This window comes from Vombatus ursinus, unplaced genomic scaffold, assembly GCF_900497805.2.
Source record: "Vombatus ursinus unplaced genomic scaffold, bare-nosed wombat genome assembly UNPS02014779.1, whole genome shotgun sequence".
Classification (NCBI taxonomy): Eukaryota; Metazoa; Chordata; class Mammalia; order Diprotodontia; family Vombatidae; genus Vombatus; species Vombatus ursinus.
Genome location: NW_020954557.1, coordinates 56268021 through 56412199, shown reverse-complemented (window position 1 = coordinate 56412199; position 144179 = coordinate 56268021). Strand labels below are relative to the sequence as shown.

The 144179-nt window shown below is 36.5% G+C and overlaps 2 protein-coding genes across 6 annotated transcripts in view; both read right to left on the bottom strand.

Moving 5' to 3' along the window:
• The window catches only part of GCG (glucagon), a 9752-nt gene extending 2337 nt beyond the window's left edge, over positions 1-7415 (bottom strand). The window contains exons 1-2 of the mRNA XM_027865669.1: positions 7324-7415; positions 4561-4719 (exon numbers count right to left, since the gene is read on the bottom strand). Coding sequence (XP_027721470.1) covers positions 4561-4719; positions 7324-7415 — 251 coding nt within the window. The remainder of the gene's footprint in view (positions 1-4560; positions 4720-7323) is intronic.
• A 28825-nt stretch (positions 7416-36240) lies between these two features.
• Positions 36241-126314, bottom strand: FAP (fibroblast activation protein alpha). 5 transcript variants are annotated; one of them, XM_027865967.1, is made up of 27 exons: positions 126277-126314; positions 125191-125254; positions 124765-124849; positions 109363-109458; positions 108238-108332; positions 108037-108111; positions 105611-105663; positions 98057-98129; positions 97166-97286; positions 95275-95429; positions 91203-91306; positions 87879-88014; positions 85104-85148; positions 77486-77590; positions 77317-77387; positions 74761-74814; positions 72680-72804; positions 67574-67621; positions 62355-62453; positions 61620-61689; positions 60078-60272; positions 50050-50104; positions 41956-42055; positions 40822-40886; positions 39439-39511; positions 39096-39169; positions 36241-36675 (listed from the first exon to the last, which is right to left on the bottom strand). In XM_027865967.1, exons 2-27 carry the CDS (start codon positions 125194-125196, stop codon positions 36574-36576), a joined length of 2280 nt encoding a protein of 759 aa, XP_027721768.1. In that variant the 5' UTR covers positions 125197-125254; positions 126277-126314; the 3' UTR covers positions 36241-36573. The 5 variants fall into 5 exon arrangements, with proteins under 5 accessions (XP_027721768.1, XP_027721767.1, XP_027721769.1 ...); XM_027865969.1 differs by lacking the exon at positions 126277-126314 and adding an exon at positions 37680-37734 and having other exon boundaries at positions 36597-36675; positions 125191-125420; XM_027865966.1 differs by lacking the exon at positions 126277-126314 and having other exon boundaries at positions 125191-125418.
• Between the last annotated feature and the right edge of the window lie 17865 nt (positions 126315-144179).

The following is a 144179-nucleotide window of genomic DNA, read 5'->3' as shown; positions in this document are numbered from 1 at the left end:
AGTAACAAATATTAAGCTATTTAAATGTGATTTTTATTGCTTTCCTAATAGTTGCTAATGTTCCAGAAGTATTCTAAGCTTTGGTGTTTGTATACCCCTGGTAACATCTAGGAAGAGGTTTCTCATCTTCCTTACGCACTTGCCAAGCTGGGCACCATATTTTTGATCTCTCAAATATGAACCTTAAGAGAATGAATGTTATGTAGAGAAGCACTTTATAGTTCATTTTTCATCTGCCATTGTCAAAGTCTACCGTTTAGGATAATAGCTAGCATTTACATATAACCTAGCATTCGTATAGCACTTTCAGGTTTGCAAAGCACTTTATACGTGTTAACATATTTGATCCTCAGAACAACCTTATGAAGTAGGTGTTTTTTATTATTATCCCCATTTTACACATGAGGAAACCGAGGCACAGAGCAATTAAATGACTTGTCCAAGGTCACACAGCTAGTAAGTACCTGAGGCCAGATTTGAACTCAGGAAGATGAGTTTTCCTGACCAGTTCTAGCACTGTATCCACTGTGTCACCTAGTTGACTAGGTTTCAAGTTATGACCTAAGATCATAGGATTATAGTTTTTGGATTAATTTGCTTGCCCTGTTTCACACAGACTTACCTGTCTGAGGTAGGATTTGAATCCAGACCTTCTTGACCACAAGTCTACCTCCATATGCACCATGCTATAACAGCCTTATTACTCTTTTTTTTTTACCCAACTGAATTACAAATGTATACACCTAATTTAAATTTTGTCTCTTACATAAATATTCTGTTAATATTAGTATTTGTCATTTGCAAGCATTGCAAAGCATTTACCTGTATGATCTCATCCTCCCAGCCCTGTAATATAATTACTTGCTGTATTTTACAGAAAGAAAACTTAGGCTGGGAGTATTTAAAGGCTATGACTTCCCCAAGTTCACACAGATAGCACGAGTCCAAAATAGGATCAAAACTTGGATCCTCTTTACTCCCTGTCCAGTTCTTTATCTACTATGCCACACTGACAATATTAGTACAAGAACTTCTCTAGAACTTTAAAGTTATGCACTGCCTTGTCTCCACAATGCTGGAAAGCCAAATGATGACTGATAGGTTTAGTTATGCATTTAGATATTCTCAAATGTCTGGGTTTGGGGTATTATGTCAGTAAGACATTTAGATGTTCTCCCACACATTTGATATCACATAGATATAGCCTGAATGCAGAATAAAGGGATGGCAGAAAGACACAAAGCTAAGGCTTTCCAGGCCTTGAAATTGTAACCACTGCTTTGTAGAAATCTGCTATTATGAGTTTTCTCCAAAAGGATATTCAAAAAAGATCTCCAAGTCCTTCTGGTTGCAGAAACAAAACAAAACAAAAAAACAAGAAACCCCAAACTGCACTCCCCAGCATTACTGATATTTTCTGTGCCTTATGAATAATTTGAATCATGATATTGTAGTTTACTGGTTAATATCAACTATATGACAGACACGTCATCCACCTCATCCATACATCCTAAGCAGAAGCATTTCTGATGACACAGCAGATTAAAGCTCAAGAACCAAAACATTCAAGTTCATTATAAACTTGTTGGAGGTCATGTCCAAGCAACAGAAAGGAAAGTGAAGGGAGTCAGTTTTTTCAAGCTTTTATCATATAGCTGAATGTTTGACATGCCATGCCACGCCCATGGATGCAATATCCAGATGACAGAGATTTTCACTTTTCACGCTGAGCTTTGCTGATAACACAGATATAGCCAAAAGATGGTCTTTCTTCTAGTTTCTATGGCTCAATGGGGACATCAAGTGGTCCAAGTTAGCACTGGCCGTTTATGAATGCTCTCTGTGGATTTATCAGCTGTTCTTTCGGAGAACATTCCTCTAAGAGGCCAGAATGACTCAGGTTTTGATTACCTTTAAGCTTTTGATAACTTACTGATATCATCCTTTCTAATGGCCAATGTATATATGGAACGTCTTGGATTTGATGGTGCCTGAACGCAACCTCTCCTTTTCACTTTTATCCTCCTGCTTTAATATCTTCCACATATCCTAGATGGAAAGTGTCACAAGGAGTTAAAATGCCCTTCCTGAGTCTTTTCTTCTCTGGGCTAAACATTCCCAGTTTCTTCAACAAATGCTTAAATGATCCAGACTCAAGGCCCTTCGACATTTTGGTAGACCTCCTCTGGATCCTCTCCAGCTTATTAATGTCCTTCCTAGATTTTGGTACCCAAAACTACATATATTTCAGATGTGGTCTGATCAAGATAGAATATAGTGGGGGTCTCTCTTATTACTTGAAGCTGTGTCTTTCTCATTCAACCCATGATTACATTTACATTTTTTAAGATTTTCACATCAGTCTTCTGGTTCATAGTGAGCCAGAGGTCCCCTAACACCTTAAGATTTTTTTCAGCAAACTCTAGTCTAACTATGCCTCCCCAATTCTGTACTTGTGAAGCTGATTTTTTTGAAACTGAGTATAAAAATACATTTACCTTTGTTGAGTTTCATCTTGTTAGATTCAACACAATGCTCTAGGTCAGAGTTTCTTAGCCTTTTCTATGTCAAGGACCCCTTTGGCAATCTGAAGCCTAGGAACCCTGTCTCAGAATAATGTTTTTAAATGAATAAAATAAAATACATAGGATTACAAAGGAACCTAATTATATTGAAATACAGTTATCCAAATTTTTTTTAAGAACAACAAACAAATTCATGAACTCCTGCTTAGCCTGTCAAGATCTTTTTGTTTGCTGATTCTGCCCTCCAGTGTATTAACTACCTAGAAATTTGATAGGTATGCCATGCACGCCTTTATTTAAATAGTTGATAAAAATGTTAAACAAAGGAGATGAATGAAGGTGATTGTATGGTTGGAATATAGGGCCTCTGAGAAAAGTTGAAAGGAATCATAGCCTATTACTTTTGTTAAGGGGAGAATGGAAATAATACCATCTTCAAGCAACTGAAACAAGGCATTCAAATGTACTGAAACAAGGCAGTCAAATGTTCTGGGTCTTTACTGGGGAAACTGTATTCTGCAACAAGTGAGATTAGGTTAAAGAAAGAAACTCTCAGAGCAAAGATTGTTAAATAGTGAGATTAAGGTAGTTAGTAATTTGGGGGACTAGTTCCAATGTCCTGCCTAGTTACATCATGATCTCTGTTTTTCCTTTCCACTGTATGGAGGATGAGGGTTACGATGGAGGGTTTGGGCACACCCCACCTCTGGTTTTCATCACACTACCTGGAATGATCTCCCCATTCTTTTCTGTTTATCCAGACCTAAGCATCCTATGAGATGCAGCAAAAATCACCCCTGAAGATTTTTCAGCCTGACTATCTCAGCCTACTATGACCTTTGACGTCCCCAAACTCTCATTTGACAACTGTTCAATACTTTTCTTGTCATGATTTTAAACATTTTAATTCTTGTATTTTTTTTAACTTGCCATATGCTTATGCTTTGCCTTCCCAATTAGACTGCAAGGGCTTTGAAGGCCGATATTATACATTATTTTCACCATTGTCATCCCAGGTTTATATAGCACTTTAAAATTTACAAAATGCATTCCTGACAACTACTTTGCATACACTGTTGTGCCAACCATAGTGTTTCATACATAGTAGGAGCTCAGTAAATGTTTGTTGATTGACTAATAGTTGTTTTTAGTTCTAAAATTCTATGACCCTCCATGCTTCACTGAGTGGACTTTTAGTTCCTTAACAGGGTCATCAGAATCATATCTGAACTTAGATATTTCTAATACATAACTCCCCCTTCCTGTTTTGTTTTCCAAATGCCCTTCTCCTTGAAGATTTTGTACAATTCCACTCTCCATTCAACTTTTGCTGATGATTTTTCTTTATTCTCCTGCCTGCAGTTCCAACAAGCAATTAACACATATTACAATACTAAGAGTACTAAACATTGAAATTTATGCTTTACTATCAGCTTGTATTTTTGCTCAGTTTTGTGTAATGTTGTGCAGCTGGCATGCCATTTTAAATGCATAGCTATGATTTGGGTGGTCTACTTCAGAAAGCAAGACCCTACAGGGAAAGATCAACATCTTAATAGGCACTTAAGAAATGTTTGTTCTGTTCCATTCAATTGAACTGAATCTGTTAATGGCACTTGAAGAAATTCACTTGTGTAGGGTGTTATTAGGAAGCTCACTCAAGTTATATGGATTTGTTCTCTGTTTGGCTAAATTGGCTTTTATGTTTGTATCTTGAACAGGCCAGTTTCTGAATATCTGTGCACAATGGACAAGAAAGTGAAAATCAGTGAAAAATCCATCGCCCCTAGGTGGAAAAACAATTTAAGAGAGAGTCCTTATTGGGAGGGCTCAGGAGTGGAATACAAAGACAGCACATTACTAGAAAGTGGCATCTTAGCACAATGCTGGCACAGGGCCATGAGCATGTGGGCACTTAATACAGTTTGATGACCTAATAAAGGATAAGATTCAAAATGCTTGTGTTTGTATGAGAGTCAGAGGAAGGGGGAGTTCTTTGCCCACACATTTCAGACACTCTGTTTAGAATTCTTACCCATTCCTTTTGGTGTTCATCAACCACTGCACAAAATCTTGAGCTCGTCTGGAGTCCAGATACTTGCTGTAGTCACTGGTGAATGTGCCCTGTGAATGACGCTTGTCTTCATTCATCAGATTGTCATCTAATGGTTCTGTTTGGGAATCTGTGTATGGTCTGTAAAACAAAGTTTTTAGTGTTACGGAAATTTGAACTAGGGATTCTATATGCTCTAGGAGTTTTTTTCTTATCTCCTCTCTCATCTTTCCCACCCTCCTCCCCCTAGCTCCAATGAGAATAGGATCCTATGATCACAGATTTCCTACTTAGAGGTTAGCGAGTAAAAACCATTGACACCAAGACTCAGAGAGAATTGATTTTGTCTACTCAGTTATGTAACTTTTTGAAAGGCTGTGTTCCCCAGAGCCTCTGATTTTCTCTGACTTCAGATTCTGGGCTATGAGTTCTGGATTAATTTAGTGAATGAATTTCATTTGGAATCATATTCCTTCAAAAAGTTACATAACTGAGTAGATAGAATCAAGTTGCCCTACTCAGAGGCAATGGGGTAGAGTCCAAAGGCTGCTACAGCTGGAGCCAGGGAGACCTAGATTTGAATCATGCCTCTACCATTCACTAGCCATGTGGCACCATCTCAATTATTGTTCTGGGTATGTTATTAAACCTCTCTGAGACTCAGCTTTCTGATCTCCTGCTTCTGATACCTCAGCTGTCTTGGCTTTTTCCCTTGTAAGAAGAATAAAATTATTTTTCAACTAGTCAACCAATTCATGACCATCTATCTTAATAACACAAAGTATCTGAAAGTCCAATATATATTTGTTTGCTTATGCTGATATTGAAAAATAACTTCATTACCTGAGGACACACTAACAGTGAAGGGCGGTCACTTAGAATTTTGAGTGACAGCACCAAGATAGACTGATATTTTAAACTGGCTAAGTGGATGGTGAAATGAGCACTAGACACTACATAAGGATAGGGCCTGTAATTTTATTGGTAAAGGGCACTCCTTGGTAAGGAAGCTTCCTCTAGCAAGACAGGTCCACAAGTCTTCGAAATTTAATCTTTTTTTTTTTTTTGAGAGTCACTTAGAGTACAGAGAGGTCCAGGGTCACATAATTCAGAAGTGAACCCACCTTCCTTGCTTCAAGACCAACATCCTGTCCACTACATGTTTCCTCTCTAGCAATAAGAGCTGTTTAAAAATGGAATGGGCTGTCTAATCAGATGGCGGACTCCCTCACCCTGAAAGTCCTAATGTGAAAATCTAGATAGCCACTTGTCAGGTATGTTATTACAGTAATTCCTTGAGGTCTATCTCCAGTCAGCCTGATCTATATCTTGCCACTCGACCTAGATTGGCTCCGGGGGACAAAATGAGGCTGGTGACCTAGCATAGCCCTCCCTCACTTCAATTTAATTCACTTGCAAGTCATGCCATCATCTTCCTGATGTCACGGTCCTCTTCAAGAATGAAAGACAAACAACAGGTAGGGCTAGGTGTCTACCAAGGTTCTTTCTAACTCTCAAATTCTATTAGTAATAGCCCTGGATCTAGAATCAATCTGAAGACCTGGGTTAGAGTTTTGCCCCCATTAACTTATTAACTGTATGGCCTTAGGAAGGTCATGACCTTTCTAGGTCTTAGACTTCTTGTAGTGAGCTACTGAGATAACATACAAAAATTATTTCATAATAATGTAGTGCTATATAAGTGTGAGCTATTGTTATTAGATACAGCATCTCCCAAATGAGAATTTTCACTGGCTATCCCTCATGCTTCAAATTTTCCCCCTTCTCATCTCTACTTCCTGCCTTCCCTGGTTTAAGTCTTGGCTAAAGATTCACCTTCAAGACTGCTTTCCCAATCCCCCTTAATGTTAGTGCCTTCCCTCTGTTGACTGATTATCTCCAATTTAATCTACAGGACATGTACATATAAATAGATACATGGGACAGTGAGGTGGCAATGGATAGAGCACTGCTTTGGGAGTCAGGAAGACCTGAGTTCAAATCTGACCTCAGACACTTAATAGCTCTGTGACCCTGAGAAAGTCACTTAAACCTGTTTGCCTCAGTCTGCTCATCTGTAAAATGAGTTGGAGAAGTAAATGACAAACCAGTTCAGTATCTTTGCCAAGAAAACCCCAAATAGGTCACAAAGAGTTGAACATACCTGAAATGACTCAACAACACAAAAAGATAGATAGATGATAGATAGATAGATAGATAGACAGACAGATAGATAGCTTGTTTGTACAGTTGTCTCCTCCTTTAAACTGTGAGCTCCTTGAAAGCAGGGACTATTTTTGTCTTTATATCCTCAATGCTTAGTACAGTGTCTGGCACATAGTAGGCACTTAAATACTTGTTGACTGACTGACTGAAAATCTACATGCAGATAATACTGAGTAGGTTGCCCATGGTTAAAGTAAGCTACTCTATGATTACTTCATGGAATAATAGTCTATGGAATGCAAATGTGCCATATAATGTGTTCTACCTCTTATATACCCTTCTGATTATGAGTCAGCACATACTCTGATCTTTTTTTCAAAAATACAAACACCACTTTTATCCTATAGCAGCAATGTCGAGTATTAACAATGATCCCCTGAAAACCTTAATCATGGGCTACACAAGTATCATATATCTTTGACATACACATATGATACACATATAGCTATATATTAGGAACGTATATAACTATATGTATAGCATGGCGTTCTACTAGTTGAGTGTCTGGAATTTTAGTACCTGGGTTTTTCTTCTGTGTCTTGAAGGGAGTGTTGCCAACTGTTTTGTACCAGCATTATGAACAATCCAGCCAGGAAGTAAATGTTTTTCATTTTCACTGCCTGTCAGAAGAGAATAGGGAAAGAAAAAGGCAACCATCTTGAATATATTGGGGCTAAATTTGTTTGGTTACATCTAACTGAATGTTCTCATTCAGGAAAAAAAAATAGCCAAGTGTGGCCATAGGATGCAATTGTATTTTCGTTATACCTAGTTTGATTTACCTCTATTCCTAATAAGAGACTGTAAGCTGTTTTATAGAGTGTCATTGTTGTTTTGAAAGCAAATAAGAGTACAAAAGATATACTCCATCATTTGGCTCTTTAGTTAAAGTAGGATGCTTGAGTTACTGATTAATGATGTCATTTTCAGACTTGAAATTGAAACATCCAAGTAAAAAATTTTAAATATCTAATGTAGCTGATACTCTACATATGGTTAGCCTGAATGGCACCCTATCCATAACGCTCCCCTTAACGATCACTCAGGCTTTCAATTAATAGGCCTTCATTTCCAAGGATTTACATTATACTGCATTTCAACCATCTTAAGCAGCCTCAGGCTAAAACTTGGCATACCAGCTGTCAGTTCAGATGTATTATTCATTTATATTTTAAATAGTGTAACTTGGTCTAGACTTTGTAATTGTAAAGCGGCCAACAGATTTGAGGTATTTTAGGGTTGTTTGACCTGTTCTAAATAAAAAAAATATATCATTTTAAAGACAAGAGTAATTTGCACGAAGGCCTAATGCTTCTGGCAACTTGAACAATCTTCAACGAAGGAACTAAGATATCTGTGTCAAAAAGAAAATTAGTGCCTGTTACAGAAATCTTTAAAGTCATCAAGCTATTATTCTTGCAGCACTGAGTTCAAACCATATTGTTAATTGATGGACATATTCCGGACCTGGTTTTATGACTCGGGACATGGTTTGCCAGTGTCCCAAGCAAATGCCTTCTTGAATTGAGAGCAAACCTCATGACAACGGCGGTGCAATGTGGATAGAGCCCAGGAAAGGAGGATGTTTGTTACAGCATAATAGAATGGGCTTGCCTATTTCCACACAGGAATAATAACGCTCAGTGCTTGTTGTGTACAGAAACTTCTCATGTTCTGTTACTTTTGAAAATCAATCATGGTGTTCTTGCCTTCTTTGGTGAAAGGTAATCACATCAGCTGGGTAGATTTAAATTTAAGTGTGATCATGCATATCTGTTAATAATTTGAATGAGCATTTTTAGTAACAGACATTTGGTTTGAAATAAGGATTTGAAAACCATCAATCCTGCGGTTTTTAAACATCTTAACCCATATAAATTGCGTTCTCTATGCATTCAAATATGGAGAAATTGAAGTGCTTGCAAAAGATTCTTCTTTCTTTGCAAAGCCCAACATGCTCCAGAGAAAGATCAGATAGACGATCTGCACAGAAGACATAGGGATTGACACTCTTAGCCAGTGGTATGTTGGGGAGAAAGGCAGTTGTTAAGTTTTTAGTGTGGGAAATCAGCAAACTATAGCAATCAGGGCTTGATTTATTGTTTTGTTAATTTTTAGTCTTAAGAAAATGATGGGAAAAAAAAGTCTGTAATGCAGATTAAACTTAAAAGTGGGTCCTGGGTATAGTTTCCTGCCTTCACTCCAGTTGGGTTGTCAAAGTTATCAGCATATGCATGCTCTCAGCTACACATCAACATTGTCCTAACAACTTGGAAGTTAGTTTTTCTGTCCTTTATTCATCTAGAAGACTTGCTGAAAGTTATAGTACAAGGAAACTTGTCACATGATATTAACTAAAGTTTACAGTTATCGTGCTTATAGTGACTTGAACTAAATGAGGCAATAGTGCTTATGACTACACAATAGTTTGGTACATGTCTTAAGAAAGATTGATACTACTTGAGTTTGGGGAAATATTTTTAATCCAAGACCTCAAAGTGATTTCATAGCATTCTCTAACTCTATCAATATTCCTGTAAGGGAGACAGAGAAAGGGTAGTAGTATCCCTATCTGAAAAATGACAGAAGAAAAAAAACCAGAAGAGTTCTTCTGGGTTCTAATAGTACTTTGAACATAGAATATCTGATTTCTAGAAATCTGTTACTGAAAAATCTACTTTTAAAAGGGTAGACTTTAAATAAAAACTACTATGGAATTACAGATTCTTTAAGAACTTTGAATGTTATTCTCTAGCTAATAAAGAGAGAATGGATACCTATTTTGTAATATTATCAAAATCCTCTTCAACAGTGGAAAAATGAAAAGCACTTTTCCCTCCTTTTCATAGGCGGACCAGATAGGGATATAATTAGCCAGTTTGGTGAGAACCAAGAAGCTCACTTAGAAGATATTATGGTTAAGATTCTATTCTCTCCTATAAAAAAAACAATTAGAAAATTTGACCCTTGATCCAATTTATGAAGATAGCTTGTTGGTCCCGATTCTAAACTTTATTTTGTGTGCCCGTTGTATACCAGCTAACTAGTTCTTACAAGTCAGTGAAACTAATGCTATTTATTCCATTGGGCAATTGCTGCTTTAGGTCTTTGCACTTGGGATTCCAAACATGTATTTTAGAAAACATGCGTCCTCCCTTTTCTCAATTTTAGTTAGCATATATTTTTAGAATATAAAAACTTTTGGATTATTCATTTTGTAGGTGTTCAATAAATATTTAATTCTTATTAACAAATTTTTTATAGTTAACAAAGGGAGCCCCAAAATAGGCGACATCTACCTGAGATGATAAGCATGAGAAATATTTTCACAGAAAATACCAAAGATTTCATTTCCAGAAATCTGATTGTTTGACAGACTTTGAAAAAAAAACTAAACTCTTTTAAAAATGGTGATGAATCTGCTCTTTCTGAAGATCAGTGCTTCAATTCTAAGTAATAAAAACAATTAAATGAAATAACCTATTTAATGCACATGATTCTATTGCACTTTAATATATATTTTTCATTCTTTAGAGTAGATGCAAATAAATGTCTTGAATCTTTTTTTAAAGGAAAACTGTTTTTAACACATTTTAAAATGTATTTTTTGTAATAATCTAATGCTTTCTATACAATATTGCTCTTAACATTTCTTGCTTCTTTTTCTATTTTATATAAAGGATTTAAATTCTTTTAAATGATTTTACTTTCATTCATTCTGTCAAAGTAGATTTAAATTTCTTACCCCTTTCCCATCTCATAGGCTGAACCTATACATAATTAATAATAATAATAATAATAATAATAAAAAGATAAAAACAAGTCAGTCCTTAGTCTTTATGTGCCTTATGCATATATAATTGTACAAGAAGAAATGAAGTCAGTTTATAGTCATCTAGTAGGAATCTTACCTTCTGACCACGCAGTCAAATACAGCAGGTGGGGTAAGAGTGAAGAGTCTTCTGGACCTTAGAAAGTGTCCTGAGCTCTGGATTTCTGCATCTCTCACCCAGCTTTTATAGACTGTTCAGCTCTGCTTAGTGTCAAAGATATTACGCTGACAATATAAATTTCTCATCTGTAAATAATGGGGTTTTGTTACAAGTGATTTCACTCACCCACTCACTTTGCTCATCTATATTCTATGCGTATATTGGGTGGGATTGTAGAGATCCGGAAACTTTTTCTTTTTCTCAATCTACTCACTATTTTTTTTTCCTGGAAATGTGAAAGATAGTTTGGAAACATGCTCCCCACTTTTAGTGTAGGGGGAAGAAATGGATGCAGTAAAATGCTCTGAGATGATAGCTGACAATGAAGACGCAAAAATTTGAAATCCCAATTCTATGCCTAAAATGAGATTGAGTAAATGCTTGCTTCTGGGTATCAAAATCCCCTGTTTTAGCAATACTATTTAACAATGTTGAATTTCTCATTAGGAAATGTAAAAATACAAACAAGTTATATTACTGTTCTGTACGTATTATATATACCACATCAATTTGAATTACCGTGCAGTAGTAGCAAGTTATTTTGAATAAGACCATATAGCTTCTATGTTCTAAGAGTGAACAGAGAGGTTACAGGAGGATAACATAGGATAGTGACAATAGCACAACAGGGAGCTATGCTGTCTTCCCTTTTTAAATTTATTTAGCCTTTTCTTGAAGGTCAGTGGTGGCATGAAAACCAAGCTAGATAGGACATTGTGTTGGAGGTTAGATAATTAAGCTGACATAAATTGGTGGGAGAATATTCACATAAGATGGATACATCTACATTCATTGATACAATGTGATTTGAAGTATTAGAAGGTATTGGCTAAAATAGTTTAAGAATTGCTTTCTATAACTTTTAAGGAAATGTGTTTTTTGAGAAACCTGGGAAATACGGATTAGTATCTATCCATCTTTGGAACAAACTTCATAAAATGACTTAATTAGATGTCGATGAATTAGGGAAACTGTATACCCCACCTGATGGATTCTGTAGAAATAAGTCCTTGAGATAGGGTTATATTCAACCTGAATTTATTGAATTTGATGGCTTAGGTCTAATGTTAGTAGGTATCGATTGAATCAATTCAATTCAACTCATGGAACATTTATTCAAGAGTAGTTCACAATTTCAGTTTCAAAGGACTAGTTCAAGTCTTTCTGGAAGGACTTAGCAAGTATTATCATGTGAAAATTGATTTTGGACCTGAGATGATATCCAGCCCTCAGGGTTGATTTCTAGATTTTGGATGAATTATCCTTTCCCTTTGCTTTTTTCTCTCTGGTGTTGCTAACATTTCAACCCTTCTGGTGCTTCTTAACACCTCCACCAGAGGGTGTGAAGGGGCAGAGAAAGGAGGTCTAGCTGTTCATGTCAACTTCCGGTATTCAATGATAATTCTTACTAATACTTTAATGGATAAAGTCAGTGTTTTGTGCTAACTATGGCATTAAATTCTCCCTTCTCTCTGTCACTGACCCCTTTTATTATGAATATAGTGTTCATTTTCCCCCCATTAATTTTTCAACAGATAATATAGGGATCATATTCGTTACATATTTCCCACCCTCTCAACCCCCTAAGTTGGGGGTGGGTTTTCTGAGAAGAAAAGTTTCCTTCTGCCTTTCTCCATATGTGCTTCCACTTAACTCCTGTAGTCTCCTAAGCTCCTCACTCGCTCCAGTCATTAGCAACCTTTGGAGCTGCCAAGAGAGGGGTTTGATTACAGTGCTTCAAAAGCAATGTGACCAGGCTCCCGTTGGCGAGTGTGCTAAAGCTACAGTGACCATATTTTCTGAACCAAGAATCAGGACACATGGTTTCACAAAGAATATTCCTTCGGCAAAGCTTCATTAAAAGTACACTTTCTTTTCTTGAAATGGGGGCTGTCCCAGAAAACCCAGGACATATGGTCGTGGTAAACTATATTTCTCAGTCCAACCCTAACACTCCACTTGAAATGCAAGCTCAGTCCTGTCCTAGGAGAGTCAACAGATAACCTCAGTTCCTGAAGCTAGCTAACTAGAACCATGGCAGCAATTAGAAACCCACTCAGACAAAATGGTCAGGACAGGAAGATAGTGAGCTGCCCCTATATAAAAATAATAATTGATACAGAGAATAGCAATTTCAAAAACTTTATACCTACATTCACTTCTGTGCTTACATCAACTCGGTTAGGTAGACAGTACAAATATTATTGTTCCCACTTTACTGATAGGGAAGCTGAAACTCGGAGGAATTAAGTAACTTGACTAAGGTTACTCAGTATCAGAGCCTAGACTTAAACCTGGGCTTTGGACTCCAAATTCAATACTGTTGCTACAGGACATTTAAAAACTTGAACAACATCAGTCTATTTTTCTACACTTACTGCTCTTCCCACATTCTGTGTTCTAGTCCATTTGTTGTTGTCTATATATGATGTTCTGTTTTGCATCTTCATGCCTTTGCCCAAGCTATTTCTCATTCCTGAAATGCGTTCCACTTCAATTTTGCCTTTTAGAATCTCTATTTTCCTTCAAGTTTCAATTTAAATACACTTCTCAGAATGCCCCCCTTCCTAACTGTTACTGCACCCACCCCTTATCACTTTGTATATATTTTATTTACTTTTATGTGAACCATTGCTTTCTTTTGGTAGAACGGAAGCTTCATAAGGGCAAGGACTAATTCATTTTTATCTTTGCATCTTTAGTGCTTAGCACAGTGTATGGTGCATAATAATGGCTTATTGAATGAATGAGATAAAAAAAGTGTGTGATTTTAAGATGGCTAAATTAGCCTAAGACAAAAGATTTTAAAAAGGGGTGGTGGGGGTGGTGGTAGAAAGATTTAACTACAGTTTTTAAATGGCAAAAAAAAAAGTCCTAGGCGAGATAAAAAAAAAGTCCTAGGCGAGATTAAAAAAAGCAAGCCACTCTTCATATCTCCCTGAGGATAGAGCAAATGGAAATGATTTAATGGATAAGAAGAGGGCTCTAACGGCAATAAAGGGATGAGCTTCCTGATAATGAATTATGGGTTAGCCAGAGAAGGTGAGAAATATCCTTCCTGGGAGATATTTAAGAGCCAATTAGACACCCATCCATCTGGAATGATTTCGAGGGAGCCTGCTAAAGGCTTGGGGAAGCATTATGTGATCAGTAGAGGTGCTGCCAGCCTCAGGGCTCTCTGACCCTGGAAAAAGGTTCAGATTTCATTTTTGGAAAGGGGATGGAACAGCGTCTCACTTGGCAGACATTGATTTTCCTTGGTTGTTCAATGCCACAGTATAATGAGTTGTTTGAGGCTGCTCTTCTAAGTTTCAGTTGTTATTTTTATGTAAAAGGAACAGGAGAGAGAGAAAACAAAATCACATTTGTACAAAAGAATCTTATCTCATAATTTAGAAGTGGAATATATATATATATATACATATCATTGAATGCATGTGTTATGCTACTATTTTTCACATATTGTAACTATAAAAAAACAAACCATATGTCATTACATTTATCCAACCTCTCGCTCATCTGGAATGATCTTTTTTTTTTTCTGGGTTTGCAAGAGTTTTCAGTTAAAACACTGCAATTTTTCCAAAGTATTTTGTGGAAGGAAACTCTGGTCATTAGAAAACACAAGACTTAAAATCTATACCTTCCTTCAAATGCAGAAAAGTTAAAACTGAACTATTTTGACAAGTTCCTCTTCATAACTGCCTTGCTACAGGATAGTCTAACAGCTAGGTGACATAGTTGTTGGAGTTCCAGAGTCAGGAAGGCCAGAGTTTAAATCCTGCCTCAGACTGTGTGACTCTGGGCAAATCATTTAACCTTTGTTTGCCTCAGTTTCCTTATATGTAAAATGAGAATGATAGTAATAGCACGTACTTCATGAGATTGTTGAGAGGATCAAATGAAATGATATATATAAAATACTTTACAAATCTTAAAGTGTTACATAAATATACTTATTAAGATATCTATTATTATACACCCCTGTCTTTTTTTTACTTCAGTGGCTTCCTATTACCAAAATATGAAATAGGATAAAATATGAAATCTTTAACCTGGCATTTAAAGTCCGCTATAATCTGGCTGCCACTTTTCTGGGGTTCTTTATATTTACCTTTCATATACTCTTCATGCCAATCAAATTGGCATACAAGATATTTTATATACTTGACATTTAGTGTCCTACATTCAGTCAGTTGGTAAGCATTTATTAAGTACTTACTGTGTGCCAGGCACTGTGATCAGCACTGGGGATACAAAGAAAGGCAAAAGTTAGTTCTTGCCTTTTGAGGAGCTGATAGATTAATGAGGGAGACAGCATGCAAACAACTTAAAAACATTTATTTTTCAATAATATTTTATTTTTTCTAATTAAATGTAAAAACAATCTTTAACATTCATTTAGAAAAATTGGTTTTCAAATTCTCTCCCACCTTCCTCTTATCCCACACATAAGAAGGCAAGCAATTTGATATGCATTATCTATGTGCAATCATGCAAAACATATTTCCAAATTATTCATGATGTAAAAGAAACTAGACCCCCCCCAAAAAAAACATGAAAAAAAGTGAAAAATATGCTTTGCTCTGCATTCAGATGCCATCAGTTCTTTCTCTAGTGGTTTGTCTTGGATCATGCATTGCTGTCATGTACATAAATGTTACATATTGTACAGTATTGCTGTTACTGTGTATAATGTTCCACTGGTTCTGCTCATTTCACTTTACATCAGTTCATGTAAGGCTCTTCAGGCTTTTCTGAAAACATCCTGCCCACCATTTCTTATAGCACAATAGTATTTCGTCACAATCATACAGCTCAATTTGTTCAGCCATTCCATATTTATGTATATCCCCTCAATTTCCATTTCTTTACTACCATGAAAAGAGCTGCTATAAATATTTTTGTAATAAGAGGTCCTTTTTCTCTTTTTTAAAGAAAAGTATCTTTGGGATACAGACCTAGTATTGGTATTGTTACATCAAAGGGTGGGAACAGTTTTATAGCCCTTTGGGAATGGTTCCAAATTGCTCTCCAGAATGGTTGAATCAATTCACAATTCCACCAACAGTTCATTAGCGTCCCAATTTTCCACATCCCCTCCAATGTTAAAAAAAAAATTTATTAAGCACCTACTATGTGCCAGACACTGTGCTAAGTCCTGGGGATACAAAGAAAGACAAAAGACACTCCCTGCTCTTGAGGGATTCATAGTCTGATGGTAACACCTGAGTTTTTGCAAGATTGGTCCCTGTGCCTGTGGAACACTTCTTCACTGTTGCCTCTTGGAATCCCTAACTTCCTTCAAAGCTCATCTCAGGAGCTTTCTCTTCTTTGAGGCTTTTCCTTGTTCTTCAAAGCTCTAAGTACTCCCTCCCTCCTGAAATCACATTGTATCTATTTTCTTTATTGGTATAGGGGAAAGAAAAGAAGACTGGATGTGGGATCTGCATTTGTTTTTTTTTTTGTTTTTCTTTTTTGAGGCAATTGGGCTTAAGTGACTTACCCAGGGTCACACAGGTAGTAAGTGTCAAGTGTTTGGTCTGAGGCCAGATTTGAACTCAGGTCCTCCTGACTTCAGGGACAGTGCTCTATCCACTGAGCCACCTAGCTGCCCTGGGGATCTGCATTTGTAAGATGAAGAGTTAGATAAGAAGATCTCTGAAGTTATTTCCAACTCTAAATTTATAATCCTCTATTTTTATCCCCCAGTGGAATGTAAACTCCTTAAGGACAAGGGCTGTTTCATTTTTGCCTTTGTGTCTAGCTTAATACCTTGAATATAAGTTCTTAACAAATGTTAGTACAATTTCATTTACTGGTTGGTATAGCTAAAGCAAATTTTTACCAGAATAAAAAGTTCAGAAGTAGAAGAATATGATAGAAGGAATGTGAGACTTGGAATCCAGAAGACCTAGGTTCAAGGCCGGACTCTCACACCTACTGTCAGTGTGACCTCAGAAAAATAACTTCATCTCTCTTGGAACTCATTTTCATCTTCTGTAAAATGAGAATAAAAATATTTGTATTAACTTGCTGAGTCATTGTGAAGAAGAATATTGAGTCCAGATCATAAGAAGATCAGTAAAAAAAACAGAATAAGGATGTGCTGGCGCCAGCTCTAATTGGCCAGAGCTAGTTAAAATTTCAGTGTGAGCATTTGCACTTCAGAAATGAGCAAAGTACAAACCAAGGCTTCATTTGTTTTGTTTATTGTCTTGACTTAGAAAGTAGTGGAGAAAATATTAATGATGCAGATTAAACTTAAAATGTGTCATGGGTACAGTTTTATTTTTATTTTTGGAAAGTCAGTTGTTAAGCATTTGTCAGAATACCCCCAGAACAGGGCGTGTTTAGCCAGGAGAAAAGAATAAAGAATAATTGTCTTCAAGTATTTCCCCAGGAGGGAATCCAGCACCAAGATGTTAGAGCTAGAAGGCCTGGGTGATCACCTAGTATACCTCTCTCATTTTAAAGAGGAGGAAAGTTACTCAGCGAAGGAATGGGCTTTGGGCATGAAAAGTGAAAGGCGGCTCTTGATCCCAGGTCTTGACCTCCATACACTGAGTGTCCAAGGTATTTGACTCCTTAATCAACAAGCATTTATTGAGCACCTATTATATACAGATGCTGCTGTGCTAGGCACTGGATAGGTATCCTCAAGAAGATTATATTCTAATGGAGGAGACAACATGAATATGTATGTATGCATGTATGCATGAATATATATGCATATATATTTACATATATGTATGTGTGTATGTATATATATATGTGTGTGTAGCAGTTAGGAGGCAGCCAAGTGGCTCAGTGAATAGAACCTTCGAGTCAGAAGGACCTAAGTTCAAGTCCAGCCTCAAACGTTCACTGACTGTGTGACACTGGGCAAGTCATTTGACCTCTGTTTACCTAATCCACTAGAGAAGAAAATGACAAACCACTCCAATATCTTTGCCAAGAAAATCCAATACCGTGTCACAAAGAGTTGGACACTGAACAACAACAAATGGGAAGGAGGAATGAGACCTGTTCCTTTTGGCCCCGGAGGTCAAGACCAGGAGTAAGAGGTAGAAGTTGCAAAGAGGCAAGTTTAGGTTCAATTTCAGAAGTAACTTCCTAACGATTAAGTCCGTCCAAAAGTGGAAAGGGATACTTAAAGAAATGGTAGATTCCTTCTCACTAGAGGTCTTCAGGAAAACACTGAAAACCATATGTCAAATATGTGATAGTTTGCATATAGGTTAGACTGGATAGCTCCTAAAGAGCTTCCAGCTCTTAAATTCTATAATACTGTGAGGAAAGAAAGAGCTTTGTAAAGTATTATATGTGTGTACATGTGAGCTATTGTAACCATCATGAGATACCCAATGGTACTAGTAATATTTCAGTGATAGTACTACATAGTACTTTAAAGATTATCTAGGTTGATCAAATGTGAAAGACTTGGGTACTCTCATCAATACAGTGATCCAAGAGAATTCCAAAGGACTCATGATGAGAAATTGCTATCCACCTCCAGAGAGAGAGCTGCTGAATTCTGAGTGCAAATTGAAGTATAATTTTCTCGCTTTATTTTTCTTGCTTTTTCTAAAAAAAACCAGCTAATATGGAAATATGTTTTGCATGACTTCTCATGTATAATTGATATCATATTGCTTGTCTTCTCAGTGGGCAAGGGAGGGGTAGACGGAGGAAAGGTGGAACTTGGAACTTGAGATTTCAACAGAAAAAAAAATGTCATAAATAAATAAATAATTAAAAGTTAAACTTAAAAGAATTAAATATTATCTAGGCCATTGCCCTTTTCCCCCATCTCCTTACCACCATCACCATTTTTAAAGCAGGGCTATCTAATCTATCACACGTAGCTACCTGGCTATCCTGTTTTCCAAAGATACGTAGAAAATGAATGTCCGCAAGTATCCCTTGATAATTTATTCCAGGCTCTCACAAAATTGTATAGTCAGGGATTTCTTAATCTCAAATCTGAATTTCTCTTGTTGAAATGTAGCTACATTCTCTTTTACCTTGTAGAAAGTGAAAATTGATATTTTGTTCTTTCTAGACAGCCTAAAAGGTTCTTTGTTGTGTCCTACCTTATAGCAGAGAGCAGTGACTCTCTCCTTCCACTTCCCATAGGTCTTTGATGTCTCATCAACATTGCTTTCTTCAAATACCATCACACAAGTTCCTTGATAAAAAAAGATGGTGATTTAAACATCTTTGCATCTCTCACAACACTAAGTACATTTGACTTAGGAAAAAATAACAGCTCATAGTGCTGTATTGCTTTGAAGTTGCTATGAGATGTTGCAAATATTATTATCCCTATTTCACTAATGAGGAGACTGAGAATCTAAGAAGCTAAGTTACTTATTTAAGGTCATTTAAGTAATGGAAAGCAGATGGCAAGGTGTAGTAGGAGTGATGGATTTGGAGTCAGAGGATCTAAGTTCAAATTCTGACTCTGCCCTGTGTGACCTTAGACAAGTCACTCAACTTTCCTGGGCCCTCAGTTTCCCCATTGTATATAAAGAATTAAGGAGCTTGTTCTATTTGGTGAAGTTATAAATAAGAAACTCTTAATCAATTTTTTGCATATAAAATGAAGAAGTCGCAATAGATGATTTCTAAGGTTTCTTCTACCTCCAAATCAATGACCCCAGTATGTGCCTAAGATGAGATTTAAATAGAGGCTTTTGTTAACTGTAAGTTAGTACTTTTTTTATACTACCATCATCTCTGTAGAAATGCTTTTTGATTTGATTACAAAGTACCCTAATGACATCTAGTGCTATACTAGACAAAAGCATAGGTCTTTCTGTTATTAAAATTTATATTTTAAGAAAGAAGATGTTAATGTATACAGTTACGTAAAGGCCCATAAAGGCTAGGTCTACACAAAGCCAAACATCTAGATAAGAAGTAAAAATCTTAATCATTCACCCAGGTCTACAATGATCCCAAGCATCTGGATGCTTGACTGAATATTTAATTTTTCACTTGGAAATTGGCCATCATGAAGAAAAAACAAATTTAAACACATTTTCTTATTAAAAGATTTATTGAGATCTTTTGTTTTATATCAACTTTATTTCTGAATATATCTGAATATTCTCAATATATCCCTCTCCTTCCCCCAACCCATCAAGTCGTTCTTGTAACAAATAATTAAAAAATAAAGAAAAAGATCAGTGGAACAAAATCAACTAATCTAGCAACTGAATCTGATAATTTATACAATGTTCCTCACCTATAATCCCCTACCTTTACAAAGAAGAGCAAGAGAGATGAATTATCTGATCTCTTCAAAGGGTTCATCATTTCTCTCAGTCATTATAATTATAAAACTAAGCACATATTTTTATAGGCACTGAAGAATATAGTTTCTGGATTCCTGAAATTTGGCCAAATAAAAAAGATTGCATATATGTCAAAAGCATATACTGTACATTAATTTTTATAGAAGATACCTTTTGTTGTATTCATGTAGGAAAGCACCATTAATAAAAATGTGATAAATCTTTCTTTTCTTCCCCCATCCTCCCAAACAAATGCAGAAATAATGTCCACTTTTTGAAAGTTAGCCCAGTGGAATAGATTGAGAGCTGATCTTAGAGTTAAAAAAAACTTATGTTCAAGATCTGCCCCTTCCGTATATCAGATATATAATCCATGGGAAAGTTGTTTAACCCCTCAATGCCCAGGCATCATTCTAATGCTACAAATTATAATGAGTTGATAACCTTCATCACTGCACAGAGGAAGTTCTTCAGGGTGTTAGTACAATTCCATACAAAGAATTTACACAAAGTTGTGAACAAGGATAGCACAGAATGAAGGAGCCATGATCTGCACTGCTGGGGAGAGCACTCAGATTGAGGGGATCACAGGTCCATTACAATATTGAAATCTGTTGGGACCCAATATTTCCTGCTCTAAAATTACCATGGAAACCAATAGGAAATTATAATTTGCTATACTTTAAAAATGGCTTTTAGGAACATATTTCATGAACAAAGTAAAACCACACATATTGCGGTTTGCAAAAACAAGGCAATTAAAAGTCATCACACGTAATGACTAACTCAAGCTCAGCACTTTAATTTTGGGAAAACTTAGTCTCCCATTCAGTCATAGTGTTACCATTGAGTTGTCTTAGTGTTGCTAATAAGAACAGAGAATGAATTTAGAATCTACCCACTGTATACTTTTGTCTATCTATCACTATAGTGAATTTTTTGTGTATGTGAATTGGAGCTAGAGTTACACCAAATGCTGATAATTTCCTACATAATCTCTAGTTCTCTTGAAATGCTATGGAATCTTTCCAATGGCGCTTATCACATTCTGCATTGGCATTTGAGTTATTGCTATTTCTGAACCAGTCTTGGGCTTCCTAAGAGATTGTAAACTCCTTGAAAGTGATAACCTTTATACCATCAACCCCTTTCCCAAACACCAATCATAGTAAGCCACTCTCAGTTGGTTCTTCGTAAAGATTTGTTGAACCAAATTGGAGATATATATACACACATATATTATATACCAGGAAGACTTCTGGGTCATGTGAACAGCAAGATGAAAGACTAGACATTTTCTCTAATGTCCATAAACTCTCATATGTCATCAAATGCTCCAAATATAAAGCCATTTCAGTTGTTTCCATGGTCTAGGATACCTGGAATTCAAAAGAAGATTGAAAAAACAAAACAAAATCCAGTAACTGATGTTTTCTGACCATGAGCTCACTCAGCATCCCTCTCTCACCTCCTACACTATCAACATTAAGGCTGCACTAATAGACCTAAAGATGTGACAGATTTATGTCAAAACAATGCCTGTACTCCAGTCCATCCTCTCTCTTTCTAGTGCAATAGAGCCCTGACTCTAGGCTGTAGAAGTTTCCTCAAGCCTCAACTGCCAGCTTGGCTACATACCTCAAGAGCAAAAGCCTGTGTGTGTGCGGGGAAGGGGCTAAAACCTAGAAGCCCCAACACTGATGTGGAGAAAGCAGCTTTTGCCAGTGTCAGGAAAAACAGGCTCTGAACTGTTGATGCAAACACGATCTGAACTTCTGGTATTGAATCAGAGAACAAAGGAAAAGAGAGAATGGGATAGGACACCAACACAGGACACTGTCCATGTGGGGAGCTATGCAGCACTCCATCAAGCCTGAGGGAAGAATACAATATTCAGCAGGGATCAGTTCTGACCACCCAAAGTCATTTGGGGCAGAGATCTAGACTGGTGAACTATGAATTGCCCAGTGCGGGAGGAGACTGAGATGTTTTGAGATTCGGCTCCAAAGGAAACACATTCAGAGGGGAGGGAGTCAAAAGTGAACAATAAGAAAAATAAGAAAGAAGTGGGGGAACAACTGAAAGTACCAAAGTTTCCCAGAAGAAAAAATCTCAAAGACCTTGAACATAAATTGATAAATCAACAGGAAAAACAGTAGCAGAAGAAAATATGGTCTCTAAATCTAGTAAATGAGTTCAGACGTCTATGAATAAATTCTACAAAATGAAGGAAAATGATCCAAAATCTGATGAGAAGAGAATCTTGTGGAATTTGATAAGAATGTGGGACTACAACACACTGTTATGAATGGTTTAAAAGAGAAATGAGAATTATGAGAACAGAATTTATGTCTTGCACAGTACAAAATAATGAACAGAATAGTAAAACTCATATGTACAATGGCAAGCTTCACCAAAGATACAAAAGAGAGAAAAATAGATTGAGAATGCAAATACACAAAAGCAAAAAACAACTTAGAAGAAGAGAAACAAAAAACAAGAACATTAAAAGAAAATATGCTCACTGTGTAAGCAAAATGTATAGATCTAAAAGACAGGATGTGTAAAGACAACCTAAGAATCATAGGTCTCGCAAAAGAACATGACAAGGCAAAATGCTTTAACACCATAATGAAGGAAATAATAGAAGAAAATTGCCCAGAAAAATTTCAATTGAAATAATTTACAGATCACCTCTAAAGGAAGAAAAAGCTACAAATTCCAAGATATATACTGGTTAAATTGAACAATTCAATTAAAACAAAAACAACAAATTCTGCAAGTCATCAGAAGAAAGACCTTCAAATACAAAGGAAAGAACATGGGAATAATGTAAGACTATTCCACACCCAGGAGAAAAAGGTGGAGAGAATGGAATAATGTGTTCCAAAGAACACTGGAGTTCAGGATGCTGCCCAGGGTGACCTTTCCTGCAAATCTGAGCTTAACCATAGAGGAATGTTCAATAACAAAGAAGAATTTGAAACATTTTTTTAGAAAGAAAACAAGAACTAAGGAGATTTTTTGCTTCTCAAACATTCTAATCAATAGAAATATAAGAAGGGTGAATAAATGCAGACAGCAACAACAACAGAGTGACAAGAGAAATACTAGTAAGATATTTCTTTCTAAATGCCCACAAATAGGAGTGAATGTGTAAATCTGGTAGAGGTGACAATGAAGAGGACAGGGGGCATTATGGACAGAACCTAGTTGCACCCTGCCTATAGGTGAATGCTTCTTTTGTGGGACTACATTACAACATGGGAGGGTACATCAAGGGGTGGTGGAACAGGAAATAGAGAGGAGTGAGAGATGTGCTGGATTCAAATCAAAAGATAGCAATGAGGGGAAGGTGACCTCTGTGATCTCAGAATAAAAAGAGCCTACAGGGGAGTAGGTGAGAAAGAGGGGGAGAGGAATTAAAAAGGGGAAGAAAGGAAGAAATCTTTACTTTGGAGATGGGAGGGAGTTTCACTGATGAATGATCCTACAGGTAAAGGGAAATGAGGACCTTACACTGGTTGAGGCCTGAGGGATCTAGTGACTGAAAAGTCTGTCTTGGGAAATGAGCAACTGGAACTCCTAGGAGCAACTGACACTTGCAGGAGTAAGAGAACATGGCCATAGGGAAAAGATTTCTGGGCAAATGTAAGGGGAAAAAAAGGTCAACAAGAGAGGTTGTAGATCAGTGGGAATAGTGGGGAAGTGCCCTACCATGGGGCAGTGTACTTTCTGACACCTGCAATAATAAGCATTGTTCTGAGAGTGAGGCACAATGGAAAAGGGGAATCTATGGGGTAAGCCTTATAAGGCAGTGGCAGAAAGTGGCTAGAGAGCAAAGGTTAGAATGGATATCCTGGAAACTTTGATTGCATGAAGAATACAGAGAAAAGAGACAGACCAGTTGATTAGGGGGTCATGAATCAGAGAATGAGGGTATAGAATAAATAGAAAGAGGAGATGAATAATGAAGAAAGTGAAAGAAATCCTTTTTGGAAAGAAATACAAAAAATGAAATACAAAAAACTAATAAATCAGACTAGCTGAAGCGGAGGAGAGGAAAATAGAGGGGTGGGGAAGAAATACATAGCCAGATAAATGCAAGAGAGAGGAACCAATAGACAAAATCCTAAAGTGAAAGGGGTAGAAAACAAGAAGAGGAGATCAAGGAAATGGGAGAAGAGCTGGTGGGAATAGTGCCTCCTTTAAAAAAAAATCAAGGTAACCAAAGGAACAGAAGAGTGGAAAAATTCATAACCTGAAAAATAAAACATTTTTAGATATAGATGGAGGAAAATATAAATCTAACTCTTATAACTTTAAATGTAAATGGAATAAACAATCCAATAAAATGAAAAAGAGTAACAGTTTGGACCAGAAAACAAAACTCCCAAATCTGTTGCTTACAAGAAAAACATTTAAATAATAATGCATTCACAAAATAAAACCAAGGAAATGGGGAAAAAATTTACTGTGCATCAAGTGAATTAAAAAAGCAGGTGTTGTCATCAGTGTATCAGACAAAACAAACATATGATGATGAAATAGCATACCAAAATTTCTGGGATGCAGCTAAAGCAGTCCTCGAGGGGAAATAATATTTCTATAAACATATATTTAAAAAATAGAAAAGAGAAGACTAATGAACTGAATGTGCATTTAAAACAATAGAAAATCAAATAAACATATCTAAAATAAGCACAAAAGAGAAGATATTAAAAATTAGAGGGAAAATAGAGAAATTAGAAACAAAAGACCCCATAGAATTAAAAAAAAAACCTAAAAGCTGGTTCTTTGAAAAAAAAACTAATAAAGTTGATAAACCCTTAGAAGATAATTAGATTATAAAGAGCAGAAAAATAAAATCAATAAAATAGCAAAAGAGAAGGTGAAATCACAGCAAAACCAGAAGAAATAAAAACAATAATCAGAATATGTGCACAGCAATATGTTAACAAAACTGATAACACAAAAGAAAAGGAGGAATACTTTCAAAAATAGAAAATACCCAAACTATCAAAGGACCAGATAGAGATCTTTACAAAACAGTTTCAGAAAAAAGAAATAGGTCTAGCTGTAAAGAAACTACCCAAGGAAAAAAATCTCTTGGACCTGATTAATTCACAGGAGAATTCTATCAAACTTTTAAAGAACAGTTGGTACTCATACTTCACAAATTATTCTCAAAACTTGAAAGAGAACACTGCCAGAATACTTTTATGAGACAAATATAGTCCTAATACCTAAATCAGGGAAAAATAAAACACAAAAATAAAACTATAGGCCAATATCATTAATAAACATTGGCTCAGAAATTTTAAACAAAATCCTATCAAACAGATTACAGTGATTCATCCAAGAAATCATTCATTATGATCAAATGACATTTATACCAGGGGTGTAAATGGATAGTTCAACATCAGGAAAAACAAACAAGAAAATTAATCATATTAGAATCCCAAACAACCAAAACCACATGATCATCTCTTTTTTTTTTCTGAAGGATTAGGAAAGGCTTCATGGATATGACACCTGAACAGGGTATTGAAGGAAAAGAATGATTTCAAAGGTCAAGATAGAGAGAAAGCCATCCCAAGAAAAGAGGATTTGTTGCTGTTATTGAGTTGTTTCATGTCCAACTCTTTGTGACCCCTTTTGAGGTTTTCTTGGCCAAGATACTGGAGAAGTTTGCAATTTCCTTCTCCAGCTCATTTTATAAACTGAGGCAAACAGGGTTAAATGACTTGCCCAGGGTCACAATGATCTAGCAAGTGTCTGAGGCCAGATTTGAATGCAGGTCTTCCTGATTCCAGGCCCAGCACTCTATCCACTGCACCATATAGCATATGCAAAATACATAAAGCAGGCAGCAAATATGGAGCTACCATGGGACAAATAGAGCTTTGCTTTAGGTATTGGCATCTGGTGGGGAGGGGTGAGCTTTTCCCATCCCCAAAGTGTGTTTTTTTCTACTGTTCTCTGGTTATTCCACATGATTTCCCCTTCATCTGACCCCAAGTCTGCTTCCTCCAGGATGCTACACAGGACATAGGAAATTAGTGCGAGATCGTTATTAGTGGTGTTCTCGAGCATGGAAGTGGGAGCATTCAGTAGCAAAGCCAACTTTTGCCCTCCTACTCTCCATATAGTAAACTTACTCCCAGCTCCCCCAGTCCCTAACTTCTTCTGCCTTCCCTTTTAATTGTATTCTTTGAAACCTTCCTTTATTATTCATCCCAGATCTCTTTATTTTATTTCTCTTCTATATTCTGGTATTCACTGAAACCTACTTTTTTCCTAACATACATTTTTTAGGCAACCTCTCTAAAGCTGGCTGCTTCTTTTCTAATATTCTCTGATATACAGGACTAGGAAGAAGAATGACATACTTTCACCTTCCTACTACCACTTTTAGATTCTCCCAGTACCATCACTCAGTAACCATCTGTGGTCCTTTAAAGTTCCCTCCAGTTTGTCCAGATCCTTGTCTGTCATCCATGGATAACTTCGGGTCACTTTCCTTTTGCCACAAGTTTGGAATCTGGGTAATGGTCTCCTTTTCCATCTCTAAACCCAACCCACTTTGAACATCCTAAAGCCTCAAACTCCTTAACTCTCATGAGGTTCTGTCACCATTCTATAACAACCATTCATGGGAATGATTATAACTTGGACTCTATCATACCATCTGACCTTCATTCACTGAATTCTTAGTTATGGATCTGAGTGGGAGAGAAAAGGAGGGAGTTGGGAAGAGTGAATAATTTAATCACCCTGAAACTCACTAGATCTATGTATAAGATGTCTGCATGCTAAGAAAAACATGGTGTCCCAGACTAAGAAGGTGAGAGTCCTTGCTGTATTCTGCCTTGGTCAGATCAAGTCTGGAGTATCGTGTTCAGTCTGAGTGCTGTATTTTAGGAAAATAAGGTTGACAATTAGTAAGGTGAAGACTATTCAGGGGCTGGTCACCAGCATGATGTAGAACCTTAAGATCATGATGTCTGAGACTCAGTTGAATAAAATGGGGGTGGATGAAAAATTGTGATGATAAATTTTGGATTGAAATCTTCATAATGACTAGAGCTATTTAAAAATGGAGTGGGTTCCCTTGGGAGAGAGTGGGTTCCCTCCTTACTTCAGGTTCTTGGGCTCAGACTATCTATCCATTTGTTGAATATTTTGTAGAGGGTGAGGAACCTTCTTTAGGTATGGATCGTACTGGATGACCTCTGAGGTTGCTTCCAACTCCAAGGTTCTGGGGCAGCTAGATGGTGCAGTGGATAGAACTCTGGCCCTGGAGTCAGGAGGACCTGAGTTCAAATATGACCTCAGACCAGACACTTGACACTTACTAGCCATGTGATCTTGGGCAACTCACTTAACACTGATTGCCAAAAAAAAAAGCCAACTTCAAGGTTCTGTGATGCTATAAGCAAAGATTGCATGAAAGAGGGTTGTATGAAATAAAATTTAAAGAGAGGAGAGGAACCAGATTGTTCAGGGTTTTCAAATGCCATGATAAGGGATTTTTGTATTTATAGTAGATAATGGGGGAGGACAACTTAATGTTTTTGATTATAGTTGTATCAGTATATATATGTATGCACAGGAAAGATTACTTTGGTAAAAGCATGAGGGAGGAATTAGGGAGAGTAGAGAGTGGAAGTGAAGTGGATAGGGAAACCATCTGGGAAGCTTATTACAAAGGTCAAGGCAAGAAGTGATGAGAAAGGATGGGGATGAGGAAAAATATGTTTCAAAAACTCTATAGAGGTAGCAACAATAGAACTTATTAGCAGATTGGCCGTAGGGAGGGGTAGAGAGAGAGAGAGAAGTCAAGAGTTAGGAATAACAGATTTTTCACCTAAGCAACTAGAAGAATGGTGGCACCTTCAAAAAAATAAAAGGAAATTGGGAGTAGGAGATACAAGTTTTGGCAAGAAGGTACAGTGTACAGTATAGTTTTGGGATTGACTTTGACTTTGAGGTGTTGGTAGGAAATGGTGGGAAACTCCCAATAACATTTAGAAATGCAGGACTAGAATTCAAGTGACAGGTTGGAGTAGAGAGACAGATTTTTGTAGTCTTCTGAGTAAAGCCTTGAGAATGGGTTACATCACAAAGGAATAAGTATGGAGAGAGAACCAAAAAGATTTGGTTGAGGAATGTCTACCCTTAAGGAGGGGGAAGAGGACCCAAGGAATGTGAAAGAGAAGAGTAGTGAGAGAAGGAAAAAGAAAATTAGGATAGAAAAGAATTATAGAATCTCAGAGTAGGAAAGGACCTCAGCATTCAACTCATACTTGTGGGGTTTTGTTTTTTTTGTTTTTGGTTTTGGTTTTTTTTTTGGTGAGGCAGTTGGGGTTAAGTGACTTGCCCAGAGTCATACTGCTAATGAGTATTATGTGTCTGAGGCTGGATTTGAACTCAGGTCCTCCTGACTCCAAGGCCAGTGCTCTATCCACTGGGCCACCTAGCTGTCCCTCAACTCATACTTGAACAGAAATCTCTTCTACAACATCCCTGACAAATGAACATTTGATAGATCTCCTGTGCTGGAAAATCCCCAACTTGCTCATATAGCTCATTTCACTTCAGGCTAGCTCTCACCCTTAGTTGTTTCCCCTTTCTTTGTGCCTAATTATGAGCTGTTACAGAAACCAGGAGATGAACAATATTGAGGAAAGTATGATTAGTAAGTAGTGTCAAATGTCAAGCTGTGAGCTTGCTTTTATTTTGCAAAGTGACTATATATGTTGGGATTAGAATTAACTTTTAGAGAAACTCAGGCTTTCTTGTCTCTGTTTCTAGGTGATGCTCACACTCTGTGTCCTTGACATCCATGTGGCTAAATTGAAGGGCATTTTCTCATCCCTTCTTTCATCCATATGTTCTTTCCCACATGTTGCATGTTTTCACTTACTCTTGGGAAAAGAATGAATATTCTTTCTGTTACAATATCAAAGTCTTCCTCAAAACCATCCTCCAAATTTCTTTTCCTGAGGGTTAGAGAGGACTGAATTTCCTGTTAGCTCACGGCTGTTTATGTCCACTGAGTTACTCCTGCCCCTTCCATAGGTATGAACATTATTCATTATCTAGTTTATATATGGTTCATAACCTGGGGACCACAGAATGATTAGAGGAGAGCCATAAACTGGCATAAGAAAAAAATTCATCTCTTTCAATATAGTTGATTTTCTTTGAAATCTTACATATTTTATTTTATGAATTTCTAAACAAATTTTTTTAGAAGTCCATAGGCTTTACCAGATTGCCAAAAGGGTCTGTGATACCAAAAAAAAAGTTAATATCTGATCTAATATATCTTCTTAACTTCTGGATACTATCTGTAAGCATCTTAATCCATCTTTACAACAAAAGATCTTTAAAATGCATTAAAACTAACCCATATGAATAATTAATACCAAGAAAAGTAGGATGATTCCCTGGCATCCTTACAGGGCTGATATTTTGCTATTAGAGTATCTTCAGGGGATATATTGAGAGTATGGTATCAAATGCAGCAAGTCAATCAACACTTCTTTCACAAACGTGGCACAAAAAGAGATACCTCTTGATGTCTCAGGGATAGAACAAGAGCCTCGTTTTATGATTCCTGGGAAGTTTTCATATGGAATGCTTCTCCTAGACTCTTGGAAAGTTCTCTCTTCCAAGGTTCAAGGTCCTGGCTAGGTTTTGATGGGCAAAGACCAAGCCAAGAGATATTGACAATACCATCATGGTAAGGCAACATTCTGAGTATCAGTGAGAGCTTATAAAAGAAAGTTGACTAGAATTTGGAATGCAAAATTTTAAAAACATTAAAAATTGTTTTTACATGTAATTGGGGAAAAATAAAATATTAAATAAAATTTAAAAAGAAAGTTGACTACACTGCTGGGACTATTGACATAAAAATATGATCTAGACCACACAATTAAAAAAGAACAACAACTGGGTGCTTGTCAACATTCCTAAGTCAATCTGTGTGTCCAGTGGCCAACAGTAAAAAGCAAAAACAAACAAACAATACTTTCAAGTTTTGGCTCTCTGAGTGAATTAAAAAAATGAATAAAAAATAAATATTGAAATAGCATCCAAACAGCATTATTTTAAAATACCCATTTGTACAACTTTGAGATTTGTGAACTCTGATCAACACAATGACCAACCACAATTTCAGAGGATTCATGATGAAGCATGCTGCCCACCTCTTGCTATAGAGGTGATGGACTCAGAGAGCAAATTGAGACAATTTTTTGGATATGGGTAATGCAAGAATTTGTTTCGTTTGCATCTAAATGTTTGTAATGGGTTTTGTTTTTTATGTTTTCTTAATGGCAGTGGAAAGTGGGAGAAAGAGAAAAGAGATTTTCATTTGAAAATAAAATAAAAATTTATTTTTTAAAAATACCAATTTGCATGATATTATGCATACCATTTGTACTTTGAAAATGTTGAATCATGGTATCATATAATTTCATAGCTAGAGGTGGTTATCTAATTCCATTCATGTCCCCCAGATAATGTTCTGTACAATAAGCCCCACAAGGGGTTATCCAACTTCTCTTTGAAGACTGCCACTGAAGTGTATCTCTGAGGCAGCCCATTGAACTTTTGGGATGGCTCAATTGTTAGGAAGCCCCATGTTTGACATCTCTAATTTACATGAAGGCTAGTGAATATTTTAGTAAAATTCTGGAATACATAGATTTTTTTTATTCAATATTTGAACAAAACATTTGCTTCAAATAATTTCCTAATGTGTTAAGAAATGTCCAGCCCAAAATGTTTACTAATTACAAGGTAGGGTGTAACTGACTTTGCCTGTTAGTGGGCTATATAGGTATAAAAATGAGAAAAAGTAATAAATGGCCACTATGACATTGGCTCAATGATTGTAGAGTTCAAGTTCTGTCAGGAAGTCTAGCTAAGTTTGAAAAACTTTTAAAGTGAGAGTAACTTATAAGGTAGCTATAGGGCATAGTGGAGATAATTGTTGTTGTTCAGTTGTGTCTGACTCTCCACCACCCCATTTGGGGTTTTCTTGGCAAAGATACTGGAGTGGTTTGCCATTTCCTTCTCCAGCTCATTTTACAGATGAGGAAACTTAGGCAAACAGGATTAAATGACTTGCTCAGGGTCACACAGCTATTAAGTGTCTGAGGCTGAATTAGAACTCATGAAGATGAGTCTTCCTGGTTCCAAGCCCGGTGCTTTAACCACTGTGCCACCTAGCTGCCCAGTGGAGAGAACACTGGACCCAAAACCAAGAAGACGTAGGTCTGAGTCCCAAAGCTCTTACCACACAGGTTGTTGTGAAGATCACATGAAGTAACATATAAAGATTTTTAAGGTTTAATGCCATGCAAATTTCAATTATTAATTCAATTAAAAAGGCAGAAGGTGTTATTACCAACAGGCTAAATACAGTATTATATTTAGTCCAACCACCTCATTATATGTGGAAAAGGAAACCAAAGGAGGAAAATAGCATAGGGAAACACGTATTAGATCTGGAGTCAGGGTTGCTGTTCAGTGATGTCTGACTCCCAGTTACTCCATTTGGGATTTTCTTGGCAATATTTGCTGGAGTGGTTTGCCATTTCCTTCTCCAGTTCAATTGACAGATGAGGAAACTGAGGCAAACAAGGTTAAGTGACTTGCCCAGGGTCACACAGAGAGTAAGTCTTTGAGGCCATATTTGAACTCAGGAAGTTAAGTCTTCCTGACCCCTAGAGTCAGGGTACCCGAATTAAAATCCTAACCTCTGTTATATACTGCCTCTGTAACTTTGATCAAGTCATTTAGAAAACTTTAATTTCTTTATCTGTAAAATAGATTAAGATGACTTTAAGTTTCCTTCTGAATCTAAATATATGATGTTATGAACCTATACAGAAATATTCTAAATATATTTTAAAAACGGTTGACTTTTTTCTGAAGACGAAATTCTTTTCTTTTAAACTAGGAATGCCCTGATAAATCCTACTGCTTCTATCCTCCTAAATTAGATGTTAGTCCATTCCACGTTGTCCAGGAGCATACTACCCATCATGCTCAGCGCTGCTTGGCAGCCTACCTCTCCCAGTCCATTGGAAAGTGACTCACTTGGCTGCACTTTTCCAGAGTTTTATTGGCCATACTCAAGATATCTGAGGACAGCTTCTCTTCTTCTACTTGGTAAAATAAAGAGCCTCTCTTCAATTTGCAAAATTACAACCTAATTGAAAGTATTGTTCTTTGTTGAATCCTCTCAGAAGGCCACATAATCACCATTTTAATTAGCCCTAATTCATTTTACATTTGCTTATTTTACTGTTAACTTTCCCAGAACTGTAATTTTTTTTTTACAATTAGAACATCTGAATTTTAATTACATTACCATCAAGAAGCTCATTAAAGTCACTTAATTGGCAACATTTCCAAAAAAACCTTAGCTGAGTTTAATATATTTTAAAGAGTTCCTGTCAAAGTATAATTTAACCATTACAAACAGCTTGGCAACAACATTTGCATAAAGATCTGTCAGTCTCTGAAAAATGCTCAAATGTTGGGAAAATCAGATTCGTTACTCACACATTTCCTTTAATGAAACAGACTAGAAGAGCGGGAGGGGGAGGGAGAGATGTTACATATCATAGGGTTTACACTTTGCAATCTTTTATAAGCCATAATTAACCTGAGCTCTCATGTTTGAAAAGTTCCCTATTCAAAAAGCCCCAAGAGGGGCTTTCCTCCCTATGCTCCTGCCGATCTGTGCCAGTCTTTTCCTTCTTATTCAGTATTTTAAAATACTGGATCAAAGGCCCTGTGTAGATTCTGATTCCAGCAATGCTGACACCTGAAACCTTTCCCATAGCTCAGAGATGCCACCACTGTAGGACTCAGTGTGGTAGGAAATTTTTTTCCTTATCTCATTCAATATATTTATGTCTTTCATTGTATGCCTTATATTGCAGGTATCTGGCAACATGACTTACTTCTCTCTCTAGTTTGCAAGCTTCTCAAGGACAGATGCCCCCCTTTTTTTAAATGTATCTCTGTATCCCAGTCTGTTTCCTTTAGAAGAGACTTAATACATGTTTATTGAAGGAATGGATAAAATCTGTATAATTTACAAAGGATGATATTTCTAGAAGCACTAATTGGAGATTTGAACTCTTTCCCTTTCTTCCTCCCTGACCCCCCAAAAAAAACAACCTGAAAGAAAATGTAATGATGGAGAATTATTCTTATCACTTAGCTTGCATGATATCTATCTTTCCTGAAAATAGAAAATGTGTGATCCTTTTAACCCTCTCTTATTATCATTTGGCATATTTTTTCCTTTGATATTGTTCCAATTTGTTTGCACTTTGCCTGTGGATTCCAACCCAGAAGGAGAATCCAATAAAGCTAACTACACCAACGTCCCTTACAAAACTTGTTAGCCAATTTACCAAATCTTAGTTATGTATATTAGTGTAATACACAATTATTTTTTCTTGTACTGTATGTTTTTATTAAATCTGAAAACCCATTGTTAGTACATTTTGTGCCTTACTCTTTTGCCATTAGGTATTCTGGAGCGGTTCTGAAAACAGAGTAGTATATAATACATGAAGATTTATTACATATTTGTAGCAATCAAAATATTATGGCTGTTATATATTTTACTAGGTACTAACTTGTAATTTTCTCAGGGAGAGAAAATAAGTTGATTTCTCAGGGAGAGAAAATAAATAGATTCAATTCAATGGGTTGTTTGGCTGTTTTTCATTTTGAGTATAGGGAAGGCTGAATTGGCTTATCGGGGTCATCCCTGGGAGTTTGTCATCTTTGATGCACCAAAACATTTGCTTTGTCCCTAGAATTCTTGGAATTTTCCAGGGAAGCTCTGGTTTCATTCTCCTTGCAATATGGCTGCATCAGAGGTGATGAACTCCCTGGATGGTTTCTACAGGGCAATTTAACCTCAGCTATGAGAAGAAAATTAACACAACCTTTCTTGTAAGGCTGTATTTTAGATAATTCTTAGTTAATACCCCTAGAAAAATCGGTTATTTAATCCCATTTCTGACCTCTACTCTAGCTCCTGTTCAAGGGAAGGATGGATTTGTGATAATGCTTTAAAGAAGAATTCTACATTGGCTAGTTCGTAGAGAGGGAGACAGTATCTCCCCTGTTATTGTCTCTTGTGTTGCTCCACCTTTATAATATCCTTGTAAACCTTATGAGATAATCAGTCTAGAGTTGGAAGGGAGCTCAGACACCATCTAGTCCAACAGTATTCCTCTCTCATCCCCATTTTACAGATGAGGCCCAACTAGTGACTTAGTCAAGCTTACACAGATAATGAGCATCAGGGGTGGGATTTCAACTTGAGTCCTCTGATTCCAGAGTCATTACACTTTCCACTATGAACCTGTCTAAATGTGGGCCATATTCAGGATTAAAAGGGAAATCAATTATTCATATTTGTCTCTTTGGAATGATCTACACAACTTCCTTGACTTCATTAGAGCCTCTTATGTATAGGTAGAAGCTACTCTATATATGTGAGAGTGGGTGTGGGTTTGTGGGATAGACTAGATTTCAGCCATTTGGTCTATTCTGGCTACAGCATTTCATGAGAAGACAAATAGATCTTTCTCTTGCATCTGGGAATGAGTATTGTCTCTGCCTTCTGAGCCTTAAAAGGAAAAAAAAAAATTGGCAGATGACAGTAAAACCTCCAGACCAAATCTGTGTCCAAGGCAACAGTGTTAATGATAAGTCCTCACAAGGGTGGCCTTGTGGTTTCTGGGAAATTACTTTACCTAGTCTTGAGTAAATCCTTTGGTTCCTTGAAAATCAGACAACCCATATGTTTCCAATTGATGGTGTCAGCTATTGGCAATAGGGATCATGGTCATTAAATTCACTTTTAAAATGTACTCCAGACTACAGGACTTAAACTCTCAGCACAATCACAAAGTCCAATGAAATTTTTTCTGCTCCTGGGTTTTGATCACTCTTTTCTTGGATTTGGAAACCTAGATTGTCATAGTAATCTAAGCTAAGAATGGGAGGAGCTGCTCTTATAAGCCAGGAACCATTTCTTAAACCAGCCCCAGTATAAAATTCAGATCTAATCCTTACCTGGCAATTTTGATAAAATATGTATCATCAAATATAAATATCTAATATTTGGGGGACATCTGGGTGGAGATATATGTATAACACAGATAAATAATATTGTAGAGGCAGCTTGGTCAGACCCTAGCTATGTGACAGGGGAGTCGCTTGACCTCTGCCTCAGTTTCCTCATCAGTGAAATGGAGATAATGATAGAACTTATTTCCTATTGTTGTGGTGTGGATCAAATAAGATTATATATATATATATATATATACACACACACACACACATTATACACATGTATATCATATATTATACATATACATAATATAATATATACATGTATATCATATATTATATATACACATATACATTATACATATATACACATTATACACACATATACATATAAAAAGCCTTTTGAAAACTTTAAAACACTATATAAGTTCTGGCTATTATTGTTATTAGTATTGTTGTTATTGTTACTGCTACTATATTGCTAAGAGAAATGCTTTTGTGGGAATTACATTCCCCGAACAGAAAATATCAACAGCTTCAAATAATTCAAATTTCAGGATGCCTTACTGAATCCATCCTTAAATTTGGCCCACTTCTTGATGACTAGAAGGGCTAGCCTAGGAGTCAGGAAGACAGGTTCAAGTCATGCCTCTGACATAACTGTGGGATAATGTGGCAAGTTACTCTTGGTGCTCTACTTAACTCACCAAAGTTATAAATTACAGAAAACTGGCAACCTGCATCACTGGAGGGAGGTACTATACCAAGGAATTCCCCACACCAAAGAAACAAGGTCCAAACACAAACGACAACAAACTTTTCTTGAATAGCCCTTTCACACCCATTGTGCTTTTCCTGATGTTTGGAGCTTTAATGAGACATTCAGGTCACTTATTCCAGTCTTTCTATTTTCTCACAGACAGCTTGATTTTATTTGTTCTCTCCAGCCAAGTACTTCTTTCTGACATAGAACCTGGAACTTATATTTCATGAAAGTTGACACAGGGATAGCATTTTAACTTGAATTCAATTCAACAAACATTTATTTATTCTGCTAGAGAACATGTGAATGAAACAGGTTATCCAAATCCTGCATCAATCCAAAGCAAAACTTGAGACTCCATCCTCTCATATGGTATCAAAAGATGTATGTAAACACAATTTAATTTAAACATCACAAGCCCCTAATTGATAACCAGCCTTTAGAATATAATTTGTTGGAGTGGCTGCAAGAGCACACTCTTAACATTCTCACAGAAACAAGCAAAGGGGTTAAGAAGTTTACATTAAGATTTTGAAGACATTGACATGGGTTTTATTTTTCTCTCCTCTCCCCCTCCCCTCCATCAGTCTGACAAAGAAAAACATTGCTTTAGGAAGTGGGTCATGTGAATATAAAGATGATTAGTCGACAGGCCTGACAAGCCATGGTTCTGGTCCGAATACCACTGAAATAGAAAGGAAAGAAACTCATTTATTCCCCCAAAAAATGAGCTTTGAATTGTTTCCTTCTCTTGATAAAAAGAAGCATTTTGACTATTTTGGTAACATTTTGACTATGTCCTTTCATAACAATAATAATACAAATAATGTCTCATATTTATGTAGCTCTTTAGTTTTTCTAAAACAATAGAAAATATTAACACATCATTTATACATAAGCCATTTAGGCTAGGAAATTTTTCAGTAGCTCTTCCAAACCTTAATAAATGACTTTCATATTCTTTGAAAAACTATTTTGCTATTTTGAATCTATAATATATTAGATTTTTCCTAGTTGGAGGAAATGTAAATCTAATATAAATGTCAATCACCCTAGAAATTCATGATACTTGAAGAAATTGTCATGGGGGAACTTGATAATTTTAAACTTTAATGTGGATGAAATTACATTATATCCATTTTTCCAGTGAATAAAGAGAACAAGTTTTTGTTTTCCGTAAATCTGTGCTGTGCATATGTTACAAAGCCATAACAAATTTGAGGTCACTGGGGCTTTGTCCCACTATACCAAAACTTAAAGGGTACAAAAATGTTATACACATACTCCTTCAGCACCTAAAAGCCATTATGGTAACTAACATTCTGACAATTCCCCACCCCCAACTAAATTTGCCTTGATTATTTCTTGTATTCTTTTCACATTGTGAATTACAAAGTTGATTTGAGGGCAGTGTTTTTGCTGCTTTCTGTGGAAACATTTTGTACTGTTTGCCTTAGGAACCAAAGTTGCTACTTAGGGCTTGGGTGATTGTGTAAGTTTTGGTTTCTTGTCTGAAAGATAAAGATTTCAGAAAGGACCGTCTTGTATCATTGGTTAATTATAAATTGAGCGGATCTCAAAATAGAGAATCTTTTTTTGCGGGCACTTTTTTTTTGACATAGGAAAAATAAGGGCAATATTTATGCCTATGGAGAAAGCAAAGCAAAGGAAACTAAAAGAACTCCTCACCCTTGCTCAGACTCTATTTCTCCTCCACTTCACTGGCCCATTTTCTTCACGCAGCCTAAAGTCAAATTAGTAATTAGCCCTCAGCAAGGGTTAGGGTGACTAAGGCTTTGTATAGGATACTGAGATCTCTTGGGGAAGGGTTCGCAAGTGACAGAAACTTCCTTGCCACAGTAGTTTGAAAACATGGCTCCACATCTTGTATATTATGATCCTTTGCTGACCTCTGCCACATGGCACATCCCCTTCTCTCACTTGGCCCCAGGCTACCAGTCTGAGGGTCCTATTACTCCTTTTTTGGCGGGGCTGTCTTTCCCAACTAACCCCTTCGGGGATCTGAACTGCGCTGTCTAGAGGATGGCCCTTTCCCTTTCCCAGAATGGCTGCATCTGTATTGGGAATGTCCGCTGTGCAACAGAAGAATTCTTACATAAGGCTCTGTAGGCCTATCCTAGGTCTTATTTCTATTATTATTCTATTTTTTCCTTACATCCTATTTCTATCTTAAATTTACAACTAGAAAGAGCGGAGTCCAATAAAAATATGGTTTGCTTATGTCTATAGCTAAATTTAGATCATGGCTAGACAAGAAAGTAGGAGTCAGAAGACCAGGATAGGTTATTTAACCGATTTCAGCTTTAGTTTTCTCATATGTAAAATGGCAATAATAATCCCTGTCCTACTTAACTGACATGGTCATTGTAAGGGTCAAATTATGTAACCAAGCTAATAGCACTATGAAAACTACTAAAAGACGCGATGACATAGATGATATACCATGGTTCCAAGTGAACCAGGAGCTGATTAGTTCTCAAGGTGTGGAAACTTTGGCCTGGTATACTCCATGAAGCCCTCTTCCTGAGTGTTCCTTGCTCTCAACTCAGACCACACTTCTATCTGTACCATACTTTATTAATAGGGTGTCTTGTATTCTCTAATGTTTTTGTAAGTATGACATTTGGTTTTCCAGTAAGATTGTATGCTCACTGAGAGAAGCGATTAATAATGTTGGGTTAATGTTTAAATGGGTACGGTACTAGATCTGTTAGAAGACTTGGAGCTATTTCTAAACTAACTCATTATAGGACCTTGTGTGAGTCATTGCCACTCTGAGATAGTAGCCAAACCTAAAAATATTGTAAAAAAATAATAGAACCTTAGCATGTTAGTGCTGAAACAGGCCTTCAAAATAATATTATCTGGGCTCCTTTTTTTTAACAGATCAGGAAACTGAGGCCCAGACGGAAATGATTTGTTCAAGTCCTTCAAATCATTTGTTGAAAATCAAGTAACAAAAAGGAGATTAGAACCTGGTCTCCCAACCCCAAATCCTGTCCTTTTTCTATCAGATTTCACCAAATGTTCTGATTTTTGCCTGGGGCCCACAGTCCTGAGAACAAATCATAAGAAATTATGTACCATTGCTTGGAAATCCACTTGTGCATTCACCAGAGCTTTAGCAATCTGTGCTGAGTTCTGAAAGTGTACATTATCTGCAAGAGAGACATTTGAAGTGCTATTAAAACCTGGTAAATATCAGAAAGCATGGAGTGACAATACACTGACTGGGAATGAACACCAACAATTATCTAGTCATAGAGCTGACACCATCAGCAGTGAGTAAGCGAATTTCTATATGGAAATGTCCTTGACACCTCTGTACTGACCCTGAGCACAGACATAGGAGGATGCTTAATGTTGCTCAAACAAAGTGATGCTGGCTCAGTATTTTTATGTGTAAGAGTCTTTCTTAAAACCTCACCATCTGCTGTTCCATGGATGAGAAGATAGTCGACATTTTTGAAATATTCTGCCCTTGCCATCACTGTTGAATTCTGAAAAAGAAAGAATATTATCAGCTCAGTAGCTGCAAGTTCTAACACATTGTGCCCATAGGAAACCACCTAAATTAGCAGCCAGAGGACCAGGCACTACTATTGGCATTATTTATTACATTGGCTGAAAAATGTTTAGGAATTAAAGTATCACATTTTCATCACCTCTTAAATTACCTCAATTAAAATAATGTAAATCTGAAAGATTCTTAGCTTGTAAAACTACAAGAGTAGCAAGGTATAGAATAAGACATTCATTTTTAGACACAGCCGATTCAAGAACTTGCTGCTTGTGTATGCATATTTGTTATGAAGGTTTTATTTTTCCTTTTTATTGTTGTTCAGAGGGATGGGGAGAGGAGAGGGAGAAAAAATTAATGCTTGTCAAAAAAATACTGTGAGAATGAAATCAGTAACTTGTATTGAAACCAAAGATCTGGCCAAATTGTACCTTTACTCAAAAATATTCAATGGCTTCCAATTGTTCAATGAGTAAATTCAAACTCTTTTGTTCTATATTCAAGGCCCTGCACAATCTGTCAGTCTTATCTCATATCAGTCCCTTCTATGTCCATCGTGACCCAGACTAACTCTCATATAGTCTCTCCCCTGAATATTCCCATACCTGCTTTTTCTCACACTCTAGTCACACTTCATTGACTACAATGTCATTTCTTCTCCTTTGCCTGTTGAATTTCTACTTATCCTTTATAGTCAAACTCAAATGCTATGAAGGTTTCCTGGATCACCGTTTTTTTTTTTTTTTTTTGTTAATGATCTTTCTCCTTTCAAAAGCTGTTCCCCTTTGAGCCTTATATAATACTTTGTCTTATAATTATCGAATGCACTTTTTATGTAATATTTTTTGGTATAGCTATCTGTTCTTGTCTTCTTCCCTTACTAGATTACAAGCTCCATGAAGGTGGAGACTTTTGTATCTCTCTGTGTTTTCACTTTTTTGACCAGTGCTCACCCACATGTAGTAGGTGATTAATAAATGTTTATTGACTGAATGTTAATTGTAGACATAAACAATGCCTTGACAATTTATGTCTGAAGTAGAGGTGGAGGGTACCACAAAAAAGGAACAATATGTAAATTCCATTTAATTCAACAAACAATTATATTAAGCATCCATTATGGTCAAGCAATATTGTCTCTGGCAATATTCTGCTTTGTAAGTGACAAAGAGTCAGACTCTTTGATTAATTGTCCTGAGTTTAAAACATGTATCCCTAAATGACTCCTTCAAAATTCTCCAATACATTCAAAATACAAATCACAGAATGAAGAAAATATAAAATTCTTACTTTATAGTGTTCCAGATTATCTGACTTTGTGGGAAGACCCATGAAGCGCTCAGTATAAATAGATGCTGAAATACAGTAAGAGTTTATAAATCCACGTTACTTTATTTTCCAGTAAACCCACACCAATGCTTTCCCCATCCCATCAGATTAGTTTGGTTGAAATTTGTGACTTTTTTTTAACCATGCTCCAATCATCACATCATCATCAGAGCCTCTGTGAGGTAGTCTCCCCTGTTGAACCAAAGTAAGCAGTACTTTTTCGACTAAACTGGATCCACAGAAAAGAAGAGATGTGATTAAGGAAAGCAATGTAACCAACATCTTGGGAGCATTTTGTTGCTATAGGAAGGGGTGGAATTCAAGTTCCAGCTTCTCTAGTGTCACCTGTACCCTTATTAAAAAGAAGTGCCATAGAGAAGAATGACATCTCCAAGACAGCATTCTCTAGAGATATATCCAAAGGGAGATCTTTGTTATTGTTGTTGAGAGAACCCCTTGAAACCATGGAACCTTCCTCTTTTCCTTTCTTACTCTGCCTCTATTCAATACCTCAGCTCCTCCCCTTTCTCACCTTCCCCAAGGGAAGATAAGACTGGCTGGTGAAAACTCATTTGATCAATTACCAGAATTAATTCAAATCACCTAATCCATCCTACATGAATTTTGACATTTTTAAAAAGCTGCATGTGGAAGGTGCAGCACTGAAGTAAAACCAGTGTCTTTAATTCCTGGAGCTATTGAGTTGGCGCCTTCAAATTGTGTAGGGTAGATTCAGTGACATCTCAGTCCCAGGGTTTCGTTGGCACCAGATGTACTTGGAAGTTTGTTATGATTGCAATGTGGTAGCATGTAAAGTTATAGACTTGATTCGATTTTTAAAGATTAGGTTCAAAGGTAGCACAAGGCATTTCAGAGAAAATAAGAATTATGATACATAAATGAGAATTCACTCTTAAGACAAAACATTTCCATTGATGTAATGCAGTTGTGATGATTTAGGTAAACATAATCCATTTATTTTCTGCTCATGATGGGGGTAAATTTTGTAATTTTGCTTTTTTTTAACAGCTTCATATACAGAGTGATTTTGTGCTAAATGATTTCCAACTTAACATTTATGACATACTTCCATACCATAATATTCCCAGCTAGAGACTGGAGCCACTGCTATTCCACATTTGAATAGTCCAGTTCCAGATCCAAGGGCCAGTGAAGATACATATCCACCATAGGACTGGAAAGAAATTGATCAAAGTTAGAACCATATTAACTTGTCTTGACCTTTTCTGCAAACATTTTACTGTTAAAGGGGGAGTAGAAGTTTGAAATTGTGAGTATAGAACCTCTTAAAACATGATAGGAGTAGTTAAAGAGCTAGTAATAGGAAAAGTTTTGTTTTCTCTCCTGAATTGTTTCCTTTCCATCTCTCTTCCTACAATGGTCCCATTACTAGAAAAATCATTTTACTTGATGAAATTACAAAAAGTAATTTTTCCTAAGGAAAAATGCAAGTACAACTCCATTGTTTGCAAAAGCCATGAGGAGCACAATTTAGCCCTCTCTTTGATCCTCTCCAGTTAGCAAGCATGATCAAAAGAAAAGAAAGAAGGAGGAAAGAAAGTCCTTCTTGATTATGTCACCATCAAGTATGTTTTTGAATGCAATAGGACAAGCGTGTTCAAGAGTCTTACTAAATTCAACAATTGACTGAGGCACCTTTTGGCCAGTCCGTATTTTTAGCTCCTGAAAAATGATCTGGAAATTGACCAGAGACTGCAGATGAATGAAATAATACTCATTATCATTAAGACTTTTACTTCATTTTCGGCTCCTGAAAAATGCCTTTAATGGGTCATGGTTACAGAATATGCTCATTAGCAAAAACCCTCCTGAATAAAAAGAAGCCATCTAGATTATGGTATAACCAGCCCCTGCCTAAGAAGGAAGAAACTCTTTAAAATAATAAGCTTTGCTAGAGAAAAATGTATTTTTTTTGTTGTGTGTTTTTTTAAGACAGAATGAACTAAATAGTTTGGAGATCATTTTGGTAAGTGACAATATTATACCTATTTCAAGCTTTCATTTGAAATGTAAAAATAATTTGTTCTGATTAGTAGACTAACAACAACTATTTTGGGAACTGAAACTATTTCACTCTTAATTTTAGCTTCTAATGACTGTAGAATGAGCTTGGGTTCTTTGTACGAAGAGACCTCTAGAAACCTCATTATTGTTCTTGATTTTATTGAAATAGTTCATACCTCCCATAGAGAAATAATGTACTACCTCTCTTCACTTCTAGATCTGCAAAGTGACCAGAGATTGCAAAGTAATGGAATAGTACTCATAACAACATTTATTTCAGCCTTTCAGGTCAGAATCTTCTGGAATAATTTATCAACCCTCTCTCTCTATGTGAAATGATCACATTGATTCTAGACGAAATTTCCAGATTTGACCTAAGGTGAATTAAATAACTTGAGTCTATAAAAAGAAAAATCAAAACTCCCAGAGAGACAGAATGACCATGGATGCACATTTTGAATCTCACCCAGTTTGGAAAAGTAATTCTGCAAGTAGAGATGACTTTTTATGCTCTAACATGTGGGTGTGCCTCCCAGGCAGAGTGGGTACCAGAGGTGAGAAGGAGCCCACTTAACAGAGCTGAAATGAGAATTCTAGAATGCTGTCCTTTGCACTTGGAAGCATCTTGCCATTTTGTTTAAAGTATAATTTAAAACAGTTTCATTTACATAGGAAATCATGTTGAGATTTACAAAATACTTTACGCGAACATAGCTTGCACTGGAGCAAATCCAGTTGATTGAGGAGAAGGCTAGGTGACAGTCCAGAGGGTAACCTGACTATAGGTTCTACCCCAGATGGGAGAAGGGAAGGGGTACAGTGGCAGACAATCAAGCCCACAGAGATATCATGCTCAGAAGTGTTTGGGGCAGGGAGAAGCAACTCTGGGAGAGGTGTCACAGCAACATAGCAAGGATGGTGCCAAGGGGACTTGTATATCCTATGCTTCTAGAGTTCTATGAGGGTTTGTGATGGCCTTAGGAAGAAAGCACAAGACACCCACCCCCTACCCCACGCCGCTTCCTCCAATGTTAGCACCCTGAAGCAAAATTTCATGTGTCCACTTCTCTTCATGACTCTGTATAGCTATGACAGTGGGGCAGCTGAGTGGTATAGAGGACAGAGTACCAGACTTGGAATCGGGAAGATCTGAGTTAAAGTCTGGCCTTAGACACTTGCTAGGTATGTGACCTTGGGCAAGTCACATAACCCCTATTTGCCTCACTTCCTCATCTGTAAAATGGGGACACACTAGAGAAGGAAATGGCAAACCATTTCAGTAGCTTTGCAAAGAAAACTCCTTGGAAAAAGTCCATGGAGTCACATAGGGTCAGACACAACTAAATGACTGAGCAACAATAACAACAATAACAAAATAGCTGTGGTAAGTATGCTGGAATCTTTTTCCACTGGCCCTCCTTCTAATAGCTTTAAAAAGGCAGATGTGAAATCTCTCCCCCTGTTGTGGAATCTCCCCATTTTCACTGTTGCTCTCTGTTGATCTGAATTGTCTTTAGTTACTGGAAGAGAAAGGAACCCACCTTATGAACTATTGTTTGCTCAACATCACCTAGCCAGACAGGTTTCATTATATTAATTACCACAGCTTGACATTTTAAGCCCAGTAATTTTGACAGAACCTATACTTGTACCTCATCTATCTAACTGACTCAATTCTCCAATGCAATAAACAAACAACATGAAATATAGTGCTGGGCCCATATTGAGGAATCAATAAATATACTAAATTTAATCGAAAAGTGGACAGCTCATAACAATGGAAAAAGTCCCTTTCTAGCTGGGTGATATTGAGCCAGTCATTTGCCCTTCCTATTTCTGAGTTTTCTCCTCTATAAATTATGTAGGATAATGGATACAGCACTAGACTTGAAATCAAGTAGACCTGAGTTCAAAACCTTCTTTTGACATTGATTATGACTAAGTCAATCCAGTAAGCATTTTGAAAGCACTTTCTATGTGTCAGGCACTCTGCTAAGCACTAGGTATACAAACAAATACAAAAAAGTCCCTTCTTTTAAGGAGTTTGTAGTCTAATAGGGGATACCATATGTAAAAAACCCAAAACATTTGCAGGATAAATTGGAGATAATCTCAGAGAGAAGGCAATAAGATTAAGGAGTGGAAAAGGCTTCTTGCAGAAGTGAGACTTTAGCTGAGACTGAAGGAAGCCAGGAAGTGGGATGAGGTAGGAGAGAGCTCCAGGCAAGGCGGATAGCCAGTGAAAATGCCCAGAGCTGGGAGAAGGAGAGTCACATTTGAGGAACTGCAAGGAGATCAGTGTTGCTGGATCACAGAAAATATGGAGGCGTGCAAGGTGTAAAAACGCTAGAATAGTAGAAAGAGGTCTGTTTATGAGCGGCTCACAGAGCTGCTGTGTTTACCAAATGAGATAATACATACGGGGGGCATTGCAAAATATTAAAGCACTATTTAAATGTTAACTTTTCTACTGTTTCTGTGAAATTGAAGGAGTCAAGCTAAGATGACCCCTAAGGTCTCTTCTGGTTCTAACATTCAATGTACACCAGACATTTTATCTGTTAATGCCAAAAAATGTGAAAAAGTGGGAATGCATATTACTCCCCTAGAAGACTGAGGTCAAGCATGGTGACAGTCAGTCCATCAATTAGCCACTAAACATTTTTAAAAATGCTTGCTATGTGCCAGTTACTGTGCCACACACAGGCAGTACAAAGAAAGGCAAAATCACAGCCCCTGCCCTCAATAAGCTCACTTCTAATGGGGAGGCAACATGAAAAACCTTACACATGAAAAATAGCTGAGGTAAGTGAAAAGTATTCTCAGAGGGAAAGTGCTGGGAGGAAGGAGGGAGAGGGACTGAAACTTCAGAAAATGGGATTTGATCTGAGCCTTGAAGGAAGCCAGGGAAGCTAAGAAGCCATGGTCAGGAGAGAAAGGATTCCAGGCCTGAAAGATAGCCAGTAAAAAGCACTACAAGAAGTAGGTATGACCCTTTACTGTAACCCCACCCCCTCCAGTGCCACTACCCCTGGGTAAAGCAAATAAAGTTCACTCTTTTCAATAAAATCTTATTTTCTCATTGGTCTAGGACAGCGCTTCTTAAACTGTGGGTCCCCACCCCATATGGGGTCATGAACAATTTGGCAACGGTAAAAGGTTTCTGAACACATAATGACCAAAAATTAATTCAAAATCTAATGTGTAATGAACTTGATGTGTTTCTGGTAGCGCTTGCTCATATGGCATCAAGCAACTCCACTGCAGCCTTGATTCTGAACACAAAGCACTCGCACTTCGCGCTGCCCATGCCCTTAGGCCATGTGACTCCAAGGAACGAGAGTGGAAAAAGTTTAAGAATGCCACTAGATGGGTGAGGAAAATGTAGTGTTTGGATTATTTTTTAAGATCAAATTGCTTAGGTAATCATGTCTATATAGAAATGGATCTTGAGCTGAAAGAAACATAGTTACTAAAGGCTTGGCCCTGAATTAGGGCCAAGAGAATCTGGGAATCAGAAACACACTTTCCTCCATGATGCTGGAGTCTAAAGATAACACCTGAGTGAGAGTAAGTATCTCGTGGGATGGATGCATCTTTGGCTTAGGGCCCTGAGGAGACAATGTGACTGCTGGAAAAATATCCTGTTCCGTGCTCTTTGAAAGGAACTGGAAAACTGCAACTTCTCTAGCAGAGCTGGTCCAAAGCATCAACAGTTTTGGTACCCTCTCACCTCTTATTTCATTACTCATCACCCAGAATTTATGCTGTATCTTGGCTTCCCACCCCAACATGTCTCTATGTTTTTCTCTTCCTTCACTTCCTTCCCATTTAGGGGTTGGCTCCCAGCTGGCTTGGAAATGAATTTATTTTATGGTTTTTTTTTGCAAGGTAATTGGGGTTAAGTGACTTGCCCGCGGTCACACAATTAGTAAGTGCCAAATGTCTGAGGCCAGATTTGAACTCAGGTCCTCCTGACTTCGGGGCTGGTGCGTATCCACTGTGCCACCTAGGAGCTCCAGAAATGAATTTTATGAATCAACCAAGAATTGATATTGTGTTTTCAATTAGTTGATTAATCAACAAGAATTTATTAAACACAGGAACTGTGCTGGAGGTACAAAGACAGAAATGAAAGGAGTTTACATTCTATCAGGAGAGCCATTATGTACATTTATAAATGTATAAAAGATTAATACAAGGCAATTTTTGTGGGAGGCAATAGCAGTTGAGGGAATCTGGAGGGGCCTCATGTAGAAGGCAGCATTTGAGCTGAGCTTTAAAGGAAGCTAAATATTCTAAGAGGCAGAGGCAAGGAAGGAATACAGTACTCGGGCAAAGGCACAGAGATGGGAAATGGATATTGTATGTGAGGAATAGTAAAGAGGTCCCTTTAGATGAACCACAGAATGCATGAAGGGCAATAATGTTTAATAAGCCTGGAATGGCAGGTTGGATCCAGGTTGTAAAGGGCTTTAAATTCCAAACAAAGGAGTATGTATTTTATATTAAATACATATACATGGGGATATGTATGATTCCTAGTTAATAGGGATCTATTGTAGCTGTAGACCTGTGCTTTCAGAATATCACTTTGGTAGGTGTTTGGAGGAGAAATTGGAGCTAGGGAAGACTTGAAGTAGGAAGATCAGCTAGTGTTGGTAAGAGGAGGTTGGTGATTGCATGAGTGGAAAGAAGGGAACAGATGTAAGAGATGTTGTGGGAGTAGAATTGATGAGACTTGGCAACTGTCTGGATATGTGGGGTGACAGAAAGAGAGAGGGGAGTTGAGGCTGCAAGCCTGGATGACTAGAAGGATGGCAATTCACTTGACAGAAATAGGGAAGTTCAGGAGAGGGATGTGCTCTAGGGGAAAGATAATCAGGTCTGTTTTGGCCATGTTGGGTTTGAGAAGCCTAAGGGACATCCTATTGTGAATGTCTAATAGGCAATTGGTGGTGAGGGACTGGAGGTAAGGAGAGAGATTATAGAGTGATATATACATATGTCTGTGTGTATACATATATATAATACATATACACACATACATATATCCACATATACATATAGACACAGACACATATATACACACACATCTATATGTCATTTGAGTTTGATGTTATTCCTTCCAAGATTTTTTTTTGTACATCTGAATAGTGGATGGATCTATAGTGATGATATTTTAGGTGATGTGAGAGTTATTTGTGCAGAAAAGGGAACCCTAAGGCATAACCACCCTCCAAGAGCCCTCTATTCCAATATGTCCCCCGAGAAAGATAAGGTAATGAGGAAACAGAGCTTATAGTTAAAAAAAGTTTGCTATTATTATTATTATTTTAAAAACTTGGATCAAAACCTCAACCAAAGGAAAATGACTATGATTTCATATAATTGTTACACCTAACATTTGGGTACTGAGATCATTTACTTTGGGGATTTCCACATGGATACACAATAAGGAAATTCATTTCTGAAATACTTCCCTGGGACACTTCCGTTACCACATTCCACTTGTTCTAGGTAGTTCACACTTGCCTGTTTTAAGAGGGACAAAATAGCCAATTTCAGGAGGTAACTTTCCCTTCATTCACAGTATGAATGGTTTGGCCACTCTGTTAAGGGTGGAGATGAATCCTGCAAACTCTGTTTCAGGCTTGATTTCACTCACTCCACATCATGGCGGCCCCGTACAGAAAAGACAGCCAAGAAAAGCAAGCCGAGCAAATAGCTACAAAGTAACAGCCATTAGCGGGGCAGAGTACAAGTCCAGCTGAAAAGTGAAGAAAATTGGAAACTTTCTGGTGCGATAATTAGAATAATTTATATTCAGAAAATCAGATCATATGCCAATATTTTCCATCAATTCTCATTACCTCACCAGCTGTGCCCAACACAGGATGACACTACTTCAGTCAGTGTGCATTTTTTCATACTTGAAACTGCTCTTCAAATGCAAGAAACTATCTCTATGACCTACAAATAGGAAATTGAAACCTACTTACTCCTCTCTTTTTACACAAATGGAAGTTAGGTCTGTGAAGGAATTTGCTTGCCAAAGAAAATATGAGAAAGCCAGGATGTGACTGGATTGGGCTGTGTATTAAGGAGGTTACATTTTAAAAGTTCACATGCCAAAATACCAGAGGGCTAGTGAAGCATGAGTGAATAGTGAAAAAGATGGACACACCAAAAAAAAAAAATGTCTAAAATTTAAAAAGAAAAGAAACCTAAATCTTCCTAGTCTTCACAATTTTTATAATCTTGTCCATGTTTTCCCTAAAATACAGTAGAGACCTGACAATTGTCAGTTAATTTAAGTGGTGGAATTTTAGTTAATTTTATCAGTGGACAGAGACAATTCACAAGAAAGAAATTCATTAGAAATAAAAAAGGAAGAGGGGTCTAAAATTATCTAAATTGACTGTCCCTAAGTCAATCCATTTTCCACAGAGCTGCCAACGTGATTTTCCTAAAAGGCAATTCTTACAATGTCATTCCCCTACTCAATAAATTCCAATGGCTCTCTACTATCTCTAGGAGCAAATATCTCCTGCTAAGCATTTTAAAGCCCTTCACAATTTGTCCCTAACATACCTTTCCAGCCTTATAACATATTAACTGCTCCCCATCCTTATATCCTACAATCTAGTCAATCTGGTCTTCTTATTGTTCCTCAAACAGGGTACTCCATTATTCATCTCCATGCCATGTCCTCCATGCCTGGAATGGACTTCCCTTCACCTCTGCCTCTTGCAAATCTTAGTTTTTTTCAAGACTCCTCTCAAAGGCTACCTTTTGCATAAAGCCTTTCCTGATTCCCTCAGCTGTGAGTACCACCAAGCTCTATTAACTTGTATCTATTTTCTGTCGGTTTTGTACATCCCAATATATGCCTCTCCTGATAGTATGTAAGCCCCTTGAGGACTGTTTCACTTTTGCATTTGTATTTCTAGCGCCTGGCATAATGCCTGACATATGGGCACTCAATAAATTCTTATTGATAGATTGATCAAACAAATAATATTGCTAAATTTTCATTTCACTCTGTGATGGAAATAGTATCAAGGTTACCATATAGAACACGTTAGAAAATAATTATAGTTACATTGACTATCAGGCATAGAAATATACAAAACAACTTACCCAGCCCCATATGGCTATTCTCTTTTCATCAATGAAACCCATTTCTATGAATTTTCTAAAGTAAAGGAAACACATGTTAAAACATATACACACTACACTTATTATGAATTATATTTATTCAAGAGCTAAATAATTTTTAAAAGGTCAACTTTTTCTTTTTTTGAACTCATTGAACCTTATGGAGAGTTTACATATAATGACAAGGATATTAGCTTTACTTTTTACAAAGGGCAAAAGAATTTCAGGCCCTCTTGTATCTGTATTTTAACATAATTTGTTATTCAGAATAATTTCAATATAACGGTTTCCTTCATAATCCTATGCATTTTATTTTATGCATTTAAAAACATTGTTCTGAGAAGAGATTCATAGGATTCATTGGTCATTATCAACAAATACACACGAAAGGAGTGGTTCTTGGGCTTATTTAAAAGGACCTCATTGCAGAATTGCCAAGTACCTAGTGATGGCATGTGGTCTACACCAACTGTGGTTTAATTCAGTGCTGGTTAGGAAGAAACTTGAGAAAATTCCCAAGAAACAGATGCAGTACCAGAATGAACCTGCAGAAAAGCAATGGCACAGTGTCCATATTCCAACAGAAATAGGCAAAAAGACAGAGGTAATGTAGATGGAGCTATAAAATGTTCTTTATTCATGCCGTTCAGGTTTTTGTTCGCTGCCATCTGGGCATAGGGGTGAGTAATTGTGATTTGTTGACTCCGTGAGTTTCTTAAAAGGATTTCAGACACATTCTCCCTTGACTCTAATGCTCACAGTGTGTAGGTTCCAAAGGTGTGGATGACTGGCAAAGTTATCCAAGCAAAGCTGCCATAATCTCTATGCATAAGCAAACAGGATGAGGTACTGTTAGCCACAGCTGTCACCTGGAGCTTTAGGTGCAACTGATGATTTAGGAGGGAGAAGTAAGGCATCAGTGTCCATGCAAATGATGTTGCTAGGAAAGCAGAGAAAACAGGCAGCAAGTTGGTACTTATTTCAGCCATTCCTCCACAGCCTGGGCCAGATTCTGTATTAAGGTGGAAGATGCTAAATGCCCTTGATGGAGGGGAAAAATACAATATCTTAAAAAGCTTTTTTTCTTTGCCTCTGATGTTTGATGGCCACTTCTGAGATATAAAATGCAATTTATGGCTTTATGATTATCCAGAAGCTAGCAATGAGACTGCCTTGGATGGATGAGAAAAAGCAAATAACAGATGCTACCTGGGAACAGAGGAAATTCTTAATGACCCCCTTCCTTGTTTTATCCTGAATAGGATGACTCTGACAGGAAATGATCATGTAATAGTTAACAAGGAAATTAAACAAGAACACATATTGTAGTAAAAATAAGCCAAAGGGCGATTGCATAATCTAAAAGCATTAAGCTCAGTAAAATACACTCCTGAATTCTTTTTTTAATTCCAAAAAGAAGATTTATATTTGATTCTGGAAGTAGCCACTGGAAATTATTGCATGGGAGGTTGGTGAGGGTGGCATGATTAAACCTACACTTTAGGAAAATCATTCTCACAGTTGTGTGGAGGATGGACTTGAGTAGTTAGAAACTTGAGGCAGGGGTTGTGAGGAGATTTTAGGTGAGGTACTAAGAAAGAATACAAGTATTCGAGAATCACAACTCAGGCAGAGTGTCACTCCTCAGACCTTCAAATGCAAGGACAATCATGGGCAGTGGCTTGGGTGTATCATAGGAGATGTTCCTTAATCAAAATACCAAAATTCTGGATCACAATCTTTCTATTACTAGGTAGATTCATAGGGACCAAGGGAGAGGGAGAACTTTGGAGCAGTCAATCAATGAGTGGACAGACTGTGACATCTTTCTTCCCTGCCTTCCTGCCATTGTTAACCACAAGGACATTTTGATCAAGACAACCTTGCATACCCCACCTAAATGAAATTGGTTTAACTCAGCTTTTGAGTGAATAGGAACTTTGCAGTGCATAGATAGGTCAATCAGTGGTCAAACATGGAGTCACCTTTGGCAGCTAGTGCCTAGCAAAACACCAGTCATTACAGGGATTATTAGGAGGCTATTGCAATAGTCCAGATGAGAAGTCATGAATATAATGCAAAATTTCTGAGATACAGCAAAAGAAATCTTCAAAGGAAAAATCATGTCCCTTTTTATGCTTTTTTGAGTCTTGTGTTTGAATGTCATATTTTCTATTTTTCATTAGGAGTACTTAGAAGTCTTCTATTTCATTAAATATCCATTTCCTCCCCTGGAGGGTTATGCTCAGTTTTGCTGGGCAGGTTATTCTTGGTTGTAATTCTAGCTCCTTTGCTTTCTAGAATATCATATTCCAAGCCCTCTACTTCTTTATAGTGGTAGGTACAAAATCTTGTGTGAGCCTGACTGAAGCTCCACGGAATTTGAATGGTTTCTTTCTGACTGCTTTAAATATTTTCTCCTTGACCTTGAAACTCTGAAATTTGGCAATAATATTGCTTGGAATTTTTATTTTGGAATCTCTTTTAGGAGGTGATCAGTAGATTCTTTCAATTCTAAATTTGCCTTATCTGGGCAATTTTCCTTTATAATTTCTTGAAATATGTCTAGGTTCTTTTTTTGATCATGGCTTTCAGGTAATTCAATAATTCTTAGATTATCTCTCCTCGATTTATTTCCCAGGTCAGTTGTTTTTCCTATGAGATATTTCACATTTTCTTCTATTTTTTTCATTCTTTTGGCTTTGCTTTATTGTTTCTTGATGTCTCATGGAGGCAATAGTTTTAACTTGCCAAATTCTAATTTTTAAGGATTTTCTTCAGTGCACTTTTGTATCTCTTTTTCCATTTGGTCAATTCTGATTTTTAAGGAGTTATTTTCTTCTGCTTCTTTTACCAAGCTGTTAATTGTCTTTTCATAATTTTCTTGCATTACCCATATTTCTGCTCTCAATTCTTCCTTTATGTCATTTATTTGATTTTTAAAATCTTTCTTTTTGTTCTTAAAAAAAAAAAAAAACTCTTTCTTTAGCTGTTCCAGGAATTCTTATTGGACTTGTGTCCAATCTGATTTTTTTGTCCAAATGCTGATTTTACTCTGACATCTTGGCTCTGCTCTTCCATTCCTGACTCCTAAAGAACTTCAGGACATATTGATTTAGATAACACATATTTATTATTTCTTCACTGTGTGCAAAGTGCTTGTGGTTGAAGATGAAGGTAATGAAAACACTATCCTTGTCCTTAAGTCAGTCAGTCAACAAGCATTTATTAGTACCTACTATGAGCCAGATACTTGTATATATACTAGTATATATACATAATAAGCACTGAGGATTCAAAGAAATTCTATAGCCAATCCCTGCTGTCAGAGGACTGAGGTCTGAGGGGGAAGACAACATGAAAACAACTATGTACAAACAGGATGTCTAGAGGATCAATTGTAGATAAGCACTTGGAAAGGATAAGAAAAGTATCAATGTTTAGTGAAATTCACAGGTTATTTTAAAAGGGTATGTTTTATCTGATTCTTGGCCACCATTAGATTCAACTTTTGAAATGGCACTATGTAAGAATGCACTTTCCCCTAAACTTGCAAGAACAGATAGGTGCCACAGGTGATAGAGTGTTGGGCCTGGAATCAGGAAGACCTGAGTTTAAATCCAGCCTCACTTGTTAGCTGTGTGACCATGGGCAAATCACTTAAACTTTGCCTGCCTCAGTTTTTTCATATGTGAAATGGGGATAATGATAACACCTATTTCTCAGGAGAGTTGTGAGGATCAAATGAGATAATATTTGTAAAGTGCTTTTTGAATCTGAAAGTGCTATTATATAAATGCTAGTTGTTATTAATATTTATCATTATTATTTTTCCTTCTGACTTACTAATTCTGATAATGACCACTGTTCATTTAGTTTCCTATGTTTGGAACCTTGGAATGATCTTTGATTCTTCTTTCTCCATTTCTGGTAGCTAATTAGTCACTAACTTCTATCTATTCTTTCTAATTTTGCTTATGTCCCTCTGTTCCCCTTTGTTGCCACTTTAAGACTGTGGTACAGGCCATCATTATAGCCCATTGGGACTATATCCTCTTAATGGATCTGTCCAACTTCACCCTCTCTGCTCTCCAATACATCCTTTATATCACTGCTGGACAAATTTTCCTTATGTGTTCATCTAGTCATGTTATTCTTTTCATCAATCCTCAATGGCGCCCTATTTTCTGCATAGTAATGTTAGTATGTGAAAAATCAAGAGCGTTTACAATCCGGCAGCACCTTACTCTTCCAGCTTAGGAAGGCAGCATGTAATAGTAGAAAGAATACTCCCTGGAGTCAGAGGACCTGGATTAAAATGTTACCAAGGTGGGCAAGTCATTTAACATTTTTAGGCCTCAGTTTCCTCATGTAAAATACTAGATGACCTCTGAGGTCCTATCCAGATTTTGCTTTATGATTCTTATTTTATACATATTTCTACCAATCATATGCTTTATAGTCCATCTAAGCTAGACCTGCTTTCCACATATACCAGCCTCACATAGTGTTTTGTTTCTACCTCTTTAATGCATTTATCATATATTGTTTAAGTATATATGTACCAGTCATGGACTTTACAGTGCTGCTCAGGCCTCCTTCCTGTGTTCCATTCATAACATCCTATCTCCCACCTTTTCACAAATGGCGGCTGGGCATGGAATGCTGTCTTTCTCCTGACCTCTGCACTTGGTATCCTTAGTTCCCTTCAAGGCTCAACTCAAGTACCACCTCCTCCATAAGGCCTTTCCTGATTCTCCCAATTGTTAGTCCTCTTTGTTAACCTCTGAAATGCTTTTGTTTTTACTCATCTGTTTTCATTTTTTATTCTGCTCTTCCTTAACCCTAGTAGAATGTATGCTGCTAGAGGATGAGGACTGATTCATTTTGAGGCTTTGTTTCTTCATGCTTGGCATGACGCATAGTACTTAATAAATGGTGACTGAAGTATATTAAATGAATCTGACTATAAGCTTTATGAGGGCAGGAATCATGGCTTATCTAAACTTGCTGTCTCAGCACAGTAGCCTATATGTTGATTCGTATTAAGATGAAAATGGATAAGGATTCAAGTAATGAATTAATATGCTACCCCTGGGGAAAAAAGTCTCTTCACTGACATATTATGTAAAAACATTTGAAAAAATATGTAATTGGTAAAACATTCATTAGGAACTTGACTTATTGAATTTATGATTTAGGGTATGTTGTTCAGTCATTTCAGTGGGTTTCCAACTCTTCGTGAATCTATTGGCTTTTTTTTTTATGTTTTGTTTTGTTTTGTTTTGTTTTTTAGCAAAGATCTTGGAGTGGTTTGCCATTTTCTTCTCCAGCTCATTTTACAGATGAGGAATTGAGGCAAACAGGGTTAAATGACTTGCCCAGTGTCACACAGCTAGTAAGCGTCAGAGGCCAGATTTTGAACTCAAGAAGATTTTTCCTGACTCCAGGCCCAACACTCTTATCAAATGTATTGCCAAGCTGTCACATTTAGGCTATACTGGGCTCTGATTTCAGGTTCAGGTACTCCTTGCTTCTCTTTTCTACCCCAGCCTCCTCACTATACCACCTTGCCCCACCCCACTGTCATTGATACATAACTTCTGGTAACAGTATTATTTGTTTAGATAAAATTTTAAAGTTATGAATGATATTTGGGAATTGAAAGCCAAAGAGGCCATACCCTTATGTTGCTCTACTAACTTGAAGACTGTAAAACATATCCTGCTTAGGGCCAGACAATTATAAATCTATGTATTTTGATGAAAAGTCCTGAAGCAGATGGGTGTTAGCTTCCATCATTCTATTCCTGCCAATCACCTCCCACCCTACTTTGTTTAAGGATTTTTGGGGGGGAGGGATATAGTGCAAGGGAATATTCATTGTTGCTTGAGCTATTTTTTTTATTAGAATAGTGAGAATTTATGGCTGAGATTTTATTTTGCACAAGGTTCAGCAGCACAAATTCTATTCTTTGGGGGAATTATGGGGGAAACAATGGAGGGATTATATAGTGCCTGGCTAACTATGAGCCACTTGGTGTCTGATTCCCAGACTCTCCTCTGGGAGAGTTCAAACTGTGGTTTGAATCCTTCCCAGGATTATCATTATAATTCTATCCTTTTTATTTTTCTTGGCTTCTCAAAGCATCATGTTCCCTGGCTTACCTTTCACCTTTGTAGGGCAATAGCTTTCCAGCAAAGCCAGCAACACAACCATTCTGCAGTCTCTACTGTTGCAACAACAATAACAACAACAACTATTGCATATATGCTCGTGGTAGCTAATAAAGTTCCTTGATTTCTGTAGTCCTTTAAGTGAAAAGAGGCTAATCTGGGAGGCTCCTGGGAACCAATTCCTGGATTTATTCACTATGTGTGGTTCCTACCTCTAAGCTCCCTGAGGGAAGGGACTCTATCTTTTACATCTCTAAATCCTCCATTGTCATTGTGCCTAGCACAGTGCTTTACAATGACCTAATGAACAAATTAAACCTAAATCCTGCCTTCATTTGAAAGGAATTCAACATACAAGTTAATGATCCTTCAAATACAGTGCCTCAACATATTTCTCTCCCATGATCTTTTTCTCCACTCCACCTCAGATACTCATAGGATAAAAATACTAATACTAAATACTCATCCTAAAAGGATACCCTTTTATCTGGCCATCACCCATAAGTGTTCCACATTCATGTTTAAGATCTCTGAATTTCCTTTACTCAATCATAATCTTTTATCTTTCCATTTCTCCTATGGCTTATTCCTCCCACACCTACTCTTCATCTTCCTTGTGATCTCCCTCAAAGCCGTCCCAGGTCATCACTCTTGTTCTGGCCACATGTTCCTCCCTTCCTAAATCTCAAACCCTTAGGAAATCAGTTCAGTGCTTTACTATCTTCTACTCTCAAATCCTTGGTTTTTTTTTTTGCTTTTTCTTTTTGTCAGTAGTGCTTAACAGAGTGCCTTGGAACATAGTAAGAACTTCATAAAAATTTCAATGTATTGCATGATTGAAAGAAGGAATGAAAGAATAGATATAATGAATGACATTTAGCCCTTCTGTAGACTCTACATCAATAAGACTGAGGAAAGCAAGGATATGCAACAACTAAGCCCACCCTACTCTCATCTGTATATGAATCCCATTATTTAATTGGTGTTGTTATGGTAACCAGTGAGATTTGTGCCTTCCAGTTTTGTGGTGCTAAAAATGAAGGAGGTTGGATTGAATCGTCTCTGAGGTCCTGTCAGAGCTAGGTCTATGATCCTATGACCCTCTGTTGATCACAGATGACATATTTCACCAAGACCTGTCCGTGGAGTTCACATGGAATGCCCACACTAACCAAAGAACCCAAAAAGATGCTAAATATTCTTTGAGCAGCCTCATGAGCACTCATTCTTCTTAAATTTGCATGTTGCACTTTATAGTAGTAAGTAAATATATATAAAGTAAAATGTGGAATGACCCATGGTTCAAAGTTTTTTTTGTAAGTGGCTTATTTTGTTCGTGTGGTTGAATGTGTTTCTTTCTTTCTTTTTTCTTTTCTTTTTTTTTTTTAAATACTAGGACCACTGCCAAAACAAGTAAGTTTTTAGCTCTACCAACCTTGGGAAAGATCCTATTGAATTACAAATGAGACATAATGTTCATCCTTGTATTTTAATGTAATCCTCAGGATTACAAGACATTTGGAACTTGTAAACCAAAAGTTGGTTTCCATTGCATGATAGAATACAAAAATGTGAACCACGGTGACAAAAAAGCACACAATGCACCATGGAATAAAGGTTATAACATTGTTAATAGTGTTAATATTCTTATTGTAGACAGGCCTTTAGAGCTGGAAAATACTGCCATGCAAGTTATATTACATAAGGAATCTGAAATGATGAGGTCCAGGTAAATCTAGTGGGATTCAGTACTGTACCTGTGCATTGACTGTACTGGTTACCTAATAACTTACCTACTAGTTTACCATTTATTATTCGAACAAATCTTTACTATTTGAGGTATATCATTTATGTGAATAAGAGTATTTGTGAAAGTGAATTTCTACAACAGGGTGGAATAAATACAAATTAATGAATCAGAATCTTGTATACTTTTAAATATTAAAGATAATCCTTTCTTGTTTAAATATAGTTAAGACATAAGTTATTTGTATCAAATACAATTTGTGTGGAATATTGTGTGTGTGTGTGTGTGTGTGTGTGTGTGTGCGTGTGTGTGTGTGTGTGTGTATTCCTTTCCTGGAAACTATTAATGACTTGAAGAACTTCTAACTTAAAAGGAGGCAGTAAAGTAGTGAAGTGGATAAAGCACTGGGCCTGGAGTCAGAAAGACCTAAGTTCAAATCCAGCCTCAACTACTTACTAGCTGTGTGACCTTAGGCAACTAACTTAACCCTGTTTGCCTCAGTTTCCCTATCTGCAAAATGAGCTGGAAAAAGAAATGGCAAACTACTTTAGTATCTTTGTCAAGAAAACCCCATATGGAATCATGAAGAGTCAGACACTGAAAAAGTCACAGACACAGATGACTGAAAAAAAGTGACAACTTGAAAGAAAATTCTTAGCAAATCAATGTAAACTAATGAAGAAAACTTATTAATAATAAAAGAGACAGGACCTGTGATTTCATTGTTTGTATATAACTCTTAGTTGATGAAACGCCCCTACTAATGGAGGTTAGCCCCTTTTCTGCATCTTATAGTCTTAGAGAATTGCCTAGAACCCTTAAAAGCTAAGCGATTTGTCCAAGGTCCCACAGCCAACACATGTTTGAGATGAGACTAGAGCACAGGTTTTCCTGGCTTTGAGGTCAGCTCTCCATTCACTATGACATACTGCCTGTCATAATAATAATACTAATGATAATGATAATGATATAGTAATAGTTAACATTTACAAAGCACTTTAAGGTTAGCAAGGCATTTTACATATATTATCTCACTTGAGACAATTTAATTACTCTTCCTTGTTACAGAATTGCTATTGGTCTCCTGGCGTAACACCTATGTGTGATTTAAATGACCAAGATTGAAATTAGCTTAGCTTTGTGAGTTATAGTTGCATATTTTTTTTCAACAAATATCCCTTGATTATGGACTGTGTTAAAGTCTCTGTATCCTTTTCAATGATACAGAAATGTACTTTCTCAATATTATTTACCCATACGTGAAACAATGATATGAACTCAGAAACTAGAGATAAATACCAATACATATTTATGTATAGTACTTATAAATAATGTTTCTAATGACTATTTTCTTAATATTTCTGACAAAAATAAAGGAGCCAAAAATTATATTTGGGAATGAGTCTGGGTGAAAATAATAGATTTTGAAGCATATTTTTAAAATTCCATCCATCTTTCCAAGATTAACTCTTCAACGATATGTGTTTCCTGAAAATATGCTTTCTGAAAACAAAGATAGAGGTTCAGAAAATATTTTTAAGGCCCTAGAGATAACTGGTTTAACAACAACAATAAACCATTTTAAAAGTTTTTAGTGTGGCAGAACTCTGAGCCCAAAACTCTAATCCATCCAACCATCTATCTATCTATCTATCTATCTTTCTATCTATATCTGTCATCTATCTGTCAAAGAATTAGAAACGACTGAAAAGAAATCAGATGTTCTGATTTCCTGTGGACCATCTTTATAGTTATAAATAGTCAAATTATAATGATGACAGTTCTGTCACTCATGCGACCACTTTAACAAACTACTGGGAAATCTAGATGATTGCTTCTATCAGAGTAAGATGGACATAGTCTTTGTCCTTCCACCAATTTAAAAAAAAAGTTAAATGCTTTTTGCCTATCTTTTCTTGAGTCTTTTTTTCCAATCCTGGGAAAGAAATCCTCATCATTTTTAAAGGCAATGGCAGTCCAAGGCTAAGTTAGAAAAATGAGTACCAGGAGGGCCAAAAAGAGGCGACAAAAATCAGTAAATAACACTTATTAAACATCTACTCATAGGCATATGGCGAAGCACTCACTTTACAGCAGATATTTGATCCTCAACCTCATAAACTCCCAGCTTCCGATACACAGCATACAGCAATTTGTCACCTTGAAAAGCTGTTCCCCGGCCATCCACCAAGGCAACAATGATGTCTTCTTTACTTGCGAGGTATGTTATCCAGCTAACTGAAAATAAGGGTCTCACACTCTGACTGCAAGGACCACCATACCTAAAGAAAATGGTAAGATTAATTTTTTCTACTGATTTTGATTTCTGTCACTGAAATCTACTCCCTATATCATACAGCATGCATTCTTTATGGTAAAAATATAATAACACTAGAGATGATTAAAAGTAAAATTATATTAGAAATGAAACAATTAAAATGAAGGTCACACCTTTGCCAAGGGCTCAAAAATGGAAACGCTTTGAGCACACTCTCCAAAAAGAATTGGAGAAGCCTATGGGGTTAACATGTCAGGAGAAAAAATATAGTGTTAGAAGTATCTTTTTGCCATCTGTTTCTTTCTAAAATATGCATTTAAAAATATGGTGTCTTAAGGACACTGTGTACAGGTCAGCAGCAATTTGGAGTATGTATGATTCTGTTGGATGTCATCCATATCTAGTTTCCACAGTTTAATAATTTCGAAAGATTTATATATGAAAGGCACCCAAGAGGTTGTCTAATCCAATTCCTGCATTTTACAGACTTATGAACTTAAAGAGACAAAGAGATAAAGGTCCTTGTCTGGTGTCACATAGGTAATAATTGTCAGAACCTAGGATTGGAACTCATCTGATTTCAGACCCAGTGCTCTTTGCATTATAAAAGACTGCTTCTTATACCATACCATTCAAAAGGCTAGTATTATGGCTTCTAATATTTTCAGTGGAAACTTTTTATAGTAAAGGTAGTGTGATCGACAATCAGGTTGTTACATTAGGATGGTTCAGCAGTGGAAATAGAAACAAGTCCATCTAAAAATCACAAACCCTACCCCATTCATTTTTAATGGGTATATTTTATTTGTAGGGGCAATGTAAAGCAGTGAATGGAAAGTCAGGAAGATCTCAGTTCAGATCTTCATTCTGACATGTCCTAGTCAGCTATATGACCTTGGGAAAGTTGTTGAGTTGTTTCAGTCATATCTTCGTGAACCCATTTGGGGCTTTCTTGGCAAAGATGTTGGAGTGGTTTGTCATTTCCTTCTCTAGTTCTGACTCCAGGCCCAGCACTCTATCCACTGTACCACCCAACTGCCCCTTGGGAAAGTTACTTAACCTTTAAATGTTCTAGAAAGCTCCATAAAATGATAAATTGCAGAAAAAGTGCAGACCTGCATTGGTACATGATGTTTCCTCACTTAGGAGTCCCCTATACTCATAAAATTACACTTCTAGCCCCCCCTCACAACTTTGCTCTGATTAGTGGAAGAATCAGGATAAATCTCTGAAAACAGAATACATACAGTTAACAAGAAGAGATAAGTTTATTCATTTTTATCAAAGGAAAGCCTTCAACCAAAACATTTATAATACTGAAATTTCTCTAACAAAATAAAGTGCTACATACACCTGAATTAGTAGAGGATACTTCTTTGATCTGTCAAATTGAGGAGGAAGAAGCATCTTGTACCACAGAGCTGAAAAAAGCAGAAAAGCTTCTTTACAAATTACTCAAGAAATTTTATGGTAATGAGTTATAATAATAGCCAACATTTATATAGTGTTTTATGGTTTGCAAAGTGCTACATGTTGTCTCATTTTATCCTTGCAATAACTCTGGTAGGTAGATGCTATTATTCTCTGAGTTTTACAGAGAAGAAAACTGAGGCAGACAGAGGCTCAGAATCACACAGCTAGTTGAGTGTTGGAAGTGGGCTCCGAACCCATCTTCCTGCTGGCAGGTCTGGCACTCACTCTATCCACTGTACCACCTAATATAGTGTCCCTAATATAGGACACTGAAATTAATGCCTACTCTAGGGGCATACAAGTAAAATTAAAATTAAGGAAACTTGTTAAAATAAACCAATAATGAAAAAGTGGTAACAGAAAGTTGGAGCTATAGAAGAATGTACTATCAATTTTTAACTTAAATGTTGAATTACATTCCATTCAATTGGTAAATGCTTAGAGATGCTTACTAAATCTCTAACAGTTGTCAAACGATTCCTTAGAGTGCACTGAGCATTCCAAACTGCACATTTCTTTTATTGCAGCTAAAGTAAAAAAAAAAAAAAAAGCAAGCAATGACCATGCAAACAATAGAGGTGAATATGTGCATTAACATTTTTAAAGGTCTTACTAATTCCATCCACTTCAAGTTTCTTAATTTCCTCTTTGGGCATTTGGATATCTTGTAGAGCCGTCTCTAAATCTTTATTTTCTTCAAGTATTTTAATTTCTTTTGGGAAAAAAATAAAAATGTTAATTATGACTAACTTTATCCATAAAGAAAACAATTCCCTTTCCTTGAATTCAGGCCCACTCTTTGGATTTACAGTATGCTAAGAATTGAAAGTGGTTGAGGACTTGCATGATGACAAGACAATACTGAAGAACTCAGATCTCTGCACCTGCCCAACTAGTCGAAAACAGACTTTTATTCATTTATGTACATTTCAGGTGGGGAAGGACCAACTGTACTGCTTCTTGGACTTTTTTTTGGTGGGGTGTGGGGAGTGTGGATTTCCACCTGTTTGTCTGGCATCCTAAGGACATGAACTAACTGTATTTTCTCCTTCTGTCCACTGAAAAAGAAATGTAGAAATCAAATTCTTCTGCATGTTAAACTTCAGGATCTTACAAAAATCCGCTCTGTGCTTACCACGAGGTTTAACAATCAGTCAGTCAATCAACAAGCATTTATTAAGTGCTTACTATCATACTACTGCTTTTATGAATTTTATGCTTTATTCAGCTTTTGTGTATAGAAGTTACCCTGGGCTCTCAAAAGTTTATCCAAGCAGAGAGCAGATTTTGGCAAGTCTTACCAAGCAGGAAAGTCTTCACATGTAAGCCAAACAGCAGATGTAGTTGCCTGTCCCTCAACGACCAACCTATCCAAGTATCCAAGAGGCGCCTCAGCATTAGGGTAGTTACTAGGGGGTGAATTTTTCCAGCCATAGCTATGCATTAAGCGATCTACTAAGGCCCAAAGGTTTGGTCTGATCTAGTTAGAGGAGTATCCACATTAGTGAAATCACAGAACCTTCAAAATTTGATGTTAAAATATTTTAGTAGAGATAACTTCTATCTGCAAGATGTTTCTTTAAAGACATCTTTCTTACAAGCTATATTTCTTGGCAAAAATTGCTACAGACTTCCTTTCTGTCTTCGATCAAAAAAATCTAAAAAAGAGGCACTTGTTCCACTAGAGATCATTTATGTTTTACTCTTTTGATCTTTGAAACAGAACAAATCCATTGACCTATTGCAGGCCTGCAAAGTTGTTGGAATACATACATGGGTACCCAGTAATAGATGGCCTCTTCTGAACTACAACAGCCACCCTAGGCTTTCTAGGGAAGCTGTTTATGCAGAGTTAGCCACATTTTCTAAATGGGGTCTGGATGACTCATGGAAAATGGCAATTGACACAAGAGAAGAACATCCTGTAGGCTTTTGTTTTTGTGCTGCTTCTTTTTTTAAAATTCCCTTTGAGGATTAGGAACTGGAGGAGTATTTGCAACTACATCTAAGTTTGCCAAAAGGCTTCCATTATAGCCCTCAGTTTTCGTATACTTCAAACATTCTGATAAAATAGCCCTCTTTAGCTAAAACATGCAATACGTAATCTTACCCCAAATGCGAATATTGTAGGGGTGGTTTGCACAAAAATCCATTGAGATATTTGAAATAAACTTAAGATTTGGAGGTAGAATTGTGGGTAATTTAAAAATAATTAAACTTCTGGATTTTAAACTTAAGAGTTAGTTAAACCAACCAAGAAAATGACATCAGTGTGATTCCAAAAGTTATTATTTGAGAATGGGCTATATAACCTAGAAAGGAGTGTGAATTCACAATTTTAACACACAAGTTCTAAATTTTCATTCCCCTCAACATGACTTCTGTACATGGAGTTGCCATTGGCTCAAAAGGCATACTGGGTACAGAAGGCATATGGGATGTTGAAAAGAATGATAATCTCTACAACTTTGGCCTCAAAAACAAACAAGAAAATTATACGCAGACACCTATATTTATGCTCTAACCCACACTGCACATATGTGAAATTTTGAATCACTGGTTAGACTTCAAAATAAGTCCTAAACTCCTTGGTTTATGCAGTACAGCTTAGTAAATGATGCCACAAAAAATTATAACTGAGGCATTATGGAATTTTTATAGTTTAAAGTAAATACTTCAAGCCAGCTTTGAAGTTCATTCTTGCATTTAATAAAATGGAAAAGGTAAAGTCCACATGGATTTTGTTTCTTTGTTTTCCTTTAGGGAAGAACACTGGAATTTAGTTGCCTTTGTATCTGGTACAAGCCTAATAATATAACCTTAAAGATGAGAATGTTCGTAAATCCTCCTGTCTTCTTCCTTTTTTTGGCACCTATTTTTACAGATAAATGCCAGAGAGCATGCCCCCTGGGAAACTAAAACTTTGATTTCTTTTCAATCAATCAATCAATCAAGAGGTATTTGCCAGGCACGGTGCTGGGCACTGGGCATACAAAGACAAAGAATGAAATAATCTCTTCTCCTATGAAGTTTACATTCAAATGAAGAAGACAATAAGTATTTAACAAGTATGGGTGTGTGTATCTTATATATGTATATATCCTAAACGAAAAGTGAGTAAACACAAATGTCCCTACTAGACACCCCTACCTATTATTGACTAAATTTTGTGTTAGATTCAGTGACAATTTTATTCTTAATTTCTGTGGTCTAGTGTGGGTTCTGTACAGATGCCAACCAGATTTGGCTTCCTTTGTAGGAAGTAAGAGCATCCATGGTAGTAGCTGTGAACAACTTTAAGGGACATATAAAGGAATTCCTTTATTTGATTGATGCTAGGATTGGGGTTCATACTTTGGGGCTTAGCACAGCATTTAACACAGTGCCTGGAGCGTAGTAGGCAGTTAATAAATGTTTATTGACTGACTAACTAGTCACATCTAACTTTGTTATGTTATGCTCTTCTAATGTGTAGTTATTGTGTTTCAGAGTAAATGATTTGGATTATAGTATTTCAAAATTTGTGTAATCATGAGCTACATAATAAAAAAAATTATGCTTCAGCCTGATGAACCCTGATAAGTGAGATTATTTGGCCTTTGATTTAATTTAATAAATATTTAGGAAGCCCAATGCTATATGCCAGGCACTATGCTTGGAACAAAATTGTGCCTGATGCTGCTATTTCTTGACGGTCTTCTCCTCTTGCCCCTAAATCCTAGCTTTTACCTCTACAACTCTCCTAAAACTATTCCTTCAAAGGTAATTAGTCACCAGGTTATAAGATTCTGGCTTTAGAGCTAAAAAGGGAACTTTGAAGCCCTTAAGTCTAACCGTATTTTGCAGATGAGCAAACTGCAGCCCAGAGAAATTAAGTCATTTGCCTAGGGTTACACAAGTGAGTAAGTGTGAAAGACAGGATTTGAATCCAAGGCTTCATGACTCTATAGGGCTTTATCTCAATAGCTTTTTTCAGTCTCCATCTTGACTTCTTTGCAGCGTTTTAAGCTGTTACCCTGCCCCTCCCCTTCTATTTCATAATTAGCTCATCCCTTGGCTTCAGAGGAAATATACTATACTGATTCTTCTCTGGCTTCTCATTCTCTTTCACCTTAGGTGAATGAATGTTCCCCTCAGGGACATCTTCTGCTCACCCTCTACACTTTTTGCCTTACCAATGTCATTCAGTCATTCCTTCTCACAACTTTAAGCACCACCTCTAGGCAGATGGCTCCTGAGTCTATATGGGGGAGGAGGGTTAAGTCCTTTAGTGCAGTTTTATGGTCTGATAGCTTAAAACTACATGAAGATTTTCAGGACACCCTGTATTTCCTGTATTGGTCTCTCTTCTGTGTCCTAGAATTCCTGCTGCCTTCAGGACATCTTTATATAGTTACTTGAAAGTCCCACAAGCTGTATACATCCAAACCTGTATCTTCTTCAGACCTCCAAACACCAAGCCTGGGAGGTACACAGTGACTGGGAGTAGGAAGCACTTAATAAATGCTTACTGATTGAAGGACTGACTTATCTAATCTGTTTCAACCTTAGAACTTTGGAACCATACTTCTTTAGTCTGTCTGGACACTGTCACTTTATGTGTGTTGCTTCTCCCTGTTAAAATATAAACTCCTTGAGGACTGGGTTTTTTTTTTTCTTTGTTTGTTTTTGGTTTTACATTTGTATCCTCAGAGCTTAGCACAGTGCCTGGCACATAGTAAGTACTTAGTTAATACTATTTCTTTCATTCTTTCCCCTAAACCTGCTCCTCTTTCTGTTTCTTTCTGTTTTGATTGCACCTTGCTGTCTCTTACATCCATCCATCATCCTTTTTCTTTCCATTGCCACCATATGAATACCATCTTATTTTCATGGGATCGGAGATTTCAAGAGCTAGAAGGAACTTTTGAGATCACCCATTTCAACTCCTTATTTTACACTTGTCTAAATGAATTGCAAATTGACCAAGGTAGTAAGTAGCAGAGATGGAATTTAAACCCAGGTCTTCCTATCTGCAAATCTAGTACCTTTTTTCCATTATGCCACACAGTCTCTCATTGACTGTGTAATTCCACTAGTGCAGTGGCTTCCTAACAGATATTCCTACTTCTGTTCTTTTCTTCCATTCCAATCCATCCTTCATAGTGCTACCAGGTTAATCTTTGTGGACTGATCTGATCACATCACCCTCCTGCTGAAAAATCTTGAAAGCTCCCTATTTCCTATTGGTTTTTTTTTTCAGACTCTTTTGTTTGCAATTTAAGGCCCCTAATACTCTGTCACCATCCTATTTTTCCAGCCTTATCTCAGATTATTTCTCCCCATGCACTCTGTAGTCTGGCCTACCTAGATGACTTTTTGCTTCCTGACCACACCCTGAGTTATCCTGTCTCTGCATTTGTTCAAGCAGCAATTATTCCCCAAATGTTGACTCTGTCTCTTTTTGCTAAATGAATTCCCACTCAGCCTTTAAAGCCCAGTTCAAAAGCCACATCCTCCATGACACTTTCCCTGGTTCTCCCATCAGTCACATCCTTTACTCTTGGACCTTTCATAGGATTTTGTTCCAAATCTGTATTTCATTGATCAAGTATCACTGCATATTATAGTTCATTTATGTTTGTATTTTATCCTTTAACCGAGGTGTAACTTGTAGGAAGCCAGGAATTGTATTTTATCTAAACTTTGACTCTTCCCCAGTCCATAGCACAATGCTTGGCATAGAATAGGTGATTAATTTAAAAAAAAAAAAAACTCTTGGGCTATAGCACTTTATAATGGGATATGTCTACTCAAGGGAAATAATATAATATAAAATGTAAAGTAAAGTACCTTGATCGCTGTGGCCATCATACAGGGTGGAAATAGGAACACCAGGGCCTGTATGCAGAATCAAAAGAAAGACAAAATTTATATTTAAAGCATTGCTCAATTTAAACAAAAAATTTGACATTCAGAGATAACTTTGGTTTGTCTCAGGGTTGCATGCATCCTTTCATTTTGCAGTTATTTTTTTTTCCTGTAGAGAGGTAAACATCACCTTTAAAAATACATTTAAGCAACACATGAGATCAGAGCTCCATCACAGAATAAGATTGAGAGAAAAGTGGCTTTTCCTGCACTTCCCAAGAGTATTTCTTAAGAGTTAAGGTGCTGTTACTAAGGTGACCCCAGAAGTAAAAATGTCAAATGGGCTTCTGGGAAGGTGTCATATCATATTGGTTAAGATGAATGGTTTTTATGTGGTGATGCTAACATCAAATAATCTTTGCAACAGTGCTCGGGATGGGTTTTCATTCTGGGTTTTTGTTCTGGAACGCTTGCTTCTCTGCCTAGTTGGTTAATTTCTGTGAGTCCAGATCATCATCTTTTTTTCTTTAATGTAAAGATAAAATTCAAAAAGGAATCTAAACTTTTCCCATTTAAATATATCCACTTTTCACATTGAGGTTGTAACTCCCCAAACTAGATTATGAGTTTGAAGCTAAATAACTATGTACAGTATTTAGCAATTCATTGTTGACATATAAATGGTGAGGTAAATGATATACCATCTTCATTTATTGTACAATAAAATACTATGCAAGCAACAGGTTAATTGGATAAATCTGTTCAGATGGGCATGGGTTAAATGCCAATAAAAGTCTATTTGGGATAAATGGAGGAGGTGAAGTATATAGGATTTACTTAGTGTATTTTTAAGGCCTTCTCCCTCTTAAAAATGATAAACTGAAATAGATTGTTATTTTTTTGTCAATCAGGTCATAACAAGGAGGGAGAAATAAGCATGAATTCCTAAAATGTAGGCTATCATTTTCATTTTCTATGATTTCCATGAGTTATGGCAGATAGCATAACATTATACCTCCAGGTTATGAGAGGGGCAAGACTTCAAAAAACCTACGAGCATGGAACTTTGAGCCTCTAGCCTCTTAAGTTCTCCCAAAGTCCTTTAGGCTTTCAATAATTTGGGAGGAGAGGAGCAGGTCATAGTAATAGTTGACATTTATATAGAAATTTAAGATGTTATACATTATCTCATGTGATACTCACAACAACCTTGTGAGGTAATAGCTATTACTATCCCTGAACAACTTTGTTAGGTAGAGTTATTTTACCAGTGAGGAAACCAAAGCCAAAATAGAGGGTGAGTGATATCTGAACCTAGATCTACCTGACTTCAATTCTGGTGCTTTAGTCAATAAGGATAGTAGCTTCTCGTGATGGATGCCATCTCTGTAGGCATAGCTACAGCGCCATTCTTCTACTCATAATTCTTGAAATAGCTCCCTTTCTAGTGGTGTTAGCACCTAGTTATTTTCAGTAAATAAGGCAGTCAACTAGCATTTATTAAGTGCCTATTATGCTGTGCTAAGTGCTGGATACAAAAAAAGACAAAAAAAAAAAATAAAACAAACAAACAAAAACAACCAAAACCAAACAACCTAGTCTCTGCTCTTACAGAGCTTACAGTCCAATGAGAGAAATAATGGGAATGAGAATAGAAGGCATTTATATAGCACTTTAAGGATGCAAAGTACTTTATCAATATTATCTCATTTTATCCTCACAACAAACTTCGGATTTAGGTAGGGGCTATTATTAGCTTCACAAATGAGGAAACTGAGGCTGAAGGAGTTCAGTGACTTACTGAGGGTCACACAGCTAGTAAGGTTCTAAGCAGGGGTGGGGAACCTGTGGCCTCAAGGCTTTTCAAGTGTGTCCTTTGACTGAATCCTTTAACAGATTCGGTCAAAGGGCAACACTTGAGGGCCTAGAGGGCCTAGAGGGCCACGTGTGGCCTCAAGGCCACACGTTCCCCACCCCTGGTTAGATTTGAACTCCGGCCTTCTGACTCCAGGTCCAGAGCTCTATCCAATGTGCCACTGACCTGTCCTAATAGTTAGAACTAATTATTAGTGTGATTTGCCAACATACTTGGATCTTTCATCTTGGATTTCTTTCACCGATCCTTGTGAACAGGTACAAGTTACAAGTTTAATGATTCTTAGAACTTCTTCCAGGCCTACATGGGTTTTTCCTATACTGGCAAAGTGAATCACTTTACTGTATTTGCAAAAACACCAGATGAGGTGGTGCTTTCCACATGGTTCATTTTTTTTTGCCAAATATAAAATTACCATACTGAACAGGAAGCGTGGGTAGTGGTAAGAGCACTGAGCTAGGACCGCAGGGTTCTAGTCCTGGCTTTGTTACTAACTTGTTCTGTGGCTTTGTGCTGAAGTTTTCTTAGCTATAAAAAGGTAATTAATGAGACTTGCCTTATCTACCTCCCAGGGGTGTTTTAATGAAAAGAAATAATAAATATGAAGACGAACTAAAAAACGAGTATTATAAAAATGTGTTATGTATGTGTAGATACAGTCTGGATGTTCCATTTTCTGATGTTTTTCAAACATGGCATAAACGGAAAGATAATTATCCTGGGAGTCAGAAGACCAGGATTCCAATCTAATCCAATCTGTAACTAATTAGTTGAATGACCATAAGCAGGTCAGTTCACTTCTCTTGGACTAAATTTCCTTATCTCAGAAATGAGGGAGTGGGACTAGAAGGCATCTGACATGCCTTGTAGCTCTAAAATTCTATGAGTCTGTGAATTATAATAGCTGACATGTAAAGAGTTTACAGTTTAGAGAGAACTTATTTATACCTTATCTGATCTGATCTTTCTAAAAATCTTACAGAGGAGGAAATTGAGGTTCAGTGAGCTCCAGGTGACTTGCCCATGGTCCTGTTAGCTGGAATTTGAACCCAGGCCTTTCTGACACCAAGTCCAGCACTCTGGACCATTGCCCTCTCTTATTAAATTCCACAAAAGGAGGCACTAGTTTCAGGATGTTAGACATATGGTGGGACAGATAAATAATGTATGCCTTGAGAGATCACAGAATATTGGACATGATTTGGAATAGCTGGGTCTAATGTCCAAAATATTTTTTAAAAAGTTATTTTATGAAAATGTTTTGTGAAAATTGGCATATTCTGTCATGCTGAAGGTAATATTTTAGGGGAGAATTTTTATTTACTCTCATGTAGTCAAAATGGTCTTTAAACTTACTGTATGTGACTATTCTCTGACTTAGCTGTATGACTAGGTAGGAGGCACATTATAGATTAGTAGTGGCTTCATCCCATACTGTGTGATCCAGTTATATTGACCTTTTCTCTGTTCCTCATATAAGACTGTCCACCATCTATTGTTTGTTTGTTTTTTGTTGTTGTTTGTTGTTTGTTTTGGTGAGGCAATCAGGGTCATGTGACTTGCCTAGGGTCACATAGCTAGTAAGCCAAGTGTCTGAGGTCAGATTTGAGCTCAGGTCCCACAGACTGTATCTCTGTCTTTGTACTGGTCGTATCACATGCCTCTCTTCTCACTTCTCCCTCACATCTTCCAGTAAGACCCAGTTCAAACAGTATCTTCCATATAAAACCTTTCTTGATCTCCTTAACTGCTAGTGCCTGCCTTTCCTAACTCCATTATGTTTAACTACATTCTATATGTTTATATTTCTTCCCTTTATATTTATGCTGCATATACCTTCATACTAGTAGGTTTTATTTTATTCTTTATACTTGTCCCCCTAGCACCTTACCTGACACATGGTAGGCACTTAATAGATATTTGTTGATTGCCTCACTCTGGGAATTAAAGCAAACCCACTGGTCCCTTGAGTAAAGGCAAGATTCTCAATCAAGCCTGTGTTTCTATTTTTCAGACCTCCGGGAGAAACTCCATGTTCTACTTTTTGGTTTCCTTATTAAAGGAAGAGGGAGAAGGATGTGAGCATTTATATAGTGCCTACTGTATGCCAGGCAGTGTGCTAAGCACTTTACAAACATTGTCTTGTTTGATCCTCATAACAACTCTGGAACATAGGGGCTATTATTATTCTCATTTTACAGTTGAAGAAACTGAGACAAACAGAGGTTAGATGACTTGCCCAGGGTCACAAGCTAGTGTCTGAGGCTGGATTTGAACTCAGGTCTTCCTGACTCCAGGCTTAGTACACTACCTACTGCACCATCCCTCATGGCCCTTAGGAACTTTTAGGCCAACACAAAGAGACCTACTATAGATCAATTCAAGGAGAAGCAATTGGAGGGTTCGAGATTCCCCAGCAATCAATTTGGGAATTCACTAGACTAAGCTTGTTGTGCCATGTGAATTCCCAATCTGCTTTTCAAACCTTGTAGCATCTAACTTCTTAGGGCATCTCTTTATGGGTTTTGTGACATGTTTCTTTGCTTGTCAAACAGGCTATTAGTGATATGTGAATAAAATATTGCAGGCCAGAAAATGCTATATGTCAGGAAAATATTTGTATCATGTAGACACATCCTACGCTATCTATTTACAGTGAGTTGTCTGGTTGAAGGGAACAGTTTCTCTGTTGGAAATCCAGACAAGCAATCTCTTACAGGTATAGTTAAAATGTGCATAGACACACATATAAGACTAGAAGGTATCTCAGAACTTCCAAGGTCACAGTTATATCGTCCACTTTTGAGCAATCTGGTACCAGAACAATCCAAGAAAGATGTTCCAGAGCAGGAGTTCTTAATGTATTCTGGGTCATGGTCTTCTGTGGCAGTTCTATTGAAGCCTGAGAACCTTTTCTTAGAATCATGATTTTAAATGCACAAAATAAAAATATAGAAGAAAAGGAAACCAATTATATCAAAAATATATAATATATACAAAATATATAAAAATATATGATACATACAAATATATCAAAAAAGTTATCAAAATATCTTAAGTTTTAAGTTCAGTTAAGAACCCCCGTCTAGAGGTTTGTAAATAAGTAGCTTAAAGTTCTTCCCTGGGTAACCCAAAAATCCAGAAGCCATTCCATCAGGAAATTCTTTTTACACAGGGTCAATCTCATTGGGTTTGCCAGTTACTTTACATACCATAGCACATAAGTGAATAGTACTTAGCGAAGTTGCTGAAACTTGCTGAATAGTATTGGCATCTTTCTTTCCTTAGAACACAAGTGAGGCACTGTTTCCTTGGAGGATAGCTTCCAATGCTAATTCTAGGAGGAAATTAAAATAACATGAAACTAAAGTTTTTCAATTGTTTTTATCCAAATGTATTGCATCATGTAAAGCACCTAATTTAAATATCAAGACACCAAACCCACTCCATTTTCTACTGCCAATATGGCTTTTAGTGATTTCTAAACAATATATTTTTTCTATCTGGGCCAGTATAAGACTTGATGGTCATGGGATTATAGATTTAGAGCTGGACGGGAATGCATAGGCCATCTAGTATAACTCCTTCATATGAGGGAACTGCGGTCCTGGAAAGTTAAATATTTTGCCTATGGTCACCCAGGTAAGCAAGATTGAACTCGGTATTCAGAAGCCCTTTGACAGTTAACATCTGGGTGAGAGAATGTTCAGACATTTTCAGACATTTTTTGGCACGAAAGGGATTTTCTCCGTGATCTTAGATTTTCTGTAATGTTCAGGTGCTGACCAGTTAAGGATTGTGATCTCTCTTCTTCAGACAGTTTAACAATTGGTTCAAACATATTCTTGCTTGTTCTTTATTTGTGCATAGAAATGTACAGAAAATTAGCTGGTAGTGGAATGAGAAGAGCACTAGGCAGGTTGTAAAATTAGAAAATTATCGGAAAATTCTGCCCTTGCTCTCTTCCCTTGCTTCCCACCACTCGTGGAGTGTCTTGGCTCATATAATGGTTTATTTTCAACGTGCCTTCCTATCTCTTCTCCATGCGCTTCCTCCAAAGTAAGCTCTGTGCAGTGGGCAGTAACACTTATCTACTCTGGCAAGAAGGACTTCTGTCCCAGCAGGCTTTGGAAGATAGCAGCAGCAGCTGCTCAGAGACCTTCCTAACCCAGGGTAAGAAAATCACCACTAACCACTGATTTTAGAATAGACTATGCTCTTGACTTTAGTGGGGTGCCCCTGGTGCCCCTGGATATCCTGTCCACTTTGGAGCTTTTGGCTTAGACTCTGAAGGATGGATGCAGTGGCTGCCTCCAGTAACCTCACTGACTTCTACTTTCTTTCCTGGGCCCTGAACAAAGAACAGGTTCAGGTCAGGGCCCCATGCCCCCTCATTCCTGAGGGGGTAGAGGGATAGCTGGAGTGGCTCCTGCAGTCTTCCTGAACCCCTCAACAGCTGCATTCCTGACGATACTAACTTTGGGATCGACATGTTGAAAGTGGGAGCGCTGTCCACCCATAGAGGCAGATCTGAGACCAAAGAACAGTCAATTGCATCATCTCTCACAGGGCTGAGACTGAGCTGGGCCCCCTCCAGAGCACCCTGAATCTTGGCCCACAGCACCTGAACACTCTGAAGAAACATCTAGATGTGCACTGATTGGACAAGAAACCAATATGGAAACACTTCTTCTCAACCTATATTATAAATCTGTTATCAATAAATCAGCATACCTCATATGGGCCCTTTAATTTTGCAATATATTTTAAAATCAAATTTATATATAGATGGAGTGCTGCAAAAAATATTTACCATTCTTCCCTACCTTTTCCCTTGCCCCCAACATATACAGACCTTAGGGGCGGTCTGTGGACCCTCTAAGCATGCACTGATTTCTTTAGGACCAAGAGAGGGGACAGGATAAATGATTAGGCAAGAGCCATGATTCATTATTTTGTATATGCTTATATGTAATTTTTGTCTCTTTCATTAGAAACAGAAACTATTAGAAAAAAGGGACACTTTTGTCTCTCCATCCCCAGTGCTTAGTATGCTTGTTGATTGATTGAAGATTATTTGTTTTTGAAAATGTACCATTTTGAGCTGAATTATTTTTATTGTTTTTTCTCCTCATGGCCCCACCCAACTCTTCTGCTTGTGTATTTTTCCTTATTACATATCTGTGACTTTTTTACCATATTGTTCTTTATTGTTTATTGTTCTGGTTTTCTAGCATAGATTTATTCAAACATCTGTGAATGGAGGTAATAAAAAGAATCAAACAAATTTTACCTGTAAATATTCCTCCTCCCAGGGTAGTCTTCAAATTCATTACTCGAATAGAACCTGTAAATATATTCAAAAGTCATTAAATCTGCAATGACTTAATAGTACAGAGTAATGTTAGTGATAACATAGTACAAGTTAATTTTTATCTGGTTTTCTATTAGCCAAACTCTTCTTTAAACTCTGTTCCTATATGATACAATTGGGTGGTTATATTGAGATCACAATGATGATACTCAAACCTTTCAAGATTCTAAAGTGCTTGTTGAGCCATCAAAGTGCTAGGTGGCACAGCGTTAGGCCTGGAGTCAGGACAATCTGTGTTCAAATCTATACTAGTTTTGTGACCCTAGACAGATCGCTTGCACTTTGCCTCCATTTCCTTATCTGTAAAACGGGATAATACCCACCTCCCAGGGCTGTTGTGAGGATCAAATGAGATAATAATTAATTGTAAAATGCTTAGCATAGTGCTTGGGAGATAATAGCCATTATATAAATATTAACTGCTATGATTGTCATTATGATTATTATTATGATTATTATTATTATTATATAAAGAATAAATTATACTAGGTAACATTTTTGGTTAGCACTTATTTGAATACTTAACTTCAAATAAATTTGCTTTAAATGTTTTGATATTTTATGTTTATGGCATATACAGAGTGTCCCGAAAGGCTCCTGAGACACCCTGTCTTATAAAGCACTCAATTGCAGGGGACAGATGATAAACAATATAGGAGTTTAAAGAAGGAAGAGCTTAATGTGTGTTGGAATCTTAGAGAAAGACTTGGTGGAGGAGGTGAGGCTTGAGTTTGGACTTGAACAATTAATGGGCTTTGGGCATATGGGGAGAAAAAGCAAGAATATTTCAGATGCAGGAAACAGCCTGAGCAAAGGCACAGGGCACGACATATATAAGCAGTGAGAAGCCTGTTTGGACTGGAGTAGAGGATAATGTGTTTATGAGTAGTGCAAGATATTTGAATGACTTAGGTAGGGTGAGTTTGTGGAGGACCTTGAATGCCAAACTTAGGAGTATGGGTTTGATTTGATAGACAAGAAGAAGGTATTATAGGTTTTTGATGAAGGGATCACAAAAGCAACATCTTATGATGGTTAATGGTATATTGAAGAGATCACAGAAGAAACCAATTAGGAAACTGTTGTAGTCATCTACTTGGGAAGTAACATTGGCCTAAATGAAATAGGTGGCAGTGAAAATTGAATGAACATTCTCAAGAACAACCCATTCTCATAATAGTTAAGAAAAGCCCCTTCCATGGACCCTTGATATAGAGAGAAAGCTGGAGTCAAGGGATGGCCATGTGGAAAATAGTAGTGGTTTGAAGGAATTGCCATACAAATGTGTTTTCCTCTATGGATTTACAATACTTTTGTTTATTGCCTCATGATTTAAGCTCACTATTGCCAGTAATTATTAGAAATAATGACTAATTCACCCAGATTATAAAGTATCAAAAGGGAAATGCTACCTACCAAACATTCTTTCTGAAAGAGAATATTCCTTGAGTATTTATTTCAAAAATATTCCCGTTTTGAGAGGCAGCCTGGCAAAATAGAGAGAGTACCAGCCTTGATGCCAAGAAGACCCAGGATCAAAACCTACCTCTATCTCAAATGAGTTGTGTGTGCCTGGGTAAGTCATGTAAATTCTCAATGCCCCAGATAATTCTCTAAGACTGTAAATCACAGGTAAGTTATTGATCTGCATTGGTGAAATGCTTTCAAACCAGGAGGTAAGAATGATCATGACCTTAAAATCAAAGATCAAGGCCCAAAACAAAACAAAATAATAATTGCTAGCATTCATATAACACTTTAAAGTTTGCAAAGTTCTTTACAAATATTATCTCATTTTATCCTAATAACAATTCTGGGAAGTAGGTGTGATTATTAACTACATTTTAAGATGAAGAAACTGAGGCAGATAGAGATTAAGTGACTTACCCGAGATCACATAGCTAGTGAGTGTCTAAGACTAGATTTGAACTCAGGTGTTCCAGATTCCAGGTCCAATGCTCTATCCACTGTGCTACCTAACTGCTTCTAATTAGAACTGCTTTAATGAAATTATAGCTTTTTCTATATGGCTTCAGAGGAGAAAGACAGAATCAATGTGTGGAATCATGGTAAATACCTAATAAATGTTTGTTGATTTATTGAAATTACAAGGAGTCAGATTTTGGTTCAGGAAGGAAGAATTTCCAAACAATTAGCCCTGTCTAAAAATAGAATGAGTTGCCATTTGAGGTAATAAGTTCCTTGTCACTGGAAGTGTTCAAGTGGAGACTACATGACCAGTTGTCTCAGGATTCATCCACCAGGTGGAGGAACTTGTCTCAGTGACCTCTTAGATCCCTCCAGCTCTGAGATTTTTAGACTCCATGGCAGCTGCCCAGAGAATGCTAAACTATGACAAGGAACCAATCAATCTCGAAGGGTATAGACTAAAAGAAACCAGGCGGTAGCATTTTTAGCTCAGTCTTAACACCAAGAAAAACACAAGCCGCACATCGTGCTATACAGAATACTCACAGTGAATCCTGCGTTACTTTGAATATGTTTATGGCCTCCCATTTGCCACTTGTAATTTGTATCGCATTTTCCTATAAAAAGACAAACATTATGTTCTGTAAATCTCAGTGTTATTTGAGCAGCCTCAAATGAATGCTCTCTGAGGAGCTAGTTCTTGGAAGGAACGTACCACAGTGTCATTGATGTAGTGAATGTGTTTGTAACCGTCCTTATCGCTAAATATTTTGTAGTATGAAATGCTGTCATAAGCAAAAACAGGTGCTGAGACAAAGAACTGAAAGATACGAACAGAGACTGTGGTTAAGTCAGAAATAGCTGGGAATAAAGACCATTTCGTTAATGGGCACTTATAGCCATTAGAATACATTTCCTTCCCTGGTTATCCATGGTATACATCAGAGATCCTGTTTGTCACATACAGAGAATTTTTTGTAATGGTTTTTCAGCTGTTAGTCACACACGACGACTAACTTGCTTTTATTTGCTAGTTATTAAACACCTGTGTTTGTGACATTTTAATTATTTTACTTTATGTTCCCTCTATTTTGGCATTTGAAATGCGATAAAAGTCAAATACATTTACCTGTCTAACAGACATGGCACTCAACCTTCATTAAGGATTTACAGGTCATATAGTTTGCTGGTCACAAGCCTATGCCAATAACATCATGAAAACAGTTTTGAAACATCGAAACAAGCCTAGATATGGTAGTCTCTGCTATTTAGGAAGGCTGAGGCTGGTGGATCATTTAAGTTCAAGAGTTCTGAACTACAAGAGGGCTAAAACCAAAAAGCCTTCTGCACTAAATCCATAACCAATATGGTGAGCCCCTGGAAATGGAGAACCACTGGACTGCTTAAGGAGGAGAGAACCAGTCAGGTCAGAAAAATAGAGAAGGTTAAAGATTCCTTTATTGGGATTGGGCCCATGATTGGCTGTTTGCTTACAGTTTGGGTGAGATAGAGAGACCCAGAAACAAAACAAAACAAAGAAAAAACATGAAAATACTGAAGACAACAGACTATAGTTCTTACAGGGCCATCAGGTAGCCTGGTATTTTCTATACTATTCTAACTGTCTGGGGCAGCTCTTACTCTATCTTATAACTGCTGGGAATTTTCTATCCCATAACACACCCCTGCAGAACATAGAGAGACTTAAGGGTTGCCAAGAATTATTGGGTTTGGGAATAGATTGGAGATATCGGAGATATTACATATTCCAGAAATTCTGGATTGATAGTTCTGCCTTGGGTAGAAGTTACAAAATGGTACTCCTTGTTCTCGCAATAATGGGGGACAGGGATAATCTAGACAATTGAATTCCATATCAAGTCTTTAATAACCCTGGGCTATTTGATCAGCTGTAGAATGTAAGATATACTATAAAATGAGGCACTTATATTAGATGACCTCTACGATCCATTCTAAAGCCAAAATTTTATGCTAAATTCTTAAGGCACATCAACTAAGATCTCTTTTTATTTACAATATGAAATGGTATTACTATGAAATTATATATATGTGCATATATATATACACACATATATATGCCACACACACATATATACATACACACACAAAGATTCAGCCTCATCCTCTAATAAGCAGAGATGATTAAAAAATTGTTTTTAAGCTCACTTAAAAAAAAAATTTCTGATTAGCTTTTAATGGTAGCAAAATGGCACACAGATAGCACTTTTATGCTGACTACCACCTACCTAGTAAATCCAGAACTAGAAGGCTAAAGAGCAATACATATGTCATTTGCTACCTTTGCAGTAGTAACTGGGGGTAATTAGATGGTGCCATTGTGCATAGAGTGCAACCCCTAGAGTGAGGAAAACTTGAATTCACATCCAGCCTCAGATAGTTATTAGCTATGTAACTCTTAGCAAGTGACTGAACCTCTCTCTCTGTCTCAGTCTCTTTTTTTTTCTTTTTTTTTTTTTAAGACAATTGGGGTTAAGTGACTTACCCAGGGTCTCACAGCTAGTAAGTGTCAGGTGTTTGGTCTGAGGCCGCATTTGAACTCAGGTTCTCCTGACTTCAGGGCAGGTGCTCTATCTACTGCGCCACCTAGCTGTTCCTCAGTCTCTTCAACTGTAAAATGGGGATAATAATACCTACCTCGAAGAATTTTTCCAAGGATCAAATGAGAGTATTTGTAAAGTACTTAGCATGGTACCTGGCACATAGTAGGTACTTAGTAATGTTTGTTTCCTTCTTTCCTGTCTGGACTTGGGCAAATTACTTAACCTTTCTGAATCTCAAGTATGCACATCTAGAAAGTAATGGAGTTGGAGTAGATGACCTCTGAGGTGTTTTCCATTTCAAAGTCTGATCCTAGGATGTCTAGGCTACTTAATTCTTTAAGAATTTAATAAATGTCTGTTTTTGCAGTTTTGTGGCCATCATTTCATTACTGAGATCTTCTGGTATGGTCAGTCCTCATTTTGTAATATGCAATTTCCACTGAGCCAAATTATAGAAATTCCTTATTTATGACTTCTTTATAACTCTTAACAGAGTAATTCAACTCTTAACAGAGATTTCTCATTTTCAAGCACAGAGGCTCTTTCCAAATTGGCTCCATCATCAAAATCAAGACCACAAAATTCTTTTAAATGTTTATTGCTATCTTTTGTGTTTACATTCCATTCATTTCCAAATATAATGCCTCCCTTTCACTCCCAAAGAGCTATCCCATGTAACAAAGAATTTTGAAAAAGAAAAAAAGAGAGAAAAGCATTGACTTGAATATTAAATGGTCTCAAAATATTTCAGGACATTTGGTGGTAAAGATGAGCAAAAAGTTTTTTTGTAGCCGTTTCAGTGAGTTATTTCTCTGAGGAGGTGAAAAAAGTACTGATATAACTTCATAATGCTGTTAAGTGAAAAATGGTGTAGAGCTTGGTGCCAAGAATTAGGAATCAGGAAAACAGGAAGAGCATTTATGTTAAGCAAAGATTGTGCTATCTTCTTCTCTCTTTCCAATGCACACATCTAAGTAAACAATACTTTAATTGAGCAGGTAACTCAGGTGCAGCAAAGAGAGTGTGAAATATTTCCGAGTTCGCATTTAGAGAGCAGAAGTCCATAATGCATTTTGCATTAAAGGTGGTTACCCAGTGAGTCACACCTGTGCCCTAGATAAGCACTCAGATCAAGATCTTACTCAAAGCAAACCATGACACAACCTCTTCAACTGAGTCATTTGTCAGGGTCAAATTTCTTGATAATTTGTGCATCTGGATGTAAAAGTTTATGAGCCTTTATTTATTACTTGTTTGCTAAGGAGGAGTGCTTACACACAGCCTGACTCAAGATTGTAGTTGATACAAGTGAAGGAAAGAAACAAGAGAGGTAAAAGTCCTAGTTCTTTCAACCTAATTAATAGCTAACCTCAATCTCCATTTAATCAAAATGAAACTTAGAAACATCCAGAAAAATATCCTCTTTGCTTAAACCTAGAGGCCTTGTTGGAAGTAGAAGCCAGGTAATGTTTTGTATAAATTATCAAAGTATTTTATTGATCCAAACATTCTGCTTCAAGTCCTTTTTGTTGTCATTGTTCAGTCACTTTAGTCGTGTCCAACTGTTCATGACCCCATTTGGGGTTTTCTTAGCAAAGATACTGGAGTGATTTGCCATTTCCTTATTTTACAGATGAGGAAACTGAGGTAAAGGGTTAAGTGACCTGTCCAAGGTCACATAGTTAGTAAAAGTCTGAGGCTGGATTTGAACTCAGGTCTTCCTGACTTCAGGCCCAGCACTCTAGTGACTGCACCACCTAGTTGCCTCCTCTCCAAATTCAGGGGCTGGCATTCTAGATAACTTGACTAATCTTCCCCTCTTTTTAGGCTGTTGCGACATAACGATAAAACAACCTACTAAAAAGTTGAAAAAAAAGTAATAACCAAGTTTTTTGTTGTTTGTTTGTTTTCCTCCAGTACAACACCAAGAAAGTAGTTGGTTTGATATTTTTGCTCTGAATTGTTTGGTATTTTATTAACCCCAAATAGGGATCTTGGACAGCATAAAGTTCCATGGCAGGAGTCAGGAAGACCTAGCTGAAATCTAGCCTTAAACACTTATTATAGCTGTGTGACCTGAGCACATCCCTTAACTTCTATTTCTCTCAGTTTCCTCATCTGTAAAATATAACAGTATCTACCTCCCAAGGTTGTTGGGAGGATAAAATTATATAATATTTGAAAAGTGCTTTGTGAACCTTGAAGAGCTATATAAATGCCAGCTATCATCATCATCATTATTAATGGAAAGAGCCCTGAACTGTCAAGCAAGATATCTGGTTTCAACTCTTGACTCTATGATAGCCATCTGACCATATATCAGTAACTTAATATCTCTGAGTCATTTTCTCATCTGTCAAATGTAATGTAACTTATAAAATGAGGGCTTTATATTCAGTCACCTCTAAGATCCATTATAATGCTAAAATTTCATGCTTTATCCTAAAGGCACATCAACTTAGATAATTTTAAAATGTATAATAGGAGATAGTACCTTGCTATAGTATATGCATATTCATACACATTATATACACATATGCGTATATACACATACAATATGATGGTGGGGAAGCATATACTGGATTTGGAGTCAGAATCTTTGTTCTGATTCTCTATGATTCTCTAGGCAAGTTTTTCTGGAATTCAGTTTTCTCTTTTGTAAAATGAGAATGTGAGACTAGGTGATTGATAAGGGATCCTCTAGGTCTAAATCTATGATCCTTTGCATGTTTCCTTGAGAGGATAAGGATAATTAAAAGTTTCTGAAATCCATAATCTTGTCCCTAATTGATAAATGGTCAAAGGATATGAACTGGCAGTTTTCAGGAAAAAAAATTAAATCTATCTATAGTAATATGGAAAAAAATGCTCTAAATCATTGTAGATTAGATAAATGTAATTTAAAACAACCCTAAGGTACTACTTCACAACCATCAGATTAGCTAATCTGACAGAAAAGGAAAATGACAAATATTGGAGGTGGGAAAATTGGGACACTGATGCACTACTGGTTGAGTTCTGAACTGAGCCAACCATTCTGGACAGTAATTTGGAACTATACCCAAAGGGCTACAAAATTCAACATACCCTTTGACTGAGCAATACCATTACTAGGTCTGTATGCCAAAGAGTTTTTTTTTTTAAAGGAAAAAGACCTATTTGTACAAAAATATTTCTAGAAGCTCTTTTTGTGGTGGCAAAGAATTGGAAATTAAGGGAATGGCTGAACAAGTTTAGGTATGATTGCAATGGAATACTATTGTGTTATAAGAAATGAAGAGAAAGGGGGCAGCTAGGTGGCACAGTGGATAGAGCTCCAGCCTTGGAGTCAGCAGGACCTGAGTTCAAATGTGACCTCAGATACTTGACCCTTACTAGCTGTGTGACCCTGGGCAAGTCATTTAACCCCTGACTGCCTCACCAAAAAGCAAAAAAGAAAGAAAGAAATGAAGAGCAAGATGATTTCAGAAAAAAAAACAACATGAACTGATGCAGAGCTTAAAACCTGGGAAGACTTATATGAACTGCTACTAAGTGAAGTGAGCAAAACAGGACAACAATGTACAAAGCAACAGCAATATTATAAAGATAATCAACTGTGGAAGACTTAGTAACTATGATCAATACCACAACTCCAAAGAACTCATGATGAAAAGTACTGTCTAACTCCAGATGAAGAAGTAATGGATTCAGATTGTATATTGAAGCATATTTCCCCCCTTTCTTTATTTTCCTTGCTTTTCTCCCCAGAAGGTGGCTATTGCAGAAATATATTTTACATGATTTCATGCATATAATGGATATTATATTTCTTGCCTTCTCAATGGGTGGAGGAAGGAGGGTGGGAGGAAGAGAATTTGAATTCTAAATAAAAAATGTTTAAAATTGTTGATCTAACATTAAAAAATATATTTCAAATTTACTTAAATAAAAATGACTAGGTTTTTTCCTTTGGATTGTGAACAGGGTCAAATGTAAGATAATGGCATATGGAGTATGCATGTAAAAATGCAACTTCTTTTTAAACAAACATAAGGAATGTGTAAGACAAAGAGCTCCATTTTCTGTTGTCTTTAATAGACACTCTAGTATTCTGAGCTTCTGACAGGATTACTTAGGAAGTACAGTTTCCATATCTGCTAAATCTAGAAAGTCCATCTGAGAGTGACCAAGAATATAATAAGACTCTTAAAGAAGGCCATTCTTTTACTGATTTCTTCCCATTCAACGTGATAAGCCTAAGAGTCATCTGTACACAAAGCATTGTGCTAGCACAGGGGATTAAAAGACAAATGCCACCCTAAAGTCAATTTAGAATAAAAAGAACATAGATCTAGCTGAAAGTTTAGCTAGTCCATTTGTCTCATTTTACAGATGAGGAAACTGAGGTCCAAGCAGGTTAAGTGGTTTGTGTGAACTCACACAAGTAGAAAACTTCAGAGGCAGAATTTGAACCCAGGTCATCTGACTAAAGTCAGGAATATGTGTCATAATGTATCAGAGTATGAATTCAACAAGGCATCTTTTCTTTTCCTGAATAACTTTCCTATAGGTTCATTTGGGATGTATTGTAAATATATTAAATGTAATTTATCATGTGTATGTATATATATGAATTGGATAAATTTTTATGAAAGTTCTTTTTTATAATGGGAAAATAATGGGAAAAACTGAATCTGAAGGTATAAGTGAATGACTTTTGAATTAATTTTGGCAGATCTTAATTTATAATTAACTGCCACCTTGCCTGTTGTAAGTTTCCATATGTACAAAGCTTTTCATCCTATGAATGATTTTTAGATCTTCATTATCCATGTATTCTGAATTAATGTGTTAAAGGTGCTGAGAGTTTCCTTTATGCAGCCTAATGTGTCCACATAGTACATAAGGAATCTTCCTATTCAGCTATTACTTGAATATAAGTCCACTTCTGTGGGTACAAGTAGCATCTTTATCCTGGTTTTCAGGTGAGTTCGAACCAATCTTGTAATGCTTATCAGCGACAGGTGAGTTCCAACGAGATACAATGGAAACGATCATAACACAATTTCCCCTCTGGATCTACTTAGATCCAGGGATTTAAAAACTACCCAAAGAAGCTGAACAAAAAAGATCACAATAAACACAAAAGCTGGTTTTGAGCAGTCATGAATATTAGAATACCTACCTTCCTTCTGGGCTTCATTTAAAAAAAAAAATTCAGTCCAGGTTGCGTGGAATTTAATACAGAAAAGAGCTATTTTTAAAGAACTTTCTTAAGAAAGAGCTATTCTCTATGAACCACCTGTCCAACCAATTTCCTGTAAAAATCCTACTTGCTTTTTTATACCTTATTAATAAGTCAAAATTATTAAAAATATCTCAGATGTCTGATGAATACCAGGAATCTCACAATATTTCAGTTCTGCTAATTTTCCTCCTTTTAAAATAACTTGTAGGTGGGTTCAGGAAGAAGAGTTTTGAAATGCACATTCAGGAGACGAAATTAAGGTTATGGCATGAGGCATCATTCTTACTTCCAATATACCCCTAAAATATAGAGCCTGAAATCTCATTCTGAAGATGCACTTTTCAAATTTTGAAATTATCTGGCACAAAATTGCTTAAGGAATTACTTCCTTTGTGCTTTTTACCTTTAAATGTGTCTATGAAAACAAGTAATGCCAGTTTGGATACATTTCAAAAATTCCTTTGATAGCTGAGTATCTGTCAAATTTCATGAAAATATTAAGGTAAAGAGCAAAACCATACTCCACCAGCCCATCCAGTTCTGCTTTCTTCTATGTGCTGCTGGCTCTGACAAAATAAGACATTAAGGATTTCATTACGATGATGATCATTAGATTTAACATTCTTAAAAATGGAAATTAAATCACTTTTACTGACTATATGCAAAGCATTATACTGGGTGACTAACTTCCAATAAGAATTTGAAAATGATCTAAATGAGCATTTTAAAAAGTCATTTGAAGCATAGTTATATTTGAAATCTTGGCTCTCACTATACACATTTTGTTACTTTTTTCTCAATAGTTGCCAATGTATTGACGTCTTTTCTCCCAAAGAGCAAGGACTCATGTCCACTTCAAAATCCTGTGGAGATCTGATGCAATTTAAGTGCTTAGTATATAATAATAGCTAGAGAATAGTCATGTCTCGCAGTGGGAACCATGCTAAAAAGTTTCCTTCCTCAGTCTCTGAACTCTGAGGAAGGAAATAGTTAACAAACAATTTGTGAGTCATCCTATTTTTATACATAATCATGAAATGGAAAATGTTCCAGTTAATTTTTTTAATGTATCAGTGGTAGGGTCATCTTTAAAGCATATTTACACATAGTAAGACTTGTCATTTCAGTGAGATTATTAACATCAAATTAATCATTTTCACATTTTTTGCCCTATGAGTGTTATCTCAGTCTGTCTTCCAAGATGGAGAGAGTAACTAGAACTTTTATTAAGAGCCTACATTGCTAACTCTGTGATCTGGGTTATCTTGATATCTTGCTTTTCTAAATTAGTTCAGACATATCCATGGAGTTTTATTGATATTGGTCATTTAACACGTAAATTCTTCTATTGGCCCAATATCCTTATTAGTCAAATAAACATTTGTTGGATCACTGACAACTCACGTGTCCTGAGATCTCTCCAAAGACTTGATCACAGAAAATTTACATTTTGAAGCCGAATTGTTTCAGAATATGACCATTAGTAGACATTATCTAAACATGAGATCTTTAGTGAATTTCAGCATCTATTTTATGGACATAACGTTAAAATGAATCTTTCAAGATATTCATTACTTATTAAACAAAAGTTTTAAATGTCTTTGAAAAATATTTTTTAAGTTGCTACACATTTTCATAATTTAATAAATGTTTTTCTAAGAAACTTTGGTCTTTATTGCCTACCCTAAAGCTTTAAATAAATGTTATACCTAAATGACCACAAACATCTATACACAAACTCCAAAAGGCAGTCAGTATGTCTAAATGTCTTTATATTTAACATACTCTAAGCTTCATAAAGAAAATCAGAGGTGTTTCTGCTGAAACATAATATGAGAGATGAGTGTTTTCAAAATACCTAGGACTAACACAATTATACTCTTTCCCTGTCTGGAATATTATGTTGAAACAAAGATATCTTTCAATTTTTTTGTTGCTCATCCTTCATTCTTGAAGAGGACCAGTGATATGATGAGGAGAAAAGAAAACAATTGCTATTTACACTCATTCGAAGCCATCAGAACCTAAACAGTGAGCTGCAGAGAGCTGGCTATTCCAAGAAAGCCAGAGTGATTTGGGTTTAAAGGCATAGTCAAATAGCTCCATTTAAAACACAATGGGCTTTTAAAAAGCCTGTCTTTTCAGAGCTATATTTCAAGAAATCAAAAATGAAAACTACACAGGGCAAAAAGTAAATTGCCCCAGCTTTTTGAAAAAAAAAAATAGAAGGAAAAGGAAAAGAAGAAATAGCAGGATTCCCCAACTTCAGCTCAAATTGGCAGGTTAGGTCTCCAGAGGGCAGCTACTACTACTCTCAGATAACATAGTAAAGACAGTTAATACAAAACATTCTCCTAAGAACTGGGTTCACTCCTTCCCACAAATACACACAGCATCCATGGGAGGAGCAAGCTTAAACTTAGACCATAATAGTAATGAGGCTCATGTGTAAGAAATATGTGTATCTCACTTAACATTGAGCTAAAAAAAACTTAGAGAAAATTTAAGTATTTTGCAGACAAAGTAATGATTTTAAAAATATTTTTAGCTTGAGTTATTTTGACTTTTAGAGGACCTGAAATATTTTTACATAGAATTCTGATAACTTTTCCCTTGCAAAACATGTCCTGTTTTCTAGATGGAATTAAATGTTTTACTTTAATTGAAAGGTTATTTCTTTTTTCTTACTTCATAAATGTTTATTCCACTTGGCCTAATGAAACATTTCTTCCTAATTAAAGATTCCATGAACTATCAGCATCCTTCTACTTCTAGGTTTTCCTGGATCCTTGCCTTTCCATTTTTTTCTTTCTCTTCTTCTCGCTTGAATCAAACTTAGAAACCATTTTATTTCATCTCCTCCCCAATCTTCTTTTTCATTATCATGCATTTGTCAAAAAGGCTCCTCTGCATCATTCTTTCCTACCTCACTCTAATTTCTTTTCTTATTTTTTATTTTTCTACCCTTCTTCCATAAGATTTCATCTCTGACCTTATTTCAGTTTCAGATTCCTAACTGTCCAAGTAAGTATATTTTATCCTTTTATCTATTACCTTTCTAAATTCTATTTTTATATGTATTACATTTTTACCTTGATGGATAGTACCTAGAATAAGTATTGGACTTATATATTATTTCAGAAAAATAGTGAATTTGTAACCTGAGACTTTTTTTTTGTAGAGTGTCAAGTAATCATAGCATTAAAACTAACCTTATAATAAACATTAACTATAGAAATCTCTGGTTTCACATATTCATTTTAATAAAATACAACAATGGTTTTGATGTACTATACCTTTGGACACTCCCAGTCTTGTGTGTTTTCTATGAAGTCACATATGGACAACACTGTAACATTTTGGACTCGTTTTAGCCATTGCAAACATACTCGTTCATCTGTTACCCATGTGAGCCAACTAAAATAATAGTCACTGTAAATAAAACAAAATGGATAGTTATCATTTGGACCAGATTGTGAAATCACAGTTATTATCATAGGAGAACATAATAATATAACTGTTGTTGGCATAGCCATTTTGAAAAGGTGGTGTTAATGGGATATTTATTAGATATGACATGATCAAAGAATCACAAATTAGAGGTGAAAGGAATCTTAGAGGCCATATGGGAGAGTGGAAAGAGAGCTGGTTCTTGAGCCAGAGGACGTGGGTTCAAATTCTTGCTAGGCAACTTACTACCATGTGAGTTGGGAAAGTCAGCTATCCTTTAAAGTCCTTTGTTTCAACAACCCTGTAAAAGGAGAGGATTAGACTATATGACCTCCCATTTCCCTTTGAGTGTTAGATCTGTGTTATAGTTCAACTTCCTCATTTTGTATATGAGTAAAGGAAGGTCCAAAGATGGTTAAATGATTTCTCCAAAGTCACAGAGTGTCTAAGTGGCATTTCGAGGAAAACTGATGTCCATAGGAAACTTTTGCTACACACTGTGTTCTCTTGGGTAAACTGCACAGGGATGAGCACAATGACGATGACAACATAGCTAGAATGCATAGAATGCTAGAATGCATATTGAACTTAAAAGTTTGCAAAGTGCTTCACATATTCTATCTCATTTGATCTTCACATCAACCCTGTGACACAAGTGCCTTTATTATCCCCATTTTACAGATGAATAAATTGAGACTGAGAGTAGTTAAGTGATTCAGGGACACATAGCTAGTAAATGTCTCAGAGGAGATTTCAGACTCAGGTCTTCCTCTAAGTCTAATGCTCTGTCTATTATACCAGAGAGGTCAAACTAGGCCAGCAAAACTCCCCAGTGAGGCTCACCAGACTAAAATGTAATTGGAAATGTTTAACTACATAAAGAAAAATATACTCCAACACAGATAATATTAATTTGTGCTTTTCTAAGTCAGTATGCTGCCACAGAGATCAGTATCCCTTTCTACTGGAAATTGGCACCACTATATTACACCAACTAGTTTCTTTCAAGGAATTGCTTTTGGGTAAAGAATTTAAGAAATAATGTCAAAACTATAGGTTTATTCAGTAAGTTAAAAAAAATCAAACAAACCAGCTATTTTGGTGTAACAGTTGGGACCCTGGATTTTTTGCTTTTCAATTTTTTTTTCAAATTTTTCCATTTGATATTTTCAAATTTCACTTTTTAACTGTTTTGAATTGAATAACTATACTACAACAACACTACATAGATAGAACAATAGAGAATATTGATGTGAAGAATCACAGAATGTTAGAATCCCAAGGGACCATAGACATCATCTAGTATAACTCTCATTTTACAGATGAGGAAACTGAGGACTGCAGAATTTGCTACTTGCCTAAAATCATATAACTAGTTTGTGACAGTGCCAGGCCTGAAAACCTGGTATCTTGTCTCTTAGTCCAATGATCTTTTCACTTGTTTTATAAGATGGTTGATATTTGTGATTCGTAGCTAATTATTAATTGATTAGCAATTAATGACTATTTTATAAGGTACTACCATCTAAATACATAGTCTTATTTTTTAAATCTATATCTGTGATTTCATACCTATGGAGTATTCCTGGTGTGAAAATTATGCCCACTGGTCTAGGTTACCAACTTTGCTGAAAGTTGTATTTTTGGACAGTTGCTTATGGCAGTTAGGAGCTAAGTGATTTGCCCATGGTCACACAATAAAAAATAAAAGCTAATATTTATATAGCACTTTTAGGTGTACAAAGCAATTTACAAATACCATCTCATTTTATCCAGTTAGTAAGTGTCTTGTAAGATTTAAACTCAGGTCTTCCTGATTCCAGGTTTAGCATTCTATCTTTTGAATTGTAATTAGTATGTGTTAGAGGAACATAAGATTGATTCCATGGCCAGCTTTCTAGCCACTGCTCTTATGTTGCCTCTCACAAAATACTTATATGGTGTGGAATGGCCTGGGATTGGGGAGGGGAATCATTAATTTGATTTCCCTTAAGCCCAGGTGATAAAATTGCAGAATTTAAGCAGTACAAAATAGAGATAACAAGATATTAATTAATCTTCTCCTTTCAAATGATGAAATAAGAGCACAGAGAATCATTGGTTGGCTAAAGGTTCAGTCAGTCTCCTGGTAACCCTTTAAAAAGCAAAATACATTCTCCAGGAAGTCCAGCAGGGTCATTTGAAGCAGAGGACAGATGTAAGAATTTTAAGTTCTGGTCTTCAAGAAGAAAGCCTGCTGTGAAAGAATTCAGCTCTGGGGGTGGAGGCAGTTCTCTCTCCTTCGCTCATTAGCTATAGAATTCTGGAGAGAACCTACTCACTCAATAACAGATCCTATGCCCAGTAAGGAGTACACCCAAGGAGCTTAGATGAATATCCCATCCATCAGAAATTCCATACTCAAGGGGGAACAGCATGAAGATAATCACAAGAAAATAAAGGATGGAAGGACCCTGCAGTATCAAAGGTGTGAGTTGCCTAGGTGGTGTGTATATTTTGTGCCTCTATACTAGTGTAATATATGTATGTACTCACTTTTCCCACTGATGCTGTATGTAGGTGTGGAAGAGTGAACTCCAAGTTTTTGGAGAGAATATTTTGTTACTACGACTCATGCAATATTAATAAGCAAATGTCTTGATTTGAGCTAATTCTGTCCTGTGATCACTAATGGTAAACACACTGATAGGGACTCATGAACTATACTTTTCAAAGGGCAAACCCACAGAGTACCTTGAACTTGGGATAGTCCCTCCTCCCCAACCCAACCAACAAGCATAAGTTGAGAGGGGGGAGTTAGCTCAGAGTTGTGCTATACTTAGGGAAAATTTATTTGGCATATATCTTGTATAACTTTTTAAAATATAGTTTCTGAATGCACATGTTGTAGCCTCTACTTGTAGAATTTAAACTCTTTTAGGCCATGGGCAGTTTCAGTTTTCGCTTGGTATCCTCATTGCCTAGTATATCATCAATGTTTAAGAAATGCTTGCTGATTGATTGTTTGAAAAGAAACTTAATGGTTACAGGGGTTTGTTTATCTTCTCTAGACATTAACACAGACTGACAAACCCTAGATTATAACTTTCAAAAATGAGGTATGAATTCCTTAACAAAATCCAAAGCACAATAATTTCAATAAAGGTAAGAAGAATCAAAGAATACAGTACCTTGATGAAATCATTGCAGGAACAGGCACTTCTCTGGGACCTACATATCCAGGATAAGTGGTATCAATAATATATACCCTAACAATAGGATTCTTAGCCCCAGCCTGTCAAGACAATGAATGACAGTTTGTAAAATTCTATTTCTCAGTAGTGTTTAAGGACACTAAGAATGTTTCAATTGAAGTATATAATATCATCAGCATAAAAACACCTTCTTACCACCACCCCCAAATACTGTTCATTTACATTTCATTTGCAGGGCAATGAGGAACGTTGTATCAAAAAATGTACATAGAGAAGACATTTGGGGTGCTTAACTTTAAGTGACCTTTTGATACTTTCATACATAAAATATGAAAACTGCATTTTGGGGGGGAGGTGAGAAAGGAAGATTCTCTTTATATATCACCATAGCAGATCTCTTCCTCCCAAAGGACTCTTTCACATCAACTATTATTCTTCCCTACCTACAAAAGAAAGAGGAGAGACTGGGGGGAAAGCTGGAGGTTATGTATGAGAGAGACTGAAATCAGGACACTGTGTTTGTGTGCTGAAATTCAGGACAGGACAGCTCTTACACAGAAGGATACCTAGTCAGTCCTGCTGTTGCTACCACCCTTAGGAGTAGGGGAGATTTGCCTCCAAACAAAATATTCAGAAGAATTTATTTTGTATATGCCTTTTGGAAGGCATATGTTTACTTGTACATGCCGTCTTTTGATAGAAGGTAAATTCCTTGAGGACAGGAACAATTTTATCTTGGTATCCTTTCTGACTGGCACATGATAGATGTTTAATAAATACTTGTTGATTGATTGGAAAGAAAATTGTGGTAACGGTAATTTGATTGTCTTCTACTCAATATGTTAGCACAGGCTTACAGACCCTAGGCTGCAACTTCCTAAAAAAAGAAGTGTGAACTCCTCCTAAATAAAATTCAAAGTATAATAATTTCAGTAAAAGAAAATGGGATAGCCCCAGGATACACAAATTTTTCCTTTTACCCCTCCTGTTGTGTCCTTCCCTCACAGTGCCCACTATCCTTCATACACAGACATTTTTTCAAGTCCTCAAATTATTTTACTTTAGTTAGAGGGAATCTTGGAGGAAAAAACCATATTTGAATCCAATAAACTTCAAATATAAAGTCTCACATTATACAATTTGGCTTGAATCAGATTCAAACATTGCTCAGCCTGTTTCAGGATTTGGGATTCAGGACCGGGTCGGCTAAGTCTTCCCACCCCTAGATCCTCTGGATCAAGTTGCCTTTCCTTACAAGTCAACCCTTCCACACACCCTGCCCCACTTCTGAACTTGAACTTCTCTCAAAGCTCTTCACCTACAAGGAAACAAGGTCCCAATTTGAGCCCCAATTTCTTCTTCGATTTCAGTCCCTTCTCTCTTCTTGGCAAAGCTCAGCTTCCCTGATCTGCTCCTGCTGTCTCAGCTTTTTCAACCCTTCCTGATGTCACTGAAGCCACATGTGCTTCCATATTCAATCCCCTGAAGGCACCATTAGTTTCCAGCCTCCCATCCTGGATCTCTACGCCTACTCTCAGAGACTCCCCAATCTAGGCACACAATTCCTGGCTGACATCATTTCACAAGACTTATTAAGCACTTCTTCAACTTCATTATATTTCAGTTACTTTGTCTCAGGACAGAGTGGGTTTATTCTTAAATCCTCATAAGATTCAGGAGAAAAAGGAAGATTTTTTTTTAATTTTGTTTTTGCTACTACTTGCCCTCATGGAGACAATGTAGCCTAAAAAAGAATTTTTTTTAAACCCAGTACAGCCCAGAGTAATTCATTGACCCCATGATGGTGTTCTTTTAATGCTTAGTCTTTCAAAACAACTAACAACAGCTCTTCCAAATACATTTCAGTCTCCATATCTAGTGGGAAATTTAATTTTTTAATTCCCTTTTTCAGGTCTCTTATAAAAGTTAGATATGAAGTCTATGAGGAGCTCAGCTTTTCTCCTACTGTGGTCTCTAGGCAGCTCAGGATCATAATGAAGGAAGTGTCACTAAGCTTTGCCCAGGCCACAAATATCCAAGTATTGCCAGCATTTGTAGTACTTCAGAAGTGCAGAAACAATACACATGGAAGCAGATGGCATAGTGTCTGAACAAGTACCAAAATTGGTATCACTGGACTTGGGTTCACATCAAAGCCCTGCCACTTAGTACCTGTGCTATCTTGGGCAATTCAACTTAACCTTTGTGGGCCTTAGTTTCTTCATCTGCAAAATGACCTCCATTTGACCTCTACAATCCCTTCCAACTCTAAATCTATAATAATAATTAGCAAAAATATTAAGACAAGTATTTAGTAAGCACCTCTACTGTGCCAAGCACTAAGCTGGGTGCCAGGGAGACAAGTACAGAGAACAAAGCAATCCATATTCACATTGAGCTTACATTCTAATGGTGGATACAACAGGTACATATACAAATATAGAATGAATAAATACAAATATATTGCTGTTGTTCAGTCATTTCAGTTGTGTCCAACTTTTCATGACCCCATTTGGGGTTTTCTTGTCAAAGATCCTAGAGTAGTTTGCCATTTCCTTCTCTCTCTCTCTCTCTCTATCTCTCTCTCTCTCTCTCAAGCTATTATATACAAGGTAGTTTGGGAAGTTGGGCACTAGGCACAGGGGGATCAGAAAAAAACTTAATCCAGAAGTGAGAAACTATGAGTCAGAGGTTGGATGGGAGAACATTCCAGTAAATAGGAATCGACAATGCAAAGGCAAAGAGATGGCATTGGGCCTATTGAGTGTGAGGAACAGAGGTAAGGCCACTTTCACTGGATCACAGAGCAAAGAAAAGGGAGTAAAAACCAAAGAACCTGGAAAGAAAGTCAGTCTAGTTGTATATAGGTCTTTAAAAGCTAAATGAAGGCGTTTCTATTTTATGCTATAGGTTGCACAGGGCTATTGGATTTGATTGAGTAGAGGAATCACATGGTCAGATGTGCATTAGAAGAAAATGACTTCTTCCCTTCTCTAAACCATCCTAGCCACTTCTCTTACATCAGTCTCTGAGTTTCTCTGATTTCTTACCCTGTGATACTTGCTCTGTCCCCCTCAACTGATATTGTCTTTCATGTCATTTGCCCAGGTTTGGTTTATAGTGATTGTCCATAAAGAGCAGCTAGGTGGCTCAGTGGATATAGTGCTGGGTCCAATGATGTATCTTCTTGTGTTCAAATCTGGCCTCAGACACTTACTAGCTAAGTCACCCTGGGCAAGTCACTTAACCTTGTTTGCCTCAGTTTCCTCATCTGTAAAATGAGCTGCAAAGAAAATGACAAACCACTCCAGTATATTTGCCAAGAATACCCTAAATGGGGTCACAAAGAGTCAGACATGACTGAAAAATGACTAAACAAAACCTGAGCTCAAAAATTCCTAGCCATGACTCTGGTGGACCCTCTATTCAATATTCCTCTCTGAAAATGGGGAGATGGGACATCAAAGCAAAGAATAATTGAACCACAGAATTTTCAAGCTAGAAAGGCTAAAGAGATTACTTAGAGATTACTTAGTTCTTTCTACTCTGCCCTCCCCAACACACATACACACACTTCATAGATGAAGAAACTGATGCTCCTAGAATCTATAATACTGTATTAAGCAGCCCATCTGTCCTTGTAGCTAGAGAGAGTAAAGCTAGTAACTGACTGAGGGAAAAATCAATGAAGTCAGTATTTAGGCTTCCCGCTCCAATTCACATTGTAAGACACTTGAAGAAGGGTTAAAAAATGGAAATGTAACTTGTGAGCTTAAAAGTTAAAAAGGACCAAAATGAAATTTAGCTTATTTCCCCTCAATAATTTAGACCATATGCTTTCCCAAGATGTGTGTTGCAAAGGCAACCTCATGCAGCACACCCAGATGTCCAAAGTATCAGAAGTTTAAACAAAGAAGACTCATTGTTTTTGTTAACACATAAAGACAAGAAGTTTTCCAAACGTGTTGATCCCACCTTTGTTCATGGTTATTATTGTTCGTGTTTACATCAAGGGAATAAAAGCATCTGTTAAAAGTATTCAACATACCTTTGGGTAGGGGATATTTATTGTTCTAGGATACTGTTCATCACCATAATAAGAATATGTAATAACTGGTATATCTGTATCATTAAATTCTGCATATGCTAAAAACATTCCATTTGGAGACCACCAGAGAGCATATTTTATAGCAAGCATTTCCTCTGAAAAATAAGCACCTCTATATTAATTATTGTTATAGTTTACTTTTCAAAATAATTACAGATACTTTCAAATAGTTCTTTGTTGACTAAAAGGATTCTCTTATAGGACTGATGTGCTACATAAAACAGGTTCAATAAATCAAATATTTGTGGTAAACAGGAATATTTTATTCTTGTATCCCATGTCAAAATTTTAATTCAGTTATGGCCAAGAAATATCAATTAATAATCTATTGCATAGATTATTTTACGACTATTCTATATTGCTCCAGAGTTTCTAAAATGCCTCACTTAGATTATCTGATGTTAACCTTCAATCACATGGTAAAGCAGCTATTATTATAGGTATTGTTTATGCTCATTTTAAAAAATGATGATCCAGAGGCTCAGAGAGGTTGTTACCTTATCAATGATCACACAGCTAATAAATGTCAGAGGTGGGATAGGAGCCCAGGTCTTCCTGACTACAAGTCTGTTACCCTATTACCCCATACTGAAACTAGAAACCTTCTCTTTATTTACAGCAGTTCAACATCAGCAGCAATGATTTCCTTTTGGGAACCATTGCTGGTTTTAACAGTTCTCCTGCAACCAGAACTGAGGGAAACAGGCTTATGCTGGAATGTGGGGCCTCCTTGAAAGTGGGAAGAATGGGTCCCTAAGGGAGGTTGTGGAATTGCTTTGTAAGCTTTCTTTTGACAGCAATAGTTGAGATGGATTTCTCAAACAGGAAAGAGCTGGATCTAATTACATTTCTACAAGTCCCTCTCAAACTTGAGATTCTCTAATTCTATGATTCTACACTCAGATTTCAATAGAATTTTATTGGTAGAAATGTCTCTTTTGGAAGCATTTGCCCTGGAAAGGAGGGCAGAATGGATAAGAACCATGAAAAATAAAGTATGGACTTCTATTCTAGGACCCAGCACTTAGCACAATCCCTTATGGCATAGTAGGCACTTAATGTTTATTGATTGATCGCTTGATCTACACAGATAATGATGATGATGATGATAGTAATAATAATCTTTTAGTAGTAGAAGTAGTTGTCATTCACATTGTACTTTAAGACTTAAAAATGCTTTTTATGTATTTATAAGATCCTCAAGACCACCCTGTGAAGTAAGTACTGTAGCTATTATTATACCCATTTTATAAATGAGAAAACTGGTGATAAAAGAGGTTCACACCTCTCCCCTTTTTGGAGAAAACAGGAAATGTTCCTCAGTATAAATACTTGAAAAACATGTAGACCAAATTCACTTTATAATGTAAATAATCTGTGGCTTCTGCTGCTATGTTGATGATATTAATAATAACCCATAGTGCTTGACCCTGTGCTTTGATGTTAGGAAGAGAAAATCTAAGAGAGGCTCACAGATCTTGGGGCCTAGGTTTTGACCTAGACCTGTGATCTCATTGGTATAGAGAATTCCCAGTAACTTTTTTACAATTTATACTTTTAGAGAGTTGTTTGGGGTCAATGAGAGGTTAAGTGGTTTTCCCAGCATTACATGTCCAGTATGAGTCGAAGGTGGAACTTAAACCCAATGTCACGCCAAGGCTGGCCAGGTTGCCACTTATCAACTAATTTCCTCTGATTTCCTACATCACCTGGTGCCACCTTAGCCAAGGACCTACCTAAATACTGATGGAACCCAGCCCTACTGATCTTATAAAGTTATTTTCAAATAAGAGGTAAAACAACAACCACCACAACAATTAGACTAGCTTACCTTCATAGACCCAATCGGGAATTCCATTAAAAATCTGATTGTCTTTCCCAGTAGATGTTATTTGAATAGGTGGGTCTCTTGGGGTTTGTTTCAAATAGATATTGTTTTGATAGACATATGCCTAGAGAAGAACATGAGTTTGTTAGTAAATATAATGGCAAGGGAAAAATGAAATTGGCTTTTTCTTCAAAAATGATTATTATTGAAATCCAGTTGTTAACTTGCTATTGGTTTATATGCAAAGGAGCTCACATCTGAAATATTAACTTAATATAAACCCTACCCCAAATGTTTCCCAATAGGACCAACTATATTGTGGAAAAGGTTTATTTTAAACCCTTAATAATATATTATATTTTTTCATTAGCTAGGAGTTTTGAAAATTGATAGTTTTTCCTACTAAAGCATGATATACAAATCTCTGATTATGCATGAATAGTCTATAAAATGTTTTATTAACTGTCCTAGACATAGTCAGGTCTACTTTCTGTATTAAATCTAAGAAAGTTGTGAAAATATTATTTTTGCTGATGTTTCTTTTTAAAAACTCATTTTTCAAAAGATAAAAAAATTTTAATGTGCAATTATGAACCTGAGGTTTTATTGACTTTTCAGATTGACTATTCAGACTTTTCAGTTTATCAAAAACAGTTTAAAAAAACAGAAGAAATTATAAATGGATATTCTCTAGTAGAATATAGTATGTTTCTTGAGGTGAGGGCCTATTCACTTTTTTGTCTTTTCATCCTAGTAGTAGGTATCCAGTAAATGTTTAAATGAATTCCCCCGATCCCCCCTAGGGAAGTAAATTAAACAAACAGCAAAGTGAAACTATCTATTTTTGGTGGATTAAATAGCAAAAATCATTCTGTATGTTATGCAATTACTAACCAATTTACTTCCAACAGGTGACCAGCATAAATACTGAATTGGATGAGGAAGTTCATTTTCTCTTGTAAAATCTCTAGAAAGAAAATAAACATTTATTATATAATGAATAACAACATCTATAGAAATAGACAAAACCAAAGTGGAAAAAACATCAGATGCATATACAAGGGAATATGGTATATTGAAAAGATCACTGACCTGGGAGTGAAGAGTCTTGTACCCTAGTTCTTGCCGAGACCCTAACTAGGTAATTTTGGGCATGTCTTAACATTTTTGGGCCTCAGTAATACCACCTATAAAATATGGCGACTGGCTGGACTTAATAGTCCATAAGGTCCCATTAAGGCTCTGAAATTCTATAACATAGCATAACCCACTTTTCAAGGCATAGAAACCCAGGATGCATAGCAAAAGACATTTGGAAATAATTTCAGAGGCTGTGCATGTCTGTGTGTGACTGGGATTTGTAAAATTATAATAGAATCAAAATTCATTTTCAACATCCTCATTTATAAGTCTCAATTTCTTTGAGCTAATATGCAATTCACATTTTAAAAAAATATAGATGCTATTTGAAAATTTGTGCAAGGGTTTGCCTTAAATCAAACTATAAGCAGAAAAAAGAGAACCTTTGATTTCTGTCTAAACTGAAGACCAGTTTTCATTTTGGGCAACGTGCCTTCATATTACAAAGGCATCCACCCAAGGGAAACTTTCAAACATTTTATGGCCCAAAAAACTAGATTTAGTGATTGATGTCACAGTGTTATTTGGGGAGTACTAGTTCACTGGTTTTTATTGTAAGTTCTCCAGAGAAGTTTTGGCAAAGACCTTAATGAGTGATGAGAACAGTGAGAAGCCTCCAGGTTTGCCATGGTCATATTTTTTTTTCTATTTATCATTCTTGAAGATTGTAGTAATGGGTGCATTTGGGTGAGTCTGATGGAAAAGCAAAGCAGAATGCTGTCTTTAGAGTGTTATTTCAGAGACAGACAGAAAGACCTACCTGTTCAAAACTGTCTAAGCAGACTGGGGCAATGGAAAGGAAACTGGCCTTAGACTGAAGGAGACCTAAAAGTCCCTCTTCTGCTACATACCAGGGGTGTGACTGAGCAATTCATGTAGCTCTTCTGAGTTCCTAGAATTCTCTAGGACAGTAAATTACATAGCTAGTATTGATATGCATTGGCAGAAGAATCAGAATTTCCTTACACCAATACGATTACCAGAAGTGTCCAACTTCTGCTCCCCCCACCCCACCAAACTGATCCTACTACTGTAACTAAAAATCTCAAATATCTTGCTTGCTTTGAATTAAGGATCTGAAAAACTTTAAGAAAATGCAAATCCTAGCTGAAAAGAGCAATGCATTAGCAGTCATTAACACCTTAGATTGAATTTGTTTATCAGATTAGTATAAAACTTAGGTTCCATATAGGAATGGAGAACATAACTTTTTAAAGAATAAATGTTTGATACTTTTTTTGTTTTTCATCACCTACAATTTTTTTTCCTCTTTAGGAGAGGGTTAGAGGGATAATGCAGCTGTGTCCCAGAATCTACAGAGGAAGGCCCATATTATTTCCCAGGCTTATGTAAGTATCAGAAAATAACCTCAGGAATAGTGTTGGTCACTTTGTAGGTTGAGAGAGTGACCTGGTAGCTGGGATCCAAGAAGCATAGAAGGAAAGATGGTGTTTGTGGTGACATTGTACTGATTGAGTGTTGCAGGGTGTTTGGGTATCACCTACACTTCCCAGCATATACCTTATAATAAAGAATTTTTTTAAAAGAAAAAAAAAGCTCAGCAAAATTCACCAATATATCAAAAAATTTTATCTCATATGCAGTGTTCCACACCAACAGTCCCCTACTTATGCAAAGTAGTGGGAGGTGTCTTCTCACTTTTCTCTTGATTATTTTAATTTTATAATATTCAGTTTCAATTGTTTTATTGTTGATCTCATTTACACTGTTGTAGTCATTGTGTATATTGGTTTCCTAGTTGTCTTTGCTTTACTTTATATCAGTTCATGTAAATCATCCTTTGCATTTTTGTATTCACAATTTCTAATAGCATTCCATTACAATAATATTCCATTACATTCATGTCCTATAACTTTCATTCATTCCTGAAACAATGAGCACAGACTTTGTTTCCATATCTTTGCTACATAAATAAGTCCTGTTATAAATTTTTGAGTATACTATTTCTTATTGACCTCTTTAGGATATATGCCTAATAGTGGAACCTTTGGGTCAAAAATTATGGACATTTTAACCACTTTCTTCACATAATTCCAAATTGCTTTCTGGAATGGTTAAACAATTTCACAGCTCCACCAACAATGCATTAGTGGATCCAGATAGCTTAAAAGGGAGTATAGAGAGTGAAAAAACATTTGGAGAATAGGCTTCTTCTCATAAGCTGGAAATCTCAGTATAAGGATCCTGGATATTTGTGAGAGGAGAATTTTGAATGGGAGTACTGTGTACATTAAGGCAGACAAGTGCATCTTGAAGACAAACTTTGCTTATTTTTGCACATCCTTTAAGGGCCTGCTTATAAGCCTTTTACGAAATTTTATGGCACTCCCTTATTTTTCTGAATGTTGAAGAGTAAGTCTATACAATTACTCAAGTAGACTTTTTTGAAAATATTGATATTTATTCCCTTGGGTCTCTCCAACTGGTGGTGACATCTTTATGGCTCAGTAGATACTCTTGTTTCTGACATCTGTATGTGTATTATTTTAGAATGATAGACATCATTTCAAGAATCCTTTCCTACGTAAGACGAATTGAGTTATCTTTGTTTTTCAAGGGTTGTTGGAATTACGCACATCTTAATTAGGCTCTAATTAAAAATGCCAAGATGATCCATTCATTTGGTTTTGAGGAGAACATTTTTTGACTGAATTTATTGTTTACTTGTTAAAAATTAAATGTGATACTGAGATGCATGGTATGCAGGAACTGTGAACCAATATGCCTTCTACTTTACTTGAAACCTGAACTCAATTTTTAGGTCTATTGGAAAGCACAGCATGGAAAATTTCGATGTGGTACATAGGAGAGCAATGAAAATGACTAAACATTTGAAAAGGCCTCTCTGAGAAAAGGTAAGTTTATTTTTTTTATCTCCTGACATGTTATAAATTCCCTGATACTATTTGCTTTCTCCTCTGTTCCTATCACGGTGCCTTCCACCTAGAATGTGTTGATTTATTTAACATGCAGATAACAAGGTTACAGGGCAACGTGATGAGTCTTTAAATATATGTATTGAATAAATGACTATACACATTTATTCCATAAGAAGAGAGAAAATGAACAAATAGCAGGCAATGGGATTTAGATTACACAGTAAAAATAAATTCTTATCTTTAAGACATTAGTCTACTAAAGGATATTAGGATTGTTCTTCTCAGGATCTCTAAAAAGATGTGAGCAATAATATGATACTTTAATGGATCAATAATTTCATTGTTGTGTATATTCCTTTTAATGATGTTGATTGCAACCCATACATCCCTATTCTTCATGTGAGACTCTTAGCTATGTCTTCCCATGAAGCCTCTATAAAGGATCCACTCATTATATTGGAGGCCTTCTTCTATGTCATTTAACTTTATTATCGAAGGCAAACATCTAGAACTATAAGTTGCAAAGAAAATGCTGGCCTGTAATAGTAGAGAGAATTTCCTTAACTAGGATTTCCCTATACTAATAAAATCAAAGATCCAGTATCTATCCTTATCCTACTGTGTATACCATTATAATACTCTTTTCCTTCTCTCTTAATATGACTGGGCTTTTCAGAAGACCATACATTTATTGGATGATACTTTTTATGCCACTTGCCAAATATAAGTTATCATTAATAAGATGCCACAGCTTATTTATGTCTACCTTACATCTCTACAATTTTGACTGTTTCTAGATTGTGGTGTTCCATGTGTCACAGCCAGATAGTATCACTAGGAAAATATTGAAGTTAAAAAGGAGATGATTGAGAAGGACTAAACAGGTTATAGAAAAGAAATGAAATGGAGTATTTCTTTGCATGAATTTAATGAATACAGAGAAGTATGGGAAGATTTTTTTTTTGTGAACAGATGCAAAGAGAAGTAAGCAAAATCAGGAAAACAAAGTACATGTAGTACCATCTCCAGGCTACTTCTCCTCTGGCTCCCACTCACGTTGACAGACTGGGTCCCCAGAGGGTTACTGACGACTTCTCCCCTTGAAGTTCTAAGCATATCCCTGAGGGTCCAGCATAACCCCGAATGTCCAGGGTTTTTAATACTGTTGCTCATGAACTCTCTCTGAATGTACTTCCCACTGATTATTAGCCAGGCTTAATTAGCTTTTAGAAAGGTAATTTACTAAGCAAGTGTATCTTAGTAAAGCTAGAATACTTACTAAGTAGCTCTAGGAAGGATAATTGTTACAAAAAAAAATCCATGCTGGAGGTCGACTCTCCCCTTAAACAGCAAGATCCTTGTAGTAAAAGGGTAGTAAGCTGCACATATAGAAAACCTGTGTGCCAAAGGGGTAACTTACACATCCTTTTCTCCTTTCATGAAGAGCTCATGAAGTTCCCTGGAGGTGCAGTTCTTTGCTGGGCTTTGAGAGTGAGTGCCCTTTTGGAGATCTGTGGCTGCCTTTTTGTGGTGTGTCTAGTCAATCCTTGCTGTGTCTCTTGGTATGTGGTACTCTGGTGGACACTGCTACCAAAGCTGACCAGATGTCTAGGTCTTCCAATCTTTAAAAGTTTACAAAGTCAGAATCTGTTCAATTCTGTCTCTAGATTCTCAGTTGCCTTTTCTTGGGAGATAATGCATTTGCCAACACTATATCTTTCTCTAGTCCCAGCTGGGTGTGTAGTGTCCTAATAGACCTGTTACTAAGTGGAAGTAGTAAATGGGAAGGGGGTAGGAGAGCTCCCAAGAGTGATTTCCTTTCAGGGGTTTGAACTCTCAAATCCTGAATTTGAAGTCCTTTCCCACTCAACTGACTAGTTCCAAACTTTTTATATGTAGTCAAAGAAGCATCATGTGATCTTCTTCAACCAATCACAAGGTATTTCCTGTGTGTTATCATTTGTCTTTATCCAACTTATTGACACCTAGCTTATTTTTGACTGATTCAATTGAGTTATCTGGGCTTTGAGATTAATTGAAGTAGGGGTGGATACCCCTCTCCTTCCATACACAGTGGCTACAATGATGAAAATGGAAACAAGAACAATAGCAAAACAATGAAACTGAATATTGAGGGTTTTTTTTTTCCAGGCAATCGGGGTTAAGTGACTTGCCCAGGGTCACACAGCTAGTAAGTGTCGAGTGTTTGGTCTAAGGCCAGATTTGAACTCAGGTCCTCCTGACTTCAGGGCTGGTGCTTTATCCACTGCACCACCGAGCTGCCCCAAAACTGAATATCGTGCAACTGTAATGACCAAGCCTGGTCTCAAATAAGAGCTATGACAATGTACAGGGAGCAGTGCAGTGGATAGAGCACCAGCCCTGGAGTCAGGAGGACCTGAGTTCAAATCTGGCCTCAGACACTTGACACTTACTAGCTGTGTGACCCTGGGCAAGTCATTTAACCCCATTGCCTAGCCAAAAACAAAAAGAGAGAAAGAGAAAATGTACCATATTCCTTTCTTTCCTGAGATGAGAGACTAAGGGTATGGAATAATACATATCATACTGGACTTGGTACTGTTGGTTTATTGAACTGGTTTATTATTTCTTTTTATTTGTTAAAAGGGATGGCTCTCTGGAAAAATAGGTTCAAAGGTACAATGGGAAAAGTAAATGATAAGAAAAAGAAACAATGAAAATTTTAAAGATAGATTTTGTTATTTAATTAAGTTCACAAATTAACATACTGATTTCTAGTTACAGAGCAATTTCTGTAAATAATCTCATTTGACTGATCCTCGGAACAAACCTGTCAGGTAGTGTAAGTATTATTCCCATTCTATATATGAGGACACTAAGGTTCAGAGATTTAAGTGACTTGCCTAGGGACACATGGCTAGCCAGTAAGGTAACTGATCTAGGCCTTTTACCTAGGTCTTTGGATGCCAAACTAGCTTACTGATGTTTAGACTCCACTATTCCCTGCTTCCTATTGGCAGTTAGTTACTTTGAGGTTGGGCACATTCCTCCCTATAAGCAAGTCCCTTCTAACTCTGTGGTTTTCATTGTCTTAAAAAGCAGGGAAACATATATCATATCAAAATAAATAAACTCAGGAATATAAGGAGTCTAGACCCTTTTTCACATAAAGTGAAATCAGCATTCCTTTACCTAGTATTTTTCTTCTTTGTGGAAACTTAAATATGACATATCCATTCTTCAGAAGCAATAGGCTTAAAAAAAATAGATATGTTGGGAAACTGTTAATGCATAACTTTTTCCCTAAAATGATTCTATCCTTGAAGTATTTGGGAAATAATTTCTAATTAGAAGATGCATTTTGGTTTGGAATTTCCAGTGAAATACCAATGGTTGTCCCAAATATAGTCCAGTTTTAGAATAGCTTGTTTGAATTGGAAAAATTAGTGAATGAAGATCCAATTTAGGGGCTCCTCCATGAAATTTTCCCTGATCTCTCCTACCCTTATTTTGTAACCCCAAGCTGAATCTCTCTTTCAAATCTCTCAAAGCCCTTTATTTGGACTAATGCAATGACAATCCTGTTAACTTTAAACTCAAGTTCTATTACTCTTATTCCATTTCCACACTGTTTAGTGACTGGAATGTATTTTAGGTTGGCCTCTGCTATGAATGAATTACTGAGACTGTAAATTCATTCATTCTCCAGCTACTGATAATGACTTGTATATTATGTATATGTATATATATAAAATATGTATACATAATACATATTATATATATATAACAAATGTTAGATAAATTTGGAATTAATTCAAGGAACAACTGAAATGAAAGGGGTGAAAGCAAAGGGGAAGAGGGGAGAATTTTTTAAAAGGTCAGATGAAGAGAAGAAATTAGAACAGTATGAAGTTGCTAAAATAGGAAGAAATTATAGAATCAAAACCCCCAAAATTTTAGAACCAGAGTAGAGATCAATGATCTCCCCAAATCCATTGTACAGATGAGGAAATTGAGGCATAGCCTAGAAAAGTAAGGAACTTATTTTAGGTTAGAGAAAGATAATCAGTAAAGATTTGAATACAAAATGAAAGTCCAACATCTTGATATTCAAGGTTCCCAGTACTCAATTAGCATGAATATTACAAAACTCAAACTTGAGAAAATGGATATATTTTCTTTTGTTTCCCTAATGAAAATTAGCACTGCCTCTAAAAAAGGCAACAAAATAAGGAAGTTCTATTCTCAAATTAGGATTTCCAATAGGAGTTTTTACAAGTTAGTTTTCACTATTTTATTCTATTATTCTGTCCTATTCCATTCTAATATATTCTATTATATTTTATTACATTATGTTATGTTCTATCATATCATATTATATTTCAACATTACATATACACATACATAAATTGACAACGTGTCTTACCCATTTTTAAGGTCAAAAATATGATATGTTGCTGTGTAGGAATATCTCCAAAGCTGTCAGATTGAATAAAGAAAAAACCCAATTACGATGAAAATAATTATCATGGGAACCCCAATCAATCTTGCAAAATTCAGGATTATGAAAGTAACATTATCATATAGATAGAACAGGAGTGAACACAATAATACCCTACTCAGCATTAGTGGCCTTTGCACCTTTTTATTTTTTTTAAAATCATAGCTCCTTGTGCTTCTTGGTACATTCCAAAGTTCTAATCCCATAATGCTTTTACCTCATACTAGCTCAGTCTTTCCTGTTCTCAGCTTAGATGAAGTCAAAAGTACCATAACATTACTTACCTTAGGCATGTGCTGCATTAGTGAATAGATTGGGGAAATTTTATATATTTATTTTTTTTAAAGTAAACATTTATTGAACAAGCAATCATGAAGGACATTTTTATTCATTCAACTAAGAATTAAATGAACTTTATAATATCTACGTAATACTTACACCTGCATAATACCTACACATGACATTATAATACATACCTTGAAGCTAAAAAGCATAGTATGAGAATAAATTAAAATGTAAATATACTTGTCTGAGATTGTATGTATGAGACCACCCTCATATGGGCCTATGTTAATTAAGATCATTGGATAACTCAGAAAATAATACCATGAAGAAAAGGGAGAAGAATTTTGGAATAAAGATTCAGAGTTACATTCTATTCAATATATATGTAGTTATTTTGTGAAGTACTGGTTTGTACCCAAATGATTGTTTTTCAGAATAATAAAAACAAAAAAAAATGTTCAGCAAACAACTGCCAAGGAAAATAACATTTTTGTGTGTGTTTTGTTTCATATGTTTCTGTAGCATGTGCGCTAGGTAGAGATGAAAAGTGTTATTCTTTGCAAGAGATTCTTGGATGTTTGGCAAAGAAACCTCTCTGAGCTAAAAAAAAATGTTTTATCAATGGTTTACCAGGAAACAATGACTTACCAGGGAGATTAATAATTGACTGGGTGATAAGGATGGACAAGAATGGCTTTTTCCTCATTATGGTAAAGATATGTGGCAAAATAGGACTCAGAATAGTATTTTGAATACAAGACTAAAGAAAAAATTGGACCTAGAACCTGAAGATACTTTATATATATAATTTTTACCTAAATACCACAAATAAAAAATCTAGTTTGACAGTGACTTATTATGATCACTTCTCCAAATTCCATGCTATGGTGTAAGGGGGATAATGAACAGCTATTTTCCATCCTTGCTGACATAAAAAAAAAAAGAGTTGATGAGAATCTAGTGGAAATAGCTCTGAGTTGAGAGTTGGAAGAAATGGTATTTAGTCCTGCCTCTAACACTGACTCTGTGAAATTGTATGTCAGTGAACATTTCTATATTTTAGATTTCTCATCTTCACAATCAGTATAACAATAAATGCTCTTCTTTAAGTTCTGTGATACACTGCAGGATGAAATTCAAATTTCTTTAGTCATAGGGTGAGAGGCCTTAAACTGGAAGGGATCACAGAGGTTATTTAATCCAACCCCTTTATCTTATAGATGAGAGATCTGAGGCCCAGGGGAAGTGATTTGTCCAATAGCATAAAGGAAATAAATATCAGAGTATTAAATGATAGTTTATAAACTTTTGAAGGATAATTGAAAAATCAGGGATCATCTGTACTACTTTTATGTTGGGGAATAGTTTTCCTTTGAAAGCAAATTACAATTTGTTAAGGCATATTTTAAATATAAAGTCTTATTTGACCTAATTCTCCCCATTTATCAGAACCAACTTTGCCTGGAAGAGAATTAAATACTTCTCTTATTCCTAAGAAATATGTCCTTAAATACCTGGTTTCAGTGACCTGAAGCCTAAAGACAACTCAAGAATATCCTGGAAAACTCAGTTATGTCTTCTCTTCCTATCCTAAAAAAATCACTTTGTTGTTCAGTCATTTCAGTTGTGTCTGACTCTTTGTGACCTCATTTTGGGGTTTTCTTGGCAAAGATGCTGGAGTGGTTTGCCAGTTGCTTCTCTAGTGGATCTACTGGATCCACTTTTTCAGGCAATCAGAGGTTAAGTGACTTGCTCAGGGTCACACAGCTAGTGAGTTTCTGAGGTCAGATTTGAACTAATGAATATGAGTCTTCCTGACTCCATGCCAGATGCTCGATCCACTGTGCTAACTGCCCAAAAAAGTAATGAGGCACTGGGAAATCTGAAGGTGAAGAGCAGCTCAGGAAGGCTAGTTCATGCAGAAAGATTCCCCAGCCTTTTCTACTTGCTTGTGTGGACAGCTTTTGGACAAATTGTTTCTATAGTTTGCCAAGTAATGAGTTTGAGAACATACATGCACAAACATATACAGGCAGGCAAATTAAGCAGCTAATATAAGAGAATACCTTTGAATAATCACTTTCTAGATAAGCAAACTGCCGATCAGATGATAATCCATAATTTGAAGCATTCACACTCTTCTGAAATTATAAAGAAATTGATTTAAGAACAAGAAAATTTGACCAAGATTGGTTACTTTGCTTTTGAATAAGTTGAATGCTTTTAAATAATATTATTGAAAAGCATAGATATATGTGATACTTTACCATGGTACTGTTGCTCAAGATGATAGATGTTTCTCCTGTTTCAATATCACACAATATAATGTTATCATCTGCAGATTTTCTGAGGTATTCATGTCCTTTAAACAAGAAGGGGGATGAAAAACATAACTTGACAGTGACCTTATTTAAAGGAAAATGAGTACTTCATTGGACACAGTTTCTAGCACTAACTTATGATAGGACCTTAGACAAGTGCTTGACCCTCAGTTTCCTCATCTGTAAAATGAAATAGTTGGACTATAGTAAGATCCTTATAGCTCTAACCCTTTGTTAGGGTACAACTATGTATACTACATACACACACACGTACGCACACGTGCACGTGCATATCCCTTCAATAATCAAAACTATATAGTAGCATTCTTTTCTCCTGCTCATATCCCACTCCTACCCCATCTGAAAACTCATTACCATAATTCCAGATCAGAAGAGCATGTCCGTATCAGCCATTATCAAAAACAGTTCTTATGTATTGTAATTGTTATATCATGTGTGGCCAAATTCTAAACATCTTCATGGAGGTTTACTTCAAACCTCCAATCCATTTCATTGTAATTGACAACCCAGCCCACATCTATACTTATATGTATGCTGCATTTTTGTGTTTAGAGAAAAGTTTTCAGGTTTTATTATAATTTAGATTTTCCAATTTAATTCAACTTAATGCAATAAGCATTATTAAGCACCCACTGTCTGCAAAGCACCCTACAAGCACATTTATATAATAAGCACTCTTCACCCTCATGGAGCTAACAGTAAATCTTAGAGGGATATGAATCATACAAAGATAACTATAATATAAAATAATACGACTTCTAAGGCCTCTTCCAATTTTAAATTTCTTGTTCCTAGCACCTTACACAGAGTAGTAATAAATATTAATTGAATTAAGCTTAATAAATATCAATTGAAAAAGTTCATTAGAAAGGTGTCAAGCAAGGTTTAATATGAGGTCTAAGGGATGAAAGACAAATTGCTTTTGTTTTCCCTTCAACTGATATGGCTTTAGGCATTCTAAAGATGTTCTAGCACCTGGAGAACTCACACAGAAATGGAACACCCATTAAGAACTGAAAGACAAAAACACAAACAAGACAATCAACTTGCCTGAAATCCAATTTGGAAAAAATGTTTTGTAATGAAAAGTTCCATTCAAAACATCCTTTAATGTGAGGGCTCTTGTACTTCCTTCTGAGTGGTGGACTTTAGAAAGAAAACATCAAAATGGAGATAGTATTAATGACCAGATCAATGAACGCCAAAAAAGAAAACCATCACAAGCTCTGTCTTGTTTTTTCTCTAACACTTTCTATCTCTTTCCTTATGTTTAAAGAAATAAGATGCACTTGTAATATACCAACTGGCCAAAGTAGTTAGACTCCTCAAAAGAATGTTTAAAGGCTAGATTAATAAGTAAATACGTATATACATATTCATGTATATATGTGTGCATATGTGCAAGTAAGCATATGTACACAAGTATACATATATGTGTATTATATGGATACATACTCATATAAAAAAGATCTCCCTCCAAAAAAGAGAGAGAGCAAGAAAGAGAAAGTGAACTACAAAAGAACAATATTTTGCCTTTTTAAATTATCTGGATTACCCATTTTTCTCTAAATAGGGAAGATTTTACTCTAAGAAACTCACATGCCAGGTCTATACTATAGAACTATAGCCATGCAAAAATATATTTCTTTTTTAAAGTGAAATTTTTTTCAATAAGCAAAAAAGATTTTATCTGTCTCCCACCTTTCTTTCCTCCATTGAAATAAAAAAAGAAAAACAAAAATTTTGTAGCAAATTTACATTGTCAAGCAAAACAAATTCCCATAGTGGCCATCTCCCAAAAATATATGTCTCATTGTGTCAGTCCATCACCTCTTGCAGGAGGTAGGTGATCTTCATCATCTTTTATCTGAATTTGTGGTTGTTCATTATGTTGATCAGAGTACAGGAATATATTTAATTCCAAACTTGAGTTCTCTCATACTATATTTTTATTTTGAAAATAATGCTCAGTTGGGGGCAGCTAGGTGGCACAGCGGATAGAGCACTGGAGTCAGGAGGACCTGAGTTCAAATGTGACTTCAGACATTTGACACTTACTAGCTGTGTGACCCTGGGCAAGTCACTTAAACCCCAGTTGCCTCACCAAAATAATAATACTAGCAATGCTATAATTTTTAGCACTAGTGATAGCAATAGTGTATCTTTGTAGGTCTGTAGATTCCTAGATTTAGACCTGGAAGGGACCTTAGAAATCATCTAGTCCAACCACCTTCTTTTTATAGTTGAGGAAATGAAGGACCAAAAAGTTTATAACTTTTCCAAAGTCAAGCAGTAAGTGTCACAGCCAAGACTTGAACCCCAGTCCTCTGATTCCACACCACTCTCTTTGAGTCTAGAAAAAGAAAGACATCCTGAAAGTGTAACTAGTTATCTTTCCTCAAAACACTGTTCCCTCTCCCTCTCCTCTTTTGTTTTATTTTCATTCTCTTACCACCCTAAATCACAGCACTGAAATATGTAAGTAGAGATATAAGGTGGTCTAACTTTGTATTCAAAAGTCTTCATATGACTTTTATAGTTGTATATATAAATATATATATATGAAATACATAACTTTTATATATAGCTTTATATGATATTAACCAGATTTAAAAAAAAAGCTTTATACCTTCTTCACAGCTTATGGATGGCCTTGTTACTAATTAGCTGAGTGACCTTTGTTAGCAAGTCAACAATCTCTCTGGTCCTCAGTTTCCTCATTGATAAAATGATCTGGTTAAATTAAATGATCTCTAAGGTCCCTTCCAGCTCCAGTATGCTATGATTTTATGACCTTGAGTTGCATCTCCATTAGAATCCCTTGTACCAAAAGGCCTATGGGGTGATTAAAAACCATAGCTTTAAGGCTAGAAGGGACCTTGGAGGCCATAGCACCAAACTCCCTCATTTTATAAGCAAGTGCTTGTGTCTTTATCACAGCAAAATAACTGGTTTTATAGTACCACACTCAGTTGATTACTCCAGCCATTCAACCAGTTAAATGTAGTTTTGTTCCATTAATCTGCACAGCTATTAATGCTATATTTTTTCCTAAATAAGTGATGTCAAACAGTAGTTATAGTGAAATAAGGGTTATTGGCTCCTTTTCAACCAGGAAGTGGACCGTCAACAACATTACATTTTTCTTTTTTTTAAAAATTTCCTATAATCTGCTTTCTCACATTTCTTCTCCAACCTAATTAAGCTTGAATGTATTCCATGATCATATACTGCAAAAACTCTTCTGTTTAATTGAACTGTTATGCATGAAACTCATACCATTTGTTTTATAAACCCTATTCAACCGACAGTAAACCATTTTACCAAAAACAATAGCATTAGAAAAACGCTCCATATTTGCCTCATCCAATTTTTCTTAGAAATCCTACAAATAGCAATCTGCTCCTAATGTAATGAGGAGGAAAAAATCACAACACAATTTACAGTCAAAATGATTTTCCACTTGAAATATACTTGAGCTATGTCTACCCAATGCTGAAATGCTGAAACATATGGATGAAAATTGAAAAATTCAGTCAAATCATTTTGATGTTGGGAAGTATGGATAAGTGTGTATGTGTGTGCATGTGTATAAATAATTGACTAAAATTTTCACTTTTTTCTGAATTTTCATCCATCATGTAAAGACAGTCTTAGAGATTTTTTTAAACTCTAACCTTTTTTTTTAGACCTAAACCTATTCCTAGGTTTATAGCTATGATCTTATATAATGAGCTTTATTTCTTCATAAAGATACTTCAGCTTATTTTCTTTACTTGTAATCTTGCTTTTTTTAAGTAATCTGTAAAAATTTATTAATCCTTACTGAACCATACTACAGAGTTCATTAAGATATTTCATACAAATTAGTACATTATAGTACATATGAAATAGTACAGTTTACTTTGATCACATTTTAATTACAATATAGATATCTAGGATCGTATATGAGAAAATGCCTAGTGCTTTAAACAATAGCAAGTTGATTCCCAGGATAACTTTTTAACTCAGATATTCTCATGATAAAGCCGTCTGATTGCAAATCTTAGAATCTTCTAAAAAAAATCAAAATAAACTTCCAATGATGACCTATGAGCAAGAAGTGGCATATGAGACTTTAAAATTTTTTGTTCAGAACTTATGATTTCATAGGGTGAGTAACTTCTGGCATGGAAACTCCTCTACTGATACAGTTCAGGAATTCATTTCTAACATAGAGTCTTAGAGATTTGCCTGGAACATTGAGAGGCTAAGTGACTTGCCCAGGGTGACACAGCTACTCAAGCAGAATGCGAAGCCCAGTCTTCTTGACTTTCAGGCTAGATCTCTATGCACTATGACCTCCTGCCTCTCAAAAAGTGTAGGACTAAAGGTGGTAGGGTTGGTCATGCAATGAGAAGGAGGGAGGGAAGAAGCACATGGATAGCCTCAGCACTGTTCAGACACCCATTAAATCCAAAAATAGATAGATAAATGAATGACTGAATAGCTAGATAAATTAATGAATAAATGAATAAACAAACGAACAAACAAATACAAAAATAAATAAACAAATAAATAAGGAGGCCCTCCAATGTGTTGGACACATTCTCTGAAGAGAAAGTTTGGGAGAAAATTGTGGAAAGTCTTAACAGGATTAGAAGGTGTGGATAGGTGCTCCAATGGAAGGAATGACCACCTCACTTAGATCACATATCTGTTGCAGTATTGAAGAAAGTATCCGGTTTTTGTCCACTAAAATTTTACTCCAGTGTCCCATCAAAGAATAGTAGTGACCCTGAGATCTCCAAATATATACCAGTAGTACACAGATTTCAACAAATTTTCTTTTTTTCTTTTAAATAATATTTTATTTCTTCCAATTACACAGTAAATAGAATTGTTACCATTCATTTTTTTATAAAATTTTGAGTGTCTTATTTACTCCATCTCTTCTTTCTTTCCCCCCTCCCTAAGATGATAAGCAATTTGATATAGGTTATATATGTGCAGTCATATAAAATCCAACAAACTTTCCATGCTAAAGAGGCTTCAGGTATAGCTTGATTGCTGATACTTCATTATCTGAGGATCAGCCTAGTTACATTTAATAATAATAATATTTATACAGAGACTTAAGATTTGCAAAGTACTTTATAAATATTGCCTTATTTTATCCTCATAACAACTCTGGGAGGTAGGTGCTATTCTTATTCCCATTTTTAGATGAGAAAATTGAGACAAACAGAGATTAAGGGATTTGCCCAGGGTCACAAAGCTAGAAAGTATCTGAGGCCAGATTTCAACTCAGGTCTCTCTTGAATCCAAGTCCAACACTCTGTCTGTTGTGCCATCTAGCTGCCTAGGTTTACAGGGTTTCATCATCAGTGAGTTGACCAACAGGCAATAAAATTTCTACCTATTAAGCTGCAAAATGGTTACAATCTGCACATGGAAGGGGAACCTATGTAGAGGAAGTCATAAATCATTGAAATATTAGGATTGTGCTGCAATAGAAAGTACTGTTTGTTTTTGGAATATAGGTTGTCAACCTACCTTTATAACTGAGACATTAAAACTATCAGTATAATCATAATTAGTATTAATGCTACATAGCACCCATTAACATCTATTTTTAAAAGGTATGTTCTAACTTATCTTTCTAGCTGACTATTTTCCCTCTCATCTCATTAATAATAAATACACAATTCTTTTGGGGATCCCAGAGTCCCTAGTATAACTTCACTCTCAGGAGCAGTTTTTTTTTTAATGTCCTAAATTAGAAATTCTCATTTTTTACTTGCCCAGGAAAATAATGCATGAGGGCATGTTCCATCTTCCTTTCTAGCTAGTCATTTCTTTTATATGGGTGGGTGTTGTAAGTGCCATTGATCTTCAGGGAGAGCTTAGCATATGTTCTATTATGACTCAGAAAATATCTGTCAAGCAATTAATCAAGGGCTTTATTAATCCTGCTACCATGCACTATAATGAGCTTGGTCCACACCATCCCTCCATCCTCAAAGGGTAGACTGGGTTCTTAGAAATCATGTGCTGACAAGCCAGGAAACTTTTCATGCCAGAGTTAGGAGGTGGGAGAGAAGGGAAAGAAGGACAGATGGGTTGTCATCATTTCTCTCCAGGCTGCACTTGCTAATTCATCTCCACGAGACTTTCTCATGCCACAGAAAACTCTTCATTCTGGAAGCTTACTCTTCCACAATAGGCACTGTTATTATCTACATTTTACAGATAAGGAAACTGAGGCTGAGAGAGGTTAACTGACTCACCCTGAGTCACACAAGCTAGTCAGTATGAGACAGGATTTGAACTCAGCTTTTCCTGCCTCCAAGGCCAGCCCTCTATTCACTGCTCCACTTTGCTGTCTCAGTTTGCCAGCTGTGCTTTCCAGTAGACTTGTAAAGGATAAAAAAAGGAGGGATACTGCTGTAAAAGGGTCTGTGTATTAGGGTTTGAATTTAGGCCCTACAACCATTGGATTCTTTATGAGGAGAGAAGGATCCTAAAGACATAGCAAGGAAGAACTTTTTAAGCATCACTTACCTATTCTTCTTTCAGATCAGAGATCTAAAACTGGAAGGGACCTGAAAGAAGGCCCAAAGTCTTTTTTTTATTTTTTCCTTTTTTTACTATAGATGAGCAAATTGAAGCCCAGAGAAATTAAGCAACTTATCTGAGGTGACATAAAAAGGAAGAATCAGAGGCAAGGTCTGAATAAAGGTCTTCTGACTGCAGACTCAAGACTTTTTCCACTGTAACTTTGGCAAAGGTTATGTGCTTTATTGTGGTTGCTTAAATTCTTAATTCTTCTCAATTTAATTTAATCCAATTCAATAAACATTTATACAGTACTTATTACGCACAAAGCACCTTTGTAAGGCTGAGGATAAAAAGAAAATGTCCCTCTCTCAAGCAGTTCATTCTCTTGGAGGAAAATGAAAATGCTTAATATATTTAAAACCCTGCTTTCCCTCCTTTATATGGTTAAAAGTCTGCTAAAATGTCACCCTACAAGCAGAACTGACTTTCATAAAAATCTTTATGGTGATGCCCTATACAGGCTTATTGCTATTCCAATATCTACCTTGACACAAATTTTCACCTTTGAATTAGCATCTATTTTTATTGAACTTGACAGCTTTTTCTGCATTAATGCAGACAAAGAAATAGTATCAACAACCAACTTGACATGTGTAGTCTAGAGTAAATAAAAGATTCTGAGGAGAAAAATGTTTTGTTTTCTTCCATTTTTCCTTCCATAATTGTCTTTGCTCTCTACACTGATTCTTAATTGATATTTTGTGTAACTTCACCTAACTGTTCATCTTCCATTTAATGTTTCCATTTGGCTATTTTATAAATGTATGATATATCAGTGTAGACCCTCAGATTGCTAATTCTCAGGAGCAGGGCTAAAGATTGTAACTTGGTACAGTTATATACAGTTTGTATATATGGTTTGTATAGCTGTATACAGTTAGGCTCTAATAAATGCTTTCTCAAGACTAATGGAAATGGTTGATAGGCAGTGGTGGGCAGTCACAAAAGTGCTGGATTTGGGTCAGAGGACCTGAGTTTGAATCTTGGCTCTGTCCCTTCCTATCTATGAGACTTAGGTAAGTTAAATTAACCTCTTTAGACCTCAGTTTCCTTATCAGAAAAATAAGTGGAGATGGATTAGATGATCTTCAATGTCCCCTCTAATTCTAAAACTATTATCCTTTTATGAAAATCATCCAAACTCCTTCATTCAATAACTATTTATTGAGTATCTAGTGCACATTAATAGTGTTGGACTTGATATAAAGATAAATTAGATATGATCCATTTTTGTAAGGATCTTAAAATCTGGTCAGAAAGATAAAACATTTACACAGATAAACAGAAAAGAAATTGGAATATGGCAATTTACATAATAAAAGAACAAAGGATATGAGATCAAATGACGGGGTATGATTCTGCCTGCAGAGGATACTGCCATTTTCACAGAAAAAAGAAGAATTTGGTGCTTTCTATGTTTTCTTTTGTTGATTTTAGATATAGAATTTGCATATAACTATGCTCCTGTCCTCCTGACTAGGTGAAAGAAATAACCATAGATTTAGAGATAGAAGAGATCTCAGGGACCATGAAGTTCAAACCTGAGAAAGGTTGTGACTTGCCTAGGGCTACATAGCCAAGAAACATAAGCCAGCATTCAAATTGAATTCTTCCCAACTCTAAGTCAAGCACTCCAACCATTATACCATCTAACTAACTCAAATGAGAATAGATTTGAGATACCATACCCTCTTCTTATAGATGCTAGGGATTGAAACATGGTATAAATGTCCTTTTCATAGGTACTGCTGAATTTTTTTTCAAATTGTAAACCTTGAGTGAATAAATCACCAAAGGTTGTAAGTACACGTTGTTCAGTACTATCTAACTCTTCTTGAACCCGTGGACCATCTTGTCTGTGGGGTTTCCTTGGCAAAGATACTGGAGTGGTTTGCTATTTCCTTCTTTAATGGATTAAGGCAAATAGAGGTTAAGTGACCTGCCCAGAATCACATAGCTACTAAGTGGCTTAGGCTGGATTTGAACTCAGGTCTTCCTGACTCCAGTCCCAGCTCTCTATCCACTGAACCACCTAGCTGCCTACTTGAAAACATGTAGTGGAACAATAATGAAGTGACCTTAGGGAAAGCTATGGACATGGAGCAAGAGGATGCAAGGAGGAGAAACCATATCCGTCATTAATTAAACCCAAGGATGTCATTCAGTGTAGTCCACCAATGGCTTTGGTACAAGAAAGCTAGAATAGGACACCATGCTTAGAAGCAGGATGAACAACAAAGACCAATATACATGGCCAAGGAAGTGCTTGAGTAACTGCTCTGGAGTAAAACAAGCCAGATTAATTGAGAACCCAAAGGTAGAGCAATATACCCTTTTTTAAGGGTATATTGCAGGTGAGGCTGAGGCAGGGTAGCAATACATTTTCCTGGGTGCATGGGCTGTGCAATGAAGGATCATTTAAAGAATAAGAACTCCAGCTCCTGCAGGGCATGATTGGCCTGGGGAATTGTGGAAGGGGATAGAGGAGATAGAAAAAATGGAGAGACCTACTGAGTATGCAAAGCAAATGGGGCTTCTGAAGATGAGCAGTGGCAGAATTGGTTTTTAATTTTTGGCTTTGACACAGAGGAAGAAAAGGAAACATCAAAGTTGTGGAAAAGCTGGCTAACTGAAGGGGGCTGTAAGCAGTGCTTGAGGTGAGGAAAGCTGGGAACTCCCTTAAAGATGGCAGCCACTGCGTATGATGTAGATGTTGGAAAAGAGCACTGGTTTTGGAAGCAGAGGACCTGGACAAAATGCCAGCTCTTCTATCCGTATGGCCTTGGAGACATCCCCACTTCTCTGGGCCTCATTTGCCCAAGCTGTAAAAAGAGGAGTTTGCCCTAGATTATTTCACAGGTGTTTTCAAGATCTAAATCCTATTTTCCTGTGCTTTGCCAAGTCAAATTCATTGACTTCAGACTGAGGTAATATGCTGAATCTGAGATAAGATTTGAGAAAACAAAAAAGAATTGTCCAGAAAGGAAAATCTATAGTTCCCCTAAAGTATGTAGAGAAAGGTGGGATTAACTGGAAAAATCTCTATAACATGGTAACTAGCTCTTATTATTAGGATCATGGAATCACAGATTAGAGGGCATCTAGTTCAAACCCCTCATTTTATAGGGGAGAAAGCTAAGTCCCTGGAGAGGGAGAATAACTTGGTAGGACAGGTCATCTTCCCCAAGGTCTCATGTGATAATAAGTGCCAGAGATGGGATTGGAACCCAGATCCTCTAACTCCAAATTCAGAGCCTTCACCACTGTACCAAAGGACATATTTTGTTTTTAGGGACAGAGTAGGAGATATATGGAGGACAGAAGAAAGAACTTGTGTTTCTCACTCCCAGGAACATAAGGTGGTTTGAGGAAACTGAGTATAAATCAAAGTTAGTAGTAGAGGTCCGTACCCCAAAGAGATCAAAGAAAAAGGAAAGGGCCCAATGTAGACAAAAGTATTTATAGCACCTCTTTTTGTGGTGACAAAAAAATTGGAAACTGAAGGGATGTCCATCGTTTGGGAAATGACTAAACAAGTTGTTACATATGATTGTGATGGAATATTATTATACTGTAAGAAATTATGGAGGGAATGGTTTCAGGGGGAAAAAACCTGGGAAGACTTCTATGAGTAGAACTAGGAGAATAATCTACATGGTAACAGTAAGACTGCAAAGATAATCAACTTTGAAAAACATAGTAACTCTGATCAACATGATGAACCACCACAATTCCAAAGGACCTGAAATAAAATATACTGTGCGTCAACAGATAGAGAACTGATGGATGAGTGCAAATTGAAGCAAACTCAGATACAAATCAAGAGTTCCCTAATACACACTAAGTTCTCAGCTTTTTGGTGCAAGAGACTTTATAGAGACTGACGTGGAATAAAGTCAACCCAATTCACAGGGGTCTAGAAGTGGCAAGTGGATATACCCTGTGCTAGGAAGACATTGGCAGTAATTTCCCTTCATTTAAAGGTCTAACTGAAAGACCTCATGCTACATGTACAAGGTTATAAAACAAGCAGCACAATTCTGTTAGATCAATACTGCCAAATGCTGTGGAATGTGGAATGTTGTCAGGTGTTTGGTCCAGGAATGGCAGTCTGGAACCTTGCCATCCTTGTCCCTTATGCAACATCGTGACTAATTATCTTCTTCAGGCCCCGACTTTCTGGGATTATTAGTTAGTACAACAGTAGTCCTCAGGCATAATTCCTCTGAGTAATAATAATTGCTGACATTTATTTAGCACTTTATGATTTGCTAAGCATTCATACTATACATTCTCTTTTGTTCTTCATAACATCCTTTGAGATCGGATAGCTGCTAACTTTTCCAAATTAAATTTCAAAGTAAATACCTGGTTGATGAATTTAACTCACTCTCTTCACCCCTCCCCTAAAAGCCTACAATTTTTACCTGCAGCTACTGTCTGAGAAAAAACTCTGGGCAGTGTATGATTTGGAGAGGACAAGTGTGACTGTGTTATTAACATCTCCATTTTATAGATAAAGAAACCAAGGCTTAGTGAGGTTAAATGACTTGTCTATGGTCACACAGCTAATAAATGTCAGAGGTAAGATTTAAACTCAGGTCTTTCCTGACTCATTTCCTGCATGCTTCCATTACATACCTCAAAGGTTGGAGTGTGGGATTATGGGAAGAAAGTGATCATGTATCAGTGTAGGCTTAAATGACTTAATTTCATGTCAAGGAAAACAACTAAATTCATTGTTTTCTCTCAATGGTATCCATATTTGATGCTGTTCCTTAATTGTTTCACGTATGTAATAACTGTATCTCTAATAATAATGTAAATTCATGTATTGTGAGGACTGTCCTTTGTTTCTTTTATAGCCATTAATAATATCAAAGCACATAGGAGGAATGCAATAAATATGAATGAATTTCTCTTTCCCTCTCCTAATATTTCAATATTAAAATGTAATCTTTTGCTTATGCTGGAACCATACTTTTGGCAACCATCATTTATGATCTCCAATAGTTGAGCAGAAGTTGAAATGAATTTTAAAAACATATCCTTCTTCTAAATATATCTAGCACTTACTTGATTAACACTTAATTCCTGACAGTGCCCTTATACTCAATTTGTTGGCCCATCTTTTGCCTAGTTACTCATAAACCACTTAAACACTAATTAACTGTGTTTTAATTATTTGCAATTTTCTGACTTTTATGTGAGTGCAAAGCAGAAAATTGTTTCAATTATGAATCCAAGAAATTACAATTCACAAAAATGATTCACAAACAAGTTAATGATGCTTTCATCTTCCCTTTTCAACTCTTTCTTGAAACTTCATAATCATACTTATCTTGGATTCTGTTGATATTATTGTATTATTATGGACCTAGAGGTTGAGGGCAAAATCTTTAAAAAGGCTATGACCTTATTAATACATCTGATATCCTCTTACCCCCCTTTTTTACATTCATCAATAATATGGTACAGTATGGTTAGTTAGGTGAGTCCCCAAATGCCTTCCCTGTTCCTCTGACCCTCATACAGTGAGGACCACACAACTGTCCTGAAGTGAAATTTCCTTATCTTGTTTACAAAGTGACAGAGTAGGGCACAGATGGCACATATCTCCTCCGGAAGACTAACAAAACATCTGTTTGTGCACAGTCATCAACCCCATCTCTGATGTGTAGCCATTTACAGAGCTAGCACCTCAGTGATTCTAAAAAAGGAATTATAGATCCAGAGACAGAAAGGATCTCAGAGGCATCTAGTTCAACCTCCTCATTTTACAGGTGAGGAAACTGAGGCCTAGGGAGGTTATATGATTTGCCCAAGGTCACACAGGTAGTAAGTGTCAGAGGCGGGATTTGAACTCTAACTCTTTGCTCTTTCCATTGTAGCACACTGTCTAAGATGTGGTCCTATTTCTGAGTCACTGGATTTCTGACAAAAGAGGGAATAAATGCTTAGTTCTTCCACTCTTTGTATTAATCTCCCAAAGCATCACAGGATTAAGAAAAATAACTTAAATAGATTCACTGCTTATATCACGCTTTGGTCCTTTCTTCTCTACAGCTCTATATTTACATTTTCCAAAGCACTGCCATACTTACTGTCCTCTACTAATCATCCCCTGGCCAAAGTTGATCTATTTTACAAATGTTTTATCTCTACATAAAAATGAGGGTGATGAAATTGGCTTTTGGGGAGGAGGATTACATTTGGTCAACCAACCATTTTTGAAGTTTCCCCAAACTTCAAAAAGTCTTCACTTAGGTTATTACCGAACTCCCTTTGACCACCTGTTTCAAATACAGATTGCTGATGAGTTAAGATCTATTGACTGACTTGGAATTTAAGAAGCTAGCTATGGTGGGAGCAGTGGATTAGCATTCTAGAGAATCAGGGTTCAAATCCTTCCTCTGATTCTTATTCTCTGTAATTTTGGGCAAGTGAATTCTTCTCCCTGTGCTTCAGTTTCCTCATGAAATGAGGGCATTGGATTCCATGGCTTCTTTCAGCATTCTTTCTAGCTCTAAATCTATGATCCTATGGTTTGATTGAATAACAGTTAGTTTAAAAAAAGAGTTATTTTCAAATCATTGTATGTATACAAAAATACTGTTTTTATTAGGCCTATTTTTTGGATATGTTGAGCCTCAAGGTCATTTCGTAAAAACATTCCCATGAGGTTAAAAAACAAGACAAAAACCAAGTCCAACTTGAAAAAATGGGAAACATGAATTTAATGACATTGGGAGCTTCTGTTTCTTCCTACTACTGCAATCAAACAAATTAACCAATCCTCAGCCTCTTTCCTTGGTTTCTTCCTAAGCAGAACATTTTAGTAAGGTGGACAAGATGTGCAAAGTCAGAGAGATAGAGAGATATGGGTAAGTAATGGCAAGAAGAGGTGTGCAGTGTGTAGAACTCTGTTTATCTGACCCTGGCCAACTCACTTTAACAACCTCCTTAGTCCTCAGTTTCCTCATGTTTAAAACAAGCATTTGGCATTGGACTATAAAGCCACTGAGGTCCCTTTCAGCTTTGAATCCATGGTCCTCTGTGCTATTAGGATTAATGATGGATTGTCATCTAAGGACCTAGATCCAGAAGCAGAACAGAGGTGTTAAATCTTTTGGTCTTTGAGTATTTTTATAGTCAGATATGACTTTTGGGCTCTTTTTTTTTTTTTTTTTTTTGGTGAGGCAATTGGGGTTAAGTGACTTGCCCAGAGTCACACAGCTAGTAAGTGTCAGGTGTTTGATCTGAGGCTGCATTTGAACTCAGTCCTCCTGACTCCAGGGCCAGTGCTCTATCCACTGCGCCACCTAGCTGCCCTATGGACTCTTAAATTAAAATGATTTTCCCCTATTTCATGTTAGTCTATGATTTAAGTTGTATTGATCTCTAAATTGTCACTGACCATGAATACTGAACTCTCAGGATGAAAGTGAAAAACCTGGTCTTGAGTGTGCTTTGGTATTAGGATGCCAGGGTTAGCTAGATGCAATGTACTAACTAGGTGGTTATCTGAACAAACTTTCACTGCTAATGGCTTGTTTCTTTGTTAAGTCTCTCTCTGGGTTCAGATACAGTCTGAGTTATGAATAGGCTCAGAGATTATTAAAATTTCAGAAATTCTCTCTTTAATTGTCTAACCCTTGCCTCAGCCAGAGCTGGGGAAAATTTCTCCCTTTTAGAGTGAGCCTCCTCTTTCTCAAACTTGAACAGCACATACTGACTTTAATGAAAATCATTATACATGCCCGTATTTTTAATAGTAGGGAAGGGAATAAGCATTTATATAGCACCTACTGTGTACCAGGCACTGTGTTAAGTGCTTTTACAAATATTACCTCAATTAATCCTCATTTGGGATCACAGTAGGGAAGGGAATAGCATTTGAGAAAACTAAGGTTAATGTTTTGCTCTGGGTTTTACAACTAGTGTCTGAAGTCATATTTGAACTCAGGTCTTCCTGATTCACAGGCCCAGTGTTCTGTCCACTGTGTCACCAACTGCCTTTGATAATAACAATTTCAAATAGCATAGCAACATAAACAGCTTCAGAGGAAGGAAGACCAGGAACAAAGTCCTGCCTCTGACCTACTGGCTGAGTGACCCTAGGCAATTCACATAACTTCTTAGTGCCCAGGGAAACTTTCTAAGACTAAGTAGGTTCCCACCTGCATTGACAGAGAGAGTGTCTTCATTGGGAGTTCACTAATAAAATCATGAGTTTGGTTTAAAAAAAAAGGTATTAGTGGTTAAATTCCAAAACTCAAAGGACAGTCTATTCTTTTCTATAGGTGTGAGTATTATAGGTGTGCAGGTACATAAGTATGAGTATATGTGCCTAAGATGGAGCTGGAATGAAATATGCTGTTTTTGTCCCCAAGTATTCATTTTGAGGCAACAAGTGGAAGTAGTCATTTCGTGTTCTCTCAAGTTACTAAGAATCAGGTGCTATTTTCAACTAGATTAGCACTCAAAGGGGTCAAAATCAGTTCTGAACTACCACCTGACCATTGCAATTGTAAATTGCCACAAAATCACTCAGGTGAAATCCTGATATTTTTTATTTTCCCTGTGTAACTCAGTGCCAAAGGGACACCTCAACAGCCTGTGAACATTCCTTTGGGACCAGATAGCAACAAGAAGTGACAAAAAGCATTGAAGACAAGAAACTATTTTTAATAACGACATTCTGAATACTGCTTTTCACCCTCTGTTAAATCCTATCCCCTTTCTAAATCTGTGAAAATTCTGTGGAAGTTTTGCATATTTGCAAGGAATGTATTTCCTGAGGCCCATTTTTATTGTAGTCCTCCTTGGAGCTCATGGAGCAGTCAGACTGTGTGTGTGTGTGTGTGTGTGTGTGTGTGTGTGTGTGTGTGTTTTCATAACTTGAAGAATCACACCGTTTCCATTTGATGTCCCTAGTGCTTTCAATTTACTTCCATCTGAAGGCATCTCTTTGCCAGTACAATGCATTATCCATATATTTACCAAACATCAGAGCCTTTTTTTCCCTTTTGTTTAGAAGGTAAGGCTTTCTTTCCAAAAAGATTTACATAAGGAAGCTATGCCACCAAATCCATAGGTTATCCTTATCTGGACATTTAATTTAAAATTCAAACCACCCCACAGGGTAAGGGAAAAGTGTTTGCTTTCCAGTGAAAAGCTAAAATAAAATTTATTCTAAGCTATTCATCTGGTGACACTTTCCTTTTCTGCCTGCCCACCATGATGAGTTGTTACCATAATACACGTTCATATTTAGAAACTAGTATTCTTTAGTCCAACTTTGAATGTAAGAGCCTACTCATTCTTTGATCTGGGCCCAAATTTATGTCTTTCAGTGAGAAAGTCAATACCTAGGTATTACTGGGCTACTTAATCAATTCCCCTGGTGTTTAAATGAATACTTTCATTTTCTCTATAGTACACCCAGATATTCCTGAGACCTTCCATCCCACAAAGATGATTTTTTTTCTAAGTAAATCTGAGAACAAGGCTGATGAAGTACAGAAATTACTTTGAATCCATTAAATCAATGCCATTTAGAACAGACAAAGTAAATTCATATGGGATGGATGATACTTAAGAGAATTGGTGGATGTTGGGTGTTAAAATTTCACCTTGAATCTCTGTATTGATATCTTCATTAGTTTAGGAAATCTCTAATCTGTGATACTAATATTCTTACATGATTTTTAAAAGCTTTATGAATGTTAACAGGCTATCTTTGACAAATAAAAGCTCAGGAGATGTTTAAATCATTTTGGAACATGGGTAGCAACATCACAAGTTTCTAGATGTTATGGGGAAACAAGGTAACCCACAGTTGGGTCTTACCTCTTGGTGGACGTAAAACAATACAGACCACAAGCAAGGCAAGTAGAACGCAGGTGACGACTCCAAGGACAATTTTGAGCCAGAGCTACACACACAGAGACAAACACACATATACAAAAAAAGTTAGTTGTATTCTCGGGGTCTGCTCAAATGTTGAAACGGCAAAAAGATGTTTGCATCTAAATCCTCCTGCTCCCACCCCACAAAGCACTTGATTGTCTTCTTCCACTGATCTGACTGTAATTGCTGGAACCCATCCAACTCTGAAACTATGTTTCTACAGTATATTTAGCACAATTTCCCATCCCCAGCCCCCTCCAGGAAGTAAATACTAATGGACAAAGTCTCACCTTCTAAATTGAAAAATCTCCTAACAATAGGTTCAACACTTTTTCTTTAAAAGACATCTACTTTCTATATACTAACCTTCATTTTTCCAGATGTTTCTGAAGCAAAGAAAATCCTCTCTTCGGAGTGTGGGTCACTGGATCTATGAGAGCAGTTAAAAAGAAGCAGTCTGTTTTCGCAGTTGGAGGCCAAACCCAAGACCAGATTTTTTTTTTCCGCGTACTTTTGAATGCTGTGCCAAATTTCAAAGGATTTCTGTAAAATTAGAAACAGATTTTGGGGGCATTCTTGGCCTTAAAATGACCTGTGGGTGGCTCTAGGGAGGCTTTATAGCTCTCCCATCCTTGTAAATTGTGCACCAACATCTGCTTACGTTGACATATAGTTTTGTTTTTTGTTTTGTTTTCTTAAAAATACATGTCCAGTTTTATGTTTCATTTTCCCCTGGAAATCACTTGCAGTATGCTTTGGAAAACCACTGGGTTTAAAATAACTTTTTTTGCAACTAAATGAAGGATTAAAAGCAAAACATTGTTTTCTCTCTATGTTACTATCTGCCCAACTTTTAATGGCAGATGACAATGAAGGTATATAGGACTATATAAGAAATAAAATTAACCTTGTCTACTCTGTCTCTATGGGGAGCTTAAGAAATGCTTAAGGAAATAACTGTTTCTCTCAATCCAATTCCTTTGTCCATATAGCTTCACATGCAATTTTGTTAAATGTAGACATTCTTTTAAAATCAAATGTCTTAATTAAATTAAAGAATAAATACTGCCTGATATGATTGAGTATGACTTAGATATGTATGAACATGTTGTAAAAACTAAGATATATAAATAATTCACCAAATACCCATGAGCAAAGTGGGAATGATTGTTAGAAATGTCCTATTTATTCCTCCTGAAATAAAATGGATTTCTAGGTGGTTCTGGAATGAGGAACCCAAGAATATGGATGGTATATTAAAGTTGGCTAGTCAGTGTTATTGTTTGCTATTTATTTTAGCCTACTGGTCTGGGTACCAGCTGAGTTCTTCTCCAGCAGAGACTGGGAAACTGACATGAGAGCTTTCACACTCAGACTTTCCCCAGACACGCCTCACTGAATTCCAGGATTATGAAAACTTCTGCTGAGGAAAATGAGTCATTAGACACTTACTAGCACAAAGACGTAGACACCACAGGCTTCTGGAAGACATCTCCATTTGCAGATGGCCAGTAAATGAGATCAACTTTTCTGGATCTGTAGCAATCAATAAAGGTCTTATTTACTAGGTGGTGCTTCCCAGCGACCCAAGTGGCATCTTTGATTTCTTGACATCTTAAGGCAAAAGCTACCAATCTCTTCTTGACCTTCAGGCAAATTGTTCACTTGTGGTTCTGGTTGGGATAATTTACTTTAGTTTGGGACTTGTTCAGAGACAACGTTCTGGGCAGTTCTGTTCATCCTCCTGCCTATTGAAACCACCAATTCCACTCTGGGGAGCTGTATGCAACAAGCTTAACAGGGTTTTGTGCTCTGGAGTGAAAATCTCTGCAGAACAGCTCCTCTTTAATAAACAATTAGAGGGTAATTAAAATGAATATTATTAGCTTTGGGAATGAGAAATTTCATTGCACTGTGACTGGTCGGGGTTACAGATGAGTTCTTCTGCAGTGGCAAGTAGGAGCGAACAAAAAAAACAGAAAACAAAAAACAAAACTAGTGTCAGGTTCTCTCAAGAGAAAGGCAGTGTTCTGTGCTGAAGTACAAACTAATTTAAGTCAAATTGATAGCATAGAGGAAAACTATGAAGGTGAGAAGTTTCTTCTTTGGTGTTTTTTTTTAACTTGATATCTTAGATTGGCTAAAATTTAGAGCCATGTAGATGACACAAATGGTGACTTCTGACATACACCTTCTTGTTAAATCTGCTTAAAGGAAAACCCATAAGTTTTGACAAAAATACAACCACCATTATGCTTGCTTTCTATTTTCAGTATATTCTAGAAAAATCTGTACATTTTACTTCTAATCCAGTAAGTCAAATGTGTGCTTTTGTCGGTGTGTATACTCCCTTCATTGAAGCAGATTACAATCTCTCCATAATTTAGCAGGTAGGTCATTCATTCATTCACCAATCATCTATCAAAGGCCTACTATGTATCAGGCACGATGCTGTGTGTTAGACATTGAAAAACAAAAGAAAACGGTCTTTGCCTTCTAGAATGTTGCATTATATTATGGGGAAACAAAATGTACAAGGAAAATAAAATAGAAAAACAAGTCATTTATAGGATGAGTGGAGGGCACTAGCAATTGTGGTGATCAAGTTAGGTTTTTAAGAGTTGCAGTGTCTGAAAAAAGTTACCACACTGTGGCCAGCCTGGTGTTGAGCCTGTCTGAACACAGCCTGTTCCTCAGACAGCAAATATACCAGGTGTGGCTAGGCCTATACCAGCCTTTCCAGCTTAGTGGGACCTGACAGAGCTTGTGCTGAGCTGGTTTAACTTTCTAGAACCCAGGGTTGCCTCAGCACTGATGAAGCAACAGTAGAGAACTTTAGCAGAGGGATCCTCTTTAGAGGTAATTATTAAACATGCCAAAACAATGGTTCTCATGGCCTACAAGATCATTTAAAAGAGTGTACCATTTCAAACATAAGTTTAATGAATAAATAACTTTAATCATCAGGTTATTTATTCATTGGATTTTTGGGGTCCAAATTCAGAATGAAAGTCAAACCCAAAATTTCTCATGCTGTCCCTTTCATTCTTTATCAATTGTCAGTTCAAGTCAACAAGCATTTATTAAGCACCTATTGTGTGGAAAACACTGTCCGATATTGAGACTACAAAGATAAAAACGAAATAGTTCTTACTTTCAAGGAGCTTACATTCTAATAAAGGGATGTAACTAGACAGGTGGAATAGTAGAGAGCTAGACTTGGAGTCAGGAAGATTTGAGTCCAAATCCTACCTAAGTAAGCTGTGTGACTTGGGCAAGTCACTTAACTTCTTCCAGATTTAGTATCCTCATCTGTAAAACAGGCATAATAATAGCACCTACCTTATAGAATTGTTGTCTGTCTATAATAGAATCAAATGAGATAATACATATGAAGTACTTTTCTGCAAACCTAAAAGCTCTATATAACAGCTTTTATCATTACAACAAGCGAACAGATAAATTAATATAAGACTGGAGAAGGGAGAGAATACTGACAACTGTGAGGGCTGTAGTGATAAGAAAAAGTAACACCAAGGACTGACACTCAAGTTGAACCTTGAAGAAAAATAAGAATTCTGAAGATCAGAGATAAGATGAGGAGATTGGGGGATGGGTGAATTCTGGGCTAGGGAATGGTTTTCCTGAATGTACTGAGATAGAGAATGGTACGTCAGGTTCAGGAAACAGCTACTAGGTCAGTGTAGTTGGAACATAGAATGCATGAAGATGAATAGGATGTAATATGATTAGAAATGTATTTAGAGGCAGACTGTGAAATACTGCCTTAAATGCCTGATTGAAGTGTTAATGTTTTCTCCTAGTACAAAGAGGAGTCATTGAATATTTTTCAGGGAGGTCAGATCGGTGCCTTAGGAAGATGGATTGGAGGGGATGGAGACTGAAAGGAAGGCTACCAATTAGAAGACTTCCAATATCCAGGAAAGAGGTGATGGGGACCTAAACTAGGGTAATGCGATATAAGTAGAGAGAAAGGGAAAAATAAAAGAGATTTTGTGGAGGTAGAACCAGCTTGACTTGGCAACTGATAAGGAAGTGAGGGAATCAAGTATAACTTGGCAACTAAAAATGTGGATGACTGGGAGGGTGTTAATGCTTTCAACAGAAATAGGGAAGTTTGGAGAAGCTACATGTTTAGTGGGAACATGATAAGTTCCATTTTAGACATTTTGAATTTGAGATGCCAACAGGACATTCAGGTGGAGGTATTCAACAGGCAGATGGAGATGCAGGACTAGAGTCCAGGAGAGATTAGGGTTGGTTAATTAATAGAGAGGACAATTGAATCCCTGTGATCAAATGAGATTGCCAGGGAATAGACTATATAGAGAAGAAAAAAGCTTCAAGGCAGAGCCTTGGAGTCACCTGTGTTTAGAGAAGAGAAGATAGATAGTCATCAAAGGAAATAGATGCCAAGCAGGCCAATATATCTAGAAGGAGGTGAGAATCATGGAGAATGCAGAGCCTGACTGGTTGTCTATCATGTACCCAAAGTAGAACATTCTAATTAAGTACTCCTTGTACTACTAGGAAAGAAATAGTAATGAATGTGTTAAATTATGGCTAAAATTATTTATCATTATCTAACAATGGGAGTCCAATCTCAGTGATTTAGTGAAAACCCGGTCATCGTTTCATTGTTTTGCTCTGGAACAATGGTTGCAGCCATCTCTTGGCTATTTCTATGTGAAAGCCAACACTGACCTGAGATAGGGTATAGAAAAGAGAAGTAACCATTTCAGGTTGCCTCTCAGAGTACATTGAAAGCAAAAACAATATCAGGACTAACATCTTCTCCAAGCAAGGCTACCTTGATGTGGGAACAGAAAAGTAAAGAAATAGAATCACTGTTCCTATGACCCATGTGCCTCATTTTGAAAATAAGCATTATACCCACATACTTTTACCTATTCCCCTTTATCACCTCTCTTAATTTACCACTCCTCTTTACTATCTAATCAATCAATAATAAATTGATAAGCATTTATTAAGCATTTATTTTACACCAGACATTGTGCTAAGCATTGAGGTTATAAAGAAAAAGAAAAAAGTAGTCTCTGTTCTTGAGGAACTTACATTATGATACATGACAACATTGCAACATACATGTATGTAGGTGGATAAATGATACATATAGAAGGAGGGAAGGGAACAACATTTATTAAGTGCCTACCATGTAGCAGGCACTGTGCTAGGTACTTTCCAAGTATTAGCTTCCTTGATTCTCACTACAATCCTGTGAGGTTGGTGCTATTATTATACCTATTTTACAGTTGAGGAAACTGAGACAGACAGAGGGTTAAGTGACTTGCTTAGGGTTATGCAGCTAGTCTTTGAAGCCAAATTTGAACTCAGATTTTCCTGACTCCAGGTACTCTAGCCACCATATGACCTAACTGCCTATAGAGTAGATACCAGATAACCAAAGAGGTGAAGGCATTGCCTTCCATCCATATACACCCATATATATCCATATATAATCCATCTATAACTGTGGACACACAGAGACTACCAGAGGGATACATGAAAAATTTTGGATTTAGATGACCTCTAGTTTTTACCTAGCTTTACCCTTCTATAACAACTTGATTTGATTTCAAAGTCAATAAGTAGAACATATGCAAGGAAAATACACAGTAAAAAGCTTCCCAGTTGTAATTAATACCTATTCTCCTAATAAACTACATAATTAGATACATGATGTTTTACTACAGAGACGACTGCTTTCAACCTTTGTATGCCTCATGGAGGCCTAAGAATTTATTTCACTAGCAAAGTAGATTAAGGAAGAAACATTAGCAGAATAATGCGATTCTCTCTAATGTTGGATCCTGAAAAACTCATGAAATGTAATGGCTCTTTCATATATGAAATATGTCATATATTTCACATATTAAAACTTCAAAATAGCAGCTGCTTGGGCACGGCTAAATACTAGCAGGCAGAAATAAAATTGCCTAAATTGTGTTTGTCTTGAGACTTAACTATCTGTATTTCCTACTTTGATAAAGTTATTTGAGATGAACATGTATTTCACCAGCAAATTAGAATTAGAGTTAATGTGGTCTAACTATAGAGACTTTGTGTATAATGGGGTTAGGCTAAATGTCTTCGAAGATTCCTTCAACCATTCAAACTATATGATTATTTGTTATTAAGAGCCACTGCTGGGGCAGCTAGGTGGCGCAATGGATAGAGTACTGGCCCTGAAGTCAGGAGGACCTGAGTTCAAATGTGACCTCAGACCAAACACTTGACACTTACTAGCTGTGTGACCCTGGGCAAGTCACTTAACCCCAATTGCCTTAAAAAAAAAAATTTTGAAGCTCAGGAGGTTATGGAAGTGATTGTTGATAATTCAAAATAAATGCATTTAAAGAAAAGAAAAAAGATAGAGTCACAGATGTGAGGAACAGCAATAAGCTCAATGTCACTCTGCACATGTATAACATATCAAATTGCTTGCCTTCTCAATGGGGGGGAGGGGAGTGAGGGAGAAAGAGATTTTGGAACACAAAATTTTAAAAAGATGAATGCTAAATTTTTTTACATGTAATTGAAAAAATAAAATAAAATAAAATATTTTAGAAAAACAAGGAAAAAGAATCAGTGTCACTAGAACACAGAGTATGTGGATGGGAGTAAAGTTTAAGAATATTGGAAAGGAAGCAGGGGTCAGGTTATACAGGGCTTTGAAAAACAGAGGGTTTGATTGTAGAGGTAACAGGAACTGGAACTTTGGAATGACTATATGGACCGGCCTGCATTTTAAGGTCTTGACAGCTGAGTGAAGGATGGATTGGAACGGGGAAAGAATTGAGGCAGAGAGACCAACAAGGAGGCTTTTGTAATAGTACAGGCATGTGGCTATGAGGGCCTGAACCAGGGTGGTGGCAACATCGGAGGAGAGAAGGCATGAATACAAGAGATGTTACAAAGGTGGAAATGGTAGGGCTTGACAGATGATTGGATGTGGGGGCAGGGAGATGAGAGGAGTCAGGAATGACATCTAGGTTTCAAGCCTGGGATCAGGCAATGTGATTTTGTGATTTTTTTTCCCCAGCTTCATTCAGCAATATGTGAGTAGATGAAAAGGCAGTGGAAGGTGAGGGTAATTCAAGGCCAAAGCTTGGAAGGGCAAGTTCATCAATAAGGATATGAGATATGAGAAGACAGTGGAGAATTGCACCAGTTCACCAACACGTCGCGTTGGGGAGGGGAAGCAAGGGTAGGCCGGTGTAAGGGTGATAACCTGGGAAAGAAATGAGGGGTAGAGAAAGTAGAGGTCATGTGAGGATGAAGAATAGGATTTCGAGCTGCAAGACAGAGGAAGAGGTGGAATGACAACAGATTATGATCAGATAAAGGCATTTCAGAGTCCATGAACACAATTGTGGAACACTCGTGGGTGATAGCAGAATCAAGGGTATGGCCATCTTTGTACATAGCTATGATGGAGGAATAGATCATGAGTAATGACTAAGTTGAGGAAATGGGAGGTGAATTTGATAACTTGGATATGTCAAAAGATCTGTGATTTCTTCAGCTTGTTTGATCCTTCCACTAACCAAGATCACAACCTCTCTATGACCTCATAAATGAACCTCATGATTGCCAGGGCCAAAAGAAATAATCACATGGTCAACCATTTGATGATCTTCAATTAATTTAGCTATCTTGGGCAACAATCAAACAAATAGTCCTTTCCCAGAACCCAACCTGAAGGCTTTCATTTTGGTAGGCTTCCTAAGAGTTTGTGACCTGCTGGCATAGCCTTGGTGAACCCAGGGTGACCTCCAAACCATGAAGAGCCATCAGAGTGACACATGAATGTAGTGCAGTGGAAAAGAAAATCTACATGACCCTCAGTTATTTTAGTAAATTTGTGACATACAAGAATTGGGAAGTAATTTTCTAGTATACTTTGGGTGGCATGGCCTTTCTCATAGGATACAGTTTTGCACAGTTTTGCAGATGTAGAAAAAGGTGGAGAAAAGAAATTAAGAATGAATTGTTTATGGAGAAAGGGTCAGGGAATTGAGGTACAGAAATTCTATAAAATAAATTGGAGGGAGCATCATGGAGGATGCAGAGCCCAGAAGATGCCCGTCATATGGCCAAGGTGATATTGTTGTTGAATCATTTCAGTCATATTCAACTCTTTGTGACTCTACTTGGGGTTTTCTTGGCAGAGACACCAGAGTCTTTTGCCATTTTCTTCTCCAGCTCATTTTACAAATAAGGAAACTGAGGCAAATAGGGTTAAGTGACTTGCCCAGGGTCACTCAGCTAGTAAGTGTCTGAGGCTGGATTTGAACTCATGAAGATAAGTCTTTCTAATTCTAAGTCCAGTGTTATACCTACTGTACCACCTAGCTGTCAAAGGTGAAAAGTTCTTAGTGAAGGCTCCCTGTGCCCAGGAATACCTATGTTATCACTAAAATTAAATAATTATCTAATAATAATAGTTTAATTCCTGTGATGACCTTTGAGAGTACCTTTCAAAATGTGCTGTAGGTTTTTTTTTTTTAACTTAAGAGTTAGTAATGAGATCTAAATGCAGCTATTCATTTTTTTTTCCCGTAAGACTTGAGGGTAGCTTACCAGGTATTTTGTGAGAAGTATCAGTTTTATGGATTAGTAAAGTAAGGATTACCCTTATCCTATATCTATTTCCTCTTGCTGTTGTATTTCATGAGCTTTTAATTAGAATATCATTCAGTCAATAATAATTAGATTATTTATTAATTCAGAGCACCTGAAAGTGACTTGTTCTTTCTATATAAATGCATTGTTTCTATTTATCAGAGTAATCATATCATGTTAGATCCTAGAGATCACAGGGAATATTTGCTATCCTACTTCTTTATGAAATCGATGTGCTAAGACTATTAGGATTGAGGGTTTTTTTTTAAATAGATAATATGCCTCTATTTTAGGAAATGACTTTAAAATTGCAAGCAATTAGTAAAATTACACAATTAGATTGCAACATAAGATAATGTCCACTGTGTTCTCACTCAAAATATTTCTTTTTATGTTTATTTCTCTGCTCTTCAATTCTTGCATTTGGGCCTTTAATTGAATACATAAGGCTCTCCTTGGAATAACAGTCATCTGTGCTATTAAAATACATTACTGTAATGATTATTTTAAGTTTACATAGAAACATAGTCTTTTCTGTTTTTTAAGGTTTTATTGATGTCTTTTGTTTTTACATTACAGTCATTTGCAGGTATATCATTAGTAGCAAAACTGCCATGTCTCTTCTATCTCCTCTACCCCCATGTAAGCCTCTCATTTTAACAGTCAATGAGTATTTATTTAGATCTTATTATTTGTCAGGCAACACATAAAAATAATCAAGCAAAATCAATCAATAGATGACTATGTTTGACAGTACATAACAGTTTATATTCATAGTTTCTGGGGTATATGTAATATATCACACCCAACAAGCACACCTCTCCAAAGAAAGGAGGATAGTACATTTCCTCAACTCTTCTCTGGGGTCAAACTTGGTCATAGAACCGTGAATCATGATCAAGTCAATTCTGCCACTGTTCCTGAATAAGGTATGTTGATCTACTCCCCTATCACCATCTTTGTAACTTTCCTATCAGCATACCTCTTCCTGACCACCATTCGTCTATGCATTACATCTCCCATTGGAATATGTTTCTTGAGATCAGGGACTATTTTGCTTTTATATTTGTATCTCTAGGGCTTAATATGGTGCTTGCCATTAGGCATTAGTAAATGCCACTTGCTCATTCAGTCATTCATTCCACGGTGGTTAGCTTAATTTTATTGTTCTTTTCATTTACATTATTATAGTCATAATGGGTCTTTTCCCCCATTGTTACAGTCATTGTGTATTTTGTTTTCCTTGTTCTGCTGGTTTTCCTTTGCATCAATTCATACAAGCCTTCTCAGTAACATAGACTTCTGAAATCCTCCAATGGTTCCATTTGTACTTATCAATAGTGATAAAAACACTAGTTCAAAAGTGTAGTAATCATGGTTTCTAATTTGCCATTGTAGGTAAACACTTATTCTCCATATTACTTTTTTCTGAGTTAAAATATAAAGTACCCGAATTGTCTGATATTTTTTCCCACTCATCTTCCTAACTTTTATTGGACTCTGGAAATGCCTGGTCCAAAGAGGTGGATGCCAGCACATATTTAGAAAGAAAAAAAAAGTCATTGTGTGTGATTTTTTCCAGTCCCCTATCTTGTATTTATATAGCAGAGATTTTCCAAGAGCATAAAATATTTTATAATCATTAGATCACCGTCTATGAGGAAATTTGTAGCATTGTACTATAGATGTAAAAACAGGCTTAGGAAACTCAAATAAGAAGCATCCTCAGGAAGCAAATCAAGGTTTCTTAAAGATTAGTTCAGGGCTAAGCAATGGATTATATTATGTGAGAGGTCAGGAGAAAAAGACAAAGGAAGAATGGTGGAAAGCAGGAAGTGAAGGCTTGGAATCCAAGGGGGCATGCTTTGGGATTCCTCACATGTGGGGGGAGGGAATTACAACCTTTGAAAAAGAATCAGTGCATGTAGGGGGGTGCCAAGATGGTGGAGAAGAGGCAGGAACTTACCTGAACTCTCCCAAACTCCCCTCAAATCACTTTCAAATAATACCTCAAGTTGATTTCTAGAATGGTAGAATCAACAAAAGGTTGGAGTGAAACAATTTTCCAGCCTAAAGACAACTTAGGAGAAAGGCAGGAAAGTCCTGTCACCCTGGGGCAGTGGTTGGGCCCAGAGTACAGTGCAGATCTTGCTGTGGTGCAAGCAGCAGGCCATGGGGGTGGCTGCAACAGCAGAAGCAGCAGCTTGGGGAGCTCTCAGCTCACAGACAATAAGGGAGTCTGACTACTGGTCAGAAAGCAATTACAGGAGATATTTTGCTGGTGTTGGGTTCAGGACCCTGTTATATTGCTTATATACAGTTCTGGGTCACAGCAAAGAGGAACACTAGTGTGCATGAAGTCACAGGAGAGCAAAGGTCCTGGTTGTAGTTCTAGGGCAGAGAAGAGGCTTGTGGTCACTCATAAAGGAGCAGGGGCCCTGGTCTCAGTTCCAAGGCAGAAAGGAGCACTAGTACTTGCAACTACAGGGCAGTAGGGGCCTGAGTCACAGTTCCAGGGTCAAAAGGAGTGATAGCACTTGCAGCCACAAGGGAGCAGGAAACCTGGTCACAGTTCTAGGGCAAGGAGGCTACAATGGAACAAGGTCCCTTCCTGGGTAAAAGACCAGAGCACAGACCAGGAGAACAGTGACCTAATTAGATCATACCACTTTGGAAGCAATGAAAACTTATAGACCCCCAGAACTAGCTCTGAAAACAGCAGCACGAAAAACTTGAAGCTTCAACCACCAGGAGAAAAGCCCAACTTCAACATAAAGTTAAAAGTTAAGAAATAGATTGGGAAAATGAGCAAACAAGAAAAAAAAGAACCTGATCATAAAAAGTTACCATGGTGACAAGGAAGATCAAGACACAGATTCAGAAGAAGACAATAATGTCGAAATGGCTACAAGCAAAGTCTCAAAGAAAACTGAATTGAACACAAACCCAACAAGAATTCCTGGAAGAGCTCAAAAGGGATTTTAAAAATCAAATAAGAGACTAAGAGGAAAAACTGGGAAAAGAAATGAAAGTGATGCAAGAATTACGAAAAGAGAGTCAACAGCTTGGTAAAAGAGGAACAAAAAAAATTGAAAAAAAACCCAACACCTTAAAAAGAAGAATTGGCCAAATGGAAAAAGAAGCACATTCACTGAAGAAAGAACTGCTTAAAAAACAGAATTAGCCAACTGGAAAAAGAGGTACAGTCGCTCACTGAAGAAACTAATTCCTTAAAAAGTAGAATTGGGCAAATGGAAACTAATGACTCCATGAGTCATCAAGACATAATAAAACAAAATCAAAAGAATGAAAAAATAGAAGAAAATGTCAAATATCTCATTTTAAAAAAAACTGACCTGAAAAATAGTTTCAGGAGAGATCATTTAAGAATTATTGGACTACCTGGCCATGGTCAAAAAAAAGAGCCTCGGCATCATATTTTAAGAAATTATCAAGGAAAACTACTGTGGTATCTTAGAAACCAGAAGGTAAAATAGAAATTGAGAGAATTCACCAATCATCTCCTCAAAGATATCCCAAAATGGAAACTCCCAAATATTAAAGCCAAATCCTAGCTCACAGGTTAAGATATTTTTAATTTATGGAATAAAACAAGCATTACCATAACATAGTACAATAAAAAAGATGATTGTACATGAAATTTCAAGCCTACTATGCACAACTTGCTATTCATTTCAAATATACAACAAAATTATCATATATATTTCTTTTTTTCCTTTTTTTTCTTTCCTTTCCCCTTATTTTCTATAAGGAGAAAATACTGCAAGCAGCCAGAAAGAAACAATTCAAATATCATAGTGCCAAAGTCAGGATGACACAAGACTTAGCAGCTTCTACGTTAAAGGATCAGAGGGGTCTGAATATGATATTTTAGAAGACAAAAAAGCTTGGATTACAACCAACAATCACCTACCAGGAAAACTGACCATAATCTTTTAGGGGGGAAATGGATATTTAATGAAAGAGAGGACTTTCAAGCATTCTTGATGAAAAGACCAGAGTTGAAGAGAAAATTTCACTTTCAAATACAAGACTTAAGGGCAGCTAGGTGGAGCAGTGGATAGAGCACCGGCCCTGAAGTCAGGAGGACCTGAGTTCAAATCCGGCCTCAGACCAAACACTTGACACTTACTAGCTGTGTGACCCTGGGCAAGTCACTTAACCCCAATTGCCTAAAAAAGAAAAAAAAGACAAATACAAGACTTAAGAGAACCACGAAAAAGTAAATAGGAAAGAGAAATCATAAGGGATTCAATAAAGTTAAACTGTTTACATTCCCATATGGGAAGATGATACAGATGATACATGCAACTCCTAAGAAATTTATCATCCTTAAGGCAATTAGAAGGAGTATACATAGAGAGAGGAAATAGGTGTGAATTGACTATAATGGGATTATTTAAAAAAAAATAAAATTAGGGGGTGAGAAAGAGGGGTGTAATGGGATAAGGGGGAAGGGACAGAAAGAAAGGGGAAAATTATCTTACATAAAAGAGGCATGAAAGGAAGAGCTTTTACAATGGAGGGGGAAATGGTGTAGGGTGGCAAGCAATGCTTGAACCTTACTTTTATCGGAATTGGCTCAAAGAGGGAATAACATGCATACTCAGTTGGGCATAGAAATCTATCTTACCCTACAGGAGAGTAAGAGGGTTAGGAAGTAAGAGAAGAGGGGGGTGGGAATGGTAGAAGGGAGGGCAGATTAAGGGAGGAAGTGGTCAAAAGCAAAACAGACTTTTGAAGAGAAACAAGGGAGAGAGACAGAGACAGAGAGACAGAGAGAGACAGAGAAGGATAAACAGGGAAAAACTAGAATGGAGGAAATACACAGTCATCATAACTGTGAATGTGAATGAGATGAAAAAATGGAAGTGGTTAGCAGAATAGATTAAAAGCCAGAATCCAACAATATGTTGTTTATAGGAAACACACTTAAAACAGAGAGACACACACAGAGTAAAAAATAAGGGGTTGGAGCAGAATCTATTATGCTTCAGTTGAGGTTTAAAAAAAAAAGCCAGAAATAGCAATCATGATCTCAGACAAAACAAAAGCAAAAATAGGCCTAATTAAAAGAAATAAGCAGGGAAACTACATTTGGCTAAAAGGCACCATAGACAATGAAATAATGTCAATATTAAACATATATCCCCCAAATGGCATAGCATCCAAATTCCTAAAGGAAAAATTAAATGAGTTACAGAAGGAAATAGAAAAACTATACTAGTAGGGGACCTCAACTTTCCCTTGTCAGAACTAGATAAATCTAACCATAAAATAAACAAGAAAGAAGTTAAGGGTTTTAGAAAAGTTAGATATGATAGACTTCTGGAGAACATTGAATGGGTATAGAAAGGAGTCCATGTTTTTTTCTCAGCTGTACATGACACCTTCACAAAAACTGACCATGTATTAGGGCATTAAAAACCTCACAACCAAATGCAGAAAAGCAGAAATATTAAATGCATCCTTTTCACATCATGATGCTATAAAGATTACATTTGATAAAGGGCTGTTGAAACATATTAAAATTAATTGGATACCAAATAATTTAATCCTCAAAAATAAATGGGTGAAAGAACAAATCATAGAAATAATAATTTCATTAAAGAAAATGACAACAATGAAACAACACTACCAAAATTTATAGGATGCAGCCAAAGCAGTAGTTAGGGGAAAATTTATATGTTTAAACACTTACATCAATAAAATGGAGAAAGCAGATGAATGAATTGGGCATGCAACTAAAAAAAAAATAAGAAAAAGAACAAATTAAAAATTCCCAATTAAACGCCAAATTGGAAATCCTGAAAGTCAAAGCAAAGATTAATAAAATTGAAAGTAAGAAAACCATTGAATTAATAAGTAAAACTAAGAGTTGCTTTTATGAATAAAAACAATAAAATAGATAAACCATTGATTAATTTGATTTAAAAAAAAGAAGAAAACCAAAATACCAGTATCAAAGATGAAAAAGGTGAATTCACCACCAGTGAAGATGAGATGAAAGCAACTATTAGGATCTATTTTACACAAGTGTGTACCAGTAAATCTAACAATCTAAGTGAAATGGATAAATATTTACAAAAATATAAATTTTCTAGATTAACAGAAGAAAAATAGAATAATTAAATAACCTTATCTTAGAAAAAGAAATTAAATTAACCATAAATAAGCTCTCTAAGAAAAAATCCCCAGCACCAGATGAATTCACAAGTGAATACTACCAAACGTTTAAAAAAAAAATTCCAATACTGTATATACTGTTTGGAATAGACAAATTCCTCTTACCACATAAATACAGTGCTGATACCTAAACCAGGAAGGTAAAAAACAGAGAAGGAACACCATAGGCCAATTTTCCTACTGAATATTGATGCAGAATTTTAAATAAAAATACTAGCAAGGAGATTATATCAATGTAATACAAAGATCATACACTTTGAAAAGGTGGGATTTATGCCAGGAACACAGGTCTGGTTCAATATTAGGAAAATTATCAGCAGAATTGACCATATCAATAAAAAAATCATATAATTATTTCAATAGCTGTTATTATGCAAATTTCTTTTTCTTCTTTTGTTAAAAATTTATTTTATTTTAATTTTTGGAATAAAACTAGCATTTCTTTAACACAGTATAATTTTTTTAAAAAGATGATTGCACATGAAATGGCAAATTCACCATGTACAACTTGCTATTCCTTTTAAATATATAACAAATTATCATGTAAATTTCTTTTTTTTCTTGCCTCCCCCTTTCCAGCAGAAAAAAGCTTTTGATAAAATACAATATCCATTTCTATTAAAAACACTAGAAAGTATAAAAATAAGTGGAGCTTTCCTTAAAATAATAATTAATGTCTATCTAAAGCCATCAGAAAGCATTATCTGTAATGGTGATAAGCTAGAAGCCTTCCTAATAAGATCCGGTTGAAGCAAGAATGCCAGTTGTCACCGTTATTACTCAATATTGTACTAGAAATGCTAGCTATGGCAATAACAGAAGAAAAAGAAATTGAAGAAATTTAAATAGACAATGAGGAAAAAAAACTATCACTCTTTGCAGATTCTATGATGGTATAGTCAGACAATCCTAGAGAATTAACTCAAAAAACTAGTCAAAATAATTAACAACTTTAGTAAAGTAGGATATAAAATAAACCCACATAAATTATCAGCATTTCTATATATTACCAACAAAGTCCAGCAGCAAAAGATAGAAAGGGAAATTCCATTTTAAAAGACTGCAGACAATATAAAATACTTGGATGTGTACTGCCAAGAGAAACCCAGGAACTATGTGGTTTGTCCTTTGTTTTCAAAGAGGACCAATGACATCACAAGGTGATTAATTGGATTTAAGTAAGTAAAAGTTGCACAAAGTTGTCAGCCTCACTCTCTCTTCCAGAGTCACCAAAGTCCAGTGGCAGGACAGCAGTCAAAATGAGTGGCAATGGCCTGGGATGCTGTGCATGACCTTGGTGTTTTCAATGTTTGACCAATCTCTAAGCGCTCCACAGCTCCTGCTTCAGCCGCCTTCATGGCCATTGGAACAAATTGTTCTCATTATCCCATTCTGCCAGGGAAGTCTTCATGTGTTAGGGGTAGACATACTCCTAACTATGGCAAATATGGTGTTCAGGAAGGATTAGTACCTTTGATGTGAGGGCTTGCTGAGAGCCCTTTTCAGGACTGCACATCTGCCTTTGGTGTCTACCTGTCACCCAACTCTCACCTGTGGCTCCAAAAAGCTATAGTATGTGCAATGACCACACCACAGTAAAACCGTTTCACCAGATGGGCTAAACAAGGTTGAGGGTAACCAAAAGGCCAGGAACTGTATGAACACAATTACAAAACACTTTTCATACAAATAAAGTCAGATAGGAGCAATTGGAGAAATATTAATTGTTCATGCATAGGCCAAGCCAATATAATAAAAATGACAGTTCTACCTAAATTGATTTACTTATTCATTACCATACCAAAATACAAAAAAAATTATTTTATAGAGCTAGAAAAAAATAATAACAAAATTAAAATTCATCTGGAAGAACAAAAGGTCAAGAATATCAAGGGAATTTGTGGGAGGAAAAAGTGAAGGAAAGTGGCCTAGCAGTACCAGATCTCAAACTGTATTACAAAGCAGTAATTATCAAAACAATTTGGTACTGGCTCAGAAATAGAGTGGTGGATCAGTGGAATAAATTAGGTACACAATACACAGTAGTAAATGATCATAGTAACCTAGTATTTGATAAATCTAAAGATTGAAGCTTTGGGGATAAGTACTCGCTATTTGACAAAAATTGCTGGAAAGCAGTTTGGCAGAAATGAGGTGCATTTCTCACACCATATACCAAGATAAGGTTAAAATAGACATAAAGGGTGATACCATAAATAAATATGGGAGCATGGAAAATTTTACCTGTCAGATCTATGGGTAAGGAAAGATTTTATGACTGAGCAATTGATAAAAGATCATTATGGGATACAAAATGGATAATTTTGATTACATTAAATTAAAAAGGTTTTGCACAAACAAAATCAATACAGCCAAGATTAGAAGAAAAACCAGGAAACTGGAGGGGGAGAAATTTTACAGCAAATTTCTCTGATAAAGGTCCTATTTCTCAAATATATAGAGAACTGAGTCAAATTTATAAGAATATGAATCATTCCCCAACTGATAAATGGTCAAAGGATATGAGCAGGCAGTTTTGAGAAGAAGAAATCAAATCTATCTATAGTCATATGAAAAAAAATGTTCTAAATCACTATAGATCAGAGAAATACAAATTAAAACAATTCTAAAGTACCGCTTCTCACATATCATATTGGCTAATATGACAGAAAAGAGAAAGGACAAATGTTGGAGGGAATGTAGAAAAATTGGGACACTAATGCATTGTTGATGGAGTTGTGAAGTGATCCAACCATTCTGGAGATCAGTTTGGAACTATGGCCAGAGGGCTATAAAACTGTGTATACCTTTTGACTCAGCAATACCACTAATAGGTCTGTACCCTAAAAGATTACAGAAAAAGCAAAAGGACCTATACATACAAAAATATTTATAGCAGCTTTTTTTGGTGGCAAAGAATTGCTGCCTCATCAATTAGGGAATGGCTAAATACATTGAGTATATGATTGTGATGGAATACTATTGTGCTATGAAAAAGACAAGCAGGATGCTTTCAGACAAACCTGGGAAGACTTAAATGAATTAATGCAAAGTGAAGTGAGCAGAACCTGGAGAACATTGTTAATAGCGATATTATATGATGATCGACTATGAATGACTGAATTATTCTCAGCAATACAATGATCCAAGACTATTCCAAGGACTTATGATGAAAAATGCTATCTACCTCCAAAGAAAGAACTGATGGAGTCTGAACACAGATTGAAACATAGTTTTTTTTTTAACTTTATTTTTCTTCTATTTTTTTGCTCTGTTTCTTTTGCAACATGGCTAATGTGGAAATACGTTTTGCGTGACTTCACATGTGTAATCTATATCAAATTGCTTTCTCAAAAATGAGTGAAGGGAAGGAGGCAGAGAATCTGGAACTCAACATTTTTTTAAAAATTAAAAAAATTACATGTAATTGAGAAAAAATAAAATAAAATAAGAGGGGAAAAAAGAGGAAAAAAGAAGTTGCCAGTTGTTTGTAGAAAACAAGTTCTCACAATAAACATATTGTACCCTTAAAAAAAAAGAATCTGTGTACAACATTTCCTTGTTCCTCCTTCTCTACCTCTAACATTGCTTAGAGAATTGCTTTGGCTGGGAAATAGGTACTTTAAAATCCCAGCACTGATATTTGTATCAGACATAGATGTGAGCATGGCCAAAAGATTAAGGGGGATTTGTCATTTATAGTTAGTCAATTAACTCTGAGTTGGAAAATTGGAGCTGGTTGTTGAATTGCATTTTCCCCGTGTCCGTACCGAAAGATGAAATGAGGGGGATAACCTTACAGTCTGACAAAGGTAAAATTACACCATACCACAAACCAAAGGCAGGGCAGAAATTGGAAAGGGTCCCAGAACAGGGGAGTTTTGTGACCTGAAACCCTTAAAACCCCACTATTCCACATTTAGCGTAACCCATTTTCCTGACCTTTCTAGAAAAGAAATTCAAGCATCTCACTTGGTTTGTGTCCTCAGTGACAAAAATATCAGTTAGCTCACTCAACTAGTTTGCTGAATCCTGTTGACCGAGGGTGGGTAGAGAAGGATACAGAAAGTAGCCACAGTGTATTATAGTCATTGGTTTTGGGGATTGGGGGTGTGGTAGGGACATAATACACCTAAAGGGTAAAAACATTTACTTTACAAAACCCTACAAATTAAAAAGGACTCTGAGTTATTCTAAACCTGATCGTTGGGGTAAGAGAATTCTATCAGATATAATTCAGCAATCAGTATATGGAAGGTGAAAAAAACAAAACAAAACAAAACAGCTGATTGCTGAACAGACCTTAGAGATTAAGGAAGGAAATAAGCATTTATATAGCACCAACTATGTGTCAGGCACTGTCCTAAGCACTTTTGACAAATATGATCTCATTTATCCTTATTTGACAGTTGAAAAAGACTAAGACAAACAGAGGTGACTTACCCAGGGTCAAACAGCTAAATGTCTGAGTTCTAGACTTA

What these genes read in the sequence shown, in the direction of transcription:
- FAP (XM_027865967.1), bottom strand. An exon ending in CTATTCACTTATGTGCTATG is followed by an intron (nt 67,622 to 72,679) that starts GTATGTAAAGTA and finishes TTCTGCATACAG; the next exon opens with GCCCTGGTGTTCCTATTTCC. An exon ending in ACTTGAAGTGGATGGAATTA is followed by an intron (nt 61,690 to 62,354) that starts GTAAGACCTTTA and finishes TGCTTTTTTCAG; the next exon opens with CTCTGTGGTACAAGATGCTT.